At 38.7% G+C, this 144,179-nt stretch overlaps 2 protein-coding genes across 3 annotated transcripts; one reads left to right on the forward strand and one right to left on the reverse strand.

The window, feature by feature from the left end:
* Window positions 1-3,501: 3,501 nt before the first annotated feature.
* On the reverse strand, window positions 3,502-63,372 carry megf10 (multiple EGF like domains 10). Of its 2 annotated transcripts, XM_031902171.1 has the most exons (25): window positions 63,130-63,372; window positions 46,447-46,577; window positions 44,361-44,462; window positions 43,734-43,834; window positions 37,763-37,855; window positions 26,879-27,125; window positions 26,262-26,382; window positions 25,097-25,233; window positions 23,602-23,814; window positions 17,794-17,968; window positions 16,896-17,016; window positions 16,210-16,373; window positions 16,016-16,118; window positions 14,318-14,464; window positions 13,644-13,778; window positions 13,198-13,326; window positions 11,972-12,100; window positions 10,340-10,468; window positions 9,855-9,983; window positions 9,104-9,340; window positions 8,595-8,722; window positions 8,367-8,490; window positions 7,821-8,027; window positions 7,140-7,171; window positions 5,591-5,693 (listed from the first exon to the last, which is right to left on the reverse strand). In XM_031902171.1, exons 2-25 carry the CDS (start codon window positions 46,557-46,559, stop codon window positions 5,682-5,684), a joined length of 3,228 nt encoding a protein of 1,075 aa, XP_031758031.1. In that variant the 5' UTR covers window positions 46,560-46,577; window positions 63,130-63,372; the 3' UTR covers window positions 5,591-5,681.
* Window positions 63,373-78,737: 15,365 nt separating this feature from the next.
* c5orf63 (chromosome 5 open reading frame 63) lies at window positions 78,738-105,290 on the forward strand. Its single transcript, XM_012968280.3, has 4 exons — window positions 78,738-78,829; window positions 89,629-89,736; window positions 95,708-95,764; window positions 104,461-105,290. Exons 2-4 carry the CDS (start codon window positions 89,629-89,631, stop codon window positions 104,629-104,631), a joined length of 336 nt encoding a protein of 111 aa, XP_012823734.1. The 5' UTR covers window positions 78,738-78,829; the 3' UTR covers window positions 104,632-105,290.
* The last annotated feature ends 38,889 nt before the right edge of the window (window positions 105,291-144,179 follow it).

Here is a 144,179-nt window from a genome sequence, read left to right on the forward strand (position 1 = left end):
AACTGATACAGAAAACCAAGACCTTGAAAAAATAGAGTTAATTGCAGTGAGGGGCTTTCTTCACAGGCACTATCTTGTCTTTTCAAAGGGCAGCTGCTGACAGTCGGTATAATGAAAGCCATGGCCATCACCAGTGTGGAACTGGTACATCAAAATCTTTGTCCTTTGTCATTTATAAAGAGCTTTTTTTAATAAATAAGATTCATTGATGGATTTTAGAGTTTTTTTCTGGCAAAGGCAAGGGGCAGATAATTGCTTACATAAAATATTTTGATGTTCCTTTGCTGCTTGATTAAGAAGAGATCCCAGCAAGGGAGCTTTTTTATCAAATTAAAAGGTTAATTTTCAGTATTTGTTTAAATGGTGAATTATGAGCCTGTATCATTTTGTTTTCAGACCATAATCTGTTCCGTGCCACTGGGCAAAAAAAAGTATTTTCATATGGACTTGTGCCATATTTTCAGTTGTTTTGGTGATATTCTATATGTTATTGGACAAATGTAACATGCAAGGCACCAGACATTTGCTATTATATGTCTATCAACAGATGCAATGAAAGTCTGATAAGCGGACTCTGCCTCTGCTCTCAGATTTCCGTGTTTAAGTGAGTTTACATGGCTTGCAGTTCCATGGCTCAGTTATCACATGTTAATGAGGCTGTATTACTCACGTGGAGTGTCAGCCTTTCTGAACAGAAAGCCAGACTCCATGCCTATACATTGGAGGAGAATTTAGTGTTTTTGCTCCTTGATAAATATTTGAGGATTTTTCATTGGTGCATTTAAAATTTTCTTCACAAGTACACATCTATTGACTGAGTATGGGCTCTTTGACTTCTGTTCTGCAAATTGAACACTATTTGTAATACTGAAGAGCTATATTCTGTACTCTATGCTGTATCTCCCTTTAAAATATATTAGGACTTGTTTATAAGTGCCTCTGTGCCAGAAGCACCCGTTAAAGCTCATTAACTTCCAGCTTGCAGCAGGGGCCAAAGGTAGGTGGTGCAGTGCCTTGATGCAGTCTGTGCCTGTCAGGGCTCCCTAATTCACATGTCTGAATGACATGCAAGTGCAGACCCTTGGCAACTCAACAAGTATTTAAGGCAGGGTGCAAAGTACAAAAACATGGCATATTGCGCCCATTTACAGCATGGCCAAAGGGCAACTGGTCCCTATATCTTCTCTGGGGAATTTTGCTAATATGCTGTACTAAATAGCGTTTTCTGTGTGAGCATCACAAAGTGTTTGTCTTCTTCCGCTTCTTCGTTCTTAAGCAGCTCCAGGCCGACTCATGAACAGTAAAGTGAAAAGGATGGCTTTTTGCTTAAGGTTTGTCTTTTCACTCTACTGTGCATGCACACATGATGCAACACATAGAAGGAAGACCCTTCCGCAGTGCTCATTCATAAGTACCCTTGGCCGGGAGCACCCAACCGGGGTATCAAGTAAGTGATTATAATCACAGTGGGATGCCTAACATTTGGCATCCCCTTTAAAGGAGAAAGAAAGGTAAAAACTAAGTAAGCCATAATACAGCCATAAGCACTCACAGAAATGCTGCACTGACTTCTCTGAAAAAAGATTAGTTGTGTCTGTAATTCCTGTGCCACAGACACGACAGCTTTCTGTTCTCTGCTCTCTCCTGCTCCCCCCTCCCTCAAGAATGCTAAGAACTCACTCCCCCCCTTAGAAATGTGAATCTGAGCCAATCAGCTGAGCCATGTCAGCCAAGCTGACATACTAACTGAGCGTGTTCACTTGGTCTGGGTGTCTGTGCAGGAGCGATGCATTATGGGAACTTTCTTTACACAGCTCAGTGTTTTTTCTGATCAGGTGAAATATGGGGAGACTTAAGGGCACTATTGAGACAACTGAAGGTATGCCTGCAGCTAGAGATTAACTCTTTACTAGCCTTTCCTTCTCCTTTAAGTTTTCCTGTATTTTTTAACAAAAAAATGCAGCACTCCTATACACTGACATAATAATCATCCAGTCACACTGCATTTTGCTCACCACTCAAGGCTACCAGGAGAAAGGCTATGAAGTTGCTGAAATAAAATGGCATGTATGGATATGTATGTATAGGTTTACCCATATGTTGTAAACCTTGCAACCCTTATTATATAATATTTTAGGTTCAGAGATTACAAAGCAAGTAGAGAGAAAAAACAGAACCGAAGAAAAAGTGGTTTAAAAAATGATACTTTAATGCACCACCTACCATAGAGACATATTTATTTTAGGTGAAAGTTTAATTGTATAGAGGAATGGCATGGAGAAATATTTTATTCACCCTTTATTACATGCCTCTCATTGCAATTTGTTGCCCCTGCTTTTAATGCAACTCTTATTTTCTATAGAAAATGTTTAATCTTTTACATCTGTCCCTGACATACAATGTAATTTCTAACCTCAAACTAAGATTAGTTTTTTAAAGGCTGGTATATTTTTACTTCATGGGAGCAAACCAGAGCACATGAATACCCCACACAAACAGGTAGAACACAATAGCGTCTCACTGTGTTCTGCTCAGAACTAAACCCAACTGTAGTAAGGAAGCAATGTTAAACAGGTTGTTCACCTTTGGGTTAACTTTTAGTATGATGTAATCAGGGGCGATTCTGAACATATCGCCACCTGAGGCGGCTCCTGGATGCCGCCCCCCCCCCCCCCCGCTCCCCAGCGCTTACCTTCTGAGCGCAGGAGCGGGTCCGGGGGCAGTGAGATCGCTAGTGCAGAGAGCGCAATTGCGCTCTCTGCACTAGAACAGCTGAATTTCCGGTTTAAAAACCGGAAATTCGGCTCTTAAAGTTACCAGGAGCGGCTTTTTGCCGCCCCTGGTAACTGGGGCGCTTCTGCCGCCTGAGGCGAGTTTCTTAACTCGCCTAATGGCAGAAGCGCCCCTGGATGTAATATTCAATTGCAATTGGTCTTCATTTTTAATCATTTGTATTTTTTTAGTCATTTTTTGTTCAGTAGCTCTTCAGTTTGGAGTTTCAGCAGCTATCTGGTTGCTGAAAAAGAAGTTATAAAAAGTAACAATAACAATAAAACTGAAGCCTCACAGAGCAATTGTTTCTTGGCTGCTGGGGTCAGGGACCCCCATTTGAAAGCTGCAAAGAGTTAGAAGAAGGTAAATAGTTCAAAAACTATAAAAAATAAATAATGAAGATCAATTGTAAAGTTGCTTAGAATCAACCATTCTATAAAATAGAATCTTCTATAAATCTTTACTAAAAGGTGAACCACCCCTTTTTGATAAATGTTTCACAATATTTATCATATGTTAATATTTAAAAATGCTAAGTGTAACATGGTGGCTTTGTGGAATGTATGCAATGTGGCTCTCTGAGCCCAAGGCCTGAAATTAGTTTTCTGTGGGAAAAACTTTTCTAGCCACTAAGCTGTCATACAGTGCCAAGTGGGCAGAATTTCTCACAATGATCAAACCCTGCCTGTTTTTCCCGAGTAGGATTCCACAAATATTGCACCCCTCACATTTCAGCAATAAACATTTTATTGTATTTAATAAGTACAAAAATTGTAGAATTTCAACAGGTTTTTTGTTGACAAGATTATATTGGTTTTCCACATTTTCAATAAAATAGCGCATATTAACAAGATGAGCTATGCTGTGTATACTGAAAAAAACATGGTCTCGGGATAACATTTTATTTCCACAGTTACTGTACAACTAAAACATAGGTATGGCTTCATATGATTTTATAGACAAAGCTGCAAATTGTTAAGGCTTAATAGACTAAAGTTATAGCCCTCTCTCCCTTCCTAATTTAGCTTTCCAATAAACGGGTGACATATATGTGCAAAGCACGGAACAGATTAGGATTTGTACAAGAGCAGATTTTCAATATTTGTGGCACTGATTCCATGTATTTCATATGTGAGAGCTACCTTTTTTAGCAAAATAACATTGTTCACTAAGCTTGTCTACTCCTTATGAATGAATCTAATCAGTCTAAAAAATGGCCGAACAGTCTTATTTACACAGTATTTCTTTCCAACAGAACAACTAAAATGTTCTATAACAGGTAAGAAAAAAATTATATTTTGGCAAAAAGCTCAAAAATCACATATAGGCTAAAGTAACACAGGGTTGTGGTCATACTTACACACATTTATGGGTTGTTCTGTTTTAGTTAAATGCATTATGGCCTATTTACACACAAACTGACGAAATGAAACCAGTAGAAAATCTTTAAATGAAGGTTCATTGTACTAAAAAAATAGTGGTATAGATAATAACATTATTAGCACTATGCAAAAGACCCGCTTTAGCATGTAGCCTTTAAAAAGACTATTTAAAACATGAAAAAAGGTGCCTTCCTCAGCAAGTATGCACAGAGATTAATCCGTTGTCCTAACTTCCAAAATATTCTACACATCGCTATTTATTTTATATATTACAATACATATTAACCACTTGCCTACCAAACTCAATTTAACACTGCTTATGTAAAACACTCACCACAATATCCGCTTAGTTACACACCCACTCAAGAAATAAAGATTAAATTATTCGGCAATTTTGACTACAAAAAAGAGTTGCTGATATGCACCCGTGTTCTCAGTGACTTGCTGAAATGTGGCTTTTTTGTATCATTATGGGTTTTTAAAAGTTTTCAAAACTTCAGTAGCTTAGGGTATCCCATTGGTACAATGAGAAAAAGTTATCAGGAACCAATATTTTTAACATAGCGGTTTAAAAAAATAAAATAAGATTATTGTGTAGTGCATTAAAGAACTTCCTGGATGGTGTTATTACTTAGTGTGGCACCATGTTCGCATCTGTTATATTGTTTCACTTGTAATGGGTGTAGTATGAAATCAGTAACACTTATAAAATCATTACAGTACCACTATCATCTGGGGTTCAAATAGAACTGGGGATTAAATTCTTCTAAACCATGCTCTCAGTACATGATAAAATAGAACGGTAATTTGCAAGATTATAAAAACCATTTTCAAGTAAAGTCTTATCCCACAACATGAAAATGGACTTGAGATTGCTTTCCTGGTTCGTATTCAGCTGTATCGTTGCATAGTGCACAGCATCACATTTTCGGTATCGTTGCATTATTTCAGTTCTGAACACTGGCTTCTGATTAACCACAGGACACCTTAAGGTCAGTGCAAAAATATATATGAACATTTAACATCATTTTCTCTTATAAACAGAGAAATGAAAGAACATGAGCACCTACAAAATATAATACAGAATTGTACCTGCAAATCATTATCGTTTTATATGGTGACCTACTGAAAGAGTTAAGCTTTGCTGAGACAGAGCATACAAATAATAGTTTCATGTGCTGCTTCTAACTCTCAGATTGTTCGGGGAACATTCCGTTACCCATATCGTCAGGTCACTAGTCCATCATTGGCCTTTTTCAAGGTAAACATTCACTTGCCCTGTGGCAAATATATTTTTTTGAAAGGAAGCAGTATCTGCACAGGGTATCAGTCTAAAGAAGTTCAGCACAAAGTTCTGCTGTCTGATAGCGTGCAAATGTCATTCGCTGGTACTTTCATCCTTATTGGACGATGAGCTCTCTCGAACTGGTAGCAAGTCATAGTGGCATGGAATGTGGCTGTTCTTTGGAAGGTCGTAGAGATCTTGACTGATTTTTCCATTATTACAAAAAGCTCCTTGGACAACACTTACAGTGGGTTCTAAAACAAAAAAAAGGGTTATAAACTTTTATTAGTTATTGAAATACATATTCAGATGTTGGACTGTGGTTCAGATCACATAACATCATCAGTGATTTCCCAGATTATTTTAAATTAATTAGGAATGGATCAATTATTATACTTTATGCACAGTAACATCCCAAAGGTCTTGACTTTACAGCAAGCAGAGGCGCCTAGCATAATTACACTACTTTTCAGTAACTCCATAGAAAATGTGTTTTAATATATATTCATATTAGCAGCAAGCACATCCACATGCAAGCTCATCTTCAAGTTACTAGTGCATAGGCCATTGTCCCTAAGCATTCTTTGCAAGCAATCAGGAAGCTTTCTATCTAAGTGAGGTACAGTGCTAACTGCTAAGCTAAGGTTAGTTATTAGGGCTACAGACTTATACTGGTCACATCCTGTTTTGTGACATGTATAGGTAAAAATGGACTCTTTGGAAAAAATGTGTTGTTTTGTGCTCAGATGGAAAAAACTATACCCCTTAGCTGCTAACTATATATATATAGATATTCACAAAGCAAGTTTTCAGCATCCCAATGTCCCTTCCTCAGGCTCACTGTTCTCTAGGTTACATGGAAAGTTGTGAGCAGAGGGTGTCTTCTGCTAGTCAACTGCCTTGTAATTAGTTTAAAAAATAGGAATTTAAGCAACATGCTACAAATATTCTCTTTGCAACTAAAGCCATAGACGAAGAACCACATAACATGAAAAATTCTATTAAAATCTAAATCTACCAGGAATTCTTGAAATCACTATATATTTATAGACCGTGGTAAGGATTCATGTTTTTGCTGGACTCCTGTCTCTGTTAGCTTTAACTGGGCATATAAACATGTCCAAAAGTATAGATGTGCAAGGCACTAACACGTATTGTCTCTCTAAATGCTGTAATAAAATGATGTAAAATGAGTTGCTCACTATTTAGTACAGGTCATATTAAATGGTCTACATAAAAAAATTATACCTAATAGGCATGGTGACCATATTGTTATACACACAATGCAAACATATTTTCACTGCAAAAAGGGCAGAGACTGATTAATAAATTTTGAAAACACCCTTACAGGTCACCAACATATAACAAGTGTACTCTTTGTGCATAGTTCACCATGTAGTTCTATACAGATTGGAATCCAGTATGCGTGTAGCATAATTTGACTATACATATATTTGTGACAGGATTGCATTATGTTTACAAATAAATGACATCAGTATATAAAGCATAAGAACTAATCAGCCTCGTCTACAACACTGGTGCAGTAAGGAGGTTTTCTAGCCATCATACCAAGAGAAGAACAGTCTGTTATAACATCACATTCATTAGCTTGTTTTCTATACAGCAAATAAGATGCAGAAACACTTGCAAGGAGAAGAAGCAACCCTGGCACACACTAAAAATGATCAAAATTACCTTACCCTTTCAGGGAAAGACTTTGAAAAATAAGAAGCTGAAATAAAAAACCAATACAGAGTATGACTACAGAAGAAATGAAACTCTGTTACATCGCTACCAGTAACTTGCTTAACCACACCAGCTTGGGAGACAATTAGAATTTTATTAGATTATCTAACCCCATATAACCTTGTAAAACATGTTGTTGCTATTGCTCAAAACATTACAAAACAGTAGTGCAAAACCACCACCTCCCTAGCTTTTAAAATACCAACCTAAGACGATACACACACACATTACAGATATATAAAATATGTGTAAATTTGCAAACATTTCCTATAAATATTAAGTATGTTTATATGAAGGTTGGAAATTGTTTTCCTTTTTTCCGTTTTTATAGCTAGATTGATATACCAGCCAAGCACCACTACATCTACATTATCTGTATAGTTGTATTTGGTTTCCTTGAACGTAAGAAGGACAGAGTTTATTATTATACCCAGGTATTTTAGCTTATACCTGGTAAATGTGTCTTTAGATATGCATGACCTTTACGTCATTTGTCTAATACCTTTTTACCCTTTTGATACCCAAGTGAAAGTAGCTTCATCAACATGCAAGGTATGCCTCCGCATGACATATAGCTTAGTTATCCAACATCCCACCATCTTATTAACCAATTCACTTATTAAATAGGTACCTACCAACTTCATAAACATTCTTGTTGGCTAGGCTTGAATTGCTGATCTCTGCATAGGCAGAGTCCCTTCGTGCTGGTGACTTCATCTCCACATACCCACACTCAATGTTTTTTGGGAGAAGGACTGGTGGATCTTTGATCGTAGCATAAGGGTTTTCAGTGCTACTCAAGGAACAGGTACTTATGCTATAAGCAGAATTTTTCAGTAGACCTAAAAGCAAGACCAATACATGTTAGTTATACACAGGCACATTTTCCTAATGTAAATTTAGATTACAGTTCAGGGTAGAAGGGTTTCTTTGTATATTGTATACTGCAGAGATACAGGATTTTCTATGAAGCCCTACATGATAATTTATTTAGGGCCATTCTACATGAACAAGAAGGATAGGCAGTAATAAAGCCTCTCTTGCTCGAAACGAATATATATGGATTTTTCTAAAGAATTAACATTTAACTGTCAAGCTAAGTTTAATATATATTATAACCTTTTGCTTAATAATAACCAGCTGTGCAAATATAAAATGTATGGGTTTAACCCCCATATTACCATTTTCATTCAGAAATCCTCCTTGCTTCCAATCTGCTGGTAGTGTTCCTGTATAATCAATAGTATGAGATCTCTTCCCTGGATCTAGGTTCTTTAGGTTCACAAAAAGCTGGCTGCTTTTTGACTGAAGAGAAAAATGACATCATCATCATCATCAAATGACAATTATTAATGTAGAAAAAAACAAGCCTAAAATGTATAATTTACAAACTGTGAGTTCATCCTTACCCTGGAAACCATCATTCTGTCCATGCTGTTGACCTGAGGCCCAGTGGTGCACTGACTCAGAGTGTGGTAGCTTGGATTTGAAAAATACTGACTATTTGCATTCACCACATTGTTGTGTGGAAGGGTGTCTAGAAAAAGTCAGAAAATATTTCAGCATTGTAATATATGCACAAAGAACAGAACTAAAATAACTTGCACTTCACCAGTCAACTGATGCAGCAGTTAATTATCTTGCACACAAGCTTATTATTGAAACCTTTCATCCATGTTGCATTGTGATAGCATGATGTTAAATGTTTGGGATAGTCTAATAAATCATTATAGTGTGCTCACTGTGCGTTTCTGACAATTTAGTCAAAGAGTGAATCCTGGAGAGGGCTGTTAACTCACACTTTATAATTATTCGACTATTTGGAAGATGATTGGAATGATGACTGAGTTTTTAAAGCATACAAATAATAAGGGGCTCATTTTATCAACCCAGACTGAGTGCATGTCTCACTGTATACCTGCTATGGTGTAATCTGTGCTAAGGACTCGTACAGCAGGCGTGTAGGCCACAGCAGGCATTGCAGTATCTTTGCCCTTTTGCTTTTGCCTATAGATGATGAAGAGAGCTAACAGGAAAAGGACAACCAACACAAGGATAATGATTCCAGCAATGGCTCCAATCTGGTAGGAATCAGCAGGGATGGCAGCACTTGTCCGACTCAGGCTGTTCAGGTTTCCTACTACGATCATTACAGCTGCATGGACACAGACAGAGAGTTGCACACAGGAATGAGAAAATATTTTAATAGGTCTAGACAACTGTTTTTCAAACATTACATGTGATTGTAAACATGAGTTTTATATAGCACAAATCAAAATCCAGCTTTTATCACTTGGACAGATTTGGGCTCCCTTTTGATGCACAGAACCTTAAAAAATATAGGTTTATAGGGGACTCTACAATTATGGGATTCCCTTCAGTTACACTACCTTTACTGCCCTAATGGCTGGACAATACTCATCAGAAGAAGGAGAAGTATTAATATTTTTCTAATTAGTAGAAACATGAAGATTGCCAGTCCGGGCCTGGGGTCAACAGTTGTTTTCTAGCTAAACCTTCTGGGTGTTGCCATTCAAAAGGACTGTAAAGGTACATTTTAAAAATCCTTGCTTCAAAGTAAAACACAAATTACAGGGAAGACCATCTCCCATTAGTCTATTAGATCATTCAGATTAAGCCCTGTCATCATAATGTATGCTAATCTTTACCTTGGTCACATCTTGCTCCTTTCCAGCCTGGGCTACAGTAACATGTTCCTGTGATGTGGTCACATGTAGAATTGTTGAGGCAGTCACAAACTTGCCGGCAACCATAACCATAGGATGCTGAAGGACATTCTAGGGTGGTTATAAATATATATTAGGTTGTACACATATAAAGCAAAATCCCCCAAAATATTAAATATGAAGATTTTATCATAAAAGCAATGTATACATTATGCTAAAAAAAAGACTTTTGACAATACTTATACAAAATACATGGACATTGAACCTAATCTGCTACATGTATATTTAACTAACATGTATGTAAAATAATGCTTAATTGTTGCACTGTGTCTACAGAATATCTGTGTGCCATTTCCAATATCTAATGTTCTGTATTTGTAAGAAATATTCATTTTCTTTATTAGTGGATAATTCCAAAAATGGTTCTGTGTTGTAACAGGTATATGGCTGCTTCTTCAGATACTAACTTTGCTCACAGAATTTTCCCATAAATCCTGTGCGACAGGTGCATTGTCCAGTTATATGATCGCAATCGGCACCATTCTGACACTGGCATACCAATGTGCACTCCTTTCCATAATATCCTAGAGGACACCCTATGAAGACAGAAATGTGCTCACAATTTATAACCAAATAAACAGAAGCATAACAGAACAGCAATGTTTGCAGGTAAACTAAGTCAAAATGTACATCTTTTGGTTCACTAGCAAAATACTGAATAACTGTCAATGGTGTTTTGGCGTACACAAGTCTGACTTACACTTTAAAGTCATAAATAAGCCCTATAATGGTGTAGTATCATGTTACTGCTGGCTTCTAACAACTGCTCCCTAAGGGCTCTGGTACACGGGGAGATTTCGGGAAATCGCCGAAAAAGCCTCGCAAGTCTTTTTCGGCGATTTGCGCGAAATCGCGCCGCCGCGTCTGCCATCCCGCCGGCGACTTACATGTTCGCCGGTGGGATGGCAGGGGGAAGGCAACTCGGGGAGATTAGTCGCCCGCGAGCAGGGAGTTTTGCCGCGGGCGACTAATCTCCCCGTGTACCAGAGCCCTAAACCTCACCACATTGCCAACTAATTGGGTGTGAATTAAATAAAAGCACTCCACTTGACCTTTGACTTGTGCTAGGGGAGGATGAGCCTGTGGGTCTAATAAGTAGGGTTTACCTTGATGTGTGTATAGGGATAATTCCTGTTAAAAATGTATTACATTTTAAAAATGATTCCCTCAGTAAAAACAGTATTGAAATAGTTACAAAAGATACACACTCATTGCTTCATAAAAATCCTAACTTGTTTATGTTCAGTTTTGTTCTCACATGTCACAGCATAAGACTTTCTATGCACTGGGTATGGTAATGGGAAAACACGCATGCGTCTCTCTGATTTGGGTTCTGTTCCCTAAAGCAGATTAGAGATTAACTCTCACATGCAGTCCTAGTGTGGTCCCACATGACAGCAAAATAACAGTTTGGAAAGTCACAAGCCCATCACTAGTAGATTTCCCCGCTGATCCCCAAATTATCCGTGCAATGCAGGATTTATGTGCAGTCAGCAGTATCTTTGGTGTTGATGGCATTACCCAAAATAGCCAATACATGGTTCTGGACTGAGCAGTGTGACTTAAAATCATATCATATAAGCTATGGTTGATCAAGTTAAGCTCCTTTCATTTAATTAGAGGAAATCCACAGCAGCAACCCCATAAAAATGACAACATGTAAAACCGCTGCAGGTATTGTAAATACCGATAAGTACAGTTACCTTATAGCCAAGCTTGTGGAGAGTCATATTTGTACCGAGAAAAAACTGTTCCTTAACATATTAAACTTAGATTAAATGAACTAAATCTGCTTTATGCATGGAGGGAATGCACCAAGACTGAAAAACATGTTAAGGGTCAGTGATACAAAACAGAAATATCTGAATACCTAATCCTCCACAGAAAATAAAAAGTGGATTTTTTTCATATGTGAACAAAAAATTGTCAGGGGTTAATCATGGATATCATGAGTAATCATTTTCGTATGGGTAAATAACTGATATTTGCTTAGTTTGCTGAATTGATTTCTTGGCATAGCAGCTTACAGTAATACTTACTCTGCGTGCAGTACAGCCCTGTCCAGCCAGGAGAACACTTGCACTCCCCATCGTATGCACTGCAGTAAGCTCCATTATGGCAGTTACAGGTGTGGATACAGTTTGGGCCCCAATGCCCAGGAGGACAAGCTAAAATATAATAAAACTGATATAATTTAAATAGATAGTGGCATTTCAAATATAAGTTTAATTTTACTTAGAAGCCATATGGGTCACTTATGAAGACCTAGGGGACACAAGATCACACTGCTTAGCATTCATGCAGAAAGCACTTCTGTCTGAAGTCTATCTGCACCCTGCCATAACATTCAACGCAGGCAGTAAGTATTGGGGTTGAGGTGGCTGCAGATCTCTACAAACATGTAGAATGTATGCAGACATTCAAATAAGGAATGAGCTGTACACACAATGAGTATCTTTTAAAAAGAGATTGAACTATAGACATATTCCATATAGGTTTTGATATAGACAGGAAATGTTTCTAACAAAAGAAGGGACAAAATGAGTAGAAAATGTAACAAAAGCCTCTTGTGACCACTGCTAATAATTATACATTAATAAAAATAGCATTTATATAATTTGTCTCTTAATATTTTATGTCTGCATTTGCTTTCCTGCAGTAAGAAATTCAGGATGCCAGTATGACATGGTGGGTCTTGATCTTCTGTTTGAGAGTATGTGAGGTCAAGGCAAATCATCTGGAATCTGAAAGGGCTTTTATTTTCTGCATGAATGAGATTATTTTATATGAAGTGCCAAAAGCCTTTCTTATAATACTGGGATTTAAGGCCACTCCAACTACCAAATCAGGGGTGGGGGAATGGGGGGCTAGTGGCTCTGACATCCTTCCTTTCAGCATATTCTATTACAGTTTCACATTTTTTGCTTTTTCCACCCACTGACAGAATAAGGACAAGTACAGAGGGGATGTCCAATGAATCAACATGTACATAAAAGGGGGTCAAAAATGACCCTTTTTATGCTTTTATGTACCTTTACAACCTACTGTATGCAAACCTCACTAAGTATGCTGGCTCTGTACTGAAAGAAATCTCTTGAGGCACATTCACAGCAGAGTGCATAGCGCTTTGTAGTAAATCTGCTAAAAAATCACTGGGGGTCAGTTAGGCAAAAGACTTGCCAGAGAGGTCTAAAACTGTGCTAATTATTGTACAACCTCCCCCACCATAGTTCAGTATAGAATAAACCAGCAAAGTGACACTTACCCTGGGAACAGTCATTTCCTATCCATCCAGGGTAGCACTGACAGGTCCCATCTATAGGGTTGCATGTGCCATTGTTAGTGCATGCGCAAACTCCAGCGCAATTCTTCCCATAACGCCCACTGGGACAAACTAGGGAAAGAAAATTTGCATTGAGCTACAGTTTTTTCATTTTACAGAAAAAAAATTATTAAGATAATGGAAACTCCCACAGTGTACTAAACTACAATATGGAATCATTAACATAATGTCTCCAGATACATATTGCTCATACAGTGTACAGAAAGGTAAGCAGAGCTAAATATACTACATACAATCAAGCTGGATGGTTGTTTTACATAAAGCCATTAGTGGGGAAAAAAATGAAATATAATGGAGAGGGCACCAAACTTTTATACAGTATTACTTTTCCACCCAAGCCCTTCCAGAGTGCAGGTAGCAATTCCTACCTTCATTGCAAAGAGACCCCATGAAGCCTGCTAAACAGTCACACTGGCCAGTTACATGATGACAAGGACCATTGCTGTGGACACACTGAGGACAAGCTTGACTGCACCGATGCCCATAAAATCCTGGAGAACAAACTGCAAGAACAAAGTTATTTAATGAAATGGCTGCCCAAATACTGCAGAGCTATTTCCAATGTGTATTGCAAGATGTTATTATAATACACAGCTTGTTTATACGACTATAAACTTATCATTGTACATAATGTTATACTCTTTATATTATAATTTTATTCCATGGAAATGGAATAAACACTATAAAGGTTCCTTTCCTACCAGTTTTAGGTTTCCTTTTCATGGTTGCCCTCATGAAATTATGCATTTTCACCATTACAAGCTGACTTTTTGGGCTTACTTCTTCTTTCATGTAATGCTAACTGCATTATAGACAGTTGATTGTCTTCTTTACATACTGTCTTGCAACATTGTTTTCTTCTGAAATAAACCTTCTGCTGGTGGAAAAATCCCAATACAATCCCTTCTGCACCACACCCTGTTCAGTAACCACTGACTTAAAACTTTAAGATCAGGATTGTTTTAAAAAACAATATTTTTACATTTAGAAAACTTAATTGTAAAGAATAGGGCATGAATTTGAGCAAGTTATGTAGGCTTACTTCTCTGACATGTCGTTCCTCGGTATCCAGGAGCACATTCACAGATCCCATCATCTGGTGAACACGAGGCACCATTTTTACAGTCACAAGATAGAGAACAGTTTGGTCCCCAGTGTCCTCCAGGACACACACTGTCACAGTGCATTCCTGTCAAACAGATGTCATAAATATTAGAATAAAAGAAAAGAAAATGAATTAGTACACTTGGCAAGGCCTGCTACATAGTTGCTTATGTCTAAAGGCTGCTTGGTATGGGGTTAATTGCAATTTGTGCTGAGCTGATTACTATTAAGCTTATAACAAATGTGCAGATTCCAAAAGCAAGTAATCTGGCTATTATTGTGCAATTTACTGAAAGCCTTCTGCATTTGTTGTGTTCATAAACTGCTCAGAAGAGAATCCAGAGCCAGCAATTTCTAGGAGGAACAAACGATAGGTATGGCAATCCAAATTATAGAAAGATCCCTTATCCAGAAAACCCCAGGTCCTGAGCATTCTGGATAACAGGTCCCATACCTGTATCAATACCTGTAACATGAACTCGCAGTTATGGACTCAGACTTCCTTTACTTAGAAGAAAGTAACCCTTAGCGCAATAGAGGAGTGATTAATGAAATGGAGATCTGTAGGAGGAGTAATATATTCTACTACTAACAGTCGGAATACCCAGGGAATAACAGCAATCACCCACATCTTATTGTGTCTGTTCTGCATTAACAATCAAAGCTGCCTGACAGCTGAATAGATCGTTTGTTTCTTTGTATGAACAGCACAAAACCCAAGGTTGACAGAACTTCAACTTTCATACATTATAGAAGCTTGCCAAAATCTTCCTGTTTGTGTATGGTGATTATTTTCCACAAATACAAAATAATGATCTTTGCAGCTAGTGGGCTCTAGGTGAATGTTTTGAAGATCTCTCCTGAGTTCCTTGTCAAGTAGAAGCCCTTCAGAAGGAAAAGCTTCCAGGCTGATTTTGGTCTGTTCTGATGTCGATAAGGAGATTTGTGAAGGAATGTTTTGCCAGGTCCCAGGACAAAGAGCCCTTTATGAGCTGCACAAGTTGCTAGGCAATTACTGGAGGCTCATGATAAAACTCCGCTAAACAGCTCAGAAGAAATCCTCATGTCATTAAAGGGCCAGTTCCACCAGCAACTGAAATGGTTTTGTATCTGTTTAAAAAAAATCTTCTGTTACCCTGCACCGGTAATAAGGTATTATCACTTTCTGGAGTTAGTGCCCCTTTAATTGCTGGTGCATTACTCAGTTGGACTCAAACCTTAGCAAAAGTGGAAATCGTATGGAAACAAACTTTACATTTCCTTATGCTTACCCACATGCCCAAAAAATAGAACAATTGTAGCTACTTATATGATACAATGAAAACTGCTATTTGGTTGCCAGGGTCTCTGAGACTAACAAGTAGATAGACAGAACCCCAACATTATGTTTAAAAATAAAGAATAATAAAGCTAAAATCAATGTCTGTTTGCTTTTTGGCTACTAGGGCCAGTTAACCTTGCAACCAGATATCTGAAAGTTTCTTTCTTGACAGATGGAGAAGAGAAAGGCACAGAATACAACTTAGATTTACCCTAACGATCTAATCCTTACTTAGATCCCCTAACAAAAAAGATACTAAAAGTAAACATTTAACAGACAGTCACACATTCACATTTCACAGTCTGCAATGCTCACCTGCCCACCCTGCCAGACAGCGACAATATCCAGTAGCAGGGTGACAGCCATCTGCATGGCTACAGTCACAGCGTTCAATGCAATTCATTCCATAGGTGCCATCCTTAATAGGGACAAAACACAAATAACCTGAATTAGGGATATGAATGAGTGTATGCGAACTATACGCTGTAAGAAAATGAATAAATCTTTACCTGACATGGAAGCTCACATTTGAGCCCTCTCCAGCCTGGAGCACAGGTGCATGTTCCATCCAGTGGGTTACAGGCCCCTCCATTCAAACACTGACAGGTAAGGTTGCATCCAAGACCCCAAGATCCTCTTGGGCAATTGATGGAACAATCTACACCATGCCACCCTATTAATGGGCACAATAACATAAATAATCAAGATTCATTCTTTCAATTAGATGTATTTTATGCAGTAGCATATTTTCCTACGTATATTAGTATATACTACTTGATATATTGCTGTATATGATGTATGTAGTGACTTTCTTAGATCAATTAAGTTCAGTATTATTGTTGATTATGGATCAAAGCCCACGTCAGTGTCAGAATTATGATTTCATGTGTTTCTAAACGGCTACTGATTAGCATGTGCTGAATTTACAGATATTGCGTGATTTGCCATTCACACGACTGTTCTAATGGCATGGTTCATTAATTAAGGCTGAACCTGGTCTGACAAAAAGTAAAGAAAACCTTGTGCTCCCATATGACATCCAACTACCAATAAGGGGCATTGGCAAATAAAATGTTGATACTCATTTAACACATTTTACCAAATCATGTATTGGCATGTACTGTATGACCATCATTATTATAAGGAAAGGAGATGCTGAGGCTGAAAACTAGAAAAGATACAGTATGTGCAATACCTGCTTTACATGTACAAGAGCCATCCACCGGTGAGCAAACAGCATTGTTCTTACAGTTGCACAAAGAAGAACAGTTAACGCCATAGGTACCAGGGGGACAAGCTGTGGAACAGTCCACACCCTGAAAATAAAGTTCAAGTAAAAAATGAATGTTGTTAAACAATACTGTAGGTGCCAACTGATCCACTTAGAAGTAAGGAATTCTGCTTATTTGCTCAATAATTTGTTTGCCTCCCTCTGGATCTACTTTTAGAGAGTTTTGAAAAGGGTTAACCCTTTTTTAATCCTTTCTAATATAATAATAATACATTACTGGATGCAAGAAAATGGATTTAATGATGAATATGGATACAATTCTGACAGTAACTAGTCAGACTAGACCAGTGGCAGTTTCGTCTTAGAGTCCGATTGGCCAGGGTGCATGAAGTTATGTGACTGCCAAAAAAATAGTTTCAGTGGCAAGCATGTAACTAGCCAAACAACCTTATCAACTGAGTGGATCTCTATATCTTTTGCCAGCTTTAGGCCTTATTCACACTAAAAAGTGTAAACAAAGTCTAATTTTAGGTTACTGTTGACACTAGCATTTCCATCTGAAATGGCTGGAAAGAGTTGCTATATGTTCCAGTGTTGAATATATAATTTATTTGCCTTTTTATATTTTGTATTTCAGACTGTCTATATCACACCAAGGTGAGATCAGATGATCAAAATTCTCACTTTAGATAACCTTTTATATAATTCCACTGACATAAGCTAGGCCTGTAAGATGACAAGCCTCCTTTTCCCATAACAACCTGTTTTGTTTTAGCATTATACAAGCTCTTAAAATACAGACTTCCCTGCTCTAGCACAAAACACAAGGGGAGGAAACCGTAGAGCTTAAGTTCTTATTTACCGTAAAACCCGGCGCACAGATGCATTTCCCTGTCACGCTATCACAGTCTGCCCCATTCTGGCAGCTGCAGATCTGCTGACAGAACTCTCCATAGAAGCCCAGAGAGCAAGTCTCGTTGCAGTAGAGACCAGACCTTCCAGGCTTACAGGCGCATTCTCCAGACATAGGGTGACAGCTGAAAAGAGAGGATGAAAGAGACAAAAGAACAAGTGATTCAAAGTGTAAATATGATATCAGTGGCAATACTTATGGTGTTTAGAGCTAAAGCACTGCCTAGTTAGATTGTTTTACACTAAAAAGAAAGTGCTAAAAACAAATAGGCTTTCAGTGGCTTTGGTTGTTTGACACACCTTGGACACTATATTATGCAGAAACTATTTAAAAACTATAATTCAGTGAATGTTCGTTAATCTTTGTTCTGCAATAATTTATACACATGAAGCATTAGAAGATAAGAACAAGCAAATGCTAAAATGTCCCCTTGCTTGTATTCAACAGAATATGGTGGGGGTTATGTGAAACAATCAGTAATAGACTACATTCATGGCCTGAAGCCCAATGGGGGGGGGGCCTGCAGCCAAAATCTGACAATGTACTTTCTCCCAAACTACTGGCGAAACTATGACATGGGTAGTTACATTTGTGATCATAGAGATCTGCACTGATGGGGTAGGCATAGGTTTGCTATAATAATGGGCGCAAACCAAATAAGCCCTTCTGTTTGCACTACATTAGTAAATGAGCCCCAGCCGCGTTCAGATTTGTAGAAAGGACACAAAGGTCCAGGCCCAGGAATGAAAAAATTTGGGGCAGAGGTTTATCCAAGGGAAAACTGTTTAGAGAAACTGTTATACTACAATTGCCTTAGTGAAGGAGGGAGGTGGGAAGGTTGATATTAAATTACTGCCCATGTTGATTTTATAGAGATAGTATATGGCCAAATTTTGGTCAAGTTTATAACAAGAATGGCATAGTGCGGCATTGAGTTTGCTAGCAATAGGTTACTCTATGGTTGTTTTGGGGTTTTTAGGTCTATAAACTTTGTTTCTGGATGTAATCCTTCCTTGGGACCACCAGGAGGAACATTTAGTTCTGCTCTCCCTTCAGCATCTTCAGGACACCTGCAGCAAACTCCACATTAGACTGACACTGAGTATTTGGGAAGATTTACAGTCCTTTGTTAGGACATCTTGCCAGTGGAGGGGGGGATGTTGCTGTCTGCAAAAATTTATAGTGTCAGTCAGCATCTCAGCCTGAGCTTTGTTAATCATAGTTTTTATTTCAATAAACAATGTAAAAACCCAGACAGTTCTGCCCCTTACAGTTTGGTGCCTGATGCACAGTTATATTTATGGAGATGCCCTAAGTAACAAGGTGTTAATTAATACAGAAACAGTAGCAGGAACCATTATTTTACTGATATAAAAATTCAGGCTTAAGTTAAATGTTCCCATTTTTTAAAGCACTCTCTGAAAGCAAAGTCTGTGCATGCCATTGTTGTAGCATACTGATAGTGCTGGCCGAGCTGAGTACAAAAGATAAGCCTAACCGACAAGCAGACAGAGGGAACGCCTCAGCGGCAGCTAATGATTTCACCTTCTGCTAAACACATGGGAAGAAACATTACTTCTGTTAATGTACTGACCTTTGCAATAAAGGCCAGAAGCCAACATCCCGTACCTGGTTATGAGACCATCTGTCCCTACCTGAAACAGCAGCCCCATTGAATGTGCAATCAGGGCAGCTGCTGCTACATAACAAACTGACATGGTCAGCTGTGCTAAAAGAAACATGCTAAGGGGGCCAACACAATAGGATACTTTGTCCCACTTCCCCTGGCGGAATCCTCCCTTTGCACTACAAGGCAAGTTTTAAGAACCAAATCAAATGTCCTGTCAATGGGAAGGCTGTTTTATGAGTATCTTCTGTCAGACACAGCAGTAAAGTCTCCTCTAGGCGTCCTTGGAATTAACATTCTGTATGGGAGGTATACCACGGAAACTGGAACTGCCTGAATGATTACAGGCATTTTTGTTATGTGCTGCACTGCGACGAGTTAATATTTATTATTGAATAAAATATGAAATATGCCAAATCCTGTAATTATAAATATCCTGTAATTGTTACATTTATGTATGTGCTATTGGGTAATCCTAAATAGAAAATTGGCATCCAGGGATTAGGGATGTAGCGAACCTAAAAAAAAAAAGTTCGCAAACTTACGCCAGAATCCGCGAATATTCGCGAACTTTGCGAACCCCATAGACTTCAATGGGAAGGCGAACATTAAAACCTGGAAACGCCATTTCTGGCCAGAAAACTGATTTTAAAGTTGTTTAAAGGGTGCCACGACCTGGACAGTGGCATGCAGGAGGGGGATCAAGGGCAAAAACTTCTCTGAAAAATACTTTGTTGGCACAGCGTTGCGCAAAAAACGCAAGCTATTCTAGCGAAAATACGCTGCTTTTTTGCTATGTCGTGCTAAACACCATGAAAACGGGTTTTTGCGGAAAAACGCCATGTGTGACTTGTACGGCGTATTGTACAATACTTTTGCGACGATAAAAAACGCGGCGGAAAACGCGGAGCGAACCCAAACTGCGAACATACGCGAACAGTTCGCTACATCTCTACCAGGGATCCTGGGACTCACACAACCAAGCCAAGGCACACACACATGCTAGGCCACATCAGCCAATGAATGGACAGAGTTCTGTCTTTTGCTTCCACACTACTTCCTGTTATGGTTAGAGCTGCATTATTTCCTGTCATGTGATCTCTGAGGGAGCACACAGCCCATCACTAAATGGTGGCTCAAGGGAAAGGATGTAAAGGGGCAAAATTTACTGATTTATACAGTATACAGTATTTCAGTTTGGCAAGATTCAATAGGTCACTTAGGGGCATATTTATTATGCTGTGTAAAAAACGGAGAGAAAATTTGCTAGGCTTCGCCGTGTAAAACGGTGTAAAATTGGCGTAACTTTTTTATGCGTTTTTTCTTCCACCGGAACTTATGGAAAATAACGGTGTAATATCCGGCGTGCAATCTTTTCCATTTATTTTACACAGCTTTTTACTCTGTTTTTTCGGCGAATTAGTTTTACACAGCATAATAAATACGCCCCTATGATATAAACTATCTATTGGTTAAGTATTCATTCTGGGGGTATAGTTTTCCTTTAAAAGGAAATTTCTTATTGGTTGTTATGGGTTACTGTACTTGGACATCAAGGGGGCCTATGAAGCAGACTACTATGGGCACGAAGATGAGGACATTTACTGCCCTCTGAACTAATTTCTTTCACTATGCATTTTATTTTGAAATAAAAGTAGAAATGTATGGTGTATGCTTTAATTCTTGAAGCAACAGGAAGCAATTGAAGGGACTTGCATAGTGGAGGGGCACTTGTTATCAATTGCATCTAACTGCAGAGAGGTGGTAGAGTTAAAGGCCAGACAAAAGTCCAGTGATCCCCAACCAGTGGCTCAGGGGCAACATGTTGCTCACCAAGCCCTTGGATGTTGCTCTCAGTGCCCCTAAAGCAGGTAGTTATTTTTGAATTCCTGACTTGGTGGCAAGGGTTGAATAAAAACAAGATTTCCTACCAAATAAAGCCCCCTGTAAGCTGATAGTGTGCATAGAGGCTGCCTAATAGCCAATCTTAGCCCTTATTTGGCACTTACATAAACTTTTATGATGCTTGTGTTGCTCTCCAAGTCTTTTTACATTTGACTGTGGCTCATGAGTAAGAAAGGGACACCTGCTGTAGTCAGTTGCAACAAAATAACAAACAATATACAATGTAATAACCTAATTTCACCAAGGAAGGGCTCCATCTGATGATTTGGGGTACAGGGTCTTCTCTGACTTCCCTTAGCCCTGTGTAAGTCCAAACGCTTTTTTAATCATGCACCCTACGGGATGGAAATGTGTATTCTATTTTGCAGGTAGCACTAATACAAATGCAAATGTAACATATACTTTAATATGTGCAAAATCTCACATTTGGACAATGATATTTGTGGAAACAGTTTGTGGAATCCACCTCCTCAAATATCCACTGGTTCCACTAGACAACTGCTAGACATCTAGGTCTGCAAGTGCTGGCATGTAGAACATGCTCTATAGACAGCAAGTCTTTATATATTTCATGGTATTTATGGGGAAATCCCATAGCTGAATTGCTGCTTTTCCGTTTTACCAGAGCAAATGCAGGATAGCAGGGAGACAAACAGTGGCACCCCTAACTGCCTAAAAGAATATAAACCTATAAATAACTGGTTGGATAATGCTTGATCGTCAAGCAAAACGGAAAAATTATATTTTATAAAGGGTAAATAAATACCTGCATGCCTTTTGGAAAAAGTAATGTGTGCTAAGCATGTGTTGTAAAATATGCTTTAGGGGCACATATATTAATACTGGGCAAATTCTGTGGTGTTGCAAATGGGTTAAATAAATGGCATGCTATTAATGGGATGTTATTTACTATGGCATGAACTTTAATAAATGTACTTATCTTGGAAAAACAAAGAAATAAGTTTGCATTACATTTTGCACTAATTGGTATAAAACAAAATAATGCTCATAATCTTACCTGATCTATGTATAATTAATTCATGCATATCAATTTATACTCAGCAACTGACATATCCAAGTGTCAGATAATAAATGAATTACAAAACTCTTAGCGGAGTTCACAATCAACTTTAATAATTAACTTCAAAACACATCTAAATGGTCAGAATGACCAGATCCCCTATTATAAAGAAACAGTAGGTCTTTTCTCATAAAGTGGAGACACACAGCCTTGCCCACTTCCAATTTGTTTGTTAGACAGAAATGCTTGAGGGTAGGATTCTGGAATTAGTGGCCAGTCAGTTAACAGTGAAATTAGCCAGCAGAGCATTAACTATTGTCTTTGCAAATGATGCAGCTAAAGTCAATACTGAGATGACTTCTACATCTGGGGATTATTCTTTTTGCTTGCTCTTTACGCAAACCAATAATTTCCTGGAAATGCAATCATGATTAACTAACTCTATGGTGGGTGTCCTCTAAGCCCCTAAATATTTTTTTCAAAGATGGGGACACAACTCAAAAACTCATCATATAAGTAGTCTGCCAAAACAAAGAACAAGGTTGACTCATAGAGCAATTTTAATTTGTACAAGGTCATTGTCTAACCTGGATCTGACCAATTTGGAGGGAGTGATATGCTTAATCAAGGGAATTAGTACACATATACATTTCAGAGCTAATGTGGCATGTCAGATATAATAATTTATAGCATAAAATACATTTTGGGCATTGTCAAGCAGTTATCAACATATCAAGGACACTTAAAAAACCTTAATGTGTGTTCACCTCTGCGTATATCCTAAAAATGTACATCTTGCAAAGACAATAACTGCAGAGAGTGCAGCCTCCTAACCAAGAGGAAGTGAAATGGATTGCTCTGAGACCCTACAGTACCATCCATCACATTGCTGACACTTTTGTTACTAATATCCCAAGCCATTTCCTACAGAGTCCCATCAGTGTTCCTTAGACTCCTCAGTCAAACGATGCAGGGCTAAATGTAACTGTGAGAATGGTATACAACTGTGAGAATGTTTATAATACCACAAAAAAACAGCAATTAAATGGAGATGCCTTCAAAGAAAGGCTAAATTAATGAGTACTTTAAGCAAGTGAAGGAATTCATCAGGCTTCAGTGGTGGTAAACTCTTGGCAATCACGGTACGTCCCATCACAAAATGCAAACATCACATGTGTGGTAATATAACCCATTCTTTTCTTACCTCTGTGTATACTGTAAATGACAGGGGCACTTCTTATCACATTTCATCCCATAAGTCCCTTCAGAGCACAGTGGTGTCTCACATCGCTCCCCTGTATAACCAGGTTCACAGAGACAGGCACCGCTGATGTGGTAACATTTCCCGCCGTTTAAACATTGACAAGTTTGGGCACACTTTACTCCATATAAGCCAACCGGACACTCTTCCTGGCATCTGTAAACATTAATAAATGAAGGCACATTTGATTGGTTATTTATTGTAGGCATATTATAAAGGATTATTAATGAAGGCTAGGCACAAATATATTTAAAAGTGTGCACATGATAAAAAGTCTACACAACGGTTGTGACTTGTTTTTTTTTTGCCTATCTCCAGTGTGCCCATTGTGCAGTGTGCAAGCACCTACTCCTGTAGATTATACCTACCACTGATCTAGGTGTAAAGTACATGCATTGCAACCATGTACACTGGGTTTTGCACTAATACAGCACTAACAGCATAATACAGATCAGAACTCTGTCTACTTACTGGTGCTATTCCATATTTTATCTGCTAAAATTACTGGTACTGGAGGTTTTCAGCTGAAAATCGTTCTAGTGAGCATTTTAAGGCACCATTACCACTGATGCCATGCATTTCTTATTTAAGTGAGTGGCAAGCAGCAGTGGTAGGTTCAAGTGCGTCTGCCAAGGTCAGGCAGGATATTATGGTAGATATCATTGGGAATATAACAAAGTACAATATACATTACAATAATTCAACCTTCTGCCTAATTATACCTATTATATAAGTCAAATCTATAAATCAGAAATTGCACCTTAACCCAAGGCACAGTGAGCTACCGAGTATATTACAAATACAAATGTATATTTTTATTGAAGCATGCATTGTTTCTTTTATGGGCCACAAGCTTGTTATACTATAAGCCTAAAGAGATAATTGTTTCATTGCAAATGGCTTTGCATTCAAGGACAAGATATAAATAATTATTCCCTGTGATTTGTAGTGATTTACATATGAATTCTAAATTCTTGCGATTTTACTTTAAGGTGGCCATAAGTGGTCTGATATTTATTGACTGCTAATTTGGCCCTTTCTTGACCAAGTTAGCAGCATGTAACATGTATGAGACCAAAACAATCACCTTCCTATATTCCTAAAGCCACATTTTGCTGTGGATTAATGGCTACTTGGGTTTTTTGTCCAACAGATTTCCTGGGATTTGTGCTATATTGTTTCTCTTTAAACAACCAGAACTACATTTTTGAGGTATGGAGACAATGTTTTTTTATGTAAAATTAGATACAAAAATGACCAGCTGTAAAACACTTACATGTTGCAGTTTATGTTTGGGTAATATCTCACCGCAACAAATTTTAGTTATGCATATATGATTAGAGTAGAGTTCTATATACAATACATATATACAGTAAATGCAACCCCGGCCCCAGCTCAGCACATAACACAAGAAGGCACCAGATGGAATTTTCCTCACCGCTCTCCATTGTATCCAGGACTGCAATAGCATTGACCTGTAGCAGAGTCACATGTTCCTCCATTGTGGCATTGGCACTCCTGTGAACAGTTTCTCCCATAGCGGCCCTCAGGGCATGGCTGGCCACAGACTGTGCCCTAAATTGAAGCAGAAAATTAACAGTATATGTGGAAAGCTGAGAACTGTGACTGCATCTAATTATAATTAGCACTTGACCTGATAAGTTACAAGGCATTTTGCCCACAGCAAATTATACAAATGCAAGCTTGGCTAGCTGTTTTCTAAAATGAAATTCACTTATATTCTAAGCATAATAACAGCCATGACCATGTAGGTCCTGTAGGTCCCTATTTAAGTTCCAGCCATGCTTAGTGCTTTCTAGAATAAATAAATTCTCTATTTGGATGTTCCCTGCATGACAGGACTGTACTCAGGACCCTCAGACGTTTAGAAAGAGCATGAATGAGCCCCCTCATTGTTCAAAATTGTGTTTCGTCCAATATGATATAACAATCTCTTCTGAGGTTTTGTCTTTTTATTAGTGTTTTAATATGAAATGTCCTTCATTGGGAAAATTAATTACTCAAACTTATTGTAGAAACCCCAACACTCTAATTTATGGCTGATTAGCTGATCCATCTGAAAAGTGATTCGCATGAATCAAAACAATTTACACACAATTTTGTGTTTCATCTGCTGAATTGTCAGATCTCTCCTTCCATTTTGATTAAGTCATTTAGCACCCCCTTTACCCTCTAAATTACATATGTGCTCAATGTTTCCTTACTTACGGAATCTATGGGCAATAGCAATGAAAATACAGCACCCTATTAAGTTCAACAGTAAAAACAATTTATTCTTTTCTGTTTTTAAAATCTGAAAAAATAAGCACTTAAATGAAAATATCTGCAATTTAGAAGTTACTTTGTGAATGGGATTATCTCTGATCAGCCAAATTGTAATATACTGCAAGCCCTGGGGGGAACGCAGGGATTAGGAAAGCACTTTGTTATATTGTGTCACCTAATTAATTAGTTTACAAAAGGTCATTCAGCATGATTGAAAGAGGGTTATTGACTAAATAAGTTAATTATTTTTTATTGATCATCTTGTACACTAGATGCCAAGTTAGGCAAAATGAACATAATTAGACCATGTGACTTACCATCCAACCAGCAGGACAGGAGCATTCTCCAGTTACATGATGGCACACACCACCATTCTGACATGGACATCTTTCTTCACATTGAGAGCCATGCTTGCCAGGGGGGCACAGGTCCTCACAACTGAAAGGACAAAGAACATCAACATAATATTACATTTTTTAGTTCTTGACCTTGTAATATTCTTACATTTAATTGATGAAAGCTAAATTAAACAGCTGCAAATTTAAAAATATTCTAAAACAATTGTAGCGGCCAAACAGGTTGTTTTAAACATGGTGAATTCAGAATTATAGTAGCTAGCATAGGGTTTGCTTATAATAAATTATAGTAGCTAGCATGGGGTTTCCTTAGAATAATAATGGGTTCTTAAACCTGCAACAACAATTAAAGTGCATCTATGACAGTACTCTACTGAGCATATTTGTAATGCACCTTTTAAATGCAGCTGACTAAGCCGCCAGATATTACTGAAACAGGCATTTCTTTTCCTTGGAAGGGGCACATCCTTTGAGCTCAATGGGATCTAATCATTGGCCCAAATTCTATACCTAGAGTTGTTATAGTTTACCTTTTTTATTCCTTTTTTGACATTATATTTAAACTTTCAGATACTTACAAAGCCCCAGTGTAGCCAGGAGGACATCTGCATTCACCAGTTACATGGTCGCAGGAAGCTCCATTTTGGCACTGGCACTTTTGTTGGCAATCATTGCCATAAGTTCCTTGGTCGCAGCGTTCCTCGCATCGCCAGCCCTTGTAGCCAGAAGAACAGTGACAGGCTCCAGTAATGGGGTTGCATAGGGCTCCATTTTTACACTGGCAACGGCTGCTGCAATGTGGCCCCCAGTGGTCAACATCACAAGCTGTTGATAAATGAAAACCTGAGTGAGGATTTAATAAGTACAGATTCTACAAGAATACATAAATGGCACCAGCCTATAATGAGTTATAGTAAGCTGGGAATCACAGACTAGAAAAATCACAAAATTGCTGAAATTACACCTCTTGAAGTGTTACGTAATGGAAACCATGCACAAATATATAACTTGTATGTTGTCACTAGCAGGTATGGACTGGGCTTCAAAACTGGCACTACAGAGACTCAAACAGCACCCCCACCAACCCATTAAATAGTGACTGTCTATGGCATCTCACAGCAACCCCTCTGGCATTTGCCAGAACCCACCGATTGCCAGTTGGGGCCTGGTCACTAGCCTTCTGATTGGTATAAAAACACTACTGCAATGCAGTACTTTTAGTGAAATAATCAGGAGAAAGTTCAGAAGACAGCTACTTTTTATTTAGTTGATTAGTGGTTTGGTTTGTGTTGTTCTTTCCCATCACTAAAAAGATCTATCTGCTGGCATCAAACAAATAAAACATTACAAAAAATTATAGAGCTCATTTACAAACCTTGTGCAAAGTGAAAAATAATTGGTACAATTTGCTTTGTTGTATACCCACAATGCAACATTCTTAAACATCATTCCACCATAGTAGAAGGTGATACAAATGTTGTACCCAAAACATATGCCTGTTTTTTTAACTGAGACCCAAGTTGCACTGCTGTCAGTGTGGGCATTCCACATTTAGTGCATATAGGTGCAAGCACTTAGGCACTTTGAAGGCAATTTGACCACTTTAGTGGGCATTTTGTCCACCAGTGAGATGAACTGCAGTTATTAAAAGGTGAATTCACTGAACACCCCTGATGAATATGTAGAATCCAACTAGGGAATAGGGGACATCTGCCAAGGGCCCAATGCTCATCTGTACATCATTAAATATGGGCTTTATTTTTCCTTTGTACTAGCAAATCTCACTTTATTTAGCACCTCATTTCATGGCGTATGATGTCAGCCACACATTATATGGCATTCCAAAGCTATTCATTTGCTTACATGTGATTTGGAAAATGACTTGCCACCTGGCATTAGAGTGCAGTGGAAAATGTGAATGCGCTTTTGTACACAACTAGTCAACTAATACTGAGTTGTAGAAATTGTGGCAAGGACATGTGTGTTTTCTTTCTTCTTTCCTTTTATTCCTTTTTTCAGATTACAGAATACTTTTGCTCAGGCACACATTGGTTCTAACTCCAGTATACTACATCCAGCCAAAATACATAACCCAAATGAGGAAAATATTACAGTCAATTAAAAAAGACACATCATATGTCAGGTTTAGTTCCAAAATCCTGTTTAAAATCATTAACAAATACAGAAAACATTGCAAACACTGGTTACATGTGGAATGTAGGAACAAACAGTTGAATGTGGAATGAACTATAGAAACAGCTGTTATTAAGGGTAGTACTGGTAGCATTTTACTAAAAATGTTTCACTTTGACTTCAAGCATGCATAGTCTATGGGCAGAAATGGCTAAATGAGGAATTTGCTCGGGGACAGGGCAGCAGCAATACCTTTTGAATCAAATATCCTTGTAGCACAGGCACTGTATGACACATATGTACTAGAGGCCAAAGGCACACAGCACCGGATTTCACACTTACAGGGCACTCTATCAGTGGGTCACAGGAAAGTTGAGGGTCACCTTAACCCTCAGTGTAGGAACACCATTCCCACACAGAGTGCCTTTTTTATCAAATCCCCAAGGATTTCAGTGCAGCCTGTGCTTTGTGCCTGAATCCAGCACAAGATGAAAACTCAATTCTTGAGTACAAAGGCCTGCAAATAGGGGACAAAGTGCATAAAAATGCCAGTTTGCACACTTTTTTGTACTTTTCCCACTGCCCCACACTTCAGGTGGCCATACACTAACACTAACATCCTTTCGTTTTGGCAAGGTCGCCAAACAAGTGGATCTTTCTCGCAATATGCCCACATAAGGTGCGTTGGAGCAAGGACATATGAGCCAATGGGGTCCTCAGTCCGATGGTAAAATCAAACCTGTCGATGTTGATCGGGTAGGCCTGTGGGAGGGCCCCATACGTAGCCAGATTAGACGGAAGGACACAAATCGCCAGCTTAAATCTGCCCGTGTATGGCATCTTTTAGTAAATGAGACCTCAAAAGTCTTTAAAACACTACAAACAAATACAGTTTTCTGGAGGGAAATAGGGGAACACTATTGATTCATTGCTGTGGGATCAGAGTTCTTTTGCAATGTTTACCTGTTTATGAAATAGAATAAGAAAAAACTTAAAATCCTACAGCTAGTGCTGTAGATTCTATGGTATGTTGCACAAAGGGTTAAACAAGGCAAAAACTGTTGATTTAAAAACAGGTAGTAAACCACTTCAAACATTGATTTTTAAAATAACATAGGTGCATTTATGGTCAATGTATCTAATTCTAAATTTAGTTTAGCAGCTATAGTACATTCTAATTAAACTATTGTAATTGCATTTGCTGTGATTTTCACAAACGTGTTGACTTATTTTATTGTCACTTGGGTGACCTTATTTTATTGTCACTTGGGTGGCCTTTCTAAGACTTCTTAACATAATCCCTGTGTTGTGGGGACAATTATCCCTGGCTAAGTGGCAATATTGCTGCTCCTCACATGATCTTACTGCTCTTCCGCATTCAGCCTAGTATATGCAGTGGACTGTTAAGGTATTTGGTTAATACCATGTACTATTCACTTGTCATGGCTAATGTTTTTCTATGTTTTACCCAACAATATTAAATATTTATGCTGTATTTAATTGCCTAAGATTATAGAAGCAGCACTGCTTACATGATGGTATATGATCATTTATTTAATTAGGATCATATGTTTAGGGGCTATCCTCATAACAAGGATTTGGTAGACACCCAGAAAGACATATTTATACTGGCAAAGGGATCACTGTGACATCGACTAGACAGAGGAGTTAAATTAATCTTCATGCTAAATCAACTTTGTGCGGCACATGAAGCCCAGTCTAGCGATTGCACTTGTGTGCAGTTGGCATCCTGCGGCAGTTCCACATTCCTCCGGGGCTTGGGTAAATCAGTGCTTTACACCTTCTTATTGCTTTCTTTCACAGTCTCCTGCAGTAAGCATTTGACTTAGAGTAAAACCCCAGTGACAGACTTTAAGACACAGGAAATATCTTTCTGACCAGCCCAGTCTGAGGAACTGAAAGTGACCGCCAGACAGGATAGCTGCTTCAGCTGTTCCAAATAAATTATCTAAACCACCCGGCCGTGGGCAGGAGATGATTCACGCATGGCTGTGCTATGGAGAGGGGGCGCTGCCAGCATGGGTGTGTTTTTTACTGGCATTAAACCTTTATGCTTCCTAAATCTCTAGGCCCATTCCTTGCTCTATGGGATTTAGCCACATTTAGCTCAATAACTTCTGACAGTTACAGTTGTGAACCACAATTACAAGTATTGCAAATATTTAGAAAGAAACCTCAACCTTCTTTTGGGTTCTGGCAAGAACCATTGTTGTGACTTTCCTGAAAAGAAATGCCAAAGGATTTAATCTCAGTGACTAAAATATGAAGAGCTTCCAGAAGTACATAACCCTGGGATATCACCAGGAGCACATCTTTTTGTGTCCTCAGGCAATAACAAGCACTAATTGTCCTACTTGTAAACACTGACACAAATGAAAGAGATATTGATGAACTCACTTTCCCTGGCCCCATGTTTTACCATTTATTAAAACTTGATCCAAACTAAGATAAAATGAATCCTTATTGGCAAAACAATCCTATTGGGTTTATTTACAATTGAAATTATTTTTTAGTAGACTTAAAGTTTGGAGATTCTATATTATCTGGAAAACTGCACGTCCTGTGCATTCCGGATAACAGGTCCCATACCTGTATAATTGTTAATACATTCATAAATTGCTAATAAATGCCATTTTATAAAAACCATTAATGTAGCCATTTGCAGTGGCACCAAAAAAAAATCTGCAAGATTTATAGCAGATTATGCAGCTAACCTAAATGAGCACCAAAAAACTCACAACTCGCCAGATATAATGCTCGAACTAACTGCTACGCTTTTAGTAGCAGTAGCAATGAGACAAATTTGTCTCATTTCACTTTAGTAAACATGGGAGTGGCGTTAATTTTGGCTCAACAATTTCACAGTGATAATTGGCAATGGTTTATATACAGTTATTACAAACTTTAGTAAATGGGTGCCAATACCTGTAAGATAGACGAGTTGGCAGAACTCAGTCAGTAACCTCAGTCACATGGCCTAGGGACTTTTAAAAGGACAAAAGTTGGATTTTTTTTGTATGGAAAGGTTGCAATAACAACAGCTGCTTCCTAACTGAATTCAAATCTTTATTTGGGTTACACACTGTCAGATGGGATGCAATTTAATCTGATTTGGGAATAGAAGGTCTGTTTAGAAAGTTCAAGGTGGCACCTTAAATTACACTGCCCCTTTATCACTTTCATTTTAACCTTATTTTAAAGTTAAAAGCCACATTATGGTTGGCTACTTTATCTATTTGGAGACTTACTTTTCCCTCAAGGCATCTAATGTCATCATTTATCCTTTACCTCCCCTAGCTCAGACAGAACTGCAGATTCAGTATATTTCTTGTTTTTTGCCAGATTACATATGCTTGAATGTAAATTATATTACATCTGTTTGGATAATAAAAAAACTGAATGAACACTAAAAGAGATATCAAAACGCACTACAGGTACCAAAATATGCACAGCAAAAGGTGCAACTTGCCCTTAGGCTGGAAGTTATCATGTAAACAGAGCTGGGGAGTGCATATCCCTAATGAACAGAAGATTGAGTCTAGGCTAACCACATGTGGTAACGTATTTAAAGGTTAATGTTAATAGCATCTTAGTTCCAGTTTTCCAATACTCTAGATTAAAAGGCATGATAACATACCCACTAATGTCAGATTTATATACCTACATCAACCAATCATTTATTAAGGCACATTGCCCATAATCATAAAAATAATCTGTGCCATGGCCATGTTCTTGTATGAAGCATAAGACGATTGTCTATTAACTGTGCCCTTACTAGTATAAGAAAAGCTATGTACCTGGCATAAAGCAACTCCTGCTTTGCAATGCGGCTTTTTAATAGAGAAGGGGATCTTAATTTTAAACCTTTGTCTGTTCGAGATCCATTTACTCCTCCTTGTGCTTTCCTGACCCTATGGCAACTGTTCACTCAGGCACAATGTCCTGCCTGGTAGAGAAAGCCTGCAAGAAACTAGGCTATTCTGCTATTTTGTTAAAGCTTTTTGAGCCATGAAGAACACATACAATAGATACATGTAGCTTTTTATTCTTTGGAGAACTGAAGTTATTTTCCATTTGCATGCTCTCCAAGTCCCTTTAATGTCAATAATCACCCATTTCCTGAGGCGCAATTTATTTTTTGATTCGCACACTAGATTTGTAAAGTGCTAAGGAATTAAAGATTAGTGGCTCTGGCCTGCCCAGTGAGCATTATTTGTTCGTTAGGAAATAACCAAATATTCCAAATATTGGAACTAGGGAACAGTTTTATTAGATGGATTCATTGCATGGATGCACAAAAGATAATCAGGCATCAAGCTGCTTTTTAATTTGCTCTGTGTTTAGACATAATAAACTCCATTATGCAGGGAAATAATAGAACAAGTTGATATTTGCAATGTTTAAGGTCTTCAATGTATCTATGTTTGTTCTGGTACATAGGGAACAATGCTTTTTATTTCCTATATGTGAAAATAACATTGGCACTGGCAAAATGCCAATGTAAACATACAAAATTATCAACATTTTCTTTTTTTAATGTTAAATTGTTTGTGTCCCAAGTTTAAAATAATATTTGAATTCATTTTTTTGCTGTAAATGTTTGAGATCATTAGAAATGGAAAGCAAAGTGAACAGGAAAATATGTATTTGTTAAAAAGAAAATGATCGTTCTTTTTTAGTGATAAAGGAGAGGATGTTCTAACCCCTTGGAAGTTCCTCTGTGGACAAGCAATGATTACACTACATGTAGTTTGGGCTTCTAGAAAACTGAGATAGTGCCTGAATTGAAGTGTGCTCCCATGGTTGGAGTAGATTCTACCCTTCCTAAACTTAGGGCTCCGGGCACCATACCCTACTATTAATTAGGGGCTGTACCTCTCAGAGTTGTATTTCATGCTATGGATTCATATGGGAAACTTTTTTTGCATAGTACATGAGTAAGATCCATTATCCAGAAATCCATTATCCAGAGAGCTTCGAATTACAGGAAGACCATCTCCCATAGTCAAACAATTCTACTTTTTTAAGATGATTTCCTTTTTCTCTGTAATAATAAAACAGTACCTTGTACTTGATCCCAACTAAGATATAATCACTCCTCATTGGAGGCAAAACAATCCAATCCAATTATATCTTATGTGGGATCCTATTAGGTTTATTTAATGTTTAAATTATTTTTAGTGGACTTAAGGTATGGAGATCCAAATTCTGGAAAGATCCTTTATCTGGAAAACCCCAGGTCCTGAGCATTCTGGATAACAGGTTCCATACCTTTACTTTCCTGAAACCCAATACACTGAACTGTATAATATGTGTGTTTATGTGTGTGTGTATACAATTAGTTTGAAATTCTTCATCCTAAAATGGTTATTTTCCCAAAAGTTATATCTTTAGAGAGATTAGTGAGTATCTTAAAGTGATACTGACACCAGAAATTAAACCTTTTTTTACATCTATCATAACATTGTCTTTGCATGACCTTCATTTTTGCCATAAAAGTATTTACCCAATGCTTTTATATTACCTGTCTGATCTCCTGTGTTCTCCTATAAGAGAGCTGCCATATTTGTCCAGCAGGAGGCCGTTAGCATTAGAAGCTATAACTGACAGGCTGAGAAGGGTTGGTCAGGTTGGCAAAACAGTCAGGTTTAGGAATTTCAAGTAACAATTATTTATAAAAGCAAATCTCTCAGCGAAAATCAATCAACATGACCTATAGGCAACTTTTTATGTACATTCATATTTTGAGGAGTCATTTTTTAGTGTCAGTATCACTTTAAGATTAATTTCATTAATATCCATGGTGTTTTGTTTGTAGAAGAGCACTCCTTGCTACTAAAATGCCCATAAAATAAACTATGGAGGGTGCAGCATACAACATAAGTTTGTAGTTGCATATGCCACATTGCTATTACCATTTGGAAAATACATAAACTCACTGCAGGCACAGAAACAAGTGCAATATGATCCTGCTCACAAGAGTTATATAGCTATCCAGAGGGAAGGAGTGAATGGTGGGTCTGCACACTATACTGCATTATTTGTTGTTCCCTATCAATAATAGCTAGTTTTATTAACTTATTAATGACAAAATATTTACTCATGATATTAAACTGTTCTTAGAAAGTATTTATAGAGAATTCATCATGTTCTGCAGTATATTTGTACAGATAAATATTAGAATCAAGGGCATAGTTTATTGTTCTGGCTTGCTTGTCCATTCCTGTTGCCTTGTAATGTTGCTACAGGGAACAACCTGGCATTGCTATTTATCCAAGAAAATTCTTGGTGGGTAGGCTCATTTCCTGGACCAACTATTGGCAGAAGTCACAGAATTCCAGGTGTGGTCTAATTATAAGAAGGCAGATTAGTTTAAAAACTCAATAAATTATTTCCAGAGGGCATTATTAATTCTTAGGGCAGTCTGTTCTCCTCTCTAGCAAAGGCCTGTCAACAAAAATGAACAGATGTCAATAGCTCAGGCTAATTTTCCTTCAGGTTAAGCTATTGGTGCTGTAATAAACCATCTAGATAAAAGCTAAATGATTCTGCTATGTGTTTTGCGAGCCTTCTGCTGTTATTCTGAGTAATTCAGGAATCTCTTCCATAACAGATATGGCATAGAGGGTGCTTTGTTGTTGTTGTGACCCTTTCAAGGTGGCCTACAGACTTGCTAAAAATGTTGGGCCATAGTGCAGCACATTTCCAGTTGAACACCCTAGGTGCCATATTGCTATAGCAAGACAGGTCTGTGTTTTTGTTGCGGTTGTTTGTTTGTATTGCTTTGGCCAGGAAAGAAAACAAGACTTATAAGTCACATAAGAAGCAGAGAATGCATTCCCTGTATATAAACGAGAAAGAAAAAGATACTCAAGAAATACTTATTATTTAATAGCAGCACGGTGGCACAGTAGTTAGTAGCGCCTGTGTCTGTGAATGTTTCCTCCCACACCCCAAAAACATACAGGCAGGTTAATTGGCTCCTGATGAAATGTACCATTATCCATGTGATAGGGACCTAAATTGTAAGCTCCACTGGGGCAGGGAATGATGTATAAAGTCTGTAAAGCTGCTATATAAATAATGCATAATATTAATACTCCTCCCCAGTTTCTTGATAGACTCTGTTGAGTCTATTAAGAAATGCCTGCTAGTGATTGTCGGTTTAGTAGGCATTTGGCTGTGTTAGCTATAGCTTTTCTCTATGCTTCTTTGTCTTCTATAGGTTTTTGCATGGGAGCATTAACACAAAGAATAAATATATATGCCTTGATGGAAAGTATACATTAGAGCAGCTCTGAAGCTTTATCCATAGAGGATTTCTGCAAACTACTGCCCCCTTACACAAAAAAAGAAAATTCAATACATCTTATTTCCAAACCTCTGCAAAGAGTATATGTGATGCTGATAGTATTTGATGGATGAGCTGATAGAATAGCTTCAAGGGATGATTTCAGCACATCTCCGTTCAGATTATACTAGACTGCCCTATTGTGTTTGGTCAATAAATCTTTATTCATTTAATTAAACAGAATGAATGAATGCCGGCAAGTGAAGAGTTTTATAATGGAGTAGTTGTTTTTTTATACAGTTTAAAGAAAATTTGTACTCATATCAAAATGCTTATCAAGTTTCACCTAAATTGACTTTCCTGTTGCAATATTGCTAATGATCCACACCAGTCGCAATATAACTGCCAGAATGTCACCAGTACTACCACTGGGACCTACTGAAATGCCCTGCTAAAGCAAATAAAATTTAGAAACAAAGAAAATTTAGACGCAAAGAAAATTCAGACACAAAGAAATTTTAAAAGAATAGGGCCAACTATATAATTTCTGTAGAAAATGTGATTAAAACTTAGTAAGTTATATGTCAGTAATGCGGAATTATTTGCTAACCTTAGGTATGCATAATATAACTAGATATGCAATTCTCTTAGTCTGCATAGCCTGCAAGAACTTCTGGACAGCTAGGAGATAGGTTACGAGATAAAGGTAGTGTTCTCCATTATTCAGCAGATGCAAATAAATAAAATGAAGGACTACAGCAGGAAAAATGATGGTGCGCTTCAAGGATCCAGTAGATCCAATGTTCCTAATAATGGTAGCTATAGCTGTGTAAAAGCTACTTAAAATGTTGCCCAGTAAGCCTTAGGTGAGCAATAACACAAACAAGTGTCAGCTTAACAGCACCGGATTTAAAGATGTTACGTTCCTAGGCCACTTGTATCCCTGTTCCCGGGCAACACCCTCTCAGCCCCCCACGCGCTCACACATTCCCACTCGCACAACCCTCACTTTCTCTCCGCCCCTGCTACAGCAGTTCCTCCTATTGCCAGAGCATGGGAACTAGGTGGACTGGAGATTCAGCAGTTGCCAAAATCTCCCACCCAGTCCCCAGTTAAGATGCAACCAGTGGGCAGCATGCCTTCCCCATATCTTTGCTGCCCTAAACCCAGGCCTTTGTGGCCTTGCCACAAATCAGGGCCTGCAGCTAAAAAGTTCCTACAGACACCATGTTGCTTTTGAAACTCGCAGAGCAAGCTAAGATCAAACAGGGTCACTTAGTTATCTGTGTGACCCTAGTGTACCAGGATAACCTGTAAGGGAGTTTGTAGTTATATCTACTAATGGAAAACAAAATAGCTTGTGCTGGGAGCTGTACAATATAAAAGACTAAAGGGCCCAGGTTGGACAACACTAATATAAAGCATAGGTCTGCCTTCTCTCCTCACCCCCTTATCACTAACAAGAGTTGTCAGGGCACCACTCTACAGGGCAGTCACCCCTTTTGGGCCCTTCTTTTCAGCTCTTCAAGACACAATATATTGGCAGTGGTCCAAAATGCCTGTGGTCTCAGTTTGAATTTATCCATGTCTGGCCCAGTGAATAAGTTATCATATAACATATTAGAGTGCATATTTGTTTACCAGGAAATAACCCATTTTTTCTCACCTCAATAGTCTCTCTTACTTGTACCTATTATAATCTTATAAACAGAAGCTTTCAGTATTCAACTGCCCTGTTGTTTAGCTTTTAAATTACCTTTGTAACAGATATACCCAGCATTAGTATTTAGAGGATGTTGCTTTAGCCCACAAATCCCATTCAACAAAAAAAAATAGTTCTCCATTTTGTTCCACACCACAGATTTCTCTAGCAATTACACTGCACTTGCAGAACAGGGCATGGTTCTTCTCGGTAGTCAAAGTGCCAAAGTCCAAACACAGTGTTCAACTCATTCCCAGACATGGGGACAAAAGAGCAGAAACATTTGGAGACAAGCAAGAACAGCTGGAGACTTACCACTGGAGCAGTTGGGCCCTCCCCACCCTGGCTCACACTGACAGGTGTTGGGAGCAATGCAGCGACCATGGACACATTTATCAGCACAGTGAGCTGTCAGAAAAGAGATCAGAAACAGGAGTAAATAAAACTGCGCAGGGCACAGCTGTCCTGTTGGCTTAGCCACACTTCCACTGAACACAAGACATTGTAACAGATTGACTGTGTTTACAAACAAAGTATTTATATATTGATTCAACAAATTTCCATTTATGATATTAATCAGTAGATTTAAACGCTGAATTATTTCTAATTAGTATGTTATACAAGAGATACAATAAGAAGCAGCAGCTGCTGGGTAGTAACTCAGAGTATAAATGAAAAAGGGACAGACACAAGACTTACCAAGAAAGACATTCAAGTTCAAAGCTACAGAGTATTTATTTACGTAGTGGGGGATATTCCGATTTATATACTATGGGGGGGTGACATAGCAAAGTAAATACAAATCATATTTTCACTCTGTCCTTCTCATAAATTTCCAGTTGTTCAGTCCTGTTACTACAGAGGCCAAAAAGAGGGATATACAAAGTGTGTTTTGAAAACAGAGTGAAGAACCAGTATAAGAATCAATGAATGCATACTAATACTAATACAGAAGCCTGCACGCTGGGTCAGTATTTCTTCCCGTCAGTGTTCCCTCTAATTTTTTTTGTGTGCACTTTTTAAAATCATGTGTGCTCTTTAAAAAACATGTGTGCGCAGTACAAAATTATATGTTTTCATTATTTGTGCAAACCACAATGTATTGTGTGCTCTGGTCTCAAAATTTGTGTGCATGCAGCTAAGAGGGAACATTGCTTCCCATATACCTCTTACACTATAAAGTTATGTGATTTACCAACAGTGGGCAGTAAGCCACAGCAACGAATCAGTGATTGGCATTGGCAAGCCAGCTGCAGGAAGAATAGCGAAATGTAACATTTTATTGGTTACCAAAGTTTACTGCACAAGGGCAAAAGTTTCCAAATGTAACTGTTTACAAACAACAAATCTTTCCCATGTATTTACTGAATGAGGGAACATTTAAATCAGGGTTTGGTTCTTAAGGTGGCCATACACGGGCAGAGTTGAGCTGCAGATTTGAGTCCTTTAGACCGGTTTACCAGCTTATCTGCCCATCTATGGGTGTATGGGGAAAATTGACCATATGTTGTATTGCCAGGTTTGATTTTACAGTCAGATTGGGGACTGCATCAGCTAATTTATGTGGTCCAATATAGCCTATGCCTGCCTTTGTAATTAGATCATTTGGACGAAATTATCCCGATAGTGCCTTAGGTGGGCATATCGGGAAAAGATCCATTCATTTTGCAAGGTCAACATATATGGCCACCTTTAGTTTGACAAATCTGTTGAGTTGAGCTCACTTCCTGCTGAAAGTCTGCAGGCAGTAGATGTCCCAAATAGCAGTTTATAATGGTCCACCTAAGGACTACAAATACAGTTTACCGCCACCACAATTTACCACCACCACCCATGTTCCATATCCCAGATAGATACCGTACCCTTATCTACATAACAAGGTATATTTATGAAAGACTGAACATTTTCCATGAGATCTTCTAATAGCATTTAGAAGATATGCTTGAAGAAAGCAAAAACAGAAAAGTACATAAACATGGGACAGGTCATTACCAGATCTAGTTAAAACATGAAGAGAGGGAAAAGGATAAGAGAAAGAGGAGAGTGCTTAGGGGCTCCTGAGTCTAACATTCCCCAGTGGATCCATGTCACCCTGGTCTGGCACTGAATAATATCCATCCATCAGGCTAACATATATTGGAGAGGGGCTGAAATAATAACTAAGACTTTAATATTCAAATTCTTTATTACAGTCTATGAAAGCTATGGCACCATTAAAATATAAATAAAGTTCAAAGGCTATTTCTTTTTGAGAGGCTTTCTTTCTAGTTTTCTGGAACAACCTCTAAAAATGTCAGACTTAAATAAATATCAGAAACGGTTAACTATATCTCAAACAAGCAAGCAAACTAAAAAGATTTCCTTATATTGGACAGTACCCAAAAACCAATCCATGCCGCCAACTGGATGCCACTGCGAAGGATTTCCCACCCTAACTGATTATTCAGCAGGCCCTAACACCAAGCAGATTTTCATACTTGGAAGTGCCAAGAACTGGAACCATAAACCACTACAAAGAGAAGCATTTATACTCCATAAGCAGCGTTATATACATAGAGGAAGTCCATAATGAGCTTACAGCCGCAATCAGTCAGGCTTTTGTAGAAGAACTCTTATGCTACATCATATCTGAATATACTGTAAATGATAACCTATCTAATTTCAAAGCATTTGATGATGTTTAATTCCTCAGTCAGTGCAGCATATGTTATTTTGTACATTAAGTGGCGGATTTATCAAAATGTGAGTTTGGGGCTTAATACATAAAAACTTGCCCACTTCTTTTCATTCCTATGGGATTTTTAGAAGTATATTTATCAAATGGTGAGTTCTAACTTTCATCCATTGATAAATACACGTCTAAAAATCCCATAGGAATGAATAGAACATGGGTGAGTTATGTATTAAGCTCTAAACTCACATTTTGATAAATCTGTCCCTAAGTAAAACTTGTAACATATTTATAAACATTTCTAAAATATTTTTCCATAGCAGCCATATAATAGTGATAACAGTACTTTCATTGATCAAACTCTGCAGAATATCTTTTAGACACAAGATTATCCTTATATAGTTAAAATGATTTACACCACCTCCTTTTTATATACAAGTGTGAATATTAATAACAGATTCTTTCCAACAGTAAAAATACGTTTCTTTAAACCCTAGTGGCCTCTAAGGCACCTAATAAACCATGAAGTATTTTGTTTGAACAGCTGCTTGTACAGTAATAATACCAATGCCAAAGTCAAATTGTAGCAGTGTTTACTGAGAATTCACTCTGAAATTGGATCTACAAATTGTGCTGAACTTATTAAATGGAGAGCCATTTGTCTCATCTCCCACTCATGGGTTAATCCTGAACCTGTCATTTACTGACACAACGTCTGATGATATGAACAAAGGACCAGTCTAAAATAAATGGATAAGGCACGCCTTGCCATAGGTGCCAGTGTCTGTTATCTCTCAATCTGAAAGAGGTTAACCATGTATTCACTATGTAAAGGTTTAGGTCTTAAACTTTAGGCCATGCAAAGGCAAAAAGGCTAGAAAAAGTTTACATTACAGGGTTATTGCACAAGTGGCAATTTGATCTCTTGTGACAGCATTCAATACACCTCTGCCCACCCAGAGTTACATCACATGCACTACCCTGAATGAGTGTTTAAAAACATAGCAGCTGGTGCCAGCAAGACCTGCATCTCTTCCTGCTAAAGTGGCCGAATCTTGGGCTTGTAGCTTAGTTTTGATCATGTCCACAAGTAGCAGTGGCCAAAGCATCTGTTTGTGGCTGTAGCCAATATTGTCTGCCCAACAATAGGCAAAATCACAAAACATTAATTGCACGAGTTAATTAAGGCAAAACTGGTTGAAGCATTCCATCTCTCTGGAATTTGGTTAGTTTCCCAATTACAGCTTGTGTTTTTTTTCTTGCGGCTCAGCCTGCAATGTACATTGCACAATTGCAATATGTTTGCCATCGGTGATTAAGGCGTCCGTTTACTAAACCGCACTAAAATTGTCTATGACTTTCTGGCGAGTATTGCAGCAAATATTCTTGTGCCAGAATATTCACTGCAGCAAAGTTTACTAAACATCGATGTTCTGGCGACAAAATATGTTTGCAAATATTTCTGCTATAAAATAGTCTTGTTTTATGGAGTTTATTATGGCAGTTTATTATGGCACAGTACCCAGCACTCACACGCAATAGGAAGTATTCGAAAATTATTCACCATTATTCACTTGTTAACCATTGAATTAACTTTTAATATGATGTAGACATTGATATTCTGAGACTATTTGCAATTGGTCTTCATTTTTTATTTTTTATGGTTTTTCAGTTATTTAGCTTTTTGTTCAGCAGCTCTCCATTTGGTATGTTAGAAGCTATCTGGTTGCTAGGGTCTTATAGTTAATGAAAACCAGCTCTAAAGTTGCTAGGAATAGGACATTTTATAACAAGGGCCATGGCACATAGGGCATCCACGCCACTTGTGTTGTGGCAGAGAAGCACCAGAAACCATTATGAATGTGTCCCATTTATACATGTTTTCCATGAATAGCAATCAGCAAGTGCAGAACACTCCACTTAGAAAATGTTAGAAGGCACAGGCTGTGAGCTGCTGCAAACAGAAGCTATGTGTTGTTGTTAACTCCCCTCTCAAGGGATTAAATGGGTCATAAAGTGCCATAAGCTTATATCCAGTATATAGTAATACTGCCCATTTACTGTAGGTACATGCAATATATTCCTGCAGACAGTGTGCCGCTCCCCTTTATATTATGCTTTGTAATATTTATTATGTGAAGCTTTGCAGAAGCTTGTACAGAGATTATAGCCAATATCTCAAAAGCATAGCCCTTCAGCTGCTGTGAGTGACAGCTCCCAGGATTCTCAGCCAGCTGTTAGGTGCTGGCAATTGTAGTTCCAAACAGCTGGAGGGCCACATGTCTGACATCCCTGGATTACAGTCTCCAGGCATCTGCCCCTGCCAATCACTCTTTACTGGTCAGCCCCTCTGGGACTTGCAGCCTTTGCAGTTTTAAGCAGAGGAAGAAAAGTTAAGGGGCCAAGATTCTGTTACCATCCATGGAAAATTCTTTTCAGTGGGTTTACAAAATAGCTCTGCAATTTAAAAATGTTTTTTTTCTTCTTCTTTTTGAAGCTTAATTTGCTTCTAACTTAATGTATTTGTATAGATAGAAAGACTGGCCTTATTTCATATATGGACATCCATTGTTATGCTTTCTAAAACTCAGGGGCAGTTAGTATAGGCAGAAATTCCTGTGATTACTGATACTGATGTGTCACCTGGCTCATTGCTGGAATGCAGATGAGAGAATGGACTGTGCTCCGTCTGTATACAGCAGGCACTCTTTAGTATCAGTACAGTGAGATCGATTAAATTGCTATGTGTCCAGTGTGCTGCATGTACACACCACAAGATAACCACAATAACAATAACCACAAGTGGATATTAAGCATAACAGAAAACAAACAAAGCCAAACCACAACGCTGCAATCCCACACTGTCCCAAAGTAAAATAAGGGCTGCTGGGTAATTGTGGATTGGTGCTAGACACAAACTATTTCATTGTGCTTAGAAAATAATGTCCAATGTAGATTAACGGACATTTTATTGTACTTAACAGGCAGATTGAATAATTTAATGAATATTATTATATATAATTTATAAATCATATTCAGTTATCGTTTATCCCCAAGCAAGCATTGGTATGTGCAGATAAAGACAAAATAACTAACCCAGGCAAATGAATAACAAAAAAAAAATCTCTGCTAAATCACAATTAACAAGGATTCAGTCATTTTTCAGGGTAGCAATAGTGCTAATTATTATACTATACTATAAAATAAATCTAAAAACACTCTTATATGTAAATTTATTTAAACAACATGAGTGATTATGCAATCTGCAATGGGAAACAATATCAGACATCAAGATCACATACATCATAAAGTCAGCCAAATCTTTCTGACAAACAAAGAGAATCCTGCAGCATAGGGCATGTTTATATAGACCATACGCTAAATAATTTGCCAGTACATAATTAACTCAAAAAGCAGTCATTGATGACATTTTGAGACACAGACACAACAATGCTAAACTAAATGCATTAAACCAGCTTCTACTTTATAACCTGATAGAATAAGAACCATTGAGCAATACAAGACGCTAATATACACAACAACACCATGCAAATGAAATAATCTCTGTGACCAACAATAACATTTAATAAGATCAGGAGGAAGCTAATTACTTACGAACACACATCTCTCTGCTTTCATAAAATCCAGGGCAGCACTGAGACTTGCGTCTGTACATTGTTTTCTCTCCCCTTCTATATGCAGTGCGGTAACTTATTCTGTGGGGTAAACGCAAATGCATGTCTTACATTTGTTCAACAGTATGTACCCACCCAGCTCTGATCATGTAGTAAATATACCTAATACAGATAAATAAGCTACAGCCCCTTAAATTGTGCATATGATTTGTATCTTTCATTAAAAGGATGTACCCTACAAACAAAAAGAGATAGTATAATGGAGGTGACGGATGCATTATCCAGAAACCTGTTATTCAGAAAGCCCCAAATTATAGAAAGGCCATCTCCCATAGACTTGAAATAATTCAAATTTGAAAAATAATTTACTTTTTCTCTGTAATAATTAAACAGTACCTTGTACTGGGTATAATTAATCCTTATTGGAGGCAAAACAGTCCTATTGGGTTCAAATTTTATTTTTAAATTATAGTATACATACAGTAAGGTATGGATATCCAAATTACAGAAAGGCCCTTATGCGGAAAACCCCATGTTCCCAGCATTCTGACCAACTGTAAAACTGGGATTTTTTGGGGGACTTTTTTTTTTAGTAATGATGACTTACCTGTGCCGAGTGCATTTGAACCAGTTCAATATGTCTGTGCAGCTGGTGTAATAAACCTGGTCATATGGATGCGAATAGGATTCCTGAACTGTAACAGAATAGCTGAAAAATAAAATTATGTGAATTCCATTAAATAACTTGGGTTAGTTAAGTGTTTGTGAACTGCCTCTAACATACGTATGTGTCTATTATATGTGCTAATACTTGTGCATTTTGCTGAAACCCAGTGATGACCAGTTCCTTTATACCCACTAAAAAACTTCTAGTTCAACTTTTTCAGGGAAGGAATTACATACCTTAAACCTTTATTTCACTTAAACATATTGAGGTATGTGTCTAGGGAAGATGTATTGGCTGACAGACAGAGTTTATTGTCCATATCATATAGTGATCATGCTCTCACGTAAAGGTTACCATACACGTTCAGATCTGGATTCGGGTCTTCTCCCGATATCCCTACATACGTGTGGGCGATATCGGAAAAATGTAGGCTAATTTGATCGTTTGGCCCTTTAGTCGGATCATCAGCTGAAGCGGTCCCCAATCTGACTAAATCTTTTAACCTGCCTGATCAATATCTGGCCAATTTCAGGCCAGATATCGGTCGGGCATGCCCCTCGTTCCTGGCCCTACATGGGCCGATAAGCTGGCGAATCGGTCCAAGGGACTTTAAGTATGCAGTAAACAGCCTCATTCTGAGAAAGATTTGCTGTTAGTCTTCATTTTTTTTATTCTTTGCTGTTTTTGAATGATTTCATTTTTTGTTCAGCAAAAATGTTTTTGCTTACACTTGCCCCCATATGTAATAAAAGACTTTGATTGTCCAGGAGAAGTAACCTGTAGCACCCAATAAAATGTTGGCTGTTAAACAGGTGCCCAGAAGATTCTACCTGCTGATTGGTTGCTGTGGGTTACTGCTCTGGGGCAAACATAGTGCCTTTTATTATATAACCCCTCTAGAATTTGAATTGTTACTGAGTTGCTAGGGGGGTGTTGGGTTTGGCACAGTTGTGCTAGATGCACCAAAACTACAGCAGCTGCACCTATTGATGCTGCTCACAAGTAAAACCCTGGAGCTACAGCCTGAAGGCAACGGAAGCTCCAGGTTTCCCCAGCATCAATAAGCTCAGCGGCGCTCGATTCAGAATGGTGTGAAGGACTGAGCAGTGCCGAGCACAACTATATGGAAGTGCAAGGAGCTCATTTTGATGCAAGTACTTTTAATGAAAGTGATTTTACACACAAATGACTCCAGGGAAATAATGAGGACCACAACTGCACTTATGGATGTACATCTCCTTTCTATATATATATATATATATATATATATATATATATATATATAAATTAAAATTTCTGACCCATTATTCGTGGACTATTTTTGGGTGGAAGTTACAATCACATTATTATAAAAGAATAGATTAGTCCATGTACACTGGAAGATGCAGAAAAAGCCATGATAACTTGTTTCAGAATGAAGTTCTGCAAAGACTGAAAGGGTTTAAATTATTTCTGGATACTGTAAAATAAAATATTGAATAATATCGCTCATTTAGACTATTTGCTATAAAGAACGCTTGCAGAGAAAGCATTTTGTAATGACTTGTTCCCTGCAAGGCTGACTGTTCTCAGTACTCTAATAATAGCAGGAAAACAGTAGAAATGGAGGCGTAACTACTTGGAAGCCATGAGAAAAGACAAATTATGTGTGAACCATATTGAGACACATGCTTTTATTTACAAACTTTTTTCATACAAATTAACTCATGGGAAAAAGAGAAACAGATGGAAACTAACAAAAGATGTCATGGTATGCCTTGACGTCTGGGTCTAGAATGGAAGGAAGTATTTTTCAAGTCAAAATTCAGCAAAATAACTGTATGTGTGAACAACAGAATAGATTAAAGAGTAAAAAAAAGTGTCCCTAAGGTCTCACCTTCAGCTGAAGGCACCAAAGGGGCATCACAAAGATACACAGCTTTTGTGATACAATAAAATTGCACAGTAATGATGATCTTGCAATGGATAGATGAATAGGGGAAGTGTAGGCCAGTTTCCAGGCACAGGGAACTGCTAGATATCTTACCTTTCCCAGTGGCTACACACATTGGGATCCTCAAGATTCAGTGATGATGTAGTTCCAAGCCATTGGAATAGAATCAGTGGGAAGATTCCCAACCATTTTAATGAATGAACCATCTTTTCAGAATAACACTCCTAAAAAATATAAATTGTTCTATATTAGTTTTGGATATTCATTAAAAACTAACAAATAGGACTACAAATATAATAATCTGCATTGCAGATACAGAAAGCTAGGCACCCAGGCAGATTCCATTTTGGAGAACTTAAAACATTTACCCTTCCCTTTACACCTTCCACACCCAAAAATTATGGCTATCTCTATGGGTTGCCAGAGAGGCTAATTGCTTTGATGGCCCCAAAATGATGTCAAAAATTAAATCTTCATCAAGGAAGCAGCTATGTAGCTTTTGTTGAACTACATATCCCAATTCCCCATCAACATTAAAATGCTATAAGGATGATACTTGAAGTTATTATTCACATCACACATCACATGTTGGAATTCCCTGAGGTGGCTTAGTTTCTGAAGTTGGAGGCATAAGCCTCCCTTGCTCTTCTTTCTCTGGCACTGCCCCTGAACAGCATAAGAACATACCTACATATTTTGACCAGAGGTCAAGCAGTCAAATATCTCTCTATACTTCTCTAGCCATGTTCATTGGTGGATGTGCAGAACAAATGAATTTTGTTTTTACATAATAAAAATAAATAGTGGCAAAGTGACTGTAAGAGAGAATCTATAATGGATTGTGTCTAATTGAACACTACCTAATTTGCTGTATTGACAAGATTCTTCAATCAACATGAAAGGTTAGGACAATAGATCCTTGGACTACTAAACCTGCTTTGTAGCCAATTCAAAAAGAGCAAGGAATGAGTTTTAGAAGGTAACTGTGGAAAGACAGTTTATTGTTATTGCATTCTTTTAAATAATGTCTTATGGTTTTGAATTTGCTACAAGAAAGCTTTTATCTTAATGGAGTTACACTGAAAGTAAAGACAACCTGTGCCCCAGTCAGATCTGATTGAGTGTAATTTTCTTCAAAAACTGGATCAGACACTAAACAAATATCTTTCATTATAAAGAACCCTGTTTTGATACACTATTTACTACAGGTGTGTTTGTAGTAAGCATGAAATAATCACTTAGAATGAGCAAGTGAAGGGGCATTCAGTAGTCAAATTATCAGTAATGATTAAATCCAATATGAAAACAGCATCTGTGTTTTGACAGTTAGCTGTGACTGACGTGAAAGGATGCCAGGCTCAGCCATGATAAACATTCTCTTTATCAACTGAACATTGACTGATGGAACAAATGCTTTCCTAGGAGCAGGTTTCAGTTGGAGTGAAAGGGTTGTTTAGATTATACATTATATTATTATTATTACATTTTACATTTACCAAACCATCATTTTTTTTTATTTAGCCTAATACTGAAATCTGATTAGGTGTTGGATACCGTTTAATATCCAACAAGTAGTAAGTAAAACAGGCATTTGTTTACAGCCCTTATAGTATAAAAATGGTTATCTAGCTTCTCTAGCTTAAAACCTTAAATATTATGTTAAAGAGGGCTTCCTGCCAATCCTGTGAGTTATTTAAAAGAAATATCATCAGCACCCCACAGAACTGCAAGTGATAAAGGGCTATATAAACACTTTTCCCCACTTTTCAGTGGGACTGTCTGCATTAACTAAATGTACGTTATGTCTGCCAATGAGCAAAACAGAAATAAATTTTCAGACTATATCATACAAATTCATCATTCTTGTGCCCATTGACTTGTACAGATGTACAGTATGCTTTGTTACATGGTGTAGCTATGACAGAGACGTGGAAGTATAATACAGATGTAGCAGTATAGACAAGAGAGGCATTTTTTAAAAACCTGTGCACACTTTAAAAAACTGGTGTACACAGTACAAAATCATGAGTTATTGTGTGTGCTGGTCTCAGAATTTGTGTGCACTCGCACAAGCACACAGCTTAGAAGGAACAGTGCTCCAGATTCTCTCCACTTAGAACACAGCTACCCTATCTCTCTCAACTGAGTCTCCAGCTGAACTATACCTTTCATACACCTTCACAAGAAATCTTGTTCGCCAGTGGTTCAAGAACAGTAGATTTACTATAGAACAAAATAAATGAAAAAGAGTACACTGGCTTCAAAGCTTCAGTATTTCTCACAAGCTTTTCACATATAGCTATGCATTCCTATGAGAAACAGTGGAGGTATCTATCAGTTTCTTCAGTACGTTAATCTAACCATAGGTGTCAGACCCAGTGTACCAATATCCAGTTGTGTCTTCTAAGGGAATGTACTCTACCCAAATATCTTCAGAGGAACTAACCCCACACTATCCCTCCTCAGTGGAGCATAGGACTGTTCATTCTAGCAACCCTGTTTATCTACCCTCCTAGAGCTTGCTATAACAGTAAAATCCTATCAAATGCTACGAACCCTTATACACTTGATTAAATTCCCACTAAAGTGTTCATACCTAAGGGTCCTGGTTTCAATTTATAAAGGCATCCTGCCTCAGGCTCCACAGCATCACCCATCCCCTCTAAAGAGAAAGAACATGGCTGCTTCTCCCTTTCTTATAAAAAGGATTACGCAAAACTCCACTCCCCCCCCCCCCCCGAATGAATAGGAACATGTAACAAAATCTGGTGTACAAAATGTAGCACCTCTTAAATAGCACTGAATGGAGATAAAGAGATATATTATGTGTGGATGTCAGCATTTCACTCTGTTTCTTGATATTGTTCTATCAGCAGTATTTTCAGTAGTTAGCCAGCATCACATATCAACTCCAATGTGATGTTGTTATATAGCATACACAATTATAACACTTACATATCTGAAGCCAGATGTCTTTTACATTTTAGTATATACTGTAGAATGACCATATAGCATGACCGTATTCCAGGGCTTAGGAAAATGAGCATGGAATAAAAAAAGTTATTGACAGGCCAAAGCAATAGTTACTGAGAACCTTGCCCCAAAATAGATTATAACCTGGAAGGAAAGAGATGATACTTGATGATTTTTTTATTTTTTTATCAACTTTCTGTGACACCTTAAAGGTTATGAAGAATTTGGACATTAAGGGGGCGATTCACTAAAGTCCGAAAAAACTAGTGTTATTTATAGCATGCGTTAAAAATATTATCACTTCTAATATTTGGAGAATTAATGATCAATCACAAAAAAGACACTTGTCTGAATTAAGAAGCAATTTTATTGTCATTATTTATGTTGCAATGACATATTTTTAAGCAATATTTTAAAGCATGCAATATATTTATGCGTTATTTCGTAGCACGCGATCTTAGCACACGCTATTACGCACGTAACTATTACTTTCTGAAAACTACCGTTCTAAAAATTACCATTTCCCTGAAAACTCAAAGATGTATCACTCTAGGGCCAACACATACTTGATTCTCCTATTCAGATTCCAGAAAAAATCCGACTGCAAACTCCATCTTGTCTTCACAAACGCTCATGAACCGCAATGATGTTTAGTAATGCCCACTCCTAGGAGGCATTAATATTCACAATATTCGCCATGTTTCATGCTTTTGACGCTTAAAATATGTCCATGAATTATGGGTTAGTATTATTTCTATTAGATAATTATTGCATAATTATTGAGATCTTTGCGCATGCGATATGACTAGTAACGCATGTGAAATTACTTTGATGAATTGTTACTTTATTAACAAACACTTTAAAACTATGCGTTAAGTGTTAATGACCTTTAGTGAATAAGCCCCAAAATGCCTTTAAAGCACGTCTTTGTCCCATGCCTTATAGCTTACAGTCTATAGTGTAGTGTAGTTTATAGGTATAATATAGTGTAGTACAGGTATGGGATCTGTTATCCATAATGCTTGGGACCTGAGGATTTTCAGATTAGGGGTCTTTCCGTAATTTGGATTTCAATTCTTTAAATCTAATACAAAATATTTTAAACATGAACTAAACCCAATAGGATTGTTAATTATAATTTTAAATTAGTAAGGATCAAGTCCAAGGTACTGGTTTATTATTACAGAGAAAAAGGAAACCATTTTTTCAAGTTTACAGTTTTTGATTTTGATGGAGTCTATGGAATATGGGCTTCCTGCAATTCGGAACTTTCTAGATAACGGATTTCCGGATAATGGGTCCCATACCTGTACAGATCTGTATATAGTTATTATATAGTGGTGTATAGTTATTTGGTTAACATGGGGGCAATTTGTTTCTCATTCTTTAAAAGATGATAATGAATAAGTTAGCTCATGGAAAATTGTTTGGGAAAATGAGTCTGAAATGAGTTCATACTGAAGCTGCCAGCTTTAATCTTAGTTAAAGGAAATTAAAGCCTACAAACCTACAATAAATATGCAGAGCACATTTCACACAGTACAAACAGAACAGATGTAGAATCTTTCATGGCCATGGAAGATCAGAAGCTTAAGAAATGAACTCATGCCTTGCCATTTTCTGATCTGTCCATTCCAAAGCAAAAAAAAAAGTATGTCACGTACTTAAAAAAATGTCAGGGGCCACGATTTAAAGGGGTACATTGAATTCCCTATTCTTCTCAATTGGTCTTCAAGTATTATAGTAGTTTCCTTTCTGCTTCTTACTATCTTTCAAAAGGCGTCACTGATCCCAGCAGGCAAAAAAACCTTTTGTGAGATACTTATCTTTCTACTCAGGCCCTCTCTATTAAAGGACATGTAAAGCCTACATTTGCCTACAATATATATCAGTTGGGCACATCTCCCCCACCCAAATGGCATTATTTGTACTGCATATATCCCATCCGTTTGCTAACACCATCACATTTTCCTTAGCAAATAGCAGCTTTCACCCAGTGCCCATTTTTCCTCTGATGTATGTATGTATGTATAACTTTATTTATAAAGCGCCACAAGGGTACGCAGCGCTGTACAGTCTTACAGAATACAAAATTACACACAGGGAGGACAAGTGATATAATAAATAAATACAATATATATATATATATATATATATATAAGTACCATGTGGTATGAGACACAGTAAGAAGGAGGTCCCTGCCCGTAGAGCTTACAATCAAAGTGATACATAATCAGTTACATTTAAATCTGCAAACAGCATACACACACAGACCCTTATTCAGCATACATTTCATCAAGAATACAGGCTCACACAGGCAGAACTGTCTCTGATAAAAGTTCTGTTTTGTTTGAGCACTGTAATGGTAAAGCTGAGCTTAGGAGAAAAAAATTGAAGCAGACAGCTAGCGCTGAGTTTCTATGGGAACCAGCAGTGCCATCTCTTCACTGGCTGCTAGACTGGGGGGGCGTGTTTAGTTATCTGAGCTTAGAACAACTGGGCATGCCCACAAGCCAACAGCCAAAGCAAATTCCTGAGGGATGGGGCCAAGTGGGTTACAGGAAGAGAAGGAAATCTAAGTGATTAAGGAGATGTTGCAGCCTTACTATTAACCTCTGGACAACCAGTGTGGCAGGTATTAAAATATTTTAAAGAGGCTGTTCACTGATTACATTTTTGTTTGTGGAGTTTACATGTCCTTTAATATCCCAGTTATAGCCCAATGTCTCATTCAAAAAAATTCCTGGTCACTAGAGTAAATGGACCATAGCAAACAAGATAGCTGCTAAAAATTCTAAACTGGAGAGCCACTGAAAAATAATAAATACATAATTTTAAAATACACATAAAAATGTAAAAATTAACTGCAGAATATCACTGTCTGTGATTTGCAAATGTAAATATTTCCCTATCCTCAGTAAGATATATACAGTATAAGATAAATGTTGAAGCAGATCCCCTCAAAAATGTGACCACTTGCCTCCAACAGGGTGACAAATAGATAGAGGTGCAAGGTAGATTCAGACGTTCTGCCTCCTAAGAGGTAGGGCAGCACTACAAAAAAAAGTCCAAACCTTCACCTGAAAGTTCAGCCTTAAATGTAACATGAAGTCAGTAAGAACACAAATATCTTTATACCTGTATATGGGTATATTCAGTCCCTGTATAGGTGCCATGGGAGGTGGTAGTCACCTTGACTCATGCCTAATACCTTGTCATGTCTGCTACCAAAAGGATCAATAGCTTTCATGTGATTTGAGAAAGATCCAGTCATTTTTATCTAGCCTTAAGGTGGCCATACACGCACCGATATTATCGTTATCGTTTCGTACGATAATCGGTGCGTGTATGGCATGTCAGCGAGCCGACCGATATCGCAGGAAGCTGCTGAAATCGGTCGGCTCGCCGATCGGCCAAGTTAGAAAATTTTGATCGGGCGCCATAGAAGGCGCCTGACCAAAATTCTCCCTTCAGAGCTGAATCGGCAGAAGGAGGTAGAAATCCTATTGTTTCTACCTCCTTACCTGCCGATTCAGCCCTGAATGGTGTGTGGCGGATCTGACGATGTTTCGTGCGACCGACGGTCGTACGAAACATCGTGAGATCGCCACGTGTATGGCCAGCTTTAGTGGTTTTTAAGCCACATTGGCCCACATTAAAATCAATGAGAAAACGTTAGGCCAGATTGAATCTTGCCTATGAGTTTTCATGTGATAAAGTAACATTTTCTCATTAATTTGAATCTGAATATGGTTTATCAGGTGAAACTTATGGGTGTGATTTAATCTAAAGAGAGAAAACTTTTCTCCTAATTTGGTTCCAGTTCTTTTACATAGACTTCAGGGTTTTTACATGATAAACAGTGAGATGCAGTGAAAATCTGTGCCTCCAAAAACACCTCCAGAAGTTTTTTTCATTTAATTGCATCTGGCTGTATGGGAAAATGTAGAACTGAATTAGGAGATAAGATTTTCCTCATCAACTGGCCCAATGCCACACATACAGATATAAGAAGCACACCCTAGATCTCCAAATTTGAACGCCCGGTGCACACTGCACACATACAGATATAAGAGAAAGCAATGGCAATGGTAACTTCCATAATAGAGACTTCTATATTAGCACTAGTGCCCCGTAAAATGAATATTTGTCAGATAATTGTAAAGTACAGTTGCCATTTTCAAGCTGAAAGAAAAACACAGAGCTTAAATGATCAAGTTTCCGTGTGTTTCCTAACAAGCCTTGTAACAGCTGCCTCTGCTGGATCTAAGCAACTGTTCCAGTTGAACACAACAACCTTTCTGTTTTCTGAAAGTGTTTCCGTGGGTCATCTGCATATGGTGCGGATTAAATTAGCAGCAAAGGCCTATTGTGCCCAAGGCCTCATTAATAATTTTGTATACACAGCCACACTGGTCATTTCTACCACCTGACATTGTAGCGGGCTTAAACATCACATGCTTGAATTCTTTCAGTCAGGAGGTCATTTCAAATAAAAGCCCATGTAGATATGTAATACTTGGTTTCACAATGTTGTAGGAGCATTAATCCTTAATACTCTTGTTTGGTCTGGATTCTGAAATCTGATTATAATCGATTGCTGAATGATGCAAGGAATCATATAAGATGATGAAATATGACCTTAGAAGTGCGCTGCTTTTGTTCTGCAAAGCCCCCATAGTCCTTAGGTGAATTACCCCAGGATGAAGAATCCCTGTTATAAATTATATAATAGTATAAATGATATATTTTGCTATTTTAGTGTAATGATGTTTTTGAAGGGTTCTCACAGCAATAACATTCTGGTTAACAGCTTTTGGCTCTGAGTAGTACTCACTCGCTCCACCTTGCTCCACCCTCCCACCAATAATACAGCCCTGTGATCCTATGCCTGCTCTGTCTTCCCACAACAAGTACTCAGTGTTTCCACCCATTCCCTGGGGTGTTGGCTCCCGCCCATTCACTCCTAGGGGACTACTGACAACCTTGTTATGTAATAAATAAAGTATGTTAGTAAGTTTTGTTTTCTAATCAAAATAGCATATTATGGGCATTACTTTTTTTTCTTTTACAGACCCCACCCCCTTGTACTTGTCTGCTCTCTCTTTGATATCTTGCTAAGCAAACAATCTACCTCTTGTTTTCTGGTTTAGATAATATCCCATGAGACCAGAAGCTCAAATGTGGAGACACTACAGCCCTCTTATTGCAGTGTAGGGGGGTTTAAAGCATTACTGATCTCAAAAAGTAGAAAGATGTGGTTAATATATACAGGAGTTTTTTTTCTATATTGTACTATGTGAGTCAAACAGCCCTTCTCTGTTTATTTGCCTGGGAGAAGTCAAAGGGCCTCACGTGAGGTGCCAGGGAGAAAGAGCTGCAAGAACTTTAGTGAGTATTGTTGCCAGTTCAAGGTACCTTAAGCCCCATTGGGCATCAAAGTAACAATGGTTCCGATGATGCCATTTTATTAACAATAATGTCTCTTTTTCCAAACAGTGATTACAGGGGCGTAACTACAGCCACCCATGCCCACAAAGCCTTACATCTCCGCTAACCTCATGCATGCGAGCAAGCAGAATGTAAATGCAAGGGGGAGAAATAGGGGATTGCAGGTCATGCCGGGTGGTGTTGAGGGTTCTGCTGCCCCTACAGTTTATACTACTGAGTGGCTATACAAGGAATGTGCACTATCAAGGTTCATTATGTAACTGCATATTAGTGCATTACACAAAAGTGTTACACATAGGGGCATATTTTCGTATAGTGTGTAAGCCAGCATCACCAGTGATGTTTGAAAACAAGAGCAGAGATCTTATGGTTGCTTTGGGCAACATCACCAGTGATGCTAGCTTACACATTATAATAAATATGCCCCATACTGTGCAATACCATTGCACTCTGTTACTTTACTGGAACATGGAAAGTCTTTATTCCTATATTATTGATCTGTTTTCTAAGGCTGATGCCACACGGGCATATTCTAGGCAAGCCGAAAAACACTTGCCAAGAATACACCCCACTACGCTAGATTTCCCCTACCTTCTGCTTGCACCCAAATGTATGAAATAAGCTTGGGTGCAGGCACATGCAAAAAAAACGCGAGACTTCATATCTTCGGCAGATATCATTCATTCGGGTACAGGCACCGGTAGGAACGTATATCGGTTTTCCGCTTGCCAAAAATATATGCCATACGCTCAGTGTGCCATTAGCCAAATTCCTAAATGTGTGTTTCCTATAATGTGATGATAAAATCAACCTGTGTGTTTTTAGTACAGCACTGTGCTTAATGCAAAATGATTTTTACTGAAATAAAAAAATGCTATCTTCTTTTCCACTTATTTGAGGGGTCAGGGTTTGCAAATACAGTGAAAATAATCATGTGAAATCATATCTCCTGAAGGCAGCAAGGAAGGAATGTCTTCTTCTGCTGAAATGTAAATGCTGAGAGTTGATTTTGTACATTTATATCTAGCTGTAGATAGACTGGCAATGATATATATTAATGTTTAAATATCTCTTCCATCTTTGCACACCTGCTCTGAGCTACTCCCACTTCTAAACTCTCTATGAACAGGTCCCCAAATAAACTCCTATGCAAATAACTGCACACAGAGCTCATTCTTAGCCAGGAGAGGAAGATCTTTTTAGGCATTTCATTTAGAGCAAATGAGAAGCACTTCATGTTCAGAAATGGGAATCTTTAGAGTAGCTGCTGGTTCAGAAACTGGTGCTAACAGTTTTTCACAAGAGGTTGGGGCAGACACAAGAATATAATTATACAGATAATTAAAATCCACTGCAGCAATAATTGCACTCAGAGGCCTAATGAACATTCATCTCCTGTGGAGATTTCCCAAGAATCATTTGCATCATGACATGAATAAGGGAACTGTCTCCTAGTGCACTGGCACTGCTCCGTAACAAGCTGTTTTCAAGAAATTGATAACAATAGTTGGTCTAACTTGAGCACAAGCGCCTAAAAAACATAAGGGCAACTGATTGAGGCAAGAATGATATAACTCTGAAAAAAGCTACTGTTGTTAAAATATATTCTTAACCCTTATCCTGTCAGTCACCTTTGCCACTCTGAGAACAGCACTTATACGCTTTACCCATAGTGTTGAAAGCACTGGGAGGTGTCAGAACTGACGCTTCATTCTGTTCCTATGCCAGCAAATACCAAAACACAGAGGGACTTGATAAATGAATGATGAAAGACGGTATGATGTAACTGGCATGCACGTTAAACAGGTTAATGTATGTGAATCAATTGCCCTTTAAAATGTTAATGCTGATGGATGAGGGAAAGCTGTTAATATAATTGCAATGTTCGTCAAAATGTAGTAAATGTATGAAAAATTTACCAAACAGGACATTCATATGAAGGAAGGCTGAGCATTTCTGACACTAGCCCGGACAGTATCCTTCCTAAATGTATTTTTATGTGAAGGCTGGAACCATGTATCCTTGTTATCTTTGTTCCTTGTTTAAAAAAACAAAGGTTTGCCTTTTAGCACTCATTCTTTTTTAATTCTTACAAATGGCAGTAATAGGATTGAGGTATGATCTCTAGAATGTTCACAACTCACACAGATTAAATTGTGCTCCTCTTTGCTCCAAAATGGAGGGTCTTGCAGCTGCCCCCATGAATACAGCACTGGCTGTGTTTGGTAGTGCTGTATGCATGAGGGGCAAGCAGAGGGAGGCACATAGGTGTCCCCCTCCTACCTCCACCTGTCATCTAAATTTTACTTCAGTTAGTGAGCAGCTGCAGACACAGTTGGTAAGGACCAGGCTGACCTGTGCCCCCTGATCTCTACACCTCACCCCTAATTATCAATGTAATGTGAGGTACAGAGTATAACATTCCCCCTATATGCGTCCCATAGTGCTCCTGGATTCGTGGCAGGTGAAAGTGGGAGCTTATTATGTGGTCCTCGCAATTCATTCGTTGTGGATAAAAAACATAGCAAATTGTATATTTTGCCACTTCTTTGCACCTAACACAGAGTAAAGTAAAGGAGCCACACCCCATATGTAATAAAAGCACTCAGGTGAAGTAACCCATAGCAACCAATAAGGTAAAAGTCAAATGCTACCTGTCAATTGGTTTCTATGTGAGAGTTTACCTTTAGCAACCTTAGCACATTCTATTACATAACCTCTTTAAATATGTAGACTTTTTCATGATAGTGATTATTTATTTGTTTGGTTTTCAATGTATGTCCAACATTATTATTGAACCTACATTGCCACTGCCTGCCCTGTGACTGACAACTCTCCGACAGTATCATCATCAGGTAATAGTTGATGCAGATATATTTACTAATTCATCTCAGTCCCTGCCCCTGGGGAGTATACTGTATTAATTTTCCCACACTGAGCGCACAAACAAGTTTAGGTCAGTTTCATTAGAAACCAATTAACTTGTCTGAGTGTGGCCAGAAACATCAGGAAAAGCACCAGGAGGAAACCCACATCCACATGGAAAGAACATACAGACTCCATGCAGATGCTGCCCTCTAAGCCAGGGGTTCCCCATGCAGGTGTAAGAGAAGTGGCAAAGAGTGCTCAGCTTGAATGCCAGTTAGTGTAATATTTGGTAAGAATAACGGGTTTTTGTGTTTTTATTTAGTTTTAACAATATACAGCCCACCAATTTCATCAGTTACTTAACTATAACCCCCAGTGTCTCTGACATTCATTGTCAACTGCTGGACAACATGAGATAAACAGTGCCAGTCACTGAAATACCTTCTTGTGGTTAACAGGGCAGTGACACAAGGCTTAGCACTGATACATTAGCAATATAGAGAAATGGATGCTGTGCTTAGGGTTACCCATAGATCCCAGCAAGTTTAGATATATATGAAAGTATTGGTGCTTCAGTCATTTAGCTGTCGTTCCAAGAATATCTACAAAGGAAATTAAGTTTGCACCCCAAATCTAACCCAAACTGACCTTCAAGCTTTTAGGTGGATCTACAATAGCAAATAGGCATTCTCAATACAGAAAAAAAGAAGGGGGTTTTTATAATACAGATTCCATCAGCACACAAAATAATTTGGCCAGTATTTATTGCTCTGTCTCTTTCAGAGCCTCTTGGGAGTTATCATGCTAATTTGCCGTGCTGGCTGGGGTAGGTCCCATATCCAATCAGACATAAAGATTTCTTTTGTCAGACTATCACATGAATGGTATTGGGCAACCATTGTTATTAGACAGTGTTCACGAGGGGGGGAAACATTCCTTTGAGATCATTCCTCCAGAAGTTGCAGTATGGTTGCTCCTCTATGTTACACACAGAACATTCAGCCCATGGCTCTCAAAAACACTGTATAATGAAAGGATTTCCTAACAATTGTTGAATTTTTTCATTGAATTTGAATTGATTACATTAGTTCCAATCAACAAATAAAAAGTCAAAAAGTGTTACAACTAGTGTCATAATGAGAGTAGCTGGGGATTTTATTCATATAAAATAAGAATGGCCATTGCTGTATATTACATTAGCCAGTGCTCTTATTTTGCTGAGTTTTTATTTAATCAGAAAAGCTGATTTAAGATGTATCCGTTTTAAAGTGCCCTCTGACAAAGCAACTTTAAGCTCCTTTAAATGGGCCTATCATGCATCACTGCCTTTAAATGTTATGCTCTTATGGTTTTACATTAACACAGTGGTGAGTGAGCATTTCCAAAACATGATAAATTTACTTGAATGTCACTGTGGTCTGGATCTGGGAATAAATATACGCTTTCCAACTATAAAATTCTGTTTCTTTTAAAAAATTAAAGACATTCTTTACAATTACATGCTAAGTAAATCTAGTGAATGGGTTGAGGCTATTCCCCTAACAGTCTTTCTTTGCATGGAATACTGCTAGAGATAATGTTTTGTAGCAGCATACCTCCAATGCTTACTACTATGTTATGTATATAGTATATAGCATATCTTCACCGGTTCTAGAGTGGCTTTACTAGTACTCCTATCTTGATTTCAACATGGCAATGAAAAGGACCATAGCAAACTGCTTTCAACACTTGCTATAAATCAAACTAGACAAGGGATCTTCCACTTGCATCTCTCCAGCTGTTGCTAGACTAATATTTCAGCAAGACCTGGAAGACCACTACTTAAAAGCTAGACATGTTGAAAAGGAGCATGATGTTATCAGTGGGATCAAGGGATGTTATCAGGGTGTTATCAGTGGGACTGACCTGACGCATTCTAAACGGCCATGCCCAGCTGTGTCATTGTACATTCCTGCTGACAGTAACTTCTGTGATCATAATTATATATGCATATAGATTCATCCAATCCCTATCCTCTATTCTTTTCCTTCAGCTAAATCCTGCACAGTCCTGACTTCAGTTCAGATTTTCTAGTTGCTGTATGGCTTAATGTTTGTACTACAACAGGGTACAAGGGGACTGCCAAATATGTAATATGGGGTACGAAATGAGTACAATTTCAGCAGGTCATCTATCGTGTTGCAAATCATGAAATCAAATCACTATGTTTTACCATACACAAACACTCTTAAACCAGCACTGTTCATAATGGGGTCAGGATTAAATAATGTAATTGTCATTATTTTTATTATATATAACCACATCACCTAGTTCTGTGTAGTGCTCTGGGGAAGGATACAAACAATGTGATAAATAGAAGCATACCAATATAAACAGATGTGGTCAAAGTGCCCTGCCACTTCAATCTAGGCAGTTAATACAAAAGGTAAGATTATGTTGCAGTGATGCACAAATGTGTAGTAATGGGTGGTATATAGGGGCTGTGGCTTGAGCACATCATCATCATCACTACCATTTGTTTATATAGCACCAGCCAGTTTTGCAAGCTCAATTAATTAATTAATTCTGTGCAATCTCAGATGTTTGCTGATCTGCAGAAAAGCAGAATGACCCCTCAGCTGTGATGGTAGAAAAGACATACATTAGTGTAGTAGTTCATACAGTGCAACTCTTTTTTTCCCAAAATCTGCTATTGGAAATCTTTTGCCATCTGATGTCTTATTGGTAAAAAGATTGACAGCATGGTGAAAGGGAATTTAAAGTCTAGATTTATTGCTAGGGTTTATTGATTCCCCTAATTTGTCTTTATCCTTTCTAGATATTCTATCATACATCATCTTGCATAGTCCTATTACTTTTGCAGACGACTTTCCATACCATTTATTTTGGGGACACAGTACATTTCCATGTATGTGTTTATAGATTAAATCACATAATTTATAACTGAAAATTATAATAATGGCAATTTATAAAGCACAAATTGTCAGCATTGTATATACAAGCGAAGAAATACAGCCATACTATGAGACCAGAATTGCTGCTTACTGATAGTTTTGGAATTTATATGAGCAGTCCTTTCATATGTCAGCTGATGGTATCTTGGGGTTTGGTAGATATTAATTTTACTTTTAAATCAATAAAAATTAATATGCAATTCTCCATATGTATACGTATCCAGCTCCCAAGGAAACTCCTGAGGATCACATTCCAGTATCTTTGCACTAATAGGTTTGAACAAGATTCACACAGTCTGCACACTGAACGAACACTAGCTAGTTTGGAATGTATAGTTGTATGTTTTATTATTTGGTTAGCTATAGGGCCATACTAGGAACTACTTGCATGGCTCTGCCTGCAGTTCCTGATGGGAAGGTTTATATCTCATTTTCACCACATCTCACCACATAAATGAAAACGTATGTTTTAGATTCAAGAACAGCCAAAGGAAACGCCCTAGGTAATCTAAAGCCTTAAAATTAACCTAATTTATTTAATTAAAGTCTCACTTAGACTGGAGTTGTTTAGGGAAGGGCAGAAAGTTTATATGCCTCCTGCAGTATAGCGCTCAGTTGTACCTAGTCCTTTGTAAATGGATGCTCTTTTCATTAATTTTGCTTGTACTTGAACTCAGATCTCCATTTCCCATTGTAGCGCATAAGATACCCATACCTGTATACCTGTAATACAATATCTAAAATTATGAGCCATTGCAAGCGTTTTGGTTGTGGCATTATTCTCTGGAATACCCCACAGCAATCAAATGCATAGTATTCTATTGCCCTGACACTGATTCACATAAAAACAATCAAAACATAATAATAACAAATCATTAAGCCATCTTCATTTTGTACTGTTGTTTCTTGAAGAAGCAAAACATTTACTAAACACTGCAATTAAGACAATAGCAATATACTACAACAAGTCTGCAGCACTTCCACTTATTTTTTTACCCAGATTTCCAACTTTAGAACAGAAGCTTGCACAGTGCTTTCAATAGACAAAGAATACAACATGCCCAGATCCAAAAGGCCACACTTCATTTCCTTTCTATGTGATCTAATGTTGCACACAAACACTACAACAAATGCAATGTTTCCAGTTTTCAAAGGTGAGATAATGTGACACAGATTGTAAGCTTGGAAAAGCCTGTTACCATTACATCTGTGAAAGCAGAAAAAAAAAATTCTATAAAGGCAAAATAACTAGAGATTGAAAGTTATAACCCAACTTTATTTCATTGCTTCCTTCCCTCTGGTGCAGACATTTGGTTGTATTTTGGAGGCAGGGAATGTCTTATTTTTTCCTGTACGCATAATAATCATCTTCATGGTACTAACTTGTGATACGAAGACAATTTTAATGCTTTTTACACCTGCTTGCACACAGTGGGTGTCTTAAATTCATTTTCCACATTTTGTGCAAGACATCTCATGGTTTTGCCAGCAAAAGAGTTTCCGTATCATAGAGCATGTAGGCTGCTGGCAGAGCGGTGTGTGTTACTGATGTAATGTGCAGCTGTTTCCCAGCAGGTGTAAACACAAACAAGCACGGCCAATTAGCACTTTCACGTGGACTAGAGTCCGCTTGCTTTTCTAGGTGGATTGGGCATAATTAGCTTATTATTATCAGGAAACATTTTGCTGCAGAAATCCGCCAGCTCAGCAACATGCATGGCCATAGTGTTCTGGAGAAAAGATTAGTGTGAAATAAGAGTCATATTTGTTGCTCTCCAAGGGCCCCCAGAATAGGTTAAAATAGCTACACAGCCATACCTAGCATTCATGCCAATTTTCTGTTATATATTTATTATACAAGATTATTTTTGTTACTTTATGAGCTGAAAAAAGTAACTTTGTGTTGGTATAGCAGCTCATAATGGAGGACAGCTTTATGCAGCATAAATTCAAGAACACCATGAAAGCTTCACTGCTGATAAAGTTTCTGTGCTTGAGGGATAAATCTGTGGAATATAATTAGTGAGCCATCTGTGGGTAGCTATGGCGTAGTGAGCTTTTGCACTTGGTGGCCACAGAGTTCTCCAAAATAATATGCTGCGCACCCTCTCCCTCCCCTTCCCACAAATACGCATCCCCAAATATATACATACACCCCTCCACAGACCAGTGGCCAGCAATACATATGTATTCAGTATGCTGAATTTAATTTTTTTTTTTTTTTTAAATCACATTTTAACACATCACATATTCCTCAGTGCAGGAGCTTATATAACCCCATATAGTAAAGCTGAACAAAACTTTTATGAGTTGAATAAAGTTACGAGTTATTTCAACCTCCTGCTTTAACATTACCTATAGCTTCTTAATCCCTATAGCAATGTACAAAACCCATCTCAGCAAACTCCATCTCTAAGTGCAGGCATACAGTGCAAGGAGAACGGCCAGTGGCCAACAGGCAAGTTTCTCAGTTCAGGACAAGTTGCTCTTAATGCAAATTAAGGATTTTAGGAGACTTCATGTCCCTTACCTTGCACTAGAGATGCTCTCCGTTGGATCAGGAATGTCCCACTGAACTTGATGGTACAATATTCATTGAATCTCCAGTGTAACACTTTACAGATGCAGAGGATAAAGAGGAGAACTGTTCTTTATTGTCCCTTGTGCAGATGGAATGTTCCCTGCGGCAGGCAATAAGCTGCTCTCCTGTACTGGTGCTTCATCCAGAGCTCAGCCTCTGTGGGGCAGTGTGTTTTGGTCTCAGCTTCAGCGCCTGTTGTCATTCCTCATCTCAGCCCCATTCAGAAGCACAGAGGCACCCAAAGGGGGAGGGACTTGCAGGCATCATTCCCAGGCAGCCTGCTGGGGAGTATTTGTCAATCTCACTGTGAACAATAACATAGGGTCTGGGTCACTTCACAAGCCACAGTTTACTTTCGGAAAGCTTTTTTTTCTGCTCTTAGTAAAAAAAATGTCTTAATGTTTGTAGTCACTTAAGAAAGAGTAAATTTATAACTCAAAAATAGAAATAATATATATTATTTTATAATGATATGTATGTATATTTTTATTTGTATAGTGCTACTTATGTACGCAGTGCTGTACAGCAGAACAATAAATTAATAAATTAATAGGGGTCATTACAATAATTAATAAATAAATAAATATATAAGTGCCAGTTCCCAGCTCAGGTGCTATGCGAGGGCCCCAAAAGGGACTCTTAGTTCTTAAGAGACTGAGGGAGGATTCTCTCCAGAGGAATTCTGGGATGGCATTGCAAAAGTAAGGAGCAGCAAAGTACTGAAACATATACCAAGAAAGACATACATTGCATGAGAAATATGTCTGAAGAGTTTTTTCTAATTTCCATTTCTGAAAATATTTTAGACAACATGATGTTCTGTTAGTTGTAGATTTGTGATATAATGCCCTGTGAGAGGATAGGAAGCCCTATTGTGCAGAGCAGTGCTGTCCAACTGGCGGCCCGCGGGCCTCTGTGTGGCCCCCCACCTGTCTGGCTGCTTTGATGGCTTACTCTTGTGTAAGCTTTAAATGGTATCAGTACTGAGATTAACTGCCCCCCCCCTGCATGGTTCTCACCTCAGATTCAGGCTGTAATCAGGCTGTATTGTTTAAATATGTAATCCCCTGTGTTGTTCACACCTTTTAATCTCTGCATTGTTCACCCCCTGCAGTGTTCACACCTCAGGCTCAGGCTGTAATCACCCACATTGTTCCCCTGTTCACACCTCAGGAGCAGTAGAAACCCACAAATAATCCCTGCATACTACAAAAAGAACATATACTGAGGTGGTACTGCAATTAAAAAGTTTTTAAATATATAGTTATTGTGCAGACTGTTGGAGTAGTGCCAGCATTGTGTCACTGTAGGCTGCCTGTGTGTGCCATACACACAGGCAGCATACGGCAAGCAGAGTATGGCACACACAGGCAGGGTAGGGAAGGCAGAGTATGGCTCACACAGGTAGAGTAGGGCAGGCAGAGTATGGCACACACAGGCCAAGTTTGGCACAAACCAGCCAAGAATGGCACACACAGTGAAAGTATGGCACACGCAGGCAGGGTAGGGAAGGCAGAGTATGGCACACACAGGCAGGGTAGGGAAGGCAGAGTATGGCACACACAGGCAGGGTAGGGAAGGCAGAGTATGGCACACACAGGCAGGGTAGGGAAGGCAGAGTATGGCACACACAGGCAGGGTAGGGCAGGCAGAGTATGGCACACACAGGCCAAGTATGGCACAAACCAGCCAAGAATGGCACACACAGTGAAAGTATGGCACGCAGGCAGGGTAGGGCAGGCAGAGTATGGCACACACAGGCAGGGTAGGGAAGGCAGAGTATGGCACACAGGCAGGGTAGGGAAGGCAGAGTATGGCAGGTTTTTGCTGTACTACAACCATTAATATGGGTATGGTCATGTGATAACATGGGTGTGGTTTCAAGTGGGTGTGGTTTCAAAAAGGGGAGTGGTCAAAACTGGCTTCCATTATCGGCCCTCCACCACGTAGGTCGGAAAAATTTCGGCCCTCGGTACAACAGAAGTTGGACAGCACTGGTGCAGAGTATTGGGTGAGCATACTAGTCAAGTACTGGGTACTGTTGCACATGACACACCTGTCCCATGGTAATAATGCACACAGCAGGTAGATCAGCTAACCATGTGGGACTCCACAGAAATCAAGTAGGTCCTGTTGTCAGCCCAGGGTTTGCAATTTACACACACATTGTCACATTGTTAAGCTACACACATACACACTATAAAGGCATGGCTTAGGTCTCTTGATCTCTCACCATGGAGGCAGTGGGAGTTGCTCTCAGTCCAGGTATGACTAGCAATGTGGCAATAGCCAATAGGTATTGCAGGTTCTCAGTAGTGTGTGCTACCTCTGGTAAAAAGTTAAGGTTGGCTTGAGTGGCACCTGACTTCCCAGATGAAATGTCGTATTATATATACCGTGCAGAGGAACTAGAAGTATGGATGAATCTGAGGAGCAGATTTACCAAAGTGTGAAGCCCACCACAGAAAAAATCCATTGTTCTCTATTCAGTCCTATGGGATTTTGTATAGGCATATTTAACCAATGGTGAACTCTAACTTTTACTAGTGATGGGCGAATTTCCGCGTTTCGCCATTGGCGGATTGTTTCGTGAAATGGATGAAAAAATTTGCAGCGGAAAAATTCGCCGCACGTCCAAAAATTGTCGCCGGCGTCAAAAAAGAATTGTCGTGGGCGTCAAAAGAATAGCCGCACGTCAAAAGAATAGCCGCGCGACGAAATAATAGCCGCGGGCGCCAAAATAATAGCCGCGTGCGACGAAACAATAGCCGCGCGACGAAATAATAGCCGCGGGCGACGAAACAATAGCCGCGCGACAAAATAATAGCCGCAGGGGACGAAATAATAGCCGCGTGCGACGAAATAATAGCCACGTGCGACGAAACAATAGCCGCACGACAAAATAATAGCCGTGTGCGACGAAACAATAGCCGCGCGACGAAATAATAGCCGTGGGCGACGAAACAATAGCCGCGCGACAAAATAATAGCTGCGGGCGACAAAATAATAGCCGCGGACGACAAATTTTTTTTGTCGCACGACATTTTCGCCGTTTCGCGAATTTTTCGCCGTTTCGCGGATCTTTTTAAAGATTCGCTAATTTTTCGGCGAAACGGAAAAGATTCGCTCATCACTAACTTTAACCCATTTTTCTGTGGTGCGCTCTAACCTCACACTTTGATATATCTTACCCAATTAGCCAGATTTAATTCAGTGAGGAAATGTAATCTCGTGGTTTATTACTTGAAAACTAATGGCCAAGATTCAATTTGAGGAAAATAAGTCTCTTCTAATTCAGTTCCAGTTTTTTCCTATAGAGTTCATTAGAGTTTTCATGTGATAAACCATGAGATACGTTTTTCTAAAGCTGAGTGTGTCAGACACTTAACACCTTATTCAGGAAAAAAGTGGGGGTATCGCATGATGCTCTCTTCTAGCCTATTATTATTATTATTATTATTAACATTTATTTATAAAGTGCCAACATATTCCGCAGCGCTGTACAATAAGTGGGTTTCATACATTGGACATACAGAGTAACATATAAAGCAATCAATAACCGATACAAGAGGTGAAGAGAGCCCTGCCCAAAGGAGCTTACAATCTACAAATAGCCTAGGGTGTTAGGGGTTAATTGGATCTCCCAGCAGCATACACTGTTACACATTAATGCAAGAAGATGAGAATGAAAGTCTCCCATGGATATGCAGAAGGCTCAATATGTTATTTTTAAGAAGTTTCTTATTTCTGTGCATACATGAGTAAACACATTAATACCAATTTTTTTCTCAGTTTTTACAACTGATCTAAACCCCACTAAAACCATTAATCAAAAAAGATGAAGTTCTAGTCAGCAGGAACCAAGTTCTTGCTCCAGGATGCTGAAGGGCTCCATAGGTTCATTCTATGACATAACTGTTCTAATAAAATCTGCACACTGCAAGGCACTGTAATTAGTCAGTAGCATATACATATATACAGTTGCTTAGTGTGGTTTCGTCTTTTGAACCAATGCTTCTTATTTACTTGCCCCTTTAGGGCTCTGGCACACAAGGAGATTAGTCGCCTCTCAAGGTGCCGCGTATGCCATCCCACCTTCGATTTACATTTTTGGCAGTGGGATGGCATTTCGGGGAGATTAGTCGCCAGCGTCAAGGGAGATTTGTTGCGGGCGACTAATCTCCCTGTGTGCCAGAGCCCTTAAAGTTTGCTGAAGACTGCTTTACATTACTTACAGAGTTACTACTTTTTAGGTCACTGTTATCAGCAGCTTTCATTCACAGCCTTCTATTCACAAAATGACTCTTATCTCCCCTGAATATTATTTCTAGCAAACCAGCATATTTCAGCACCTGGGGCCACATTATGTGTACACTGAAGAGTCCTTTGTGCTTGGAACGCAGCACATTATAGCTAGTTGTTTGCTTCTGTAGTCTCTCGGATGGGCAGTCCATTGCTGCTGATCTACACAACTGCAGAGAATACTGGGATTTCATAACTAAAAAAAGAACATCATTCTTATATTCAAAGCAAAAAAAAGGGTGCCTTCCTTTAATAGTAGCATTTAATAATAATATTCTTGGTAGTAAAGGCACACAGACAAACCAATGTCATCACCATTCTGCACCAATGGTACTGTACAATAATTCAAGTTCTGTAACATGAGATACAGACACAGTAACATAAGAAATGGGCTTAAAACATACAGATAAGTCCACATAATGCAACCTTTTGCTAAAATATTACTAATGCTTGAAAAATGTTAATAGATACCTTAAAGGGGTTCTTCACCTTTAAGTTAACTCAAGGGTATATTCTGAGACAATTTGCAATTGGTCTTCATTTTTATTATTTGTATTTTTTTTAGTTACTTCACTTTATGTTCATAAGCTCTTTAGTTTGGAGTTTAGCAGCTATTTGGTTACTAGGGTCAAAATTACCTTAGCAATCAGGGAGTGGTTTGAATGAGAGGCTGGTATATGAATAGGAATGGGCCTGGAAAAAAAAAGACTTTATAAAAAGTAACAACAACAATAAAACTGTAACCTCACAGAGCAATAGTTCTGTGGCCGCTGGGTGACCAGTGGTCAGGGACCCCCGTTTGAAAGTTGCAAAGGGTTAGAAGAAGACAGCAAATAGTTAAAAAACTATAAACAAATAAATAATGAAGACCAGTTGAAAAGTTGCTTAGAATTGGCCATTCTATAACATATTACTTAAAGTTGAAACACCCCTTTTAAGGTGAACAACACCTTTAAAAGTAAATAAATTCAGGCTCATAGAAAACAGATAAATAAAAGATTCCAAAATCAGAGCCCTCATTAAGAATCAGTCTATGCTCTGCTGTAGGTTTCATATGGAGGGTGGGGTTATTTCTACAGAATCATTCTAACCTGCTGCATTCCCTTGGATACAAATGATTTATAATATTCAGCAAATGGCACAAAGGCAACACTGAAATACTGTAGAAATTGATGGACCACTTATATTAGAAAGATTTGGTACTTCAGTAGCCTACTATTGCTCGGCATCAAAGCAGTTAATCCTGCAAGGGAAAACACAGCAGTGCTTATTGATGCAATTTGCAGCCCTTATTGTATTGTCAGATCAAGTCATTCCTTCCTACATTAACCACTCTCCACATTGGACACATCTTCAGCTGGGGCCGGAGATCATCTCACACTCACAGTCACTTATCATTAGCTTGACAGCTATTTAAAAGGGTCACTCCCATTACAATTTCACTTAGCCAGGGGGCTTACAGTGTGCCATAGAATACAATAATACAATTGCCGGGAGCTACACAGGGAACCAATAAGTGAAAGCAGAACAGTCCACTGTGCATTCTTCACTCAATGACAGATAATGAGTGCAGAACCAGCAAATATCCTAAAGGAATCCTCATTTCCTAAAAGAACATATATTGTTTGTCTGTAATTCACTGATGCACTCACAGTTTCCTCTACATTACTATAATGCAAATGTTCATAGGCATGTCTTATTCTATGCAATAAATAAATAGTAAACAATTTTTATGACATCATAAGTGTATTTTTGTACAAAAAAACATGTTTAGACTTAAAACAGAGATTTGCAACCTGCAGGCTTTATCTGTCAGTCTGACTACAATTACCAGCATCCTCTGCCAGTCACAGCTGTGGTAACAGAACATAGTAACTGAGATTAAAAAAAACACCAATGTCCATCAAGTTCAAACTTTCAGGTCAATATGAAACCTTCCTAACTGCTTCTTGATCAAGAGAGGGTCAAAAACCCCTCTAAAGACTCTTTAATTTTCCTGAGAGGGAGAAATATTCCTTCCTTACACCAAGATGGCATTCAGACCAGTCCCTGGATCAACTTTGCACTGAAGACTATATTCAATAACCCTGCATTTTCTCACTAGCTTAAAAGCCATCCAACCCCTTCTTGAAGCTATCTAATGTATCTAATGTCCACAACTTCACAGCTCTCACTATAAACACAACAAACTCTTTCTGAATATTAGGACATAACCTCCTTGTGTCTACTGGAAGGACCTACTTGTAAATAAAGCAATAGAGTTTATTTTTTGCCCCCCCCCCCTCTTATTTATTTAAACATAGTTATCATATCCCCCTAAATTGCCTCTTCTCCAATGTAAACAACCCTAACTTGACCAGTTGTTCTTCATAACTGAGACTTTCCATACCCTTTACCAGCTTAGTTGCCATTTGAGCAATCCTGGCCACAGGCCCAGGCCAAGAGAACATGATTTTAGGGGTGCATCTGCACTGGGGAATGGGAGATATATACATTTATCAGAAACTCCTGCCTGTCCAGTCCCCAGGTGCTTCTGGTAGGAATAGGTATCAGTAGGAATGGGGGTGGAGGGTTCAGTATGGTGTTGTAGGGGGCTTTGGTGGGTGGGTTGATGGGTCTAGGGGTGCAGCCATTGAATAATTGGCTCTGCTCAATAAACTTCATTTTCTCAGGAAACTACTACTTTTGAATTACAAGGGAAAATACAATCTTTGCTGGAAATTAGAAGTCACCTTATATATGTAAAACTCATTCTGCTACCTCATAATTCTCCATAGCCATAGATCTTCTCAGAGACCACTGATCTGCTTATGATAAATGGCAGATGATACAGTATCATTGCCTCCTTATTGTGTTCTGAACAGAAATGATGTATTAAAAATATAGGCAGAATATTAATTAATAGCACTTTAATTTCAACATTGTAAATCATCTTTAAGGGCCAGGCTTAGGTTACAGATAATCTATGTAATTGGGGACACATAAAATATGCAATTACACAAGACAGTATTGATTGCATGCTCATTGCATTTAAATTAAATTCAATCAATTTGCAACTGGCCAGCTGTGCTGACTGAAATTTTCAAAAGTTTACAAATCTGTGTGGTATAACTGATGTTACTGACTCGGGGGGCAGTACAGAATGTTCACAGGGGTGTCTCCTGCACTGAATTTCATGAATAGTATTGCTTTTTAGAACACTCTGTGACTGTGCCATGTAGAGTATGCATCAAGTGGGCTTCTCGCTGAGCAAGGGTTTCCACATTGATTTTTATGAATAAACACACTATCACATATCACACCAACATGGGTACAGTAACCGAACATAAATGTAGAAATTTATCACAGTAAGTTACAGTAAGAGACTTTTATCAAAAAATCTGAACTGAAAAAACACATGCAAGAAAAAGTAGTGGAAAAGGCACAAAAACGGCAACTTTTTGCATTGTCCCACAAAAGCTACTGACAAAGATACGAAAACCTAGAAACATTTGAAGCAAAGACAGGTCTGCCACGGAAGGGAGGGGACACCTGCCATTGACTTTTACATGAGCTTGACAGGGTTTAGATGACATATTTACAGATTCAGAATTGTTGCAGTTTTGTCACATAATAAATATCGGAAAAGCCATGACTTTTTTTCCCGCAACTTTTAGTGCTAAAAAATTTGAATTGGAAAAAAAAATAGCAAATAGCCCCCTTAGTGTTATTACTTACTATGGGGCCATAACCTTGTAGATTGTAAGCTCTTTTGGGCAGGGCCTTCTTCACCTCTTGTATCGGTTATTGATTGCTTTATATGTTACTCTGTATGTCCAATGTATGAAACCCACTTATTGTACAGCACTGCGGAATATGTTGGCGCTTTATAAATAAATGTTAATAATAATAATAATAATAACCAAACAGTACAGTTCTCGTATTGCTGCTTCTCTCTACCCCATCACTCTACACTGAGTCTCTACACTGGCAAAGCCTTGGCTGGCTAAAATCCAGCTGCAAAACAGTACTTCTCTGCCAACATCATTTCAAATCCTGGCTGGAGAGGAGGAACTAAAACACTGATGTTACAATTTGTTACAACTTCTCCACAGACAGACAGCATACAGAAACTACATAACCCATAATGCATTCAATTGATGATGTTACTTTCCTTATTTGAATCACGTGTGCAGGTGATTGTGGGGTTTGAAAGATGCAGGCTGAAGACATGTTGAGGACAATCGACTACTCTAACATTTTTTTGGAGTATCAAAGCAGTCAGCATGATCTGCAGGAGAACAGGGGGCCAGACTTGGGAAACTGTTCCAAACTATATTATTACATTAAAAATCATGAAAAAGCTGCATACTGTATGTTTTAACTGATGTTTTTTGCAAAATTGTTTGAAATGATGTTTACTTTTCATAAATATATGTTTATGAGAAATGCTGTGGGGCCCAGTATGACCTAATTATACCACTGTAACCATGGATTCTTCTTCCTTCTACTAAGTCACTAATTCAGTTTTCTCTTTCTATAACAATTAAAGAAAAACATGAATTGGAAACTACACACAACAAACTCCAGTCCAGAGCTCCAGTCTTTCCTGTTTTTGACTGAATAGCTCCCTCTGCTGTTCATTTATTGCCATGTGAATCTGTGTACTGGTTTTCTTTTTAACCCTGTCACACAAATCACACAAGGCTCATTGATGAATTATTTGATGAATTATTTTATGATTAACGTGATTTAGAAATGAAAAAAAATCTTATCATAGTAAGAGCTGAATATAAAAGTAATATCTATACTGTTGACCAACAGGACTTGCCTGATACCTTTTGCATGGTATTATTTGATTTTACTTTATTGTATATTACTTAAGCAAAACATTCCCAAAGTCTGCTCTTCTTTAGCCTAAACATTTTTCTGAGCCCAGTGCACGCAGCATTTGAAACTCCTGGGAATAGGTTGACCATAGGGTTGTTAACTTTTGCTGGGTTTTAAACTCGGACAAAGGGGCGTGCGTGATGACGCCAACACCTTACGTCACTAACGCCATCATGCAAACCACTGATATCATGACGTGATGGTCGTGTGATGATGTCAGGGGTGGGGTTATTGCGTCCTCCAGAATGTTGAAAACCAGGCAGAAGGTTTTGACCCTGACAGCCCCTTGAAAAACCAGGCTGTCTGGGTCAAAACTGGACAGGTGGTACCCCCAATTGACCATGATGAGGAAGATGGGAGGCGCTGACATTTACTGCTGAACTGCAAAACAGTTCTTCCCTTTCTGCATTATTTCAAATTCTGGCAGGGGAGGAAGGACTAAAACACTTATGTTACAAATTGTAACAACTCCACAGCTTACAGACAGCATGCAGGAACTGCATAACCAACAATGCATTGCACTGTGATGCTCCTTTCCTTATTGATATCATGTGTGCAGGGGATTGCGGAATCAGCAGCTAGGCTCACTTCATAGGGAACTGAAGCCTGTCTTTGCATGTGTGACTGCAGGGTTGTGATTGGCTACTCCCCTCCTACTGTTCTTCTGATAGGGACCGCTAGGACCGGCCCATCCCTCATTTGAAACACTGGCAGAGAACTGAGAGGATTGATAGGGTGCTCCAGTAAAAGGGTTAATTTTACAGATAGTATTTATTTAATACCAAAGTGAAGCCAGCACTATATATTCTTTATAATTGCCTACAGTATTAGAGATTTTTTTCATATATACTACAGTATATGTCTCCTTTAAAATTATGTTTATTTTTCAAAGTTGTGTTTGGTGCTTTACCACTATTCCCTACAAAAAATGATATAAAAGAAAACATTTTAAGTGCAATTTAAGTGTGTACACCTTCCTATCGTTCTGACTTTTGTCATTCTAATTTGAAGCACAAAGGTAGCAAAGACATTTACCATCAATATACTGTATATATATATATATATATAGACATTGTAGAAAGAATAGCGGCACTCGGATAATTGCAAAAAGGTGTATTAAAAGAATGAATCACATCACATATATGTGATGTGATTCATTCTTTTAATACACCTTTTTGCAATTATCCGAATGCCGCTATTCTTTCTACAATGGCTAAGATAATGGGATGATACGGCGTCCTGAGGTGGCTGAGCACCGGGATACACACTAAAGGAGGAGTGCGGTAACGTTCCTTGTACAAGATATATATATATATATATACCAATTTGCCAGAAGTCCCCACTGGGAGAAACCTGTCAGTGATACAGAAATATTAACTGTCCCACCACCAGGTAATAGTGCAAATCAGTTCATATCTCACCACCCACTCAAGTACTGCACAGTATTCAGTTATGCATAACTGGATAAGAACTGTAAGGTGCCCTCTGCAAATAAACAGTGCCCTGGTGCCAGCACAGAGTGGAATATAAATCGAGCAAGTAATAAGAGAACACTCGAAGGATCTAGATTTCAAGGGAATATGGGTGCAAACTTATTGAGCCAATGTTTGGGTCCTTACAGAAGGCTCATTTACTACAACCCTGGATGGAAGTGCTACAGCAAAAAAGGGACTCAAAATTGTGCCCCCTAGTGTTGATTCAAGTACTTGTGTCTGGCAGAGTGGAAATCCAGCAAAATGTGCAGAGTGCAGGGCAGTTGATAAGTATAAGGCTCCATTGCAGCCTGTTGCCAGCACGCCCTAACGCTATCCATTTTGGAATGCAGAGACCTGTGGAAATTCAGAGAAGTGCAGGGTAGGGTGTAACTAACATGGCCAATGGCATCTGTTTTTTTTTGTACTTTGCACCCTAAGCTTCCCATTATAAATGACCCTTAGAGATCTTGATAAAGAACACGTTAAAAAGAATTCCAATAATATTGTTAAATGTAAAAAAAAAACATCAGTTGCCTTCAGTTGAGGAGACTTAAAGTGACATGACTTTAAAGGAAAACTATACCCCCAGAATGAATACTTAACCAACAGGTAATTTATATTATGTTAAGTGACCTATTAGAGAATCATGCCAAACAGGAATATATATGTAGGGACCCATAGGGTTAAATGACCCCTATGGCTTTAAATCCCTACAGGTTCAGTTCCCTTAGTTGCTGGACAGAAGGGAATGTATCTAAGTAACATATGTGTGCTATTGGTTAGAAGGTATAGTGACCACATCCTGCCTCACTTTGGTATAGTGCTGGGAAAGGAGTGGCACCTTCCTGTTTGCTTCCAAATTTGTAAATTTAAAAATTTGTAGTTGTAAATTTTCTATTTAGGATTACCCAATAGCACATACTGCTAAAAAATTCTATTTTTATGAAAATGGTTTATTTAGATGAAGCAGGGTTTTACATATGAGCTGGTTTATGCAATATATTTTTATAGAGACCTACATTGTTTGGGGGGTATAGTTTTCCTTTAAGGGTTTGGATTTGGTTTAGTGAAGCGCTCAATAATCCCCTGGTGTCCCAGCAAACTTAAATAAGCAGTTTGAGTCCCACATGAGAAAATCCCTATATAAAAATGATTTCCATTTTGTTTGAATCTGAATCGTGCAAACCTTGTTTGGAATAGGTCTGATCCTAACCAAACCTGCATTTGGAACCTCCCTAATTAGAGGCAGCTTAGCCAATAATGAATGGGGGATGGAGAATTTAGATTTTCTCTTTGGTAGATTTTCTCTGTTGCTTCCTAGCTATTCCAGAGAATACATGCATGTTTGTATTGTATTGTTATTGCTGCAATAAGCAAAATGGGCTTCAGATGAATAATTAATGTTGTATTTGTTTTAAATCATACTTCATAATGACTAGAGCTAATTTCTTATTAAACATAATTACAATATAGCCATGTTTAATTAGGGAACTGCTCATTGTAAATTGATTTCTTTACTAAACTGACTAATATGAACTAGTCAATAATTTACCCTTTAATTTGCTGCCATAATAAGGCATGATTAAGTAATCAGCATGATGTAGATTATCTAAAAATATTCCGTTTGTGTAACAGTTTCCTGTCAGTACAGTTCAGATGTTGTGAAACTACAATACATTTTCTTTGACTGGTGGGCAGAGCTGCCATCGGGGGGAGAGGGGTACTGTTGTACATAAATTGTGTAATTTATGTATAAAGTTAATTAACGTAACTGCCCAGAAACCTACGTAACTTGAGTATCAAACAAAAGACAATGCAGAGAAGCGTGACAGGGGCAGGCAGAGGCAAACGCCAATGAATTAAAAAGCTTAAGGTAAATTCCACTACCCCCAATGAACTGACTGGCTTATTAGCACATAAATTATTAATTTGAACTATTTATATGAACTGCCTATTATAGAGTCAGCTATTTATAGTGAGAGATATTTACTGAGTATTTCCTATATGAACATTCCAGCAGTGGAATAACTGGTTATGTAACTTATGCAAAAATTAGTTATTGGGCCCCACAGCAAGATCATTGGGCCCTTAAAGGACATGTAAAGTCTACATTTGCCTACAATGTATAAAAGTTGGGCACCTCTCCCCCACCCAAATGGCATAATGTGTACTGCATATATCCCCTCCGCTTGCCAGCACCATCACATTTTCCTAAAGCAAATAGCAGATTTCACCCGGTGGCCATTTTTCCATTTTCAGAGCTTTGTTTGAGCTGAGCTCAGGAGAGAAAGTTAGGAGAAAAAAATTGAAGCAGACAGCTAGAGCTGAGTTTCTATGGGAACCAGCAATGCCATCTCTTTACTGGCTGCTAGACTGGGGGGCGTGTTTAGCAATCTGAGCTTAGAACAACTGAGCATGCCCACAAGCCAACAGCCAAAGCAAATTCCTGAGGGAGGGGGCCGAGTGGGTTACAGGAGGGGAAGGACATCTAAGTGATTAGGGGGATGTTGCAGCCTTAATATTAATCTCTGGACAACCAGTGTGGCAGGTATTGAAAGATTTCAAAGAGGCTGTTCTCTGATTATTTTTGTGTGTGTGGGGTTTACATGTCTTTTAAACTAAGCTGGCATCCATATTGATGCAGAATGCCTTTTGCCATTGCCATTGATTGTAATTAAGTTGTTTTTCAATCTTGCCCGTCCCTGGATTCCTATACTAGTTGTCTTTATATGGCCCCTAAAGAATGATTATCCTGCGGCAGTAATGCACATGGGGAAAAAAATGTGGGAGTAATGCACATAGGGAAATAAATGCGGCAGTAATGCACATAGGGAAATAAATGTGGCAGTAGTGCACATAGGGAAATAAATGCGGCAGTAATGCACATGGGGAAATAAATGTGGGAGTAATGCACATAGGGAAATAAATGCGTCAGTAGTGCACATAGGGAAATAAATACGGCAGTAGTGCACATAGGAAAATAAATGCGGCAGTAGTGCACATAGGGAAATAAATGCGGCAGTAATGCACATCGGGAATTAAATGCGAAAGTAATGCACATAGGGAAATAAATGCGGCAGTAATGCACATAAGGAAATTAATGCGGCAGTAATGCACATAGGAAAATAAATGTGAGAGTAATGCACACAGGGAAATAAATGCGGCAGTAATGCACACAGGGAAATAAATGCGGCAGTAATACACATAGGGAAATAAATGCGGCTGTAATGCACATAGGAAAATAAATGTGGGAGTAATGCACATAGGGAAATAAATGCGGCAGTAATGGTTCATGTGCATACCTCCTAACAGTCCCGATTTTAACAACTCAGCCTGCAGTCCCAGATTCTTATTGAAAAATGTCCCTCTTTCCCTGCACGGAACACCAAAAAAGATACAACGTTTCTGAAATTTTATTAGATAAGTAGACTTTTGGCAGAGCCAAAACTCAATAGGCAACACCTGCACTTAGATACAATTGTAACTAATAAGCTAAACAGGTCTCTTGGGGGAACTGAGATTTGCAGCTTAAAGGGCAATTTTAACCTTCATTAGCAAAACTGCATACCCCCCAACTGTCCCGATTTCCGCTGGACTTTTCCGGTTTTTATAGAGCATCCCGCTATCCCGGATAGTTCAATAAATGTCCCGCATTTCTGTAATAGATTACGGAAATGCGGGACATTCATTGAACTATGCGGGACAGCGGGATGCGCTGGCTGGAGACGGGTGCTCCGGCTCCTTGTGTGGCTCTGCTCCTTGTGCAGCGGCGACAGGCCCTTTTAAAAGGTTGTGCCCCGTGCGTATTGACGTCACATTTATGCACAGGCCACAACCTTATTAAAAAGCCTGTCGCCGCCGCACAAGGAGCCGCATAAGGAGCAGGAGCCGCAGAAGAAGAAGGAGTGTCTATTGGGGCACTGTGTATGGGGGCACTTTCTATGGAGGCACTGTGTATGGGGGGAACTTTCTATGGGGGACACTGTGTATGGGGGGTACTTTCTATGGGGGCACTGTCTATGGCGGTACTTTCTATGGGGCACTGTGTATGGGGTAATGAGGGTAATTGAGGTCAATTAGGGGCATTATCTATAGGGGGTACCGTCGATGGGGGCAATTGGGGCACTTTCTATGGGGGCACTGTGTATTGGGGGTACTGTCTATGGGGGCATTGTGTATGGGGGTACTTTCTATGGGGCCACTGTGTATGGGGGCTACTGTCTATGGGGCAATTGGGGGCACTGTTTATGGGGTCAATTGGGAGCACTGTCTATGTGGTCAATTGGGGCACTTTCTATGGGGGTACTGTCTATGGGGGCCATTGGGGGCACTGTGTATGGGGGGACAAAACTGGTACATAATTATAACTCACTTATAACTGACTGCCTTCTCTCTATATTTGTATTTTATATGTAGGAGTTGCTATGTTGTTTTCCTTAGGTAGTACAGTATGAGTATATAGCACATTTTGTGTCTGATCCCACCATTTCCACCAACTATATAAAAGGAGTATTGTTTGAAAAACAAATGGGGTGTGGTAACTGGGGCGTGGTCAAAAATTGCAGTGCAGTGCGGGCCAAGTCTTTTGTCCCTCTTTTCAGTACAGTATGAAACTGTAATTATCCCAAAACCCTCAGAAATGTTACAACCGTTCCCATTGGATCACTAAGGGCCATTCCAGTAAGATCATTTACCAGGGCTACTCCTTGATGTGGAACTTACAAAGTATTAACTAACATTCTACCATTGTTTAACAATGCACTTTTTGAGATGCCATTATTTCATCTGCAGATTTTAGCGCTTTACTTTAAATAGTCGCCTTCTACGGAAACCTTTTGCAACACAAAAGAACAAACGATTCTCATTTTGATGCCGGAACAGTGAACCGCGCTAATTTCGACACCAGGGGGCAGTGCGGCCCTGATTATATTAACAGGAAGAAGCCTGAAAATGACTTATGCACTTGGCGTCTGCGCAGTGGCATTTCCGGCACGGGAAACACGGTGGGTGAAGGTGGGAGAGCTGTGCCGGTAGCGGGGTTGTGCATGGATTCTGCATGTTACTCTCTTATACAAGGAGCAGTGTAGCTCCATGTTTGCCCTATAACTGCGCAGTTGGCTTAGTTCCTCGAACAGGCTTGGAAGTCTCTGCACTGTACCTGCCATAAGGACTTGGCACAGCATTGGCATGTGGGTAGGAGTCCAGGTGGCACAGCCTGCGGGGTGGGGGGGGGGGTTCCCTAAACGTGTATGGCGGGGACGTGATTACTGCAGCGCAGTTAATTATCCTTCTTATCTGTAGGAAACCAGGAAGACCCTTAATCCAAACAAATCCCCCCAGCAGCTTGGGCAGAGTTTGGGTGGATTGTGGGTGGGTTTAGGCACAATAGGGCATGACTAGACTAGATCAGTATAGTCCTACTGCCTTGTGCTTGGGCACTCCAGCCAGGGGCCAGCTGACCTCTGAGTTAATAATGAGGGCCCTTGGGTAAAGGCTCCTGTTATCTTAGTAGTAGATCTGAGAGCAGCTTATGTTTGTGTCCCTCTCAGTTCCCCTCTATTCACACATACTCTACTTCCCATGTTATTCCAGTGCTTCCAAAATCATCAGATGCTATCTATATAATGCTATTGTGGCATAACCTAATCCTGCTCTTAATCAGTGTTATTGGGCATTAGAGGTTGCTAACACTTTGGGGAGCATTAGCCCAGCAGCATGGTGACCCCAGAGAACACTTCAACCTGTTTCCCTCCCTCAAATATTGCACTACAATCCTGAGCTCACTGGATCATTTGAAGGTGGTGTGGGAGTTGTAGTACAACAACAGCTGGGGGCTACCAGTTGAATATTGATTCCTGTTGTAGAATATAGTTTTGTGTGGCACAGGAACATCTCTTCAATGGCACCGGCATGAAAAGCTCATTTGGTAATAAAGCAGGTAGATCGCTATGACAATAACCATCATTTTTAGCTTTAGGCGAAATGCACTGGGGTGCACAGTAGGATACATTGTCCACCAAGGCAGGCTTAGGACACAGGGAACTGTAACAGCTGGAACGTCAGAAAAGTATTGGGTTTTAACTTCAGCTGCTGTGGAATTCTTTCTGTGGAGGCTGCCAGGCAGCCCGTAGTTGTGCGGTTCAACTGCTGCAGTTAGGCATAAGATATTTCATACTTGTAAGTGAATCATCTACGTGGTGTGAGAGGAATGCAGAACAACTCCCAGCTGTACAGGGCACTCTCCTGCTCTGTGTTGTGCCTTCGGATCATATACAAATTACAATTCTTACTCTTGTAACTGTCCCAGGCAGCTGCAGCATTATTTGGATGATGAAAAGCAGTGCATACAATTCCATAGTGATTCACTGGCCTTGGTGTCTTAGAATATCAATCCTGTTACCCTAGTGGGAGTGCAGATCTGCCTCACATACCAGGACAATAAGTATATAACAATATAGCGCTATTTGTACAGCCCTTACATTAACCCATCATGTACCAAATAGAGACTATCTTCCTGTCCACAAGGGAAGTCCCTCTGGCTGTTAGTAACATTGTTAATACTGCAGCCTCACAAATCCAGGGTCATTTATATTTAGCATAAATCCCTGTTTATATAACATTCCTATATATATTATATATATATATATATATATAATATATATGAATCCGATACAGCCAGGTGGTTTATTAAAGGGGAATGCTGGCTTCCGAATCAAAATTTGTTAAGGAGCCCCACACAACACAAAAACCCCTAATATCTATCACTAATCTGGTCTTTTAAAAGTATGAATAAATACAATTTTGATATGCTGAAATCCAGCTGCAAAACAGTTCTTTCTGTGTCAGTTTTCCTTCTGTTTTGAAATTCTAATGGGGAGGAGGAATTAAAGCATTGATGTTATAAATTGTAACAACTTCTCCACAGCTTACAAACAGCTTATTATTCAGGAACATAACCCACAATGCATTGCACTTTGATGTACCTTTGCTTATTGACAACACGTGTGCAGGGGATTGTGGGATGTAGAGGATGCAGGCTAAAGGCAGGCTAAGGAGAGTTGACTATTGTTATATTTAATTTGAGTCTCAAAATAGTCAGCCAGATCAGCAGGGGGGCAGGCATAGGTAACTGCTCCAGACCATATTATTACATTAAACATAATGAAAAGGCTGCATATTTTTTAATTGATGTATATTGAAATTATGTTTGCTTTTCCAAAAGCTTAAGTTGTGTTTTTGCAGAGTTCCCCTTTAAATATGCACACTGCAAAGAAAAAAAACACTCAATACTGTTTTGTAGTTGGTGTAGAGAAAAACAGGTATGTTGTATGCAGTGCTAAGGGTTGTCCCAGTTTTATGGATATATCTTCAAGGGTTTAGTAGTAGTATAAAAAATACCTTAGGCAAGGGACTTTTTTGTTCATGCCCCTCATATTCTGATATTTGGTGTGTCCAGGCCTAATAAATGCAAGGTGAACCTCATCCAGACTCATGAAATGATTGATCCTTAATGTAAAAAATCCTACAAATCCAATTTTGCAGTGTTGCGGGTGAAACTCCAGGTTAATTGGATGTTTAAGATGTGCATTAAATTAAATTTAGAATGTTTTCATTTACATCTCATTTACATTATCTGGTCAGTTCAGCTGATATGTCCAGAAAGGCAGTGTTAATAAACTATGCACCCAGTCTTGGCCTTTTAATAGTATCACTTTTTCTTTATAACCTTATGGCCTAATCTGCAAACTAAATTGGGAGAGAATATTTTCTGGGAAATGTCAGTGAGTGGAAGTGTACCTTCTGTAAGTTGCCTCCTTCCCATTACAACTCCTATAGCCAGGACCCTCTACCCCGGGTTGATTTTTAGCAGCAATTTTAACACTGCCAGCCCTAAACCAAGAGTGAAGACACTACAATTTCAGATGTACCTATTGCAGTTGGTAGTGTAACTCAGAAACTCACAAGTATGTCTAGTCAGAGCTAATCCAAATTTGGGCACATCTGTGCCATGGGAGGTGCTCTTGGATTTTTCCCCTTTCCCTTTTTAAGAACCCATATTGCACTGGCTTTACAGGCTCTGATATCACTGTCTGTACTGCCATACCCTGCCTCCATGTTTAAAACTCACATACAAATTTGCTTTTTGCTACAGTCCCTCAGTCTCCACATTGCCCCTTCTGTCCCTCTAATGATTTATGCGTGTTCTGATGAGACATGGCAGCAGAGATCAGACTCGCAGGGCTGCTCCTGCCATGAGCCTAGCTGAGAACCTTGCATCAGGTGGCAGTAAATAGCCAATTGCCAAGGGCAGCAAAAAGCCCCTCTGATAACTTTTAGAGCCAAATTTTGTTTTTTTAATTGTAATTCGGGTCTTTAAGTGCATCTGCGCTAGCAATATGGCACCACATTGACCTGCTTCGACAAAGGTAAGTGCAGAGCGGGTGAGTGGGGGGCAGCATCAGCCCCAGAATCATCCCTGAGTATACAAGTTGCCTTTTATATTTAAAAAAATTGCAATACAATTGGAGAAAAGAAATCTGTGTTTTTGCATTTATTCCCATTCCTAAGTCTAGAATTCTGGTGATGTATGCCACGGCGCAATGTACCAAACCAGGCGCTATTATAAAAGGCAAAAGAAGTGCACCATGTGAATTAATTAAGCTCCATGTTATATTCTATAAATAGTCTATTGTCAGTATAATATCACTTGGACCATGAATACCCATGAAAGGAGCATTGTGTATCCAGGTTCTGCAGAGCTGGCACTTTGCCTTGATCCAGAGTTTGACACTAATTCACCTTCACTTCAAGGTTGTTGTAAGCCATTTCTAAGAGTCCTCTCTCCATGTGCCAATGCCCCTGTCTCAACTGTACTTGAATCAACTCCTTTATCTTTAATAAGCAGTGTGCTTTTGTGCTCTAACATTCTGCCGTCTCTTGGTCTGTATTAACAAGCAGCAGGTTTTAAATCTTTAAAAGCCCAGTCTTCCAACAGCGCTCACATTTTGTACCAAGTTTAAAAATGCTTGAAGCAGAAAAAAGCAAATGTTGCATCTATTCTGCTGCCTTCATGTAGAAATACAAGAGGGAAAAGTATCTAATTTTCAGGCATGAATTGTGAGGGGTAAAATGTACAAATTACTGAGCAAGTGCAAGAAGGATAAATAATGAAACAGCATTTAGTTATGTATTACCCACCCTTGGTGGTCACAGTGTTTAAAACTTCCTGTTTTTAGCAAGTTGTTGATAGGATATCCCATGGAAGTGATGATTTTGGGATTTTGCAGTTCAGTGTGAAAATCATAGGTTGTAAATCATAGGTTATGCAAAAAGAAAAAAAAAAAGATGTTTTCAATATAGTTAGCCAAACATGTAATCTAGGCTGAAGTGAATAAATATCTAACAAAATAGCCAGAACACTACTTCCTCCTCTCTCTGTTCACAACTGCCCAGTTAACTTGCTTTTGATCCTGAGCATGCAGGTCAAAATGAAAAGTAAACACAGGGGGTGTATTTATTAACATTGGAGACACATCACCAGCGATGTGCCCATAGCAACCAATCAGCAATTAGATTTGAACGGTCACCTGCAATTTAGAAAAGGAGAGCATGGATTGGTTGCTGTGGACAACATTAAAGGCGAAAGAAAGGTAAAAACTAAGTAAGCTTTATCAGGAAGGTCTATGTAAATACAGCCATAAGCACTTACAGAAACACTGCGCAGAGTTTTCTGTCAAAAAATTTGTTTTCTGTTTTCCTCTGCCAGACACGCAGCTCTCTGCTCTTTCCCCTCTCCTGCCTCCCCCTTCCCTCAAGAATGCTAAGAACTCACTCCCCCCTCCTCCTCCTTAGTAATGCGGATCTGAGCCAATCAGCAGGAAGCTTCCTCATAGTCTTACAAACTGAGCGTCTACACCGGTCTTGCTCTTTACACAGCTCAGCGTTTTTTGTTCCTGTTTGGCTTCTGATCATCTGAACGGGAGAATATGGGGAGACTTAAGGGCACTATTGAGAGAACTGAAGGTATGCCTGCAGCTTGAGATTAAGTCTTTATTAGCCTTTCCTTCTCCTTTTTATTGGGATGGTTGTCTCCAATGTTAATAAATATGCCCCTAACTGTACAGTTGTGTCTTATGTGCCCCCCCCTTCTAGTCACCTGACTAACAGGTTAGAGTTATACAAAGGAGGATGTTGGGTTTGGGTTTGTCCATTCTCTTCAGTCTTTATAAATTCCATTTTTGGTGAACTATCTCTATTGAAACTATTTTTTATTTTGCACAGCCTATCCCTTTAGACTGAACTTTTCCTTTAAAGCAGTGGTCCCCAACCTTTTTTGCACCAGGGTCCAGTTTCAAGCAAGACAATTTTTCCAAGGACCTGGCAACTAGTGCATAGTATATCATTTAATTATTATATATATATAATGTAAATGTAATTATTATGCACTTTATTATTAGTGTTATTATTACATACAGCTTAATAAGGTACTTTGGTCCTTGTTGTGATCAGTAGAAATCTTCCTGGGCTTCCCATAGCTGTTGTCATGGCTGTGTAACACATCAGGGAGTTGGGATCACAGGTAACTGGGACCAGAGGTGGGCCGGTTCAGCACAGCCCACGGCCCGGCACCGGTCCCCGGACCAGTGGTTGGGGACCCCTGCTTTAAAGGAACAGGAACACTAAAAATTTATAAGGAAAAAAATCCACCTCGTTGTGTACTGTGTTTTAAAAAGGGCAACGTGGCGACATGCATGCTCTAATGTACTAGCCGACTTTCTTTTCAAAACCAGAAGTTAGTTGCCCTGGCTTCACACTCTGGCCAATCAGTCTTTGGGATGAACGAATGGAGATATGATTGCCTATATTGTATTGTATTTTTATAGGACCACAAATATACACAGTGCATTAAAAGGCATAAAACACAAACAGGGGGTATAGTTTATATATAATAGGGAAAATAGATAAATCTGTGCTTAAGTGATAGGTGTTTTAATACACACTTGGGATGAGGTCCCCACCCTGAGGAGCCCCAATATTGTTGGACTTTGCCACCTGCCCCCAAGCTAGCCACCAGTGTGCAATTACAGATTGAAGCAAAATTACAATGCGTTCCATTGTAAAACACAAAGGAATCTTTGATTTTTATTTCCATTGAAGGTACAGCTTAGTGAAGTGCAGTGGGGGCTGGGTGGTAGGCCCTTGACTTGGGTACCTGGTGGGCCCTGGGAAATGCAGTCGAACTCTGCCTCTGGAAGATGATTTTTAAGGAGCTTTGAGTAAAGTTTGGTGTGGGAGCTTTCCTAATGCAAGGTTGTGAAGCATTCTAGAGACCAGGTGAAATCGGGGAGAAAGGTTTTATGCATGACTGTGCTGGACTGGTGAACTGTATTGTCAAGAGATTTTCCTGAGCTGCATGCATGGCCCAAGAGGAAGTGTATAGGGAAATGAGGGCAGATATATAAAGACTAGCAGAAGAATGCAGGCCTCTGAAGGACAAGATAATAATGCTATACTTAATATGCCACGTGACTAGAAGCCAGGACAAAAACTTTACATGTGAAGTGTTAGGCAGAGATTTAAATGTAGATGAGATGTGGGCAGAAGCAGTGAGGATGGAACATAGTGGGTGAAGACCAGTAAGTAATATGTTAGAAATCTAACCTGTAGTGAGGGCCTCGACCAGTGTCTTAGCTGTAAAGGTACTGAGTATTTTTGAAGTGTTTCTTAGAAAGAAATGTTCTTGTGTAAAATCCAGTGTGGGCTAAGAAATTGAGGGAGAGAGCTAGAGTGACACCTGCCATGGGAAATCAGATGTAGGGTGATATTGTCAACTGTAATGTTAAGTGGAGGGAGAAGGCCAGGTTAAGGTGGTAATATGAGTAGTCTTATCTTAGACATGTTTGGGCAAGCAGCCAACCAAGATGCTATAATAGTAAGGCATTGTGTTATTTTTACCTGAATAGCAGGACTGAGATCAGGGCAGGAAGGGAAGATCTGTGTCTTATCTGTGTAAAGATGATAGAAATTGAATGCTGTGATGCCTTAAGATCCAAATGGCACACCAACAGGGCAAGAGGTCTTGTTAGAAAGAGCTACAATGTATCTATGGAACATCTGTGGCTCCTATTTTCTTTCTTATCTGCCAGTGCCCCACATTTCTTAGTACTGGGTAACTACTCGATGCAGTGTAACAAAGGGTTTGGTTATGTGCTCTACTTGCTTTGCAAGGCTGGGTACAGGCTCATCTCAGGCTCATCTGACCAATAATATTTTGGCTTTCCCTGGTATTGGAGACTTACTCTGTGGTGCACTTGGCTAAACTCAAAACATGTACTACAGTTTTAGTGTGTATTAAACAACAACAGCACAGCTTCAGTATAAACAGAATTACAGTGGTGTGAAAAACTATTTGCCCCCTTCCTGATTTCTTATTCTTTTGCATGTTTGTCACACTTAAATATTTCTGATCATCAAACACAGTTAACTATTAGTCAAAGATAACACAAGTAAACACAAAATGCAGTTTTTAAATGAGGGTTTTTATTATTTAGGGAGAAAAAAAATCCAAACCTACACGGCCCTGTGTGAAAAAGTAATTGCCCCCTGAACCTAATAACTGGTTGGGCCACCCTTAGCAGCAATAACTGCAATCAAGCGTTTGCGATAACTTGCAACGAGTCTTTTACAGTGCTCTGGAGGAATTTTGGCCCACTCATCTTTGCAGAATTGTTGTAATTCAGCTTTATTTGAGGGTTTTCTAGCAGGAACCGCCTTTTTAAGGTCATGCCACAACATCTCAATAGGATTCAGGTCAGGACTTTGACTAGGCCACTCCAAAGTCTTCATTTTGTTTTTCTTCAGCCATTCAGAGGTGGATTTGCTGGTGTGTTTTGGGTCATTGTCCTGCTGCAGCACCCAAGATCGCTTCAGCTTGAGTTGACGAACAGATGGCCGGACATTATCCTTCAGGATTTTTTGGTAGACAGTAGAATTCATGGTTCCATCTATCACAGCAAGCCTTCCAGGTCCTGAAGCAGCAAAACAACCCCAGACCATCACACTACCACCACCATATTTTACTGTTGGTATGATGTTCTTTTTCTGAAATGCTGTGTTACTTTTACGCCAGATGTAACGGGACCCGCTCCTTCCAAAAAGTTCAACTTTTGTCTCGTCGGTCCACAAGGTATTTTCCCAAAAGTCTTGGCAATCATTGAGATGTTTTTTAGCAAAATTGAGACGAGCCTTAATGTTCTTTTTGCTTAAAAGTGGTTTGCGCCTTGGAAATCTGCCATGCAGGCCGTTTTTGCCCAGTCTCTTTCTTATGGTGGAGTCGTGAACACTGACCTTAATTGAGGCAAGTGAGGCCTGCAGTTCTTTAGATGTTGTCCTGGGGTCTTTTGTGGCCTCTCGGATGAGTTGTCTCTGCGCTCTTGGGATAATTTTGGCCGGCCACTCCGGTTCACCACTGTTCCATGTTTTTGCCATTTGTGGATAATGGCTCTCACTGTGGTTCGCTGGAGTCCCAAAGCTTTAGAAATGGCTTTATAACCTTTACCAGACTGATAGATCTCAATTACTTTTGTTCTCATTTGTTCCTGAATTTCTTTGGATCTTGGCATGATGTGTAGCTTTTGAGGTGCTTTTGGTCTACTTCTCTGTGTCAGGTAGCTCCTATTTAAGTGATTTCTTGATTGAAACAGGTGTGGCAGTAATCAGGCCTGGGGGTGACTACAGAAATTGATATTGAAATTGAAAATTGAAATTGATAAACCACAGTTAAGTTATTTTTTAACAAGGGGGGCAATCACTTTTTCACACAGGGCCATGTAGATTTGCAGTTTTTTTTCTCCCTTAATAACGTAAACCTTCATTTAAAAACTGCATTTTGTGTTCAATTATGTTATCCTTGACTAATAGTTAACGGTTTTTGATGAGCAGAAACATTTAAGTGTGACAAACATGCAAAAGAATAAGAAATCAGGAAGGGGGCAAATAGTTTTTCACACCACTGTATATAGCATTCAGTAGTCCTATTGACAGGCTAAAGATGTATCCGTACTGCAGATACCCATGATTCCTGTGGATATGCCTTTTCAGTTCAAACATTTACAGTTTTCAGCGTGTCTTGCCTAAGGCAGGCCACATTAATTTACTGACTCCTTGCATTTTCTACAACGTCAACTTTATGTGCCATTTTCAGGAGTTGGAACTGGAAATAATTTGTATATCTTTACATCTAAAAATATTGCATATCAGGCTTATTGCTTTGCAGTAAAATGTTTTGCAATGCTGAGTGCTTTTTGTCAAAATATATTTTTTTCTTATTTTAAAGCTTTCAGTGCAACACAATTAGTATTTTACACAAATGATGTATGTGTATGTGATGTATGTGTCTTATCTGTGGTTTGTTTTTAAAGGGGTTGTTTGCCTTTAAATTATATTTTAGTATGATGCAGCCATTGATATTGTGAAAAAATTTGCAGTGTAATTTTTTTTTGTGTGGTTTTTCGGTTATTCTGTTTTCTGTTCAACGGCTCTCTGGTTTGGTATTTTAGTAGTTATCTGGTTGCTAGCATTCAGGCAATCAGTTGAATGAGAGACAGGAATGTGAATAGGTAAGGGACTGAATAGGAAGTTAATTAATAAAATATTTAAAGAATAACAATAGCCCCACAGAGCAGTTGTTTTGCTGGGGTTAAGGACCCCCATTTGAAATCTGGAATGAGTCAGGAGAAGAAGACAAATAATTCAAAAACTATAAAAAATAAACAATGCAGATCAGCTGCAGAGTTTCTAGGAATAAGCCATTCTATAATATGCTACGGTGAACCACCCCTTTAAGCATTTGGACACGTTATGATCGAATGCAACAAAGCTTCTTTGACCATCCTCTCGTACATTTGAAAGTCAACAACTACTTGTCTGCTCTGCATTGTTTTATTTGGGAATGGAAAGCTACAACTTCTCATGTGCAGGAAGCAAATTACTTTTTTTTTTTTTTCGCATTAGCATGTACCAGCTGGAAAGTGCCAGTGATTGGTACTGTAGAAAGTTTTACAGGCCATTCCTAAACCAAATTCACATGTTGTGATGATCTTTTGGAATTTTCTCAATACAGTGAGGTAAAGAAATGCTTCCTGTGCTGATGGTGAAACCTTTTGCTGTTCTTTCTACTTCATATTTACATTATACTGCAATTCCTAGGTACAGATTACTTACAGGCACAGATGGCGTTGTTCTTTGCCGCATAAGCTTGTCTTTTAAATAATTTTCCTTTGCCAAAATCAGACTATTCTGCTCCAAACCTGTAAATTTGTCAGTAGCCTTTTGCATCAGTTATACTCTACCAAGCAGCTCTGCATGTGGGATTCTACTTTCCCCAAAAATGAGACTGCTTCATCCAGTGTAGGTTTGATTGTTGCATTCAAGCTGAGTCTGTGATATTCTGCACAGAGATACATATATTATTTTCTGTTTGATTCATCACGGATTACAACTTTGCCGTTGGCCTCTGTGCCCCTGAGTTTCTCTTCAGTAAGAATATCCAGCCTGACAGGAAATCATTCATTACATTGGCACTGCCATAAGCCAAGAGACTTGATTCTCCAGTTCTTAGATCATAGGTATTGCATTTATTAAAAAGGCACAAGTGTGAACCAAAACAAAAACTGTTTAATGGAAAAAAAAAAAGATTAGCTCTCTCCCTTTGTCTATAGTTGTATGCAAGACCAACATTATGCCTATTAAATGTGATTAACAAAAAGAAGTGCTCATAGATATGCATATATTTTTTCCCCAGATGTTACATTTAAGATGTTATCAAAAAGCACAGACTGCCAGATTTCTCATGCTGAAAAGGCTTTTTATGTCTGAGAAGGAAAGACCAGTGATGACTTTGTTCACAAAGGTAAGTTGACTGTTTGCCAGTATTTGTTTGCATACTTGGTTTCTCTTGGTGTCTTATGAATGCAACAAAGTGTCATTAACATGCTGGTGAGTCTGGAAGGATGCTAAAAGCCTCCCCTACAAATTCTGCAAGAGAACCAGATTCTGAGGTTGAGAACATGTTTGGACTCAATGAAGGAATGGTAGGAGTGCTAGAACAGGAATTCCCAAATACATAGTCGGGTACAGGCAAAGGTCTGGGCTAGTGGCAGTCAAACATGGTCAGGAAACAGGCTGAGGTTGGTACAGGCATTGAACAATTGTATTCAAAAGTCAGGCTGAGGATCAGGGACCAGAGGGCACGAGTATAGCACAGACCAAGATCACTTCGCAAAAGGACTGCAGGCCTCAGCGGCTTTAAAAATGCATCACCCATGCGTGGAGGAGGGAGCGCTTCAAAACGCCCACACGCAAATTATGATGCACAGCAGTGCGGGAATGCAATCTAGAGGCACGAACAGGAATTTGCTGACACAGAGGCAGATTGCTCACGTATAAAGTAATACATAGATCATTTATAAAAACAATATCTAAACTGGGTGCAACATTGTGCATGCTTGAACACTCCATAAAAATACTTTTCTCATATGCTCTTTCCTTACAACTTCAGCATAGCACCAATGTGATTTTTCAGCCTGCTTTGATGAATCATCCTCCGTTGGGCACTAGTGCAAAGTAGTGCAGGGAACGCGGAATGGCACAGCCACGTGTGCTTTGGGAGTGCTGCCTTTTACACACATTAAGTAAGAAAAACTTGTGTGATTTACCAATGATAAGTTCAAATCTTAGTTCAAAGGAAGACTTGTCCCCCAAAACTTTATTTTGCTCTGTTACTTTCTTTGGCTGAAATAAATGGGTTACCTACCACTGAATTACATAGAGTTTGCAACTCTTGTTGCTCAACTTGATGCTATGCCCAACATCTCAGAAGAGAACACACAATTGAAAAGGGTATTGTGTGCCAATGTGTGGATTGTACTTGTGGGGTGCAGTAGTGATCATGTTATGTTTCATGATCTACTCACCTTTCTTATATTTCTTGAATTTTAGTCCCTATCTTTGTAGTAAAGTTTAGTGCAGTGCAGTAAGACCCAGTAAAACCAGGAAAGTAAATTGCTATGGGTTATTGCACTGTACCACATTTACCCACTGTTAGTAAATGGAATATCTTTTGTATTGCTCTAGTCCCATATCCTGCACATATGTAAAAATAGATCTTGTGTTACACTTTTTTACTTAGAAATATTTATCTGTAGATGAAGTATTTGATGGAAATCATACAACTTTAACAAAGAAACTTTTTACAAAGCTTAAAACTTTGAACAACATCCAACATCCTGTAGATTAAAATTAAACCTGGTTTGTTTAAAGGGAATTGATCTTTAGAGGACACTTGTTTCACAGAAGGATATCTCAAATTATAGACGATATGCACATGTCAACTTAATTCTAATTTCCCAGGATGAAAAAACACTGCAATTATAGAAACCATCTGTTGAGTACCCACAGAAAACTCTAAGCAACCATAAGTCTACATAACGGGCCCTGGGAATTTAAAGGAAATATCCCCTCTTACGCCTGACACAGCTTGAGACACTTCATAAAGAATATGGTACATAGAAGAACTTCTCACACGCCTTGCAAGGGATAGGTTTAGGAATAGATCATATGAGGGGATGCTGTTGATGTCTTTTGGATAAAAGCTAAAAATGACCTTGTAAAGAAAAAGCTTTCCTGGCCTTTTTATCTATCTAGTTGTAATACAGTTTGACGTGACAGATGGAGATGTGTTTGATGCTGCCTCCTGAAGGGATCAAGGCCTTTGATAAATGGACAGAGATGCACTGATCTCTCCACCTGTAATAAAAATAGATATTCAAATGTCGTTACACCCAGATTACATGAAAAAAGTGTAGGAATCCTGGCTTAAAAAACACAGAAATCCTAAATATGAATTTTAAGTATCCTAACAGCCTTTGTAAAACCTTTTGTTCTGGTTCTCAATTTCCAATACTTTGACTGCATCAGTTAAAGCTTTTGAATCTTAACAAATTAGCCCAACACTATGAATGTGAAAACAGCAACAGTTTTTAGAGTACTAATAGATCAAGAGTAAGCATTTTTAGCATATATATATATATATATATATATATATATATATATATATATATATATATAAGTAATATGAAAGCTGCACTGTACAATGTAGCCACTCAGGCTTCACATTAAGCCTTGCTGACTCCTCTCGGCTTTCATCTGCCTGGTCACGACTCCCTCTGCTCCTTGCAGTGGCAGGGGGCACCCCCAGCTCCTATGGGAGTTCCTTACACAGTCGGGCAACCTTCCTGCCCTGTGCCCTGCTCTGAGAGACCTTACTCAGTGACTCCTGGCACTTTTCTGGGTGACTTCTCACTTGGCTACCACTCCCTCTGCTCCTTGCAGGGGCAGGTGGCATCCCCAGCACCTCTGGGAGTTCCTAACACAGGTAGCCTTCCTGCTGTGTGCCCTGCTCTGAGAGTGACCTTCCGAGTCAAAATCAGTCTCCGACTCTCTCTAACCCTGTGTAATCACACAGCCCTTTTATTTGCTGCTCACCTGCAACCTAATCAGGCAGCTCCCTACAGCTGGCCAACTGAAAACATTATAGGGAGTTTGGAATGGAGGACCTAACACATTAACCCTCCATTCTCTATACTCCACACTCCATTTGGCTTTTCCTAAGCCAACATAAACCATTTGTATCCCACATTAAACACTGGTGGAAAATACACCAATAATATAATGATATAGCATTTAATTTGTTTCAAGTGTGCCTTGGACTTTCCTTGTCCTTTAAGTCTAAAGTTTTATGTTGACCATATATTTTTATTTGTGGCTCCTGTAGTGTCTCCTTTTGGATTTAAAGTTTGTATAGCTAGATTCAGGGAACTATGTTTTTTTTTCTACACATCTCCTTATGGCTGAAGAATTATCACAGTTCTTTCAGTACAAGGAGTACATTTTTCCATCGATGGTGTTCCCTTGGCGTTGCATGTGGACACCTTTACCATTGCTTTTAGGAGTTTCCTGGATAAAATTTATTTAATCCACCCACAACTGCTCAATGAATGCATCTAACTGTTGCACAGGTGAATTTTTGTGATATTTAATCAAAGTGCTATAACGGTTAGATAGCATCCATAAGTATCTAACCCACATGTGTCACACACAAGGCCTGCGGGCCAAATTACAGCCCTTCTGGCTGTTTTATGTGGCCCCTGGTGACTGTGCCTGACTGTATAGTATCTTAATAAAAAATTTGGCCAGAGATTTAGCCTGTGTTTTAGATTTTGGCACCCTTATGTGATTGAGTTTGACACCCCTGATCTGACCATACAGGTGTCTCTTTGCATTGCTATTCTTTCACTTTGTTCCCATTTATCTGCTGTAAGCAATGCCAATAGGGATCCTTGCCCTTGGAATGGATGCATGCGCCCAATATATTTCTGTCATTGTTTGCTACACGTACTGCATCTTGGGTAAATGTTTGGCGTTATTGAACAGTAATATATCTGAACATGTGGTGTACCCCAGCACAAATCTCTGCCTTTTCTTTTGGTGCCTTTCTACACTTGTCAAATAGATGCATGATAAAAAAGACTGCCTTTGCATCTCAATGCATTCTAATCATTCATTGACTTATAACTATAATGGGCTGTAATCAGAGGGAAATAAATTTGTTTTTCTACTGTCTGGGATGGAAATTTAAATAAGCTGAGCTGATTTGGCAGCACATGATAACACAGCATCGAAAGAAAAATTGAGTTTACAATGCTGTCAGCATTTTTATGCCTCTATAAATATTTTCTGTTTTAGAACACTTTAAGTCTTTGAATGATAAACACTTTGCCAAATACAAAATGCCATCAAACTGACTGTTCAGTTGAGCTTTCTTTCCACTGGAAAACAAGGCACTTTTCAACATTACCCTCTAATATTAACAATAAAGGCCAGGACCCTTTAATTATAAAATCCCCTTGTCTACTTCTTGCCATCTGCTCTAGGCATATCTGAGCAAATTTCTATTCGCTGAGATGCCAAAACTGGGGCCTTCACCTTGTTCTTGAACTGAATTGCTGGCAGCATTAAAACAGTGATGATCCAGCGGCAACAGCTCAGTGTCAGGTGTAGTGCCCTTGTCTTGTCATCCCTTGTCATCGACTTCTCATTTACAAAATATAAATAATGTTTTACCTACTATGCTTAACCAACTAAATTAATTAAAATGTTGGTAAGAATGTGACATACTATAACATACTAAATAATAACTTGAAGGTAAACTAACCCTTAAAGAAACATAAATTAAATGTAATGTACTTCTACCCTGCACTGGTAAGGTGAATGGCACATGAGGAGATTTGTTGCCCACAGTAAATCTGTGCTACTGCAGGTGTCAGTTCTTCTGAAAATGCCTACCTTTACACTTACCTTTGCATCGCCACAAGTAAAATACATTACCCGTGGAGGGTAAGCCAGATCACTGTGATTAATAGCTTTTACTTGTGGTGATCTTAATGTTATCTCCTTTTGCAGGAGATGTGTCGCCCACGGTAGCAAGGATTTAACTGCAGGCGACAAATCTGCTTGTGTGCCATCACCCTAAATGGCACAGGTAGCAGCATAACAGATAAGCTCTTTAAAGCATTGTTGTATTCTACAGAGCGTATCTGTTATCTGCTATGTAACCTGTGCCATTTAGCCCTATTTCAATTTAAATGGCTGCGCCAATGTCTACACAGCAGCTTATGTATATAAACTATAGTAGTTTCTAAAGCAAACACAAACCTTTTACCAGCGCGCACACACACATACAGAGTCATATATAGCAGGGAACTCACAGGGCTAAAAAGTGTAGTAAAAAAAAAAGAAGACGTTATTTGAACTTTTTGGTCTTCCTTGAAACTTTTGTCAGTGTCAAGAAAGACCAAAACGTTGGAATAACAAACAAACTTTATTTCTTTTTCACCATACTTTTAAGTCCTGCGCGTATCCTGCTTTATATGACAGTGTATGTATGTATGTGTATGTATGTATATATATATATATATATATACGGTATATATATATACGGTATATATATATATATATATATATATATATATATATATATATATATATATACGGTATATATATATATATATATAATATATATATACAGCCTTTTTATGGTTTACCATTCTTTCTGCAAATTTGCATCTATTTAGATTAGTGAGCAGGATCATATTGCTTGCCTCTGCTGAGGTATTCTTTATCAGGTAAACAGCAACATATTACTTTTTTCGGGTCACATGAGATGGCAATTCATTTCAGTCAATAGAGAATGTTTTGGTTAATGTAAAAAAGCAAATATGCAGAAGAAGCTGCTGTGTGCACGCAATATGTTATTTTCCTGTATCTCGCTGTCTGCTCAAGGAAAGGAAATTAAAGATGAATCATACTTATCAATAGGGTAAATATTCCCTTTACAGTATAAACATGAAAATATTTTATTGCTGTAAACACTATCCACCCTAGCCCAGAGTGAGAGAAATCTATTTGACAGAAACCTGGAGGGCTTTGGGAACAATAGAGCGTTTTTTTCTTGTATTATGTATCTTCTAAAAAGGCAGGGGCATAAAGGAGACCATGCGGTTGCAGGGGGCCCAGGAGTGTAGGGGGCCAAAAAAGGCAATTTCAATATTTCTTCATAGAATAGCTCAACTTTAGGGGCCCCAAATTAAATTTGGTGTGGGGCCTATTAACATCTAGTTATTGGAGTTTATGTCCTCACTGGTAATATGTCTAACTTTGGTAAATAATTGACACTTAAAACGGCATTTATTAATAACCATAAACTAATATATAAATGTATTATCAATGCTTGTTTATACAGAGATGCTGTTTTTTGTCCTTAGAATCCATGTCCTCTGTGTGATGAGGCAAAAGAAGCTCTTGCACCATATATGGACAGGGTAATGTATACATTTTGGGTCTTTTAAAATCCCGTGAGGCAGACTGAAATATTATCCATTTATAGTAAAGCTGGTCATACGGGGGCTGATATTGGCTTCTGACTAGCTCACTCCTACGTCTCATTCTATTAACCTATACTGAAGGATTTATAGTGTATTCCAATAATTTTCTAATAATAATATCTTTTTCATCTTGTGTGAACAAAAATTTTTGCTATCAGGCCTACATATGGTCCCAAGTGCGCTGCCATTAGCTAGCACTTATATGAAGACAAACACTAATTTCTTTCTGAAAAGGTTATAGCAGTCTAAGTTCATAGCTAAGTCACCAGTTTGGATTTGACTAATAAAAATTAAACCATATTTCTCTGTACAATGAGTCCCTGGAACACCAGGCTATAATCCTAGCTAGATCGCAGGATTAGGCTTTCACCTAATAGCACAAGTGCAACCCCTCAGCCATTGGAAAAAGTTTTGAATAACAAAGATATGAGAATTTCTTCATTTTTTTTTTTTATTTGTAGTTTTTTAATTATTTCAGGTTTTGTTCAGCAGCTCTCCCGTTTGAATTTTCAGCAGCTATTTGGTTAATAGGACACAAATTGCTTTAGCAACTGGGGTGTGGTTTCAATGAAAGACTGATATATGAATAGATGAGGGCCTGAATAGGAAAATAAGTACTGAAAAGTAGCAATAACAATAAAACTGTAGCCTCACAGAGCAATAATAGAAGGCAAATAATTCAAAAACTATAAGTAATAAGTAATGAAGACCAAAAGTTGCTTAGAACTGTTCATTATATAACATACTAAAAGTTAAATTAAAGGGGAACCACCCCTTTGATTAAAAAAATGGATTGTTTCCAAAATATCTACCTGCAGAGGTAGTGCTGCTTAGATCCTTAGGCCTCTGCTCTATGCCCAGGCCAGGGGCATCACCAGCACTACTTTTGCAGGTACATATATTAAAATGATCCTTTTTTTTTAAATTAAAACAAATGGCAAATATTTTTTCAGTCTTTATTTTTCTAAATTTAATGCCACTTCTGCTTTTATAGAATATCTGATCCCGAAGAAGTGTTAAAAGGGCAAAATCAAGTTTGTTTTCTAACTGGTCAAATGAATTCTTCCTTACAGACGTGGGTTGTGACTCTGTGAAATGGCCCATGTAATGTGAATAATAACTTGGCTGTTTGGTAATAGGTAGCATATAAAAACTTTATGCAATGTTTTTTAATCCATCCACGGACTGAAAGACTCGTGAAAGGAAAAAAATAGCTGAAGGAATAGAGGAAAATATTTTATAGAGTAGGCGTTTTTTATTTTTAATTCTAAAATTCATATGATCAAAAAGATAGCTGCAGCCATAAATTACTTTTATTAGTCACCACAAATAACTGCATCTGCCAGCATATCAATGTATGTTACAGCACGTTCCCATATTCTTGATGAACAGAAATCATTTCTGTGCATTTACTTATTATTGGCACAAACTGTTTATCTGATGACAAGTTTTAAAATTCTAGTACAGGTATGGGATCCCTTATCCGGAAACCCATTATCCAGAAAGCTCAGAATTACGGAAAGCCTGTCTCCCATAGACTCCATTTTAATCAAATAATTCAGAATTTTAAAAATGATTTCCTTTTTCTCTGTAATAATAAAACAATACCTTTTAATTGATCCAAACTAAGATATAATTTATCCTTATTGGATGCAAAACAATCCTATTGGGTTTAATTCATGTTTAATTTATTTTTTAGTAGATTTAAGGTATAGAGATCCAAATTACAGAAATACCCTTTATCCTAAACCTGTATCTGTAATATGCATTTAGCAACACTGATCCTCAATGGCTTTTAGATATAATGGGAAAGGAAAGTCATATTAACACACCCCTGCCACCTAGATGTGCGCTACTGATGTGCGGGTCAAAAAAATTTCTACTGCATCTGACCCTAACCCACACCTGAACGTATCCCACAGAATGTGGCCATTGTAGGATCTGCGCTCAACCTGTACCCACATCTTCCCAATCCGTACCCTATTTCCTATAGTGGGAATATTTGGGGTAAGAGTGGGGGAATATACCCATGGGTGCTGCCAATACTCTGTGCTTATTTATGACATGCTTGACAGATACAACCACTTCAGGTGGCCATACACGCTAAGATCCGCTCGATTGGCAAGGTCGCCAAACGAGCTGATCATCTCCCGATATCCCCACCTACAGGTAGGCGATATCGGGCTAATTCGGTTTCAAATTAGAATGACAGGTATAGGCGCAGTCGGTTCGCAATCCAACTAAATTTTTAAACCTGCCCGATTGATATCTGGCCGATTTCAGGCCAGCTATCGATCGGGCAGGCCATTGTTAGTGCCCATACAGGGGCCGATAAGCTGCCGAGTCAGTCTAAGGGACCAATATCGGCAGGCAAGACAGGAGGGAAGGAGAATTCATAGTGTTGCCCTGCAAAGTATTTTAAAATGTGGGTATGAGAGTAAAGTTAAAAAATATGGTGGTTAGGGTTGAAAACTTATGACATTGATAATAACAGAAGTGCTGCAATAGGCACTTAAGCTTTGCTTCCATTTAAGTAAATCTAATTTCTCTTTTTACTGGACATTAATTTTACATTTACCTTCCAATTGTACTTCCTTGTGTTCCTATTGTTATAATACATAAAAACCATGGATTTCCTGTAAAATATATCCTGTACCTGGCATAAAGAGGTCATCAGAATCAGTGCTTAGAGATTACATTTTTGTGTTGTGTGACTCTGAAACTTGTGTATTCTGATATCCTCATATCTTAGAACATTTATCATTTGCTTTGGAGTTCCATTAACTTTATAAAAGCGTTTGTTCTTCATCCTCATGACTTTATATGGTCATAAACCTCCTCAGTGACTTCTAATATCCTTATGTTTTATAGTAAGTGGATTTAAAGGAGACATATACCATTGTTTTTAACTTTATTCTAAATTGTAGCTAGTACTATGAAATTGAATAAAACAACTTTTATTTCTCACCTATTATTCAAGAACACTGTTCAATTGTTGTGAAACTGCTGAAGCCCCTCCTGTTTCCAGGGCTTCCGGCTAGCAGAAACAGGCTGACTGTAGCTGGGGCCGCCGGCTCTGGCTTCTTTCTATAGAGGAGTCGCATCTCCACTAGGAGAAAGCCTGGGGGTGGAGACATGGGCGGCGATTTTGATGACGTCATTTCGGCAGGCACGTCAGTCACACTTGGGTCCTGCTCTCCTCTGCTGCTCCTGGCCCCTCCCAGCCCTCCCAACTAGCATTGCAGTGCACATTCTGCCAGATTCTTTGCCTCTGTGACTCATAAATGCTGCTGTAACTGCCAATCTCTTTATAAAAGAGTCAAATCTTTTTCTAATACTTAGTAAAAGCAATATACAGTACCTAATGCTAACTAAATGTGTAACTGGTAACAGATACACAGGCAGGGGGGTGGGAGGGGTTTCCCTGCTACAGCAGAGTTCAGCCTGTCAGTCAGTGCTGTGACCATTTCCTGTGGGAGAATGAAGAGACACTCCCATCTCTCATTTCAGTTTAGCTTCAGAGGAGCGAAGATCTCTCTGCAGCTCTGATATAAAAACGATTTTAGCAGGTAAAATGCATTCAGATCATTTTTTTTCTGCAAGATTCCATAGGTTGAGAAAAGATGAATCATATAACTGAATATGAAGGTGATATGAAATGTCTCCTTTAAATATACATAATAAATTGTGTTAGATTGGCTACCTGAAATAACATCCTTTAGGCGGCTATATATACACTAAATAAGGAAGGTAACGAAATGTAAAGGCAAATAGAGCTGTATTTTGTTTTCTACATCTATATTTTGCATGAATTTGGACAGTAGCACAAATATCAGTTCTTGATTTAGCTTGGTTTAAATTCAGTTTGGGTAGATAACTTGGCGATGGGACTTTTTTTTTCCAATTTTCTTATTCTATGGATCATTTGTTTTTGTTTGCCTTTCTTTACTCAGTGCTGTTCCTCTGCCCCAGGAACTCTGCAGGAAAATGTCGGTCAGTTAAATGACAAGAGCCTTAACGGTTATTAATCTCTGTGTAAAGGCAAACAGCCACTTGTGAGCTCCGTGGACAGCATCTTTTTTTATTGCATATATTTGTTCATATTTGATAAGGTGAGCTACATGGCTGTTAAATCCACTTGCAATTATGGCAAATGGGGGCATTTTGCTTAAAGGCAAGTACAGAAGGTTATTTATACCGGTTGTTACTTTGTGTATTAAGGAAGCCATCTAGTGTTTATGAGGTGCCTGCAATAACTGACTGCAATATTTATTTGCAAATTTGTTTATTAAAATCCTGTATTAACAATAACGCCAAATTTAATCTAAATTGTCAGTAGCAAGCAAATTATTATAGTACAGGTATGGGATGCCTTATTCGGAAACCCGTTATCCAGAAAGTTCCGAATCATGGAAAGGCCATCTGCTATAGACTCCATTATAAGCAAATATTTCTAAGTTTTAAAAATGATTTACCTTTTCTCTGCATTAATAAAACAGTACATTGTACTTGATCCCAACTAAGATATGATTAATCATTAATGGAGGCAAAACAAGCCTATTGGGTTTATTCAATATTTTAATGATTTTTTGCATACTTAAGTTATGAAGAACCAAATTACGGAAAGATCCCTTATCCGGAAAACCCCAGGTCCCGAGCATTCTGGATAACAGGTCCCATGCCTGTAATTCGAAGATGACCACTTACATGCTTACTGACATATGAAACAAAATTCCCGGATGTATTCAGGTGGACCCCTTCCTCAGACAGGTCTTTGATAATAGTGTTTGCTGTAGGAATGGTACATTGTATATTTCCAATGATAAACAGAGTTGCCGTGATCAGCTGCAGGCACTATCTATGGTAGGTGCTCAAGAATAGATCATAGTGAGCCTGTGGAGCTGATTTATTAATACTAGACATATTTGCATTTTGTAAAATAATTTTTTACACTTCTGCCCTGCACTTTTCTAAATGGCTACAGGTCTCTGCGCTTTAGAAAGGAGCACAGAGACCTGTGTGAACCTGTATATAGGCATAGCATTTTGTGCCACTTGGTGCTCCAGCACTTGCATCCACAGTCATAGCCAATAAAATTGTAGCTTCCCAGAGCAATAGTTTTTTGGCTGCTGGGGTCAGTCACCCCCCATTTGAAAGTTGGAAAGAGTCAGAAGAAGGCGGCAAATAATTCAAAAACCATAAAATCTGAAGACCAGTTGAAAAGTTGCTAAGAAAAGGCCATGCTATAACAAACTAAAAGTTAACCTGAAGGTTAACCACCCCTAAAATGTTTCCTGCTGCCTCCTATTCTGTTCAGTGAGCATCACGTGAAAGTTCCAACAGTGGTGATTTGTAGGCAATTATCACCAGAAATGCATGCAGATAATGTGAGGTGATTCTTGCCTGGAATATGAGACAGGGTTATAATCACAGTGTTGGTATAACCCTTATTCCTATTGAATACAGGTGTTTAAAGGCAGTGACAGTGTATGAGAATTGCCCAATGTACAGTACTATAGGCCTTAGTCCTTCAATTGAAAGAAGTTTTTGTTGAGGAAAGGGCCTAGACAGTAGTCCAAAAAGTCACAAAAACATTAAAAGAAGTCTTGAAAAATATTACCCTGCAAATGTTTTGTATTGTGGCTTATGAACCATACCAACAATCTTACAAGACAAGAACTATTATGTATATTATTGACTTTGAAATCCCCAAACTCACAATTTTGGGCCCAACAATTGAGTCTTATGATTTTATACAGAACAAAACTTTTTAGGGCATGTGAGAGATTTCATTTATTGTGCTTATTTCAATAGAGTGTGATAAGTTTTGATCAGTCCACTGCAAATTACAAAATGAGAACTGATTGCTTGTTGCTGTACTGTATTAATAAATCAGCCCCTGTATAACATCTTCTCGCATACATGGCCACCTGCAGTGGCCCCCCTCCTCCACACCCTGAAACCACAGCAAGGACACCCCGTAGAATGGCCCTGGTCCTTCAGTACTGATGCTGAAAATGCATTGGTTTGCAGTAGGGTTGGCGGCTGTCGCAACTGTTGCCTAGACTTTTGGTCCTCTGCTCCCTGGTGGCAATTGAGGAATAGAAGTAAAGCGGCTGCCTACCCTGCTGCTCAGCTCTGCATTTTAAGTAAGAGTAGGGCTGTTCTGGGGGTGGTTCTTGCAGAAGGATGGTGGGTCCTTGCTTGCTGAGAGGTAAGGGGGTGGGGGTCCAGTGCAAGGCCCCCAATTAAAGTTCACCTTTTGTTCTCCTTTAAATAAAACTGTTTCCCTAAAACATATGCTATAATCCTCAAACTTTTCTTTTTAAAAATATTTCATTTTTTACAATCCTAATTAGCGCTGAACAGTTTTCTATTAATATATTCCATTTTTATAACAAAACTGCTTTGGAGGTTTCTTAGCCTTTTTTTAAGCTTTTCTATCTCAATCACTCAGCTAATTAATCCTTTTAAAGACCCAGAATCTGCAGTGATGTAAACAGCGGGTTTCAGACAGGATCTTGAACCTCTGTGGTCTAATGAATCTCAGCCATAAAGTCTGACAAAACTGCTTCTTTATACCAATTAGGAAGAATACTTAACTGTTTGATTACATTTCCCTATGCCAGCAGTATAACAATTATTGTAATATGTCATCCACTGCAAAAATATGGCCAATGCAAAAAATTATTTCTTTGCTGAAACAATTTATCCTTTGCAAAAATGTAATACCGCATACCAATTTCTTTTAACCCAAAGAAATGTTTAGCGACTCTAATGGCCCTGATTCCCTCTACCTGTCCAGAAAGGGCAGAACTGCACAATGGGGTTGGCAGCTGCCGTTTCTGGCATAGTTTCTTGTCCCCAAGGAGGTGGTACACTGAAAGCCAAGAACAGATCAGCTTCAAGAGTGCATGTTTCTATTCAGTTATCAGCACCAGGGACAGGCATAAATGAGACTATAAATTGCTTTGCCTTTACTGGTCTAGTTAGTTAGGGGGGCAGGGCTACTTGGGGGAAATGTAGAGGTCCCTGTGCATAGGTCCTTTGCAGCATTTTAGTTCTCTTGTGGTATTTAGGTAGATTGTCCTTCTCTTTCAACACCCTCAATTTTTGTGTTTTTTTTTTCTCTTTAGTAGCATCAGTAGAAATTGCTGTTCAGATTTCTTTCATGTGTTCTGTTCCAGGAATACAAAATAAAACATTTATAAATGGTATAGTTCAGGTATCTGTCGTCTTTTACAGGGAATTCTAGCAGCAGCATCTTAAAATGGTCACATACATATGTAACCATTTTGCTCTTCAATTTTTCTGCTGAATTGTATAGGGTGCTGTTTGCACCAAGAGCATTTTGTCAATAAAAATACATTCTTATACAAATTCTTATACAAAAATATTCCCATTACATAGAATGTCTCTACATATGTAGTTGTGGCCATATACACTAGTAAAAACATACAAAATACATATTTCTAGTAAAACAAAACACAGGCAAATTACTGAAACAATAAGCAGGTTTTAATTGGAGTCTATATACTGGTCTTTCTTCCTTATGTCCCCCTTCCACACACATAACATTTGACTGTAGGATTTATTTTACAAGATGAAAAGCTTCCAGCTTTGCTCCACAAGGCTGCATCATCCCTGACGCAGAGGATAATATCTGGCCTGCTATAGAGGATGCCCTCTAATATCCTCTGTGCTATATAGCAATAAACATGAACTAAGAACATACAAACATTTCCCAAAAGCTGCTATTAAACATTACAGATTCTTAACTGTTTTTTTACAGATGTATGAGAAATATAATTCTGTACTGATTCTGTGGCACAAAAATGATCAATTGATGTTTCTAGGGATTTTGTAGTTTTAAAATGAATTTTAAAAAAAGCACACATATGATAACTTCAGGTGATATGGTTATTCCTATTATCTTTCACCCTAAGCCTTCATTACAATAGGCCTCATATTCCCTTATTAACAACTGACAAACTCAAAAAGTCAATAAAACATAAGATTCTGATTGTATCATATTAACAGCCCCCCAAAAATTAGGGGGGGGGGGTAGTGAGTAAAAACTCACAGTTGCTTATATATCTGCAATACAGTTTTCCTCAAATGAGTGATAGAGTAGCTGATGCATTTCATATTGCATTGCAGATAAATTGGGTTATTGAGAAACATCGTATTTTACTGTTATTGAATGGTTTGTTATTGCTTTATTTCACTTAAATTGACAAACTGTATGTTACACGTTAAAGGTATGTAAGAATTTTTTTACTTCCTGTTACTATTGCATAAAATCAACCTGGGTAATTTATATTTATATATTTTACAGGGGTTTAAATTAAATTGTGTTTAATGAAAGCAGAATAAAGTAAAACATTAATTTACAAATACCTTTAGTACATTAATTATATGCAAGATGAGTGCTTGAGCAGGGTCCTATCCTATATTGGTTAAGCTTCAAGCTGAGTATCTAGTACTTAATACCTCATTACAAAAATATCGGTGCTATATTTGCATAATTGGATATGGTACAGACAATTACACAAATGTACAAGTTGCTGTGCTTATTTATTATAAGGAGGTTTAGAATTCTGACAGATTGCTCATTTTACTCTCTGCGTTAGTTTGTTCTAGAGCAAGTGGATATAACTCAGCCGGAGAATGCAGCCTGGTATGACCGATATAAGTACGACATTCCCGTTTTTCATCTGAATGGACAATTCCTAATGATGCACAAAGTAAACATTAAGAAACTAGAAAAGCACCTTGGTAACCTGGAGCAACAAAATAAATAACATTGACAAAACGGACACTTTTCTTTACTCTTGTCTCTTTGAAACTAGAAATTCTTAGTGCTTCATGAGTGATGTGCATTAGTCTGGTTAAACTCTCCTAGTTTTCTAAACGCTTGGAGTTTTCCTCTAAAAAAGAAGTATCATTCCATGACCATCATTATTCACTGATACAACCACAGAGAAACAACAGCCGAAGGTGGGCCTAGACAATATTTTAGCTACTTTTAATGCTATTTATGTACAGTAAGAATACAGTTTTTTGGCCGATGTCATGCACAACTGGAATTATATCATTTAAATCCAAAGATTGCTTTGCATTATTAAATTATTAAAAAGATATTTAGCAGACAACATATAGGCAAGGTCAAGTTCCTCTTAGCCCAAGAGACCTGCATCAAATACATAATACATGCCAGTTACATACTAGTGACAAAATAAGAAGGAAGCCAGTCAGAGGCCAACAACTAGGGTAGTCTTTCCCTAATCCCTTTCCCTTGTAAATTGTTCCTGTTCTCACCAGGCTAGCGAATGAAGGAATGCATGTAGGCTTGTAAAGATGTCAAAAATATTTATTATTCTGGAGATATTCTGTCATAAAAAGAAGTCCCTTGTGCACCTCTGTTTTATTGCCCTCCATCTGTAGATTGGAGATTCCCAGTCTGTTGCCGTCTAGCTGAATCAAAACTCATATATTCTATAGCATATTTTACACTGTTGTACATAAAAGTTGAAAGTAAAAGTTTGGGCACCAGTTGGCAAATAACAAATTTAGTTAATTTTGTAAGTGAAAAGTTGAAAAACAACTACTTCAAGAATCAGTGTGTTAAGAAAGAACATATTTGCAAATGTTAATAAAAAGCTGCAGCAGACTGCGATGGCCTCTCTAAAACCTTGTGGTAGGATCCATCCCCTTAAAGGGTAACTATTGTGAAAATTAAACTGTAATATAACCTTTATTACATGAAAATACTTATTAAACTATGAAATTATTATTCTTCGTTTAGAAGAAGGGAGGTTCCATTTAAATATTCGGAAAGGATTTTTTACAGTGAGAGCTGTGAAGTTGTGGAATTCCCTCCCTGAACCAGTAGTACTGGCTGATACATTATATAGCTTTAAGAAGGGGCTGGATGGATTCTTAGCAAGTGAGGGAATACAGGGTTATGGGAGATAGCTTAGTACTAGTTGATCCAGGGACTGGTCCGATTGCCATCTTGGAGTCAGGAAGGAATTTTTTCCCCTCTGCGGCAAATTAGAGAGGCTTCAGATGGGGTTTTTTGTCTTCCTCTGGATCAACTAGTAGTTAGGCAGGTTATATATAGGCATTATGGTTGAACATGATGGACGTATGTCTTTTTTCAACCCAACTTACTATGTTACTATGTAAGTATAATCAATTAAAAATTCTGTCCTGTTTCTTCAAGTTAATCAGTATCCCTCTCTGAGCAACTTGTCACATCTTCATTCATGCAGAATCCGGGTCAGATGTATTAAAGATAACTCAAATAACCAACTCCAGCACAAACAAAAACTAAGGAAATAACTGACGCTGGCACAAATCCTGCATCTAAAGTGAGAGGATTTCCATCACAGTTGTTTTTAGGGTAGTTGGAAAGAGGGGTGCCTGCCCAGAGAATGTATTAGAATGTAATGTATTACTAACCGTCAAACAAAATCTGGCTCCATCTACTTCATGAAATAAAAATAGAGAAAGATTGCAGAGTGGAGGATAGTGAACAGTAAAAATGTTTTAATTGATTAAATTTAGAAACTTACATTCTATTACGTTTTCATTTTTGTGATTGATCCCCTTTAAGAGTTCAAATATAATTTCATCTGTCCATAGTACTTGTTTCCAAAGGGCCTTTTTTTCAAATACCTCAGGTGTTGACATTTGTGATGAAGATGCAGGTAAGGCTTCATGTTGTTGGCTCTAGATTGAGGTATTGGCTGAACTGGACTCATCTGACATCATGTGTACTGTATTAAAGGAATTCTTTTTATTTGTGCAAAAGACAGGATTATTTTACCTATTTTTGATGCAACAAACCCAAAACAAAAATACACAATCTAAAAACTGTCAAGGTAGTGTAGAAGTCAATGGCAGGTGTAACCCTTATTTGGCTGTGAAAGCAGGCAATACCAGCTAGATAGGCTTTAGAGCATGGGGTACATAAGCCTCTAACACACAAGATGGGCTTTCGCTATGTGGAAATCTTAGAAGCTTCAGGTCTCGCCGCAGACACGGGCCCTGCTTGAGCATGCACAGTTGAAGCTGATTTCCTGATAGGCCCAACTGCAGGCCAGTTAAAGGGGCTTTTATAGCTGGCGGGGTGTAGTTCTCCTTTAAAGGAGAAAACCAATTAAGATGCAGATTCTGTTACTTATACAGTGTCCAAAGACCCTTCATTTAGAAGCTGCACTGTGACACTAATCATATATACCAGTGCTGTCCAACTGGCGACCCGCGGGCCCCCCTCTGTGTGCCCCCCCACCTGTCTGGCTGCTTTGATGGTTTACCCTTGTGTAAGCTTTAAATGGTTTCAGTACTGAGATTAACTGCCCCCCCCTGCATGGTTCACACCTCAGATTCAGGCTGTAATCCTCCTGTATTGTTTAAATATGTAATCCCCTGTACTGTTCACACTTTTTAATCTCTGCATTGTTCACCCCCTGCAGTGTTCACACCTCAGACTCAGGCTGTAATCACTCCCATTGTTTGTCTGTTCACACCTCAGACATTGTATGTACTGCCTGGCCTATGCTGTCTGTGTGTAGGCAGCATAGGGTAGGCAGAGTATGGCACATAGGCAGCATAGGGCAGGGAGGGTATGGCACAAACAGGCAGCATAGGACAGGGAGGGTATTGAACACACAGGCAGCATAGGGCAGGGAGAATATGGCACACTCAGGCAGGGTAGGGCAGAGTATGGCACACACAGGCAGCATATGGCAGAAACAGGCATCATAGGACAGGCAGAGTATGGCACACACAGGCATCATAGGGCAGGCAGAGTATGGCACACACAGGCAGCATATGGCAGAAACAGGCATCATAGGACAGGCAGAGTATGGCACACACAGGCATCATAGGGCAGGCAGAGTATGGCACACACAGGCAGCATATGGCAGACACAGGCATCATAGGGCAGGCAGAGTATGGCACACACAAGTAGGTGCCTGTGGGAGGTGAACCTGGCAGGGGTTTGTTAGTAGTTGGAAATAGCCATTAAATGGTCCCTAAGGTGTGTAATTATATGCTGGGGGTTGCTGTGCTATCCACAGAGGAGGAGTCATCATATGGATTTTAGGGTGTGTCTTAATATGACATAATATAATTCTTTCACATATGAATGATGGTTGATATCCCTGCAGTGAGGACCAAGCATTTGGGATTTTGCTGCACTACCACCATTGTGATAAAATGGGTGTGGTTTAAAAGGGGGGAGTGGTCAAAACTGGCTTCCATTAGCGGCCCTCCACCATGTATGCGCGAGAAATTCCGGCCCTCAGCACCACAGAAGTTGGACAGCACTGATATATACTATAACATTGGAGAGCTGCAGTAGAACACTCACAGGGATCTGCTTTGTATTTCCATAACAATCACACAAGTAGTAGAGGAACTCAATGTTTCATCCCCAACCAGAGCCAATTTAGAAGGAAGCTGCTGAGAGCCACCACTTCACAATGCTCTTACTTAGCATGAAATTCAAATTCACATTTAGTGTGATTGCATTGCTCAAAGGCTCAGCACGAGTGCATACAGACCAGTCGTGAATCAAAAGATGGATGATTGGGGGTCGATTTTCCTACATAAACATATATTGACTTTATAGAAAGCAACAACCAGAAGAAATACTGCCATATTAAACTATCGCCACAAGATGAAGGTTGTGGAAGCCGTTGTGGCATTGTTGCAGCCATATTGCTCCTGGCAGTGGAATGTTACTTATCCCAGGATGAGGAACCAAGATGTGGAAAGGCATGTTGTATTAATGGGGAGAAGGAGTGCTTTTGTCCGATGTGGTGATTTTTCAGGGCAACTGCAATATACATCCCTAAAGCAGCTTTCTGGTTATAAATGCTTTTGTTTTCAAGCTGACTATAAGCAATAAATAAATAGTGTACTCAAAGATGTATGATATTGCTTTATGCACAATAAGTAGCGACGCATAAATATTTAATGGAATACTGACACGTAATAAACCCCATATAATGCCACAAATGGGCTTATTTTGCAATTTTTGAGTTTGCGAATTGGAGAGTTTTTTTCTACTTAAAAATTAAAAAAAAAAACTCGAATGTAGGCTTATTTATGAAAAATTTGAATCTGAAAAACTTTTTAGAAAAAAAAAATTAAAATGCCTTGAATTTGTGAGTTTACAAACTCAAAAAAACCCCCACAAAAATCTCAAATTGCAAATATGGCTTGATTTTGCAGAGCTAATATACACCTCTGTAAATAAAATAAATAAAGCAATAAATGAAACTGCAACTGCTGTACTGGTAAATGTGGTACCAGTACAGCAATGGGTGAGAGTTTTGATATGTATATGTATGCCAATTGTAATACCCGTTTTGTAGCATACTTATTGACCTGGTCAGTTTGTAATATTCAATATTTGGGCTGCACCATTCGTCCTTTAAAATGCAGAATGTGGGAACATATTGGACAAATTGTGTCTAAGAGTGGCAATAGTCCAGTTTTGAAACATTTTATACAGTGTTGCAATGGTGATGTGTCCCAGTTACAGATACAGGTGATAGAGTGATGCCAGATGAAAGAAGCAGAGATAGATCCACTAGGTTACTGCGTTTGGAGGTTAAATGGATTTTTAAGTTAGGTACACGTCAGCCGAAAGGATTAAATTCTGTTTTTGACATCAGTTGTTATATTGCCTCCAGCTGAGTAAAACCCTTTGATATAGTTAATATTTGATATGGTTAAGTTTACAGCAGGTCCTCTTTATTCGCATTATTTAATTGCAGTTTCATTTATTGCTTTATTTTATTTACAGAGGTGTATATTAGTGTTGAATGTTATTTGTTTACAAATAATAAGTTTTGTCATGTGATGTATTGTATCATGTTATAAGGAAAAGAGAGGAGAGGATAAAAGAGAAAAAAAAATTGTGATGTCACTAATTGCACTTTTATAAAGTTGTGATCTTTTGTATGTTACCCATGCCTATGATTAAGTGCGCCTGTGCACGAAACTTGTTAGGCTTTGTCTTTTAAATGATCAAATAAAATTGGATTTTAATTGACTCCTGTGTATGGTCCTGGTGTATGAGCACAGCTATTTTTTCATGCATGGTTGCTTACCATTTCAGGCTACGGGTTTGGGGCTTTTGCACCTGGACCTGGACCACCACAGTGGTGAGTTACTTGCCTGGCAAGTCTTTGTTTTGACTTGATTTTAACCTATGTTTGAAGCTTGCGACTGACCCGGGGTTATACAGTATATACACCCGGGTCACAACCAGGGCCGCCATCAGAAATCACGGGGCCCCTCACAACAAAATTTTCTGGGCCCTCCTCCTCCCATGCCCTGCCCCCCAATGCCCCCCCCAGTGATCCCTCCCATCAGTAGAAAGGACACACAAACATTGGTAGCCAGGGCCCCCTAATACATTGGTGCCCAGCAGCAGTGCCCCCATAATACATTGGTGATCAGTGTGCCCTTCAGCCCCCTTAATACATTGGTGCCCAGCAGCAGTGCCCCCATAATACATTGGTGCCCAGCAGCAGTGCCCCCGGCTCTAGGTTACTGTATTAACTTTGGGTCGCTAGTGATTAACAGTTATAATTTAAAGTTTAGTTTATTACTTTGGGTTGTCTTTTTTTGCTATCTGAGTTGATTGCAAGGTTTTATTCACTTAATGCTTATTAAAGATTCACATTTTTGAACCATAATTCGAATATTGGGAAACTTTAATTCAAGCATTGATAAATCACCCCCATAGTGTTGGGATTTTCTTTAATATTAGAAGTTTATAGTCCAATCTACTTTGCCTTGCTTAACACACCATGTGTCATAATAACTAAGATGCAAAAAGCATATTTACATAGCAACATTGTGCATTTACAAAAAAATTGTGCCATTAAACTATCATACTGTTCAAATGGTTATCAGAGAGAGGAAACCCTGCTGTATCAGCCAGTGAGCCATATATATATTAAAAATTAGCTAAGGTAGCATCTAACTGCTCACCCAAAATTCTACCATACAGCTTGAAAGGTAAAAATGCTGCTAATTAACAGCATAAAACAGCAACGTCTGTGGGATATAATGTAGATAATGAGAGGCTAATGTGGCTGCTGCACTTACAATGGCAGTTTTGTTGAAAATAGCAGTGAAACATGGTGCTTTTAATAAAAATCTACAGTTTGTATTGATGTTGGTATATATAGTTTATGTATTTGAGTGTATAGATAGGTCAGTATAGGTTTGTGTGTGCTGGGTTTACTTGGAAGGGTTGAACTTGATGGGCTATGATGTAACTATGGTAAAAAACAATTGACACCTCTTGAATATGTCATTGTTATTTATTGTGAATCTGTTATTCGTTTTGTTTTCAAAATTTAAAACTTTGGTAAAAGTTAGTCAAATCTCACATTTCACACTTTCTCTTCCCCTACTCACTTGGGGAGCTGGTGAATTATAATGGTGACTAAATGCAGGTAAAGGAGGTGCATCATGAGCTATAGATGAGTGCAGGTCTGTTGAGCAGCAGCATACCTGGTGTATACAATGGCTACAAATGCCCGTATGCATGTGTCCTAACAACCACTTGAGGTATCATAGTCTGGATGTATTTGTGTCTGTTTATACATGTAGGGGCTACGTAGGTGTGACGTGCCAGTGTAGTTATACTGGACCCTGTACAGTCCGGTGCTTCCCAAAAGTGACTGGGAATCCTTTTGATCTGCCCATCTTGGCCTGGGGAAGTCATTACACACTTGTTGCTGCAGGCTTGGGACATGAGCAGCTTGCTCACTGGTTGCAGTGCCATGAGCTATTGCAAAGCCTGCTGAGACGAGTGTTATTAAAGTTCTTATTCTTTCCCCAGAGCTGTCATTGTGGGCATGATCTTAAACTTGTCTGTCTTTTTTTTTTATCAGGTGATGATCAGCATCATATGCTTGTCGCTTGGTTCAGATATAATGAGACACAGAGACACAGGTGCTGGATATTTCAACATCAGCTTCATTTCTTAATTCATTCTTGAAATAAGTGGATTTTGCATTAAAATTCCAATTGGTATGTATTTTGCAACACCTGATTGTCGTGGCCCCAGGCAAAATGCAGGTGGAAACATTTCCTCATAAATACTTAATTTCTCCTCTGGCTTTGAGTCCGGCTCTGTAGGTAGACCCGTTTCTCACTCTATAGTCATGAGGTAAAAAGTACATAACATGCTGGAATATAGATCTGTAAAGGTTCTTGCTATAGCACTAGTGATGCATGGTACACAATGCTCCTGAGTTGGTTCTAACTTATTGTATATAAGACAGGTAAGTACGGCACTCAGCATACACTTACATCAAGTGCTAAGCAGGTACAAGACAGTACAGTACTCTAAAGCAGTGATCCCGTACCTGTGGCTTGGGAGCAACATGCTGCTCACAAACCCCATAAAGGTTTCTCCCAGTGGCCTCAAAGCAGGTGCTTATTTTTTAATTTCTGGCTTTGAGGTAAGTTTTAGTTGCATAAAAACCAGGTGTACTGCTAAACCTCCTCCTCCTATACTCTGCAAGTCCACATAGGGGCTACCTAATAACCAATCACTGCCTCTATTTGGCACCCCCAGGTACATTTTTCATGCTTGTGTTGCTCCCTACCTTTTTTTTACGTATGAATGTGGCTCATGGGTAACAAAGGTTGTAGTATTGTCACAGTGCAGAGATCATCTTGCAGGCTGCATAGGATCTGGATACCTCTCCTGTGCTCCTTCAGGTAACCTGAGGGCAATGGAACATGAGGGGCGACTCAAATTCCCTTCTCAGATTGTTGTATCTGATTTGGGTCAAAGCTAACTTGCTGTTCTAGATACAGTATAATTGGAACATTATGTTGATTTTCCTAAGGAATGCATGTTAGTTTCACTGATGGCACACATCTTTTAAAGTTTCTGGGGGATGGGGGCTTGATGGCCAGAACTAACGCAACCTGGATAGAGAGAGAACACTATAGCATTGTGATGGTTATTAGAACATTTCATATATAGCTGTCCTTGTCAGTATGTCAGATTTCAAAAAGTAGAATTTCTCATAATTGACCAACGTACCACACTTATCATAGTGTTTAAAATTTCAATTTACAGGCTACTTTATGATCCATTTGAATTCCTTCATTGTATAAAATCAGGTAAAATATCTCAGTACTCACATTAGTACCTTGGTCACATTACTTCCCAAAAGTGTCAATAAAATCATGTCTTGATGCAATGCGCAAAGTCCTAATGTGGTGGGTATAGGAGTGGGGGTGTATCCTGGAGACAGGCCAGTAGCCAATAAATGGAACCTGTGCAATTTCACTTGCGACCTTCAGTGCGTTGTGTCGCCTTCTACTTTCCATAATGATGGATATGTATATACAATGACAATGTGATCATTATTAAACAGTTCAAAAAAGTGAGTTTCTTAAGGTGCTTTTTAAAAATATGCATCATATGTGTATTTTGAGTTCACTAGAGGTCATAGAATGTAGCTTGTAAAACTAGCAAGGAAGGAGTTAAATAATTAATGTAACTTTCTCCCATTTATTGGTTCCTGAGGGTTGTGCAGCAGCAATTGGTGGCTGCGGTCGGCTCTCTGTACTACACACTACACTCATTGATTATATACTGTATGTTATCAGCATATTTGGCCAGACAATGTCTGTATTGTAATCCCACCACCCCATAATGTCTTGGATTCTATTTATAATCTATCCATCAGGCTAATATTTCCTTTGCGAGCAAACTCTTTTTTTTTTGTTAAAGGTATAAAATTACCAATGCCCAAGACTCAAGCATGAAGCAATGAATATGATATATGTGTGGTCAGTGCAGAAAAATGATACCATCTGCTTAATGTTTATCATTAAATGCTTTAATGGTTAATCTATATACCATCTTTCACCTTAAGTTCCATAAACTATTTTTGCATTAGACATGGGAAAATACAGAAAGAGATGCACTGTATAGCATGGGGAACATTTAGCCCCTTTATCTTGTAGGGCTCAACCCCTAGAGCCATGAGGCGCCAGCTGGACTTCACTGAGAATTTGGTTCCAGCAATGTAAAAAAGAGATTTCAGTACTATTAATTTGACAGTTCATGCTACATGGAAATTCCCCCTATTTAAGTGTGGAGATTGCATGCTTACTTATGCAAAAAGCATATTTCAATGTTCACTTTTAGTAATATAAAATTGTGCCATGCAGAATGTTGGGTTGGGTCCTGATAAATTGGAGTGGGAGTAGTTCCCTTAGTATGAAAGATGGCAGATTCCCAAAGGTGATAAAAAAGGAAGCCCACATGTGTTCTCTCTCTTTGGGTTCCCCCACTTGTTGGAGGTAGGCCCAGTATAGGAGAATTAAGTGCCAAGATATACTTTGTAATAGTCACTCTAGGAGTGAAAGATAGGCTTGGGGTTAGTTAATAAAATATACAGAGGCTTCAAGGAGGAGACCGGGAGGGCAAGTACCCTGTGGTGACAAGGCTGCCAATAAAGGGACTCAAGCAGTTAGGCTGGTGGCACATGGGGAGATTAGTTGCCCACGCTAAACCTTTGCTACCACAGGCAACTAATCTCCCTGAAATGCCTTCCAACGGCAACAATGTGAATTGCTGGTGGGCATATATTTTCACTTCGTTTTTCCACAGTCCCTCGAGGTTTCCTAGTCAGGCGATGCCTAATCTCCCTGTGTGCCAGTGCCCTAAGGCTCAGGAATAGAGAGATATTTGGAGACCACCGTGAGGTTTGCCTATCACTGGGGATTGTGCACCAAAAGCAGGTAATACTACCCCTGGGGTTTTGTGAACACTAAATCTAAAAGTCTGTGAGTATTCATTGGAAGCATTTACTGATTGATCTTTGTAACATCAAGTTGGCACCCACCGAAAAGAGAAGTGTTTATAAATAAAGAGTTCAATTGTTTTTAATAACCACTGGTGTCCAAGTTATTTGAAAGAGCTAGTTTTTTGTGGGATCAATGTGGTTAACCATTCCTCCACAGTACAGCATGAGCCCACCTGAGAAGAAAAATCCTGCGTAACATTGCCTACCATGAGTTGCAAGGAGTGAAAACATAATTTTGCTGGTAAGGCCTCACCTTGAGTATGCAGTTTTGGGCTCCAGTCCTTAAAGGAATACTTTCATGCATCAGTTAATGAAGCTTCTCCAGCAGAATCCTGCATTGAAATTTGTTTTTCAGAAACGCAAACAGATTGTTTTATATTTAATTTTGAAAATTCACGTGGAGCTAGCCATATTCTTCATTTCCCAGTGTGCCACATCCATGTGACTTGTGCTCTGATAAACTCCAGTCACACTTTACATGCCACTTTCATAGTGATTTCTTCTCATAATGCACTTGCCTTGCCACACTATTCACATTTCCCTTCACTCGCCACAATCTTGTTTATCATGCTTGGACGTTGCGCCAGATCCTCTTTTATGGCACATACACGAGATGTAAGGATGATGCAAAACTTGCCTTGATTATGATTTCTGCACAATGAGGCATGCCTGCTTTTCATAATCATGAATTTCAAGAATATACATTATATAAGCACATTATGCTTTGGACTTCTGTACCAGCCCAGGAAAACCCCAGCCCTCTAGCAGGGAAGATCTGTACCCCAAAAATTCCCCCAGTAGCTCCCAATCTTCTTTTCTGCTGATAAGGCTGATTAGTAATTTACACAGATAATTACTACATTGCAGCTCAGAAACCAGTGCAATTAGCTGTAGAATTTAATAATCCTGCAGCACCAGATTATATAACAGGCTAGACTGAGTACAGCATGGTCACATGAATTTTATATTTCAGGACACTGACAGGGTGGCTTCCGCTTTTAAGGTGGGAATATGAATTGATTCCTGTTAAGAAGGGAGGCTGATTGGATTTTTAAATTAATGCTTTTTCCCTAGAGGTATGAATTGGGTCCCTATACTGTATGTCCATTCATTGGTGTAACATTCTTATATATTTGAATATTTGTGAATTAATAAACCAATTTCATATTTGATATTATTGTATTGATATTTGAAAGGGTATATTCCCCGCTTTTGTGATTAACTGGATTCTGCACTGTGCTGTTTTTAATATATTTTTTTAATCTGCTTTTTTTCGATATGAAAATGACTTGGGGTGTTAAACTAATTGGCTATGTCTTTTTTCATTCTTGATACAATGATTTGAGAACCAAGGATCCCATTAAGTGTGAGTCTTGCTGTATTAATCCCTGAATAAAGTTAGTTTTTACTTGACATTAGTATTTATTTTTTTTTTATTTCCATATGCATACTCTATCAATGTGCAAACACATTATGATAGAAAGATAGGAAAGATATAACCAAGAGAGTCCTCCAGGGGCAACAGAAAAGCAATAACTGGGGAATTATGTTAAGCTGTCGTTATATAGGACATTAATAATATTAATTTGAGTATAAGAAGACTTTCATGAACCCCCAGCAAAAATTATTTTAGGCCACTCTACCACTGGCAGGACCCAAGATCTGCACCACAGTTATCACATTTGTGCTGCAGGTTTGGCCTTATGGGTGGGGGGTTGCAGGTCCGTTCCAGCCCCTTTGCAGTTGGGGGTCTGCTCCACCTAAACTTCCCACTGGTTTTCACTTGTCTTCATGTGATACCCTGTTTCTGAGGAACTCAGCATTGCTCTGGCACAGATCTATTCTTGTATCATATAACAGTTTGATAAAAATGGGTTGTAAGTAATAACTGAACTTTATCTGTTAATGTAAACTAAACTGATTTCCTTATTCTGCAAAATGTGTAGATATTCAGATTAGTATATCCAGGAAATTACGCTAGGAGTCTGTGCTGGTGTCTTCTTACCATGGTAATTAATGATGCCTATAGATAAGACTTCTAATTTGAGTTAAGATGTTGGAAATTGAGGGAAATGATGGCATGATATAGATAGCTGGGCTGCAGGTATTTATTGTATGTCTTGGTTGCTGGGAAACTGGAAGCTGCTGTTAGATATTGCGCACTGATAATGGCCCTTCTGCAAACACTGCACGAGCGCTATTCTTGTAAGGATGCATTTAGCTGTAATGCCATGCAGGTTTTATTTCAGCATACACCTCCATCTCTGGAGAATCAATCTCATTTCTTCTTATTTATTTATTTTTTGGAGATTTCATTTTCCTGTATTTCCATTTCTACAGTTAGAAATAAAGTATGCGCCTACTGGTTCTTGGTATTGAAATATTTACTGAAAGATGAATTATTGCTAATCATTAAAGTGCAATTTTCATTTATCAGGTTTATTAGTTTTTTTTGTTTTTTTTAAATCCTGTTTAAGTGTGGTTATGTTTAATCTGCAGCAGAGGGCACAGGACATTACAGGTGACACATTCTGTTGCATATTTTATCATATTTATCAGGAAAAATTGCTAATCTGAAAATGTTCTCATATAGTGCAAGGTCTTAGGAAAAAAAAGACTTTGGGACCTTGTTAGAAATTGCTTTGCAGAGAGGAAGGACAACGTGATAGAAATTATAGACCCAGTATTGCCAAAACATGAAAGAGTTTTAAATGCATTATATTATTATACACTAGAGCCATGAATATATTGTAAATTATATCCATTCAAACAGTGCTTAGTGATGTCATCAGTTATAATCAGTGCTTAGTGATGTCATCAGTTATAATCATTGCTTAGTGATGTCATCAGTTATAATCAGTGCTTAGTGATGTCATCAGTTATAATCAGTGCTTAGTGATGAAATTTCTGTCACATGACTCAGTAAAACTTATTATTATAATAATAATATACCCACTGTTGAAAAATATGAGGTGTATAAGTCACCTCTGAGTTCCGTGACTTGTATAAAAAAGCACTTGGGCTTCAACCTCAGCCTTTATAGGGTCATGGAATTCCTTGGTGACTTATAATACTCTTATATTTTACAATAGGGGGTAAATTATTCACCACATAAAGTATTGTTATTTTGCATTGGTAAAGCATTTGCTTAGAAAGTTTGTATAAATAAGCAGCTATGTAGCTATGGGGCTGCCATTCAGTTTCTATTCAAGTTTTTATAGGGCTGTGGGACCCACATTTTCATAGATAAGCTGTTTAATACAATGATAAGGTAAATTGAGTCATGGTTCTCTACACACCTATAGGATGCAAGGGCTCAGATACCAAAGAAGTGTTCTATTAAAAATGCACAAAGGACACAAAACCCAAAATGCAGTGTTTCTCACAGAATTTCAGAATTATTGTAGGCACCCACTAAATAATATGTATCACATATTTACCAAAGCGGGTCAAAAATTTAATCTGCTTTGTTAAATCTGTTTTGTTTTTTTACAGGAATGCCAATAACAGCATTTGCATGTGATGCACTGGACACAAGACAGTAGCTAATGCTAAACCCACAGGCATCTCTTGTTTTTGTAAGTTTTTATTTTCATTTTCAAGGTTAAAAGGGGGGGGGGGGTACATAAAGGAAGACGGATAAGGGGAAAAAAGAACCAATAAACATCAGTAGGAAGTATAGCAGTTCTTATTGCAGTATCTTGTACATTGTTCTATACATTATGTCACATTTGGCTTATACTTTAGTAGTATTACGTTGTGGGGGGGGGGAGCAGGTAGTAGTACATACATTTTGTTGGATAAATTTGTTGTTTTGTTTTATTCATCTATTGTTATTACTTATAAATTTACTTACAGGCCTTGTGCCAAATCTGACCATACTTTTTCAGTTTTCGTTCACCCATTTTTTATAGCTGTCAGTTCTTCCATTTTCTTTATGTCCTCAATTTCTTTTATCCATTCTATCTTTTGTGGTATATCTGGATTTCTCCAGAACTTGCTGCCTGTAGTAAATGTATGATTAACTTGTCTTTTATTATTTTTTGGTTTTTCTTATCTAGGTTAAAAAGAACCATTTCTATACAGTTGAAGTAGGACTTTGGTCTTAATTTTCATATTGCTTCAATACTTCTTTCTAGGATGGTTTGATTTTGTCACATGTGTACCAGATGTGGCTGTAAGACCCCTCAGCATTATTACATCTCCAGCATACCTGTGGTACGCTGTTATAAATCTTATGTAGAAACTGGAGGGTTCTATACCATCTGCTGATGAGCTTAAAGTGTGCCTCTTGTGCTCTGTTAGATCTAGCGCCTTTGTGTGCCTTTATAATTATTTTCTTCCACGTTTCACTTTGTAGATTTATATTTAATTATTTTTCCCATTGGACCATTTTTCCCTTTTGGTCCTCTTTTATTAATTTTCTGTAGAACTGTGCTATGGGGTGGGGTAATATTTGTTGTTGTAATATTGTTTCCCAACTCATTAAGGGTCTGGTAACCTTTTCCAGCCCTATTAAGTTTAAATAGTTGGATACTTGTAAGTAGTTCCATTGGTTTCTGGGATGCTGGCCCCATCACTTTTGTATTGTGCTTAGTGGGATTATTATAGTTTATAGTTTAGTGGTTTTATTCCTTATCGTAGCCTATCTGTCTAGTTGGCCTTTCTCGCAACTGGGTGGGAACCTAATTCTGGAGATGGAAATGGTGAGGTTTTTTGTCTCTGTTGTAATTGGTTCCAGATTGTAGCCCCTATTGTCGGGTGTGCTTTAGCAAGTCAGAGATGTTCAAATGTATTATATTACCCAGATTATATTTTGTTTCATGTTGTTCTACTTCTTTCCATAATTTAAAGATTGTTTCCCTTTTCCATAGCCATATTCTATGTAAGTGGGTTGCTATATAGTATTTTTCTGGGCATGGGAGAGTCAGGCCTCCATCTGCTTTTTGTGATATTAAATGTGCATATTTGATCCTTGGGTGTTTTTTGGCCCAAAGGAATGTGTAAATAGTGATTTGACATTGAGAAAGAATTTTTGTGGTAGCTTAATCGCTATCATTTGAAACAGGTAAAGTAGTTTGGGCATGATCATCATTTTTAGCACATTAGCTCTGCCAAACCATGAAATTGATTTGGATTGCCATTGATTTAGCATTGTCTGAATCTCATTCAAAAGAGGTGGATAGTTTGATTCGTATAGTTTGCCTGGATGGGTAGGTAGGTTAATTCCCAAATACTTTATAGCCTGGGTTGCCCATTTAAAGGGAAAGGAGCTCTGCAGGTTCTCTGCTTGTGCTGGTGGGATGTTAATATTTAGAATTTCAGATTTTGAATAGTTTATTTTAAAGTTAGAGAGTTTGCTAAATTTATTAAATTCTGTAATCACGTTTGGGAGGGAGATTTGGGGGTTTGTGATCAATAGCATCAGATCATCCGCTAAGGCAGCCGCTTTGTGTTCTTGAAACCCACAGGCATTTCTTAAAGAAGAACTAAACTTCCCTGAGTCACTGGACCATTTGTGCCTCTGTACATATCCCCTGCCCCCTAACTGCATCAAAGACACTCACAGCAACCATGTTTGGCTACATCACTTATGGACTTTTTATCAGTGATCGCCAACCAGGAGCATGTGCATTGGAAGCCACGACCAGAACGGCATCAGGACCAGAAGTGTAGCGATTTTGCTAATTTGCCTTTGTAAACCCAGTACATGTGAATGACTAAAAAATAATGCAGAGTTTTGTTTCCAAAGCACCGTATTTCTGGCTGCACAAAAATATAGACAAAAATGACTGCGGTACACTTCAGGCAGTTAGGTTGCCATAGGAAATAATGAGCAACAGCTTCCCGTGCTCCATGAGCAGAGAGATCTGTATGTTCAGTTGCTGTAGCTCCAAAAATATAAAAATTTGGCGATAGAGAAGACTTGGATTATTTTAACTTACAATTAAATAAATTGCTTCTTTCTGTTCCCCCAGCACTTTGATTTTATTCTGTTAGCTCCTTCTGTCATTGATATTCGCTGCTTTTGTATGGCTTATATTTTCTATAATAGCTGAAGCAGTTCCTGGAAGGAGCTGTTCGTTTTATTGTATTAATTAACCATTCCATTTTAAAACTACCAAAAATATATAATTTCATTTTATTTATGTAATTTCCATGGACATTTTATGCAGTGTACTTTTTATAATGCTAACTGAAACCCTTGCTGTCAATGACGCCATAAATTTCAAAATTACAGTTGTGCAAGGGCCAAGTTTGCAACATATCTTGAATAAATTTATGAGCAGTGGTGTAAATTTTCTAACCACAGCTTTTTCCAACCTTAAAAAAATATAAATAGCTTTAGAGATTTATTGAGAGGTATAAGGTGTATGAGGCATTCTTGCTCTGTGTAAAATCCAAATGGAGGATGCTCACTACTTTGGATAGTGCACCCATTACATAGTAACATAGTAAGTTAGGTTGAACAAAAACAAACGTCCATCAAGTTCAACCATAATGCCTATATATAACCTGTCTAACTTCTAGTTTATCCAGAAGGGATGGCAGACGCGGCGGGGCGATTTCGGGAAATCGCCGAAAAAGCCTCGCGAGTCTTTTTCGGCGATTTGCGCAAAATCGCGCCGCCGCGTCTGCCATCCCGCCGGCGACTTACATGTTCGCCGGTGGGAAGGCAACTCGGGGAGATTAGTCGCCCGCGAGCAGGGAGTTTTGCCGCGGGCAACTAATCTCCCCGTGTACCAGAGCCCTAACCCTGTATTCCTTCACTTGCAAAGAATCCATCCAGCCCCTTCTTAAAGCTATATAATGTATCAGGGAGCACGACTGATTCAGGGAGGGAATTCCACAACTTCACAGCTCTCACAGTAAAAAATCCTTTAGTAGTTAGAAACAATTGTGAGTTAATTTGAACCTCGCCAGCTTTTATTTGCCAAGTTTTTTCTGGTGACTTTTTTAGGATTTTTTTCTTTAATAAATACTATTTATTCATAGTTCTTAAGTCTATTCTCGCATATAATCGCATTTGAATTTTTTCACTGCTTATTTTTTTCAAATCGTTAAAAAAAACATAAACTCGGCCCTTAATGTAGACAACATACAATTTAACATAGCCCGCACGTTCCATTTCTAATTATCTTAAAAGGGAATGGCCTGAGGAGTCTCGTAGGATTTAAGCAGTTTTATAATTTACAAATAATCATATAGAGGTCTTCTGACCCCAAACAACTAGACATGTACAAGTCAACTTTGCCTTCTAAAAAACTGGCTTTATTGATTGTGTTCTTTATTGAATCATGGGAGCATGGGAATATCTGAGGGGTGGGACCTACTGGAGTAGTTTACCCTTAAATTAACTTTTAGTTATGTTATAGAATGGCCAATTATTAGCAACTTCGCAATTGAGCTTCCTTTTACATTTTTTATAGTTTTTGAATTATTTGCCTTCCTCTTCTGACTCTTGCCAACTTTCAAATGGGGGTCATTGACCCCGACAGCCAGAAAAACAATTGCTCTGTGAGGCTACAATTTTATTTTATTTTTTTTTACTCATCTTTTTATTCAGGCCTCCCCTATTGATATTCCAGTTTCTCATTTAAACCACTGCCTGGTTTAGTGGAGAGCTGCTAAACAAAAAGCTTAATAACTGAAAAACTACAAATAATAAAAAAAATCTAAATGAATTGCATATTGTCTCAAAATATCACTCTCTATAATATATGTGAGAGATGCTATGGAAAAGATCAATGTTTGGTGTGTTTTACACCAGTGTTGAAGGTGGGATACAAGTAGCACCAGGTAAAATGTCTGGTTTTGCAGCAGGTAATGCTGTGTTTTGTGTTACTGGCTTAGGAAAAGCCAAATTAATAGGTCCCTGGAGTGAATGGAGGGAGAGCAGGAAGACCCTCCATTCTGTACTCCACTTAGTATTTTGAGTTGGCCAGCTGTAGGGAGCTGCCTGATTAGGCTGCAGGTGAGCAGCAAATAAAAGGGCTGTGTGATTACACAGGGATTGGAGTTGGAGGTTGATTCTTGACTCAGAAGGTCACTCTCAGAGCGGAGCACAGAACAGGAAGGCTGCCTGTGTTAGGAACTCCCAGAGGAGCTGGGGGTGCTTCCTGTCACTGCAAGGAGCAGAGGGAGTCGTGACCAGGCGGATGAGTGCTGAGAGGACTCAACAAGGCTTAATGTGAAGCCTGAGTGTCCACGATTGTGAGTCACTGTGGATGTGTGAAAGTCACTGGGGACAGTGAGAAACCCCGTAAAGGTTCCAGAGTGTGGAAGTAACCCTGGAAGGTAAGAGCCCTGAAGGAGGGACATATCATAACTTTGAACTGTTTATGATGGGAATAATTGGCCCTGTGTTTTGCCTGAAGAAGTCGTGCTCCAGATCCTCTACATGCCTGCCTAACATTGCCCCCAAAATTACGTGTACAGGTAGTCAGCATGTCACACATACTAAAAGTTGATTTCAAAGTGAACAACCCCTGAAATGGAAGAAATTACCAGAAGTGATATATGCTTGCTTTAAAGGCCAATTGTAGGTAATTAACAATAATAGAGATGGTATTCCCATAGATTTCTTGTGCAATGGGTATAAACTGTTCTCTTGATAATTTGCAAGATCAGACATACTAAAAATGTCTCAGAATACCTAAATATATATTAAGGAATATTTGGATTTTGAATACTAGAACAGTTTAGTGAACTTGGTTGTTACATTTACTAACTGCTGCTTGATTGGTAAATGACAATGCATTTGAAAAATGATTTAAATCCATTTCAGCTTGCTAGGGAATTAGTTATGATTCCATCTCAAGATTCTTTCTAACCTGTGGGTGATGGAATGTGTATGGCCTGCTGGAGTGAGTCTCTGCCCACCTGTTGGCAAGTTGACAGATTATCACTATTACCACTATTATCGCAAAAGGAATTTGGTTTTCTTGAGCCACCTAGATCTAATTATATCTGTGAACGTAGTTTAGCAAAGTCTGCAGTTACCCAGCTGAGAAGAAATATACCTGGCACAACTCAAGCTATGACGTTGGTATCACTGGAGAAACTTTGTTTTCAAATGACACCGGACCAGTGTGTACATATGTAATCAGTGCAGCAAATTCTCCTTAACATAATTAATGGGACTGTGTCGGATTACAAGGTCGTTCCTAGCTATAGATTGCTTCAGTTTTCTGTGACTGTTATCATTCATAGTGAAGTACCATCTGTCCTGTGAGTTATGGTGCCACATAGCAGATGTTAACATTAGGGGCTGCATAACTACATTTCCCACTGCAGCATCTTATTGCCCAGAATGTGTGTACCAGTCTCTCTGTGTGCATGGCCTCTGCTCACTTTCCTCTCCTCATTCAATCACAGCACCTTAGCTGCTTAGCCAACTGTTAATTTAGCTAAGGTAGTCATAATTTATTACATTAGTTTGCTGGTAATAAAGCACAAAGATGCTTATTCTAAAGAGTTTTTTTATTACACTGAATTATTGCATAACAAAGACAGAAATGAGACTTGGCCACTAAATTATTCATATTGTTGTTAAGTTTTTAAAGGGAAAATATACCCTCCTTTTTTAAACAGACTTACCTGATTCCACAGCTTAAAGGGAAATCATGATAGTCCATGATCAAATCACCGCCACATCATGTTCCACTCTGAAGTGATGGATTCTGGGACTCGAAGTTCCTATATTTTTCATAGTGAATGCTGCATGGATTCTTGGAAAAACAGAGGAATTTCATGTCCAAGATTCAATTGCATCGCAACAGAACAAGGTGAGCCTAAGGGTGAAGGGAATTGATTCCTCCAAGCACAAACAAACTATCATGGTTTCCTTTACAGTGGATATTAAAAGTCTACACACCCCTGGTAAAATGTCAGGTTCCTGTGCTGTACAAAAATGAGACAAAGATAAATCATTTCAGAACTTTTTCTACCTTTAATGTGACCTATAAACTGTACCACTCAATTGAAAAACAAACTGAAATCTTTTAGGTGGAGGGAAGAAAACCAAAAAAACTAAAATAATGTGGTTGCATAAGTGTGCACACCCTTAAACTAATACTTTGTTGAAGCACGTTTGATTTTTTTTTCTTTTTGGGTATGAGTCTATCAGAATGGCACATTTTGGCTTTGCAAGATTTGCCCACTCTTCTTTGCAGAAACACTCCAAATCTGTCAGATTGCGAGGGCATCTCCTGGGCACAGCCCTCTTCAGATCACCCCACAGATTTTCAATAGGATTCAGGTCTGGGCTCTGGCTGGGCCATTCCAAAACTTTAATCTTCTTCCGGTGAAGCCATTCATAAACCTAATAGCAGCAGGATTTAGCCAGCGGTTGTTATTTGCCCAGGTGATTGATTGGTCTTATAGTGTACTTGATTGGATTTCTCATATTATTAATTCCTAATCCGGATTTTCATAAAATAATGCCTGCTGTGTCTGCAAATGATATATTTAAACTTTGTCCGTACAGTGCCCAGTCCAAATGTTATAGAGTTTTTATGCCATACTTAATAATACTATTCCACGATTGGGCTCAGATTATTATATATTGCAAACAGTGCTATCCCGCTGCACACTTCCACCTCTCATCAGGGTGTTTTTTGGGGGTTTTTTTATATGAAATGGTGTGATTTTGATGATATAATTGTGATTGCTAATATGGTAATATGAATTCTATCCAGTGAAATACTTTAGATATGCTAAAATTGCACCCAAGCTTGGACTGGCAATCTGTGGATTCTGGCAAATGCCAAGGGGGCTGCTGTAAGATGCCATAGACAGTCACTATTTATTGGGCAGGGGGGTGCTGTTTGGGCCTCTGTGGGTGGAGCTATTAAAATCACTGGGAAAAACCCCAAATCATGCCCTGTGCCATTGCTCTTAGGGTGATAGTCTACAGCTATGGATCAGGAAGATCACATGTTCTTCTTGAAAGCCAGTTTTGGCTTTCCATGTGTGGTACTTCCATACATTCGAGAAATTCAGATCCCATGTACAGATCAGTTTCACTTTTAGCACAGAATTTCTTATCAACAAAAGTAAAGCCTATAACACATTTCTACACAGAGCCAGGGTCGGACTGGGCCGCGGGGACATTGGGAAAAATCCTGGTGGGCCCCAATGGCCCAGATCAGACCCTTGCCGGTGCTCCCTCTGCCCGACTGTTCCTCCCCTGATGCAATCAATTTATGTGCTCTCAGGGGAGGACGTCGGGTGGGTTAGGACCCTTCGGGGGGAGGGGTTAGGGGACCTGCCCGGCGGGGGCAACTGCAGAGCCCCTGGGGTGGGAGCCCTAGTGGGCCCTGCACAGAGCACATTTATCTTAAGGAGAGCACTGCCGGTGTGTCCTGTACTTTATCTGTTATAAAGTACAGGACTTATCTGTAATGCGTATATAGGCAATACTACTGTCTTTTTTTTTTTTTTTTTTTTTTTAGATGAGCAGCCTCATTATTCAGTGAAACACATCAAGCCGCCCAACAACCAAGTTCTGGCTCCCCAATATACACCCTAGCATTTTTCCCTTTGTGAACCCCACAAGGAGGCCAGTTCTCTGTTTTCATATCTATGGTTCCCTGAAACCAAATGTTGAGCTTCATTTTGTGTTGGATGTAAGACAACAGAGTCACGTTACATAGCTTATGTACAGTAGTGCTATATGATACAGGCCACAGAGTATCTGGCTATAGTATATGGACTTAATATTCTACATTTAAAATTCAGTATTTATGTATTCATTAATTCACCTTAAAGTATTTATATGTGCTTTTTCAAAGTCACAGATATCACCATAAATACTTTGCAAAATGATTTTTTACATAGCTACAACAACCACATACATCAATAGAGCTATGCATATAAAACTTTAATGACAGGTCCATATAAGTTATTTATATTATTGTTTGTTTTCATTGCCTTTCGTAATAAAACAGGAATCACTGCTAATCTTTAACTGTAATACAACAGCCTGAAGGGCAAATAATACCTGAAGTTAAAACAGGGTAACATACTAATCTGTTCAGTTTTGTCTGCTTATATGTATGTGCTAATGCTGAAGAAGAACCCTAAAAGGTGTTTTAACTGATTTTGATGGATATATAGATATTTTACTTATAAAGTATATGCTATACACTTTAAGGTATACTGCATACTTTTTATGGGTTTTGTTTTTTTGTTAGCTATATATGTACCTTGAAGGATTTTAATTGTAAAGCTGACTATTAAATTGATATTTAGTTAAAATTATACTATAAACTATGTCTACATTCCCTTTCAATAAGGTGTTAATTAAAAAACTTTACCTATTTATGTAAATAAACTGTTTATTTTTGCTTTAAAGGAAAACTATACTCCCAGAATAAATACTTAACCAACATGGAATATATATAGCAGTAAATATTGCCCTTTCACCTTGAGCCACCATTTAGTGATGGGCTGGGTGCTCCCTCAGAGATCACATGAATTTTGCCCATTAATTGGCTGATGTGACCTCATACGTTTGTGTGCCCTTGGCTTGTTTGATCCTTGGGGGCGCCCTCAGTACTTAAAATTACAATTTTCTATTTAGGATTACCCAATGGCACATACTACTAAAAAAGTTTGATTAAAATGGTTTATTTGTATGAAGCAGGGTTTTACATATGAGCTGTTTTATGAGATATATTTTTATAGAGACCTACATTGTTTGGGGGTATAGTTTTCCTTTAAATGTCTGCATCATCCTGCCAAAGCACTTCATTTATACTGAGGATTCCAAAATGCAGGCAGGATTAGTTGAAAGTACATGAACATGTCAAACAATAAGCAGATAAGCAACAGAAATAATGTCCTCATTTTTCAGCCTGTACAGAAGAATGCCAGTGCCTAGTGTAGCTATTCCCCCTCAGTAAGCTTTATCACAGGGAAGCAAAGCCAGCAATTAGCACAAGGCTGAATTGTGTTTCTGCAACACAGTTTCTCATGCGAGCATCAAATCTTTTGCTTTCTTCAGTGATCAGCTCTGTAACAGACTAACCTTGCTCCCTGCCTGGCCCAGCTTCTTCCACCCCCTCCACTCATTTAATTAGGCAATAAAGGTCATGAACACTGTATTTCCTCGCTGGTGAATAAAGTGGGGGAGGCACTGAAGCAGGCAGTAAGCCAGGTGGCTGTAAAAGTGGCAGTAAGAAATTTAGCTGGTCCATGGGACATATGTCACTGCTTAGCAATTGCATGGCGAATGTCACAAAACTGTAAATGCAGCCCCACACTAATCCCTTGGCCTTTTTCATACACTGGCCAATTGTAGCTGCCAATATCGGTCCCTTAGACCAATTCGGCAGATTATCGGCCCGGAGCAGCAACAACAGGCCTGCCCGACCGACATCTGGCCTGAAATGGGCCAGGGCCAAACAACCGAATTAGCCTAAATTCATCCGATATCGCCCAACCGTAGGTGAGGATATCGGGAGATGATCCGCTTGCTTGGCAACCTCACCAGGTGAGCGGATCTTTACGTGTATGGCCACCTTAAGTTCCAGTAGCAATTCTTTATTCTCTTACTTGTAGATGACCAATCAAATCTAATTGCTGATTGGTTGCTTTGGGCAACATCACTGGTGATGCTTGTCTCCAATGTTAATAAATATTGCCCTTATTGATTTGGTACCTACCTTCTGTTGCGGAGTAGTGGCAGAAAGGAATTTGTACTGTGGGTCCATTTTTAAAACAAAAGCTAAATTGGTGTTTAAGGTCCTTTTAAAATACTATAATATCAAATTGTTGTTTGCTTTATTATGTTTATAATGTTTTATTTTTTAGAAATTTCAAATTAGTGCTGTATGTTACAGAAGGGACCCGCAGGCAGTTTTATAGACCTTTTAATTCATAACTATATATTTTTTTCTGTTCATTTAACTTAAGGGCTCTTCAGTGTATTCCAGGAAGATTCTGGGGGTTGAGAGACCATATAAGCTGGTTAGAGAGCATGGCATTATAGCATGAAGGGGTACTAAGTGAATTGTTTGGTTGTGCAAAAACCTGCTTGTGCCCAGTTCCCAACTCAAGATACATTTCCTGCCCCTAAGTAACATCCTTGATCTGAATCATTTTCTCACATTACAAAAGTCCTTTCTTAGCTGGGTTTGTGCCTTCACAGGGGCATTATCTTTACAATATGTTCCTTGGAAGAATAATGACATCACATTACAGTACCTTGTCTTTGCCTAGCAAATCCATCCAGTTCACTATCATACCTGTTCCCTTTCTACGCCTCTACTGGTAATTGTGCATGATAAGTATAGGTTGTTAGATAAATGCCACAAATGATGATTTATCCCGTAGGACCTGTTTAACTGCTTGTTTCCTAGGCAGGTAGTTATTTATACAGGAAATAAATTCCTTAGTGCAATTTAAGCCCATTATCTAATTCTTTTAAATGAATACAATGAAAACAAGAATACCCCAAATACTGCTTATATAAATGATGTAACACTATTTATGCATCTTCCCTTTGCAAATAATGAATTAATGCCTTCTGATTACCAGTCATCTTAGAAGATGCATTTTTATGCTCTTCATAATCCACTGGGTTTATTGATCGTTGGATAAATGTTGGTATATCATAAGCTTGGGCACATCATTAATCAGAGTTCCTATTAGATGAAATTATAGTTGCCAGTGCCTTCATGCAGGCCCGATCTCTGCAGACATATTGCCAAATGTATGTGATATGTGATAAGCAGAAATCAATTTCCACAAATTGTGCAGATTAATTGCAAATATTGATTATATTTTACAGTTGGGATTAGGTAAACCAGCTAAAAACAGGTGACCATGAGGATTAATTTTCTTGGAAATAACAAATATACATGGGCTAATTTCTGGATCATTTTACCCTGATGTAAATTAGTCAAAGTCCTGGCTAATGGATGTGCTGCAATTTTCATACTAATGTCATACAAGTATTTCTATGATATTCACCATACAGTGTTTATACACTACAGAAAGGACACTAGATATTATTTTTTTTTATATATATAATCTGGTGGTTTTGGAAAAAAAAATTACATTTTAATTATGCACTATCCTAGATAATTTCTGCACCATGACAGTAGGAATTGCCAGCACATCTAGTGCATACAGGAATAAATACAGGACCCTGCATTGTCTTAGGGATACAGTTAAGGTACTAAAGCTCAGCCAGATCTAGTGCCTCATTCTCCACATGAAACTTGTCCATATCAAAGCACAGACTGCTCCTTCTGTACTTCTTGAACTTAAGTGTGAAATTATAACATAAGGAAGCATGCAAAGACACACAAAAACACAGCAGGCTGCTTAAAGTACAAAAATATGGCAAATCAGCTTAGTGAGTGTTAGAATCTTTTGAACTGTGTGAAAATTAGTTCTGAGCTTTAGAGAATAAAAGAACCTTTTCAATAACAATATATATATATATATATATATTATTTTTTTTTTTTTTTTGTAAAGTCTTCTTTTATAGGAGCTGTTATTTTGTATTTGTGTTCTTTTAAGGGGTGTTCTGTGCCATCACCTATAGATGACTTATGCACTCATTGCCGTCGGGAAATCCCAGAGAAGATATTTTCTGGACTAATGCTTGCCTTGGAAGAGTAGACTTTACTGACACAATCCTTTATACACTATCAAAAATGTGCCTATTAGCAGCAAATGTATTGGCAAGGTATGACAAAAACGATCTATTAGTCATGCTGAGCCATTTCTAGATATAGGCAAGGGTATCTTTTGAAGGTGTTGAGGAAGAAAGCAAAAGAAACTGGTATACTATGAGCCACAACTTCATAGGTGTCCAGGGGATTGTGTACCATCTGTTAAATGGATGACCATTCATATGAGCAGACATTATCTCATCTTTTATTGCAGCCGCTCTACTGTGTTCACCAAATGAGCTGTTCTGCTTGTCTTGTTGTGACTGATTCATAGGGTTACTAAGAAGCGAATGATTTATTTATCGTAGGATCCTTTTGCCCAATTCAATACAAAAGTAAATAAAAATCCATGAAGCTTACAGTCCATTCTTAAGATGTAGAGACTGAGTGTACCCTTGAATTTTCTGACCCAATAATTTATACAGATTGTATACATGGATAAAAATCCTAATTTTGTAGGCAATTATGAATAATATATGGTGCTGGTTTCACATTGGTCTAAAATTGAATAAAGTCTGTAAAAATGGCCCCTTTATTGGAGCTCCCTATAGATCCTATGAGGTCTCTGTCCGTGTTTCAAATGAAGGTGGGTGTTTCCTAACAGTCCCTGCCAGAAGCACAGCAGGAGGGGGATAGCCAATCAAAGCCTTGCACTCACACAAGCAGGTCAGCCTAGCTGCTGATTGGTTCCTATCCTACAGTGCCATGTACTGAGAGCCTCTGCTCCCCTGCACATCCAGAGTATTCAGCCAGCAGGAAGTGGAACAGATGGGCGGGAAAAAATTGACCATGGGAAAAGTAAGATGTCTGTAGGGTAAGGCCAGCAACCTTAATGGACTGATCTTGAGCTTTGTTGATGGGCTACGCACAGGCAGGAGGTACTGTAAACTGTACTTAGGGCTGAATGGAATATCCTAAGGAATGTCCAGTATGAATACATGTTTTCCTTTAGCACAGCCTGTAAAGATTTTTGCTTCAGTGACATGAGGCTGGATTGTACTGCTGAATACTATGTATAATTCTATATTTATAGTGAATCTATAATCTATTTTTCTATACACTTTAAAGCTGTGGTTCATGTGGTGCACTGCAAAGTAGCTCTCCAATACTATGGAATGCTGCAATATCATTGGCCCCAAGGTATGCAGGGCCTGAGAAGTTCTGCTGTGTCCGAACAAGTGAAGAACAGAGCCACAAAGAAGTGACAAATGGGCAAGCTTTCATCTTTATATATAAGATGCTGGAAATAGAGCAAAATGGTTTTTCTAATAAATAGAAACATATGAATTAAAAATGCAGATGTGCATTTTATGTACAATTTCAGACACATTACCAATCAGACAATGTATTTTAGGTAGAATTTACAATGCACACTCAGCCTACCTACTTTTTATGCATCACGTTTAATTAGTATAATTATTATCCTTTTTATAGTGCCAACATATTACCCAGCTCTTTACGGAGAATGTTTAATCATTAGCATTACTCTTTCCCCTAGTAAGCTTACAATATAATGCCTCTATCACAGGCACACACAAAATAGGATTCATTCCTTGAGGAGCCAATTAACCTTCAGTTATATTTTTTGACTGTGGAAGCATATGTGTAGTACGTGGGACAGATATGTCAACATTCCAATTTGACTGTGATTTGTTAAGCGTAAAAAACATGAAAATTCAAATCTAAAAGCTGGTGAGTTCATGTAGAAGTTAGTGGGAGTTGTATTAGCAAAAATAAAGCTACTTTTCAAGATTATTTTAAATTTGGCAGATATATTGAAAATCATGGGTATAATATGATTTCACTGTGTTTGAGTTGTTTTTTTTTTTTTTTACATTTTTTCACAGTTTTAGAATTTTGAGCTTCCTTATAAATGAGCACACATGAAAGACTTTTCAGGTTTATTCACATTAAAAAAAAAAAGTAGATTTTTGATAAATCAGCCACCCTATCTGTGGGGACTGTGGATAGAACACATTGCAGGCCCATGCTTTTTCTTACATCCCACAGCCCTGCTGCTCACATCAGAGCAGAGGTGGCCTTGTATACAGGCATGTATCTACAGGCACATATTCAACCGAGCAACCATAATAACACCATCTTATCATCTTTGTTAATGGTACCAGCAACCAATGACTCCATATGGGGGATGACTGTAACAGACAACTGATAATGGGAAGGTTCAGTCAGACATTATTTTTTCCATTATGTTGATGTGTGCCACTTGCATACACATAAGGAAAATAATGAAGGGTCAGGATGCCTACTGATGGAACCAATATCCTTTTCCTACCAGTTTCATGTGTCAGTCCTACAAAGGAATGAATTCCATGTATATATATTCTTGCAGCATCACTTTGCTTGCCCCAAACTCCTGCACCCCCGGTTGTAATTGCCTGAAAAAGTAGGAAGTATTGTGATGACACCAATGGACCCTGCTAGTTTGTTATTGTCACCCTGTTGGTGGTAGGCCCTCCTGCTGTCTGTAAGGACTTGACCTCTGCCTTTGCTGCCTGCCCAGTTGCCTTGACATTGAACTTGTGCTGTGTTAAGCTCCACTATGCTAAGCCTTGGACTTTTTCCTGCCTTACCTATGTGTGAGTTATTACTCTACTTTGTTACCGGACTGTTCTTCAGTGCAAGTCCCTGCCTTCTGCTAAGCCTGCCTTCACATCAGTGTTTGCTTAACAGCCTGTCAGCCTCTTTCTTGGTCCATATTCAAAACACTCCAGTCACCCCTAAAACTCCACCATGGGTCCTGGGCATGACAAGGGTTACATTTTGTGATAGCCAACTAGTTGTCACATTATTATTTTCAAATGTGATACAGCTGTTAATTCTTTAATTTGTGGGATCTCAGGGTTTACAAAATCTTAATGTAGAACATTCCCTATGAAATGGCAACCTTTCTCTTGAACAAGAAACCTCTCACCCAAATATGCTTAAATTGTCACAGAGCAATGACAGCATCAGCCTAATGTACCAGTAGCCAAAATATCAGTACTGATGCTTCAGTATTTTCCCATTCATGTCAATGTGAGGCAGCAAGCAGAGGCTGTAAATAGGCCCATTTGCTATAACCCAACCTCTGGGCAATTTAATTATCCTAGTGTGTTATCACCCAATGTCCCAGGATAGGTGTATTCAGTGATAGGTTTGAGTCCTCCTGGAGAAGAAATTATGTAAGTAATTCTTTGATACATCGGTACCAGTGTATCTCACCTGAGACATTGAGCCTTTCTTACATCTATTGGAATTGCTAACATTTTTTACTATATTATTTTGTGTAAGATTCATTGTAAATACAGGTAGTTGGCACAATCTAAATGAAATAATCATTGGAAATCATAGAAATCTGTGTATTAGAAACTAAGCAGTCCTCTTCTCTGTATTAATTAAATTACCAGTTAAATTATTCACTTATCCATCTATTTGTAATGAATGAAATATGGAGTTTGGATTCAACTGAATAACGGTCGATTTTGCAAGTATATCATTTGCACTTACAAGCTCTTCTCTTTCAAGTAATATTTGTTTCTGTGCTAATGAGCTCTTCTGTTATTTTGTTCGATGAACTTGCCACACAGCTTCTAACTTAACACTGCCGGTTATGCTATAAGGTCATCTGACATTTCAGCATTAGAAATTCCAGACGCACTAGGGAGCCACATTCGCTAGCAAGGTCAGCCAGCCAGCCATTCTCTCTTGCACAGCAAAGGGTGCAGGAGCTGCATTAGGAGCACTGCATGCTACGGGGGTGGGGGTACAAACTGATTCCAACCTGTTTGTTTAATTTTTAAAGCCTTCATGTGTGTTTGGTGCAGTGCAGAAACCTGATTATTTGTGGGCACTGTTGTAAAGATTGTTAGTAGCATCTAGACAACCAATTAATAGAGATTTTTTCCTGGCTTGGGAATACATAGACACAATACACACTAAACAATATTGTTTTATATTTATACAATTTCTTTCTATTCCTACTAATTGGTTGTCTAAATGCTACTAACACTCTTAACAACAGTCCCCACATATAGTCACTGTACCAAACCGTACCAAACACTCATCAAGTTCGGACCAGTTTGGTGCCATTTACTGGCTGTCTTTCCTTGTTCTGGGCCTATACTGTTACAGGGAGAAAATTCTCTCTACTTTGTCCCACCTTGAAAAATACAGTTTTTACTATTATGTTGATGTGTTATTTGTTGCACTGAACAATAGTGTATGAACAATATTTAAATGCCATTTGCTTAAGGTTCATGCAGGAGAGCTTTCCAGTGGTTATTAAGGGGCACATTTACTTACCCACGAACGCTGTGATCGTTCTCTCGATCGGTCCAATCGTATTTTCCGTGACTTTTTCGTAATTTTTAGCGCGCAAAAATCGGATCGGGTTTGCCGCTGTTTACAATCTATCGGTACGAAAATTTCGTGACTTTCGGATCGCCAATACTATATTATCGTGACTAATACGATTTTTTCGGAAGCATTTTCATGATATTTGCAATCTTCAGAAATTTTCGTTTCCAATCCGAATTTTTCCCATTCGGGATTTGAACACGTGTTTTGATAAATCTGCCTCTAAATGTTACCTCTGTTACATTTTTTAGTCATGCACATTTTTTTTTTGTTTTTTTTTTTACACTACTTACACTTTACACTATATATTTATCCTATTCCCAGCACCGTGAGAACATAATCCTTGCAGAAAGTTCCCAAGCTGGAAATGAACCTTAGATCAGTGTGGTACCAACAGTATAGCTATGTGTGTCAATCCAGCACCATGGGTTTAACTCCTCTGAGAAGTATGAAAACATTCCGCTCAACAGTTCTAAGCTCTAAATTGTTAGTCCCTGCATCAAATTGCAACATTGCATCATAAAATAAGTTATTAAGTTTGAAACGATTGTTATCTTTTCATAAACATGCCTCTGTGTGTGTTTTTACACTATTCTTTTTCTGCAAATCTCAATTTGTTGTGAGCACCTGCCTTAAAATGAATGTGCATCTGTACAAGCGTTTAACATAGAGGGAGCATTGCATTCAATCAACAGTATGGGAGCTACACATCTATAAATAAGCAAAACATCTAGTCACCATTATAAGCAAAAACCTAGTGGCTGGAGCATGTTTACATACACTAAATAAAACACCAGTAGTTATTCTGTACATGACACTTGTTTTCCATTACCTTCCTTGGGAAAAGGAACCACAACAAAATTTAGGGAATTATTGTACAACATTACTGGAAACAATACTTTTAGCCTATTGTTTTAATCACAGTTTTTGTTATTTGTTGAGCTAAAAAGAGCAAATAGGAAAGCAGAAGCTCCTCTATGTTTGCTCCTTGCAAAGTAGATTTTTATACCACCAGTAGACAGATGACCCCCCTGCATAAAGGACTCCTGAAAACAAAACAGTCACAACAAAGGGTTTCGGAAGGGGGATGTATACTGAAAATCTAATTACAGTATCTAACTCACAATAACCAAATAAGTGGCTTTGATTTCCCTATAGGCCATGTTTAGCTCAAAAAGTACAAAAAACATTTTTTTTCATGATTAAAACAAAAGATGATTATGTTTAACACAATGATTATGTTTAACATAAGCCATATTCATTTTACTCTTGCTAAGCAAGTTGTTATACTGCCCCTTTAAGGCTAAATAACTTGTTTTTGGTGGCATTATTAATGATATGGATGCTCAAGCAAAGTTTGCTCATTTATTATGGATGTGATATTTACAGAATATCACTAAAATCACTAAAACAACCACTACAGGTTACTAAATAATGTGTGCTTTTTGGATTGTGAAGCTCATACAGCATTATATGTAATATTTATAAGATGTTAACATTAGGTGTTTTCTGGATTTCTGATCTTTTTCCGAGGCTTTACATTTTCCACAAAGGCTACTGTGTGACTGTGCAAATCGCTCCGTTACATTTTCAGAAATGTCCACTAGGAGAGAGGTGTAACACTGGGCTTGTGTTAGTAACTTTCTCTATCCTGGAATACTGGCGAGCTTTGGGGTCAGCAGACATCTGTTGGCAATGTTTAATACTGAAAACCAGAAATAAAAATGTTTGTCTTTACCATGATATCAGATGAATTTCCATTGACCTAAGCAACGTCTGAATAAGACAGGCCACGAAGACCTCCAAACATACCCAGAAAAGTGGCTTTAACTTAGGTTTACTTTAGGTTAAAATAAACACATTCCCCAGTGCTACTGTCATTCATACATTAAACCTTTTACTTTTTTTACAGTGCAGTCTGTTTCCTCTACTAAACTGTGGGCATAGACAATATATACCAGCACTCTGCACTGCAGTACCACTGTAAAATGGCCTTTTGATCACTACTAGAGAGATCTGCACAGGAAGGGAACTCTGTGCAAAAGCAGGGGTCCAGGGGTATATACACCATGTGCCCACTCCTAGACAAAAGAATGGACCACCTACATCAATCGATTGAATAGTGGTGATAAACAAGCATGTACTTAGAGACACTCACATAAATATTTTGGGTGTACTGGTGCCAGAAAGATACCAATGAACTGGCCCTCCCCATCAAATATCCAAGGAAATGGTCTTTACAAAAAAAAGCTAAAAATGAACCTATTACTTGATCCAATAAATTATTTTAAATCTAAATATCTTGTGTTATTAAAAACAGGTACGCATACAGTAGGATAGATCTGCTTTATAAGAAATGCCTTGGTTATGGACATTGCAGTGAGACTAATAAGCTAATATAATAACATACTATATGTATATGGTATCTTTCTAGAGTTACAATTACTTGTGAAAAGTACATTCCAACAGTATCAGTTAGCAGGGCACCTATATACAGCAGATGCAGGCACACTACAGGCTAATCTATGTCTATGGGGTAATTTATCAGATCCATAGTTGGAAGGGTGCAAAATGGAGCCCTGATTTGCATATTACATTTTTCATTATTTGTTAATAAAAAAATTGATGGTTTTAGTTGTCCAGAGGTTTAGGCTAATACACACGGGGCTGCAGATCTATTTTTCTCTGTGTGTGTTTGGTATGCTGGCGGAGGTACCTGTCAGACGTGGATAAGAGTGGATCAGCTTTTCTCCACCTGCGTACAAAACAGAACACTTTGTTTACATATGGTCCTAATAATTCTCAGAATACCAAGACCACCTAACCTTAAACCTAAAACTGTAAGGCAGAAGTACAGCCCAGAATAGTCCCAAGTGCAACCAGAGCTCTTTATTACTACCCAATTCAGAGCAGACAAGTTACTAACCAGTGCCTCACAGGCCAGTCCTGTCATCACAGGAGATGGCCACATGCAAAGGTTCTTCAGACTACAGCAAGAAAAATGTCATTAAATGCCATGGGTCACCAAACTGTGGGAACCTCACTCATAGATGGAAAGGACAGCCTAAAAGCCATTTAGGGTGAGATGTGAGGTCAATACTTCTTTGCTATACTCTTGGAACTTCAACTACATGGACAATATTTAAAAAAAACCTGTAGCTTTGCACAATATAGGGAAAGAGATATAGCTAATATGTGACTGCAAAGGAGCTTTACTTCATGTTTGCCAATGGTTTGTCAATATTTGTGCAGCTAGGGCTAGAAAACAAAATAAGACCAAACATTTTACCTTTTAAACTTTGGAGGGGCTGAGCTTTTTGGCTCGTGGAGGCTGTTTGGACCCCAGTAGTTTAACCCTTTAACCCTTAATATCTTGGAATTAAAAAACATTCATAATAATGAATATAAATTGCAAAGTGCTTAGAATAGCAATCTCATCAATTTGACATCAACTTATTTTAAAGGTTTACTTATCCTTTTAACATAAAGTTGATCTTATTTTGCTGCTATAACAGCTTTTGCAATTTCCATTTTAGCAAAACCAGGTCTTTTTGGAGTTGGCTTTGTGCCTATGGGCTTTATTGTGCTCAGGCTGTTACCAATTAGGATGCACAGACTTATTTGATGGAAACATGGGCCCTATCCCAAAATATAAAAGAAAGCCCCAGGCCTCTATTTCTACTCTACTCAGCTTTATAGGCAACACTGTGCATTCCTTCTCCACCAGATTTTACACTTTTAGAATTCAGGCTGGTAGACAGTAATGGCATTTGCCAAACCCAGACTTATCCAGCAGACGAAATGGTGAAACACAGATCCAGAGTCCAGTCGCGGTGACCTTTACAGCACTTCAGCCCATGCTTAGCACAATAGCATTACAGATGGTGATGTTCAGCTTGCGTCCAGCTGCTTGAAACCAATATTCATGTTTCACACAAATTGCCAACATTAAATTGTTTTGAAATCAGCTTTAAACGTACCAACTAAGAAATACAATATTTTTTATTCACTACGCCCTTTAGAGCTTGCAGGCCCCTTTCTTTGAGTTTGTGCGGCCTACTACTTTGCTGCTGAACCTTAGCTGCTCCTAGACGTTTCCTCCCAATCACGCCACAGACGACAGGGGCACAAATGTGACTTGCTTGTTGAATAGTTCTCTGATGGTGCCAGGCTGAAAGTTCCCCAGCTATACGGTACAACCCATCCTTCTGCCAGTGTTTCTTGCTGGGGCGTACATGGCTGAATGCTTAAATGGATATGGATGGCATTTTTTTTTACAACCTTTGTGAAGAGGTTTTGTTTTGTTTACTGAGCTACGTTTGGGGGCTGCATCTGCCCAAACTTTCAGACTGTGTAAAGCACACATCAAGTTGTTTTTTATGAACAAATTCCACATTAAAAGAAATATCTAATGTCCTCCCTGTGTGTAATTTTGTATATTGTACAGCGCTGCGTACCCTTGTGGCGCTTTATAAATTAAGTTATACATACATATCTAAAAGCTTTGGCCAGTGTATAGTAGATACTGATGGAAACAGGCAGAATGCAGAAGGCTGAGCAATGGCTTAGGGAGATCCCCAGGCTGAAGGTCACTGTATAATTAAGGGCAGTGATAGCAAGATGGGTTTATATAAACATATTTATGAGTCCTTGTTAAGGTTTCTCTGGTAGGAAGCCCTAGCTCAGTTATAGATAGTCATATAGACACAGGGCTGCCACTGCCAAACGCTCAGATCTGAAGTGCTTCATTAGAATAACATTCGCACTGTGAGACACCTGTGGCCATCATTTGCCAAACACACAACAGTTGTGGGCAAAGCTGCACTGCAACACAGTCCTTGCCAGTAATGCCCCTGACAATCAGCGCCGCTACTGGAGGTCACCCCACGCTGCCATGTTAGCATCCAGCAGGGGTCCGCATTCCCCTACTCCTGCAGGTTTAACATCGACAAAACTAACAAGACGTTCCCACAGCTTTGCCTTGTCTTGAATGAATCCCTGTTGGCCGCCCGCCCTATTCCTTCCCCTGATTGGCTGCTTTTGTTATTGTCTGGCTGCAGCCGGCGCTGGGACTCGCAGAGGTAGCTGTCAATCATAGCTCCTTGCCTGCCTCTTCTCCGGCAGCTCAATGAATTGGCAGCGCTGGCTGGTCAGGCAGCTGTGAGCTTGTGGAAGTGAGTGCGGAGAGCCTGCGGCTGCCTGTGGGCTCTGAAGCGCGACCTGTATAGCAGCACAGGGGGACTAAGAGCGCATCTTATATACAGAATTGCTTTTTCCTACATGGCTTGTTGATTCACTAAGGTGAGCGGAGAAAATGTATATATATTTCTTTTTCTATTCAGAGAGTGTACTGCCGGTTACTTAGAAACAAACTAGAAGCCAATGTAGAGTAATAGTCAGCATATGTAGAGTCCGGTACTGTAGTATAGTGTCACTGCTTTACTGCTTGTCATTTTCTGCTGTTTAAACCCCGGCTTGTCATTGTGATTGTGTGGGGTCTGGCATTGCTGAGAGGGGAATGGAATCTTGAACTTCTCCCCTAATTGGAAGCAGGAGGGGGTTGATCTTTATTGTTATTGTCTGGGTCTGACTTGCCCTTAAACTTTACGATGTGCCAGCCCGAATGCAGATTCCTGGCTGCTGCACTTTATTACAGCCCTGCCAGCTGTTGGAGTCGGATGGATGAAAGGGGCTCAAGTGCAGCGACTTTGAACGCGATCCATTCTGTGCCCCATGCCTTTTGTATTTGCATCAGATGGGGGGCAGCACAGAGGAATGCTGGGGGGCCTGTCCTGGGCTTCAATAAAATGAAACAGAATGAAAGCCTGCGCTTGATGACCTGGGTGTCTGAGCCAGGGCTCAGGGGCCACCTTGGATTTCAGGGGTAATGTCATTGTGGTGTTTTATACAGATTTGGATTACTTCTTGAGACTTGAAAATAAGATATGTGTCAAGTTTATATCTTTAAACATAAAAGATTCTATCTATCTATCTATCATCATCTATCTAATATATCATATTTGTTCTATCTATCTATATATCATCTATCATCAATATCTGAGTACATATGTGTGTTTATATATAATGTACTAGAGTACGCAGCATAACCAGGCATTTTGTGTGTGTGTGTACATTAAGCGTATGCTGCCTGTATGCAAATGTAAAGTAATCTGAGATTATGAAGATTATAATTAGACTGTAGACTGGAAGCTGCCCTGAAAGACAGTTGCACAGCCCACTGCTCTGCTTTCTTGACCCAATGTTTGGCAGCACATTGGGTTAATCTGTGACAATGCTCTTTAGAACCATAATTATAAACTAAAAGTTTGATCAGAATCTGGACAGAGAAGACTGAGGAAGCTAGAGCAGTGCATAAGTATCTAAAGGGAACTAATCTGAGCTGCAGATTGCAGGTATACCATCTGCAGGGCACTAGAACTGCTTTAACAACTACACAGGCGCAAAGTAAATCTTATGTACATGGCTATTATTGTGTGTATGTCAGTCCATTGCCCCCATGGTTGATTCCTAGGAGATAAAATGGGAGCACCAAAGGCCACCCTCTATCCTATTACTGACAAATGCTACTTTCTGTCAAAAGGGTAATTAGGTGGAAAATATAGCCTAGTGCTGCAAGACAGCCCAGGCCTCTTGCTCCTGTAACCCAGGGCTCGCATTGACAAAGCTGCCATGTGGAACCACAATTAGAAATAAGTATAATGCTTCTTATGAACTAGTGATTCTCACAGATCAATAGTCATTCCAATTTTGAGAAGCCATTCACTGGGGAACAACCAATTCTCCAGTTAGATTCTACATGATGATGATAAATGACACCGTTATTATGGTAACCGTGTTCTACACACCTATATCACACCTGAGAGTTTCTGCAGTGTTGATTGGGGTACACCCCCCCAATGGATAATGCACGCCTTATGCTGTTCTGTTTCACGTCTCCCTTACTAGAGTAGAAATCCTCTGGATATACACAGGTGCTAACTGCATGGTTGTCAGTTATGCTAGTGCTTCGCTGGGATTATCAAGAAAGCTGTCACTGCTGGTGGGCCCCAAAGAGAGCTCTAAAACCAGTGAGGCTGGGGGATCTATATTTTCCAATCCTTACATCTGTGGAGTCAGACCAAGCTGTATCCGAGGTGCTAAATCCTTTGTAATAGGTTCAGTTCTTTTAACCAGACTTCAACATTTTGGACTCTCTGCATTAATGCGCCAAGGCGCAGTACTAATTATTGCACCAAAGTACAGTAGTTATTATTTAATAAAGATATAGCAGCCCTTGGTGCTCTAATACTGAAACATAAAGTCCCAACATCCACTGCCGGCTCACCAGTTGTAGTTCCACTAATAGCTGCTCTGCATGGGAAACCATTGTGTGACAAAAAATAGGTGACAAATACTCCAAAAGAGATACTTCCCTTCTGACTAAGTGTATATATTACAACACTTTAATGTTTTAATGCAGGAGATGTTTATAATTGCTTGCCTGGAGAATGTATGACACTACCAGTTAACCAGCTTCGGCCATTTGTCATGCCCTTACCCTGTTATAAAGTGCACCAATAACAGCAATTATAATAACAACACATGTAGAAATATTTACAGGCAGTGGAACTATATCATTAGAGAACTTCCAGACAGACAATAGGTTTTATTGGAGTTGTGTCACTACATTTTACCACCGATAGAAAAATTATTATTTGGTCTGTTACTGTATTTACACAAGAAATCATTGCTAATGTGTTTATAGTGACAATTGCTGCATGGATAGATTAAGGATGTGCAGTCTGCTTCCACTTGCCATTGAACTACCTCTCCCAGAATTGTCAGAGCTGCGGATCACAATGGCTGGAGTTGTTCTAGCAAATGAAACATGTTATCTGTGTGCTAACCTGCCACATGGATTCATAGCTTGCAAGGATGATGGATGTGCCTGGCACTACGCTGTGACAGGCAGTAGGTACAGCAGGATGAATTGGCCTGCAAGTGTGACCACAACTGTGCCTGCATATATTCTGCAAATATATCAAAATCAATGGATTGTGTAGTTGCAACAAACTGATGCCTAATAGCAATCACTGAATGGGAGGGGAGAGGCCAATGTCAGCTGAAAATGTTATGAGATGATTGGGGTGCCAGCATTCCCTCTACGCCATGCATTTGTGAACACATGCAGACTGGGCACCAAATGAACTCCGCAAATTGTGATGTGCACTAAATATTCTATGTGACAGCATATAGTACAGTACTTATTCATTCCCATCCATGTCTTTGCCCCACAAAGCATTTTAAAAGTGCATCCTAAAGATCATTTTTGCATGCACAGCTGAGGGAACATTATAAGGTACATGCCAACATCTTACCCTTTTATCCTGTACATTGTGAGGGGCTGGGTATGACAAAACCAATATTGCATCCTCATTAATCACAGTACTGTAGGCAGCATCAAGAGGTTAGAAAAAGGAGGATTATTGATCTGAAATGGTGCTTGGTTTCTCTAGTAATTTGCAGTACTTCATGCCCATCTATTGGTTTTGTCTCTTTTTTTAGGGCACTTACTGGTTGTAGTATTAATTGTTACTGTTATTATTGTCTGTCATAAAAGGTATTGAGCACTGGGGGTAAATAAGGCACCATAGCTTTATCCCCCTTTATTTCTTAGTTGGCACAATTACGCCTAATGTACTCACTGCAGATAAGATGAATATGGATTCCAAATAATAGAATGCAGCTATTCCTGCATTCTATTATTTGGTTGCAATCATGATTCATATGTATAAAAAAAAGTGTCTTGATACCTACCCATCCTGCATCTTATTTTATACCCAAAGGTATTAATATGAAGTTAGCCTCCCTTTGCTTATACTCTTCTGGAAAGACTCTCCACTAGATATTGGAACATTGTTGTTGGGATTTGCTGCCATTACATACAAGAGCATTGTTGAGCTTGGGCACTGATGGTGCCGGCATTGAACCTACAGATGTGGGGTTAAGGTCAGGGCTCTGCAGGTCAGTTACTTCCACTCCCATCTCAGCAAACCCATTCTTACATAGTTACATAGTTACATAGTTACATAGGGTTGAAAAAAGACCATTGTCCATCAAGTTCAACCCATCCGAGTAAACCCAGCACACAACCTATACTAACCAATCTATACACTCACATACATAAACTATATATATACAACCAGTAATACTAACTGTAGATATTAGTATCACAATAGCCTTGGATATTCTGCTTGTTCAAAAACTCATCCAGGCCCCTCTTAAAGGCATTAACAGAGTCTGCCATTACCACATCACTAGGAAGGGCATTCCACAGCCTCACTGCCCTCACCGTGAAAAACCACCTACGCTGCTTCAAATGGAAGCTCTGTTCCTCTAATCTATAGGGGTGACCTCTGGTGCGCTGATTGT

Source organism: Xenopus tropicalis, chromosome 1 (genome assembly GCF_000004195.4).
Source record: "Xenopus tropicalis strain Nigerian chromosome 1, UCB_Xtro_10.0, whole genome shotgun sequence".
Taxonomy (NCBI): Eukaryota; Metazoa; Chordata; class Amphibia; order Anura; family Pipidae; genus Xenopus; species Xenopus tropicalis.

What these genes read in the sequence shown, in the direction of transcription:
- megf10 (XM_031902171.1), bottom strand. Translation starts at nt 46,559, where the DNA reads ATGGTTCATTCATTAAAATGGTTGGGAATCTTCCCACTGATTCTATTC. An exon ending in AGGAAATGACTGTTCCCAGG is followed by an intron (nt 12,101 to 13,197) that starts GTAAGTGTCACT and finishes ATTATATTTTAG; the next exon opens with CTTGTCCTCCTGGGCATTGG. An exon ending in ACAGAATGATGGTTTCCAGG is followed by an intron (nt 8,491 to 8,594) that starts GTAAGGATGAAC and finishes TTTTCTCTTCAG; the next exon opens with TCAAAAAGCAGCCAGCTTTT.
- c5orf63 (XM_012968280.3), top strand. Translation starts at nt 89,629, where the DNA reads ATGTTACATTTAAGATGTTATCAAAAAGCACAGACTGCCAGATTTCTC. An exon ending in TGATGACTTTGTTCACAAAG is followed by an intron (nt 89,737 to 95,707) that starts GTAAGTTGACTG and finishes TTTTGTCCTTAG; the next exon opens with AATCCATGTCCTCTGTGTGA. An exon ending in TTGCACCATATATGGACAGG is followed by an intron (nt 95,765 to 104,460) that starts GTAATGTATACA and finishes TCTCTGCGTTAG; the next exon opens with TTTGTTCTAGAGCAAGTGGA.